Genomic DNA, 121,896 nt, shown 5'->3' with positions numbered 1-121,896 from the left:
TTCAGTGGGTTCCATGGGGTCCCAATAGCCCCGGGTGGGTTTTTGGGGGGGTCCCAGTGCTCCCAGGGTGAGTGTTGGGGGCTGTTTATGGGTTCCAGTGCCCTGGGGGGGTGGGTTGGGGATCCCCGGTGGGATTTTGGGTGTCCCAGAAAGGGTTTTGGGGGGTCCCGGGTGGGATTTTTGGGGGGTCCCGGGTGGGATTTTTGGGGGTCCCGGGAGGGATTTTTGGGGGGTCCCGGGTGGGATTTTTGGGGGTCCCGGTGCTGCACCGCGTAGTGGGCGTGGCCTGATGCGGCGGGGGCGTGGTCTGAGGCAGCGGCAGCCAATGGGAGCGCTCTCCGTGCCGGCGGCCGCGCATGCGCCCTGTGCGGCCCCGAGCGGCGGCGGCGGGAGCGGGAGCGGAGGTAGGACCGGGATGGACCGGGACGGGCCGGGACGGGCCGGGATAGGCACGGCAGCCCTGCCATGCCACAGGGAACGACTGCGGGGACGGGCCGCCGTGGGGAGGGAGGCAGCGGGCCGTGGGGAGCGGGCTGGGGCCGGCCCCGAGCCCCGGATGGGGATGGGGGATGCAGGGAGGGATGTAGGATGCAGGGAAGGATGCAGGGAGCGGCTGTTTAGGGTTTGGGACAGGTCCTAGGGCCTGGAGACAGCCACGGGGGCTCGTTTTGGGACAGCCCCTGGGGTCTGGGGCAGGTGAGGGTGCAGGTGAAGGTGTGTTCTGAGGTGTACGACACTGTTAAGGGGTGCAGGGCGCAGTTTTGGGATGCAGGGCCCAGTTATGGGGTCTGGTGCCACCAGTAGAAGCTGTGGGACCAGGCAGCAGCGGTGGGATGGGGCAGGGACTGGGGGACAGCAGCAGCTCCGGTGCAGGGGCCACTGGGCAGGACTGGGGGTCGGTGTGGGGTGGGATGCCCGGGGTGTCTCCACCTGCCCGCCCCGGGGCCTGCCATCACGGGAAAGGAAGGGACAGGACCCTGCCCGGAGGCTCCGGGGGCAGCCCAGGGTATCCGTGACCCAGGAACGTGTCCGCTGCCCGCCCCGGGACGAGCCGCAGGGAATGGAAAACCTCCCTCCTCCTCCTCCTTGCCGCAGGACACGTGGAGCGGCGTTTGCTCCGGAAGGAGCGGGATGGGTCCCGGGGGGGGGGGGGTGGTGGAATTTGGGGGCCCCCGCTGCCCCCCTCCCCTCCAGGTTTGCGCCAGCCAGCTGTCCCTGCGCGGGATTTCGGGAAGCGTCTGCCTGACGTCGCCGGGTCATGCTCGGCTGTGCCAGCGGTTCTTATTCCCTTCAGGAAGGCGTCACCTTCCCGGGAGCAGGGGGGGAGGGATGCATGTGGATTGCGGCCGGGATCGATGATCTCTGGGTAGTGAAGCCCAGGGAGATGGGAAGGGTTTGCCCGGCCTTGGGAGCTGCGTTGTGCTGTCGTGGCTGCCGGGCATCGCTCCCGGGCACATCCCTCCCGGGCAGCCGTCCCTTCCCGTGGCAGCGGTTTGTCCCCGTGCCCCATCCCGAGGAGCGATAAAGTAGGTCAGGCGCTGGCTCCAGGCTCCGGGAACGCATCCCGGTGGAAGGACGCCCTTGAAGGTAGCGGGCAGGAGGCCGGGGGGCTGCCGAGGGGTCGCGGCTGGCGGTGGGGATGGCGAGGGTCGCTGTTCTTTGGTGTTTGCCGCAGCGCGTTTGTCCCGGGAGGCCGGGCCGGGTGTGCTCGGCACCCTCCTGCCTTGCCCTGAGATTCCAGCAGATCGGAGCCCCCCGGGATGACCCTCTTTGGGCCCTTCTCTTCCGCAGGGGCGGCTCCTCCACCTCGTTTTGCCCTAAAACGGAGCGAGCCCGTGCAGCTCCGGCCTCTGCCCCGCTCTGCCCGCTCAGCGCTTCCTGCCTTGCCTTTGGCAGCTGAGGGAAAGTTGAGGTCCGGTTTTCCACCCTGGGTGTATCCGGCTCAGCCCGGCTTTAGGAGAAACCCCCGGGAGGGGTTTTGGCAGCGGGGAGAGCTGCGTGCCTTGGCACAGACCGGGACATCGGTGCGCAGGGAGCGGGACGGCTCCCGAAGGCACCGGGGACATGGGGAGCGCTCGGCTGGGAAGGGCAGCCAGCGGGGACGTGCGGCCAGCCGGGACAGACCTTTAGCACGGTGGGATGTTTGCCAGCACCTGTGGGAGTCACACATAGGTGACTGGATGCCCCACTTAGCCCAGGAGGAGCCACCTGGAAGGGTGGATTTGGGATAGGGAGGCAGAGGAAGGGTCTGGGCTCGCTGGGGGATGCTGAAGAGGCAGAGTGTCTCTCGGGGCTCCGAATTCAGCGGGGTGTTCCCAGCACCAGCACCGCTCTGGGTGGGCTCCCTCCCTCGTTTTGGGGAGAGAGGGGTTAAGTCAAAGCATCCGAGCTAAGCCCTGGCAGGAGGAGGCTAAAACCTCCCTGAGAACAAAGCTCACAAAGTGGTGGTAAGCTTAGCAAGGTAAAACCTGTGGGAATGTGGGAGCCTTCAGGAGGAGTGGGGTCCTGGATGGGGAGCAGGGTCCTGCGGTTCCCCGGCAGCCCCTCGGCGTGGAAATCCTGGCCCCAGGTTATTTTTGGAACAATTGCTTGGCCAAGCTTCAAAAATGTCCTGGTTTTTGGAAGAGACTGGAGCCTGTGAGCCGTCAGCACAGGCCAGGCACTGCGGGGTGTCCAGGGCTGGGTCAGGAGCACCAGGGAAGGGGAGCCAGGGGGATCAGGAGGTGTGCCTGGAGCCCACACTGGGATCAGGATGGCTGCTGCACTATTGGGAGGCAGCAGACTTTTATTTTCTCCTTGCGAATCCCAAATTTGCCATCTGCCTCTCAGGGAAGCTTTTCCAGGCAGGCAGCCTGAGCTCCAGGCTCTTGGGTGCCTCCCAAGGTGGACGTGCAGGTCGTGCCTGTCGTTGCCCTCCCCTCCCTGAGCCCCTTCCTTTGCACCCCGGGGCTGTGCCACCCCTCTTTTATCAATTCCCAGCACATATGAAAGAGGCACAGAGGGCAAGGATTGATTCTGGGCAAACACTATAAAGGCACCTGCAGTTAGAGCGGGGAAGCACTCGGTTCATGGTAATTATCCTGGTTAAATTATAACCTAATGAACAGGCCACCTCTGTCCCTGGGGCTCCCATGCTCCTCCGGGCGCTGGCATTGAGGTCCCAGAGACGTTTGTGTCCCAGCCCCGGTGACGCCGAGGGGACCCACGCGTGGCCAAGGGCTGGAGCGTGACTCCTCACCCCCCGGAGAGCTGCATTTGGGGCTGGCACAGCTGGATTTCTCACAGCCCTCCTTGCAGCCCTGCCTGCTTCCCGACCATCCTGCTCTTCCCAGGATCTCTGAGGTGCTGTGGAGCTGGAGAGCCCCCGGGAGCTGGGTCCTGGCAGCCCCCCATGGTGAGTGAGGGGCTTGGGGTGGCTCAGCATGGAGGAGGAGAGGGTGGTCTTGCATGGAAAAATTATGGAAAAATGCTCTGTCCTCATCAGGATCTGGGTGCTCCCAGTGCTGTTCTGTCTTTCCCTGAGGATAAATCCATCGGTGGGGTGGAGGAGCCGTGGTTGGAGCGCTGGGAATGCCAAAGCCAACAGCGGTGTGGTTTCTCTCCCAGCATCCCAGACACACCATGATCCCCAGCGTGGGGCCCCGGAGCTGCTGCCTGCTCCTGCTGCTCTGCCTCCTCCCCTGCCCGCAGGTCCGGGCGGGCAGGGACAGCACCGGAGTCTCCGCAGCCTCCTTCCTGCAGGATCTGCTCCAGCGCTACGGGGAGAGCCAGACTTTGAGCCTGAAGCAGCTCAAGGCCCTGCTGAACCGCCTGGATGTGGGAGTGGGACACGCCAATGTCTCCCAAACGCCTCAGCAGCGCCTGAACCTCTCCCGGGTAAGGAGGGGACCCCTAAATCCTCCCTGCAGACCCCCAAAACCTCCCTGCAGGCTCCTGGAATCTCTCTGTGGAGCTGTGGGAATCTCAAGGCACCTTCCTGTCCCTTCCCTCCCGCAGTGCTTCAGCTCCATGGAGCTTTTCGCCATCCACAACCTGAGCGAGGGCTCCCCTGTGGGGCACAGCAAGTTCAAGGAGTTCTGCCCCACCATCCTGCAGCAGCTGGAGTCAGGGGCGTGCGCCTCCGAAAACCTGGAAAATGAGGAGAACGAGCAGACAGAGGAGAGCAGGCCCAGCTCAGCTGAAGGTAATTGGGGTGCTGGGGGGACCATGGGCACTGCCTGGGCACATGAGGAGCAGCCACTTCCCACTCCTGGGAATTCCCTGCCTCCAGCAGCTGGGAATCCTGACCGAGTTTTCCTCGCTGTGGATCGTGCCGTGGTGTGGTTTTGCCGGGATAAACTCTGTGCCTCCGGGATAGCTGGATGAGGAGGGGACTCCGATAGCTGGATGAGGAGTTCCCGTGGGTGGGAGGGGGTGACCTGGCCCCTGGAGGGACCTGCTGGCCTCCAGCCACCGGCAGATGTTCAACCAGCTCCTGCCTATCCCGGTTCCAGCGATGCCCAAGGTCTTGGATCAGCTGCCCTGAGCACAGCTCGGCTTCTCCCACGCTGGGGCTTGGGAAAACCTTTTCCAAGGAACCCGGTGGCTTCATTCCCACCTTCCCTGCACCAAACACGACGGTTTTGTCGCAGCTGGAGCATCCGGAGCATGGGGAGCAGCCCTGGAGCCAGCCTTTCCCACCTGCCCGGGTCCGGGCTCTCCGAGAGCCTCGGTAATGTCTGGCCCTCATTTCTTCTCGTTCCGCAGTGTGGGGCTTTGGTTTTCTCAGTGTGTCCATGATTAACGTGGCCTCCCTGCTTGGAGTCCTCATCGTTCCGTGTTCCCAGAAGGCCTTTTTCAGCCGGGTGCTCCTGTTTTTCATCGCGCTCTCCATCGGCACGCTGCTTTCTAACGCGCTCTTCCAGCTCATCCCAGAGGTGCGGTAGAACGTCCCTGCCTCTCTCCCATCTCCAGGGGCAGCTCCCTGGGCGCCCTCTCTGCCTCCACCCCGCCGAATCGATCCGACCCCTCGTCACCCGAGGCTCAGGGCTTGGCTCAAGGGGCTCCGCAGGGCTTTTCTCATCCCTCTGAGCACCAGGAAACCCTCAGTGTCCTCCACCCCTGCCACGTCTGAGGAGTGGGAGTGTGCTGGGAGAAGCTGTTCGCTCCTGCTCTGTGTGTCCAGGAGTTTATCCCTTGGAGGGATGTGCTCAGCCACGCTTGTGGCAGCACTACTGGCATGAGCCAGAGGGAAAAAATCGTGAAATATCCATGAAAATATGGTTAAATATCCATATAAAAGCATGGAGAACAGCCTGGAGAAGCACCAGCTTCTTCTGGAATTAGCCAACTTCTACAAATCCTTTAAATGCCTTTTTTTCTTTTCCTCCTCTGCCTGATTTCCCAGGCTGATGTTCCCACAAGGGTTCTGTCTTCCATGAGGTTTCCCGGTGCTCTGATGGGACCAATGGAAATACCGCAAATTAATTGTGTTGTAATTGCGCAGTTCTGGAGCTGAATAAATCCACCTGGATTGGAAACCTTAGGAACGTGGTCCAGGATGAGCTGGATTTGGCACATCCAGCCTTAAAATTCCAGCGGGTTTTTCCCCCTGGTGTTGCCTGTTGTGCTGCCGGGCAGCGAACGCCTCATCCATGCTGGCAGTGGGATTTTTTTTCCAAGGTTCCTTTTCAGCTTCAGACCTGCAACTTTTATTTACTGCACATAGAAACCAAGCGCCTCTAATTCCTGATCTGCCGGGAATTGAAATGCTGGAGGTACGCTCCAGCCCTGCCGGCACCCAGAGCACCCCAGCAGGGACTGGCTGCAGGGCAGGGGTGGAGCGTACGAGGTGCTCGGGGGACCCGGGCGCTCTGTGGCTCGGGAATGGTCCGTGGAGCAGAGCTGGGGGCTGGCTGGGACACGGCCCAGCTGCCAAAACTCAGCTGAGATTCCCAAACTTTCCCAAAGCCGCTCAGCGCCGGGTTCGCCCTTTGGAGGTGGCGCCAGATGAACAACAATCACTAATGAATGTCCTCTTGTCTCCCCTCTCTCCCTCCCTCCTCTCTCTGTCCTATCGGTGTGGATTCCTTCCCTGCCCATCCCCACGTTGATCTCGTCCCTTCCCGTCTCCCGTCTCCCGGGGTGGGTTTGGCTCTGCCAGTCTGGGGTTACGGTTTCCTCTGCGTCTCCGTCATCTCCCTGTGCTCGCTGGTGGGAGCCAGCGTGGTGCCCTTCATGAAGAAGACCTTTTACAAGCGGCTGCTCCTCTACTTCATAGCTCTGGCGATTGGAACTCTCTACTCCAACGCCCTCTTCCAGCTCATTCCCGAGGTAGGGAGAGGACTGGTGGGTTTGTGCTTTTCTCTCTCTCTGGGGCTGTTTCTGGGCGCTCACTGGCTGGAGAAGGGGAAGGCGGCATTGGAGGGGAGCCCTGAGCGAGGTATGGAGGGCTGGAAGCCCCTTGGAGCTGGAGTTTGGAAGGAAGTTGCTCCAGGGAGATCCCCGGTCTGCTTCAAGCAGAGAATCTTGGTTTTATTGCCTTTTCTGGCTTTTTCTAGCCCTGGAGGCAGGTCCCCTGTGCAGAGCAGAGCCTGGTTTTGGCATCCCTGCCCCAGTGCAGGATCCAATGCCTTGGGGCACGGCCGGCTTGGATGAGGGAATGAGGGAGATTAAAGGTGCACAAAGGTGTTTTCTGAGCTTGTCCCCAAAGCAGCTGCTCCCCAGAGAGAGCTCAGAGCTGTGTCGCCCCTCCAGTGTCACCCCAGGGGCAAAGGCAGATGAAGGACACTGCCAGGGCCTGCTCCTCATCCTCTCCCATGTCCCCTCCTGCCTGCAGGCATTTGGATTCAACCCTCAGGAAGATTATTATGTTTCTAAATCCGCTGTGGTGTTCGGGGGCTTCTACCTCTTCTTCTTCACGGAGAAGATCCTGAAGATGCTCCTGAAGCAGAAGGACCAGGTGAGGTGGAGCAGGGCACGGTGGGGCAGGAAACGGCAGGAATTTCGGGTGGGGGATGGAAAACAGCAGGGATATCAAGATGGCTGTGTGGGAAACAGCAGGGATATTGGGTGGCAGGGTGGGAAAGAGCAGGAATATCAGGATAGCAGGGTGGGAAAGAGCAGGAATATCGGGATGACTGACAATCCTGGATCCCCTGATCCCACAGCACCACCATGGGCACAGCCACTATGGCCCTGAGGCTCTGCCCTCCAAGAAGGACCGGGAGGAGGGGGTCACGGAGAAGCTGCAGAACGGGGACCTGGACCACATGATCCCACACATCACCAGCGACCTGGAATGCAAGCCCCCCTCTGGGGATGAGAAGGCTGTGGTGGGCTCCCTCTCTGTCCAGGTGAGCGCCTCATCCCATGGCATTGTGACAAAACAGTTAAAACCAGTTTTTTCTGCGTGTGGTGGGAGCAAACAGCTCCGCTGTGTGGGTTTAATGAATGGGGGGGTGGATCAGTGACCCCATCTGGGTGCTGAGCCCTGTTTTGGGGTGCTGTGGCAGGACCTGCAGGCCTCCCAGAGCGCGTGCTACTGGCTGAAGGAGGTGAGGTACTCGGACATTGGGACGCTGGCCTGGATGATCACCCTCAGTGATGGCCTCCACAACTTCATCGACGGCCTGGCCATCGGCGCTTCCTTCACCGTGTCCGTCTTCCAAGGGATCAGCACCTCCGTGGCCATACTCTGCGAGGAGTTCCCACACGAGCTGGGTACGTGGCTCCTCAGATCTGCCCCTGGTCCAGCCTTTTTCCATCCAGAAAGGCAGATTTGGGGTGGAATAAACAGTGATGCTGCTGAGGGGAGGGGGAAAGGGAGGGCTGTAAACTGCTCTGAGTAATCGCCGCTCTAAAAATAACGAGGTAATATGATGTCTGAGATTTAAATTTAGATGGAGGCATCTGAAGACAAAAAAAAAAAAAAGCCCTCAACACTTTGTTGGTCTGGGAAGGGGGAGGCGGGTTTGGGTGGGAATGTCTGAATTTAGGGGCAGTAGAGTGGTCAGTGGGGGGGTGAATGTGTGGGTTTAGGGACAGTGCTGTGATCAGTGAGTGGGAGGCAAGTTTGGGTTTGAATGTCCAAATTTATGGGCAGCTGAGGAGGGAGGTGGGGTTTGGGTGTGAATGTCTGAATTTAGGAATAGTGGAATGGTCAGTGGAGGAGAGGCAGGTTTGGGTGTGAATGTCTGAATTTAGGAATAGTGGAATGGTCAGTGGAGGAGAGGCAGGTTTGGGTGTGAATGTCTGAATTTAGGCACAGTGTGATGGTCAGTGCCCAGTGCCAGCAGCCACAGGGGGCCCACACTTGAGTTGGCATGTGCTGTGATTTTTGGAGTGTCCTGTGCAGTCCAGGGGTTGGACTCTGGTCCTTGTGCGTCCCTTCCAACACGGGATATTCTGGCATTCTACGAGTTCAAGCCGGTGCTGTCCCGATGCTGCTGACAGCCCTTCCCTCCTCATCCTCCCATCCTCTTCTCCCACAGGGGACTTTGTGATCCTGCTGAATGCTGGGATGACCATTCGCCAGGCGCTCTTCTTCAACTTCATCTCTGCCTGCTGCTGCTACGTGGGCCTGGCCTTCGGCATCGTGGCCGGCAGCCACTTCTCTGCCAACTGGATCTTTGCTCTGGCTGGAGGGATGTTCCTGTACATAGCACTGGCTGACATGGTAAATCCTGAGCCCCAAATCCCAAACCCCAGAATTCTGAGCCCTGGGATTTCTTCCTAGGAAAAGCTCAGCTTGCCCTGCAGGCACGGTGGGGTTTGCTCAGATATCTCTGCTTTGCTTTGCCTGGCTGAAATCCCCGGGATGGGAGGGTGGTGGATGTTTGCTGAGGAAGGATGGAGCTGTCACTGAGCCCTGCCACCCCGATTTTTCCCCCTGCAGTTCCCTGAGATGAACGAGGTCAGCCGGGAGGACGAGCAGAACGGCAGCGCCCTGATCACCTTCGCCATCCAGAACGCAGGGCTGCTGACAGGCTTCACCATCATGGTGCTGCTCACCATGTACTCGGGGCAGATCCAGATAGGGTAGGACCAGTCTGAGCTGCAGCCCTGATCCAATTTTTCCATGTTTTTTTTTTCGGGGGGGAAAGGGTTTTTTCTTTCTTTTTTTATTTTCTTTCCTTTTCCTGCTGCAAACATACGACGGTACCGTGTGCGGGCACTGACGTCACACTACAGGAGAGACATTGCTTTGAAAGCTATTCCATGGATTTTTTTTTCTGGTTTAAGGCTGAGGGGAGTGGAATTCCCCTTCCCATAGGATTGACCTGACTTTTTCCAGTGTCATATCCCTTCTCTCCTCGCCTCTCCCAGGAAGGATGGAATGGGAAGACAGGAGCTGCTCCAGCCGTGCTGCTCCTCTCATTGTGCTTGGAGCGTTCCCATGGGACATGACGCTGTCCTGACCCCTCTGGGGGTGTGTGATGGGGACACACGGGGACAGACCCTTCTCAGAGCATTCCCCACCAGCCAGCCCTCAGAGCTGTGCTCTCCAAGGATGAGGAGGTTCACGATGTCACCATCATCCGACTGCTTTCGCTCTGTTTCTGCCCGGACACTGCCCTGCCACGAGTGGGGTGAAGAGGGCAGGGGTTTTAAAGCACATTTTGGAGTCAGTGCTCGGAGCAGAGGACACCAAACTGGGTTGGAGTGACACCTGGGCTGCTGGGAGATCCTGCCAGGATGCCCTGAGCCCAGTTCAGTCCATGCTGCTGGAATCAGGGGCAAATCCCAACTCCTCCTCCTGAGGGCTGGTGAGAAGGGGATGAGAGCAGAGCCAGGCTCCAGCCCAGGGATTTTTCCTCGGGCTGTGTCCAAGCTCATGGTGACACCCGGGAACAGCCAGCTGGTTTTTAAACAGTCCTGAGGTTTAGGGTGGGGTGGGGGGTGTTTTTAAAAGCAAAACTCAGACTGTGAACCTCTTTAGGCTGCGTGTTCCCAGCCTTAGGGAGTAGCCAGAGAAGGGTGTTCCAGGCACTTCCCAGCTCTGCCTCTGGGCTGGTGTTCCCCAGATTCACTAGGTGAATTTCTTATTATCATATTGATAAGGTTGCCCACCCCACCCGTGTTGCTTGAGGTTCCCTCACCCCTCTTTTGCCCCCAGACCCTTCATCCTGTACCTGGTGTGAGCTTGTGGCTGTGTGGATTCAGGGCAATCCCTCGTGGTTTGGCGCTGGATTGGGATGGAGGAGAGGTGCAGGTGCTTTGGAAGTGTTTGTGAAGTGTCTTCCTTCACTCCCCACCTGTGCAGGTGTGTGGGGTGGGACTGGGTGGTGGCCCATGGTGGCACTGTGCTGGAGCTGAGGCTCCCACACCTTCCCTTCCCGCCCTGAGGAAAGCAAACCTGAGGCTGTGCCAGGTATTTTTCCTGCTTGTTGCAGGACAGAGGGACTTCAGCCCCTGGCACAGGCTCAGCACCCCTGTCAGTGTTGTACCCTGGCTGGATCCCTGTAATCCCTGAATTCCTGTAGTTCCCAGCTGGGTGATGTTCTTCCTAAACTCCCAACAGCTGTCACCGAGCCCATGGCCTCTGGCACTGCCAGGATCCTCATGGATCATCACCTGCACTCTTGGTGGCTTTTCTAGTCTGGGCATTTGTCCCCACAGCACCCCCCGGCTCTTGGCTTTGTCCTGCACCCCAAAACCTAAATCTCAACTTTTGGAGGAGCAGGGAGCGTTTTTGGGATCACCCTTCACCCGAAGGTGTCCTTGGGTGATTTCCTCAAGGAGAGACAGGCTCCGCTTTGTCCCGTGTGGCATCTCTTGTGGATTGTCACCCTAAGTCACTTTTCTCTCTGGGACAGAGCAGTGTGGCCTGTGCTGGCTCGGGCAATCATTCAGCACCTCGCAGGCATTCCCTGTGCCGCTGATTCCAGGACAAAAGTGGCATTGGAAACACTTTTTCCTTGCTTGAGAGAGCAATGTGGAAAATCTGAGTCCTTTCACTGGCACAGGTGCCCTCTCCTCTCTCTCAAGGAAGCACTTGGGAAACACCAGGGCTGGCAGGGCACCGGAGCTGCATTCCCACTGGAAAAGCCTAAGGGGGGAAATGGGGGGGGTTGTCCCCTCTGGACTGTGCCTGAGAGGTCCCCAAGAGCTGGGAAGTGGCAGAGAGCAGGGCTTGGCTCCCTCAGAGCCGGCAGGATTCACTGTGGGAATCACGAGTCCGCCGTCTTCTTGTTTCCAGTTTATCCCTGTTCCCTGAGAAATCTGCAAGGCGGAGATTTGGGATGTGAGGGGGGTGAGAAACGAGGCTGCCCTGCCACCAAGGAGAGCTCCTGTTCCCGGCTGGGCAGGCTGGCACCTGCCGGTGGGACAGGGATGGGAACACACCCAAATCGAGCTCCTCGTGGATTTTCATCCGTGCCTCCCTACCCTCATCCGGTTGGAAGCTCAAGTTCCATCTCAGTATTTCAATTATAACTCAGGTGTTGTAGGAGAGAATGCGCCGAAACAAAGAGCGTTAACTTAAATGTCACGTGAATTGTACAGATATTTGTAAAATTCCATAAATAAAATATATTCTGTAATGACGGAGGGTCCCAGGCGTGCTCCGGCAGTGAAATCCTCCCTGCTGCTGGGGGATGGAGGGGTGGCAGCGCTGCTGGCTCAGGATTTTTCCAAGGGGAAGGCTTGGAGCCGGGCTGGGTGATGCAATCCAGGTTTTCCAGCTGGATTTCCGTGGCTGTGCAGTGCGGCGCGGCTGACGGGAGGTGGCACTGACAACCCCCAGCCTGCCCGCATGGCACGGCCTTTGCGGCTCCAAAAACCCTTAATTTTATATATATGTGTGTGTGTGTCTGTGTGTATATATATAATATTTTTTTTTTAATTTATCCAAAATTTATTTCCAATCCCTGGTTTGATGGGAGATTTGGGATGCTGGATTCCTCTCCTCACACGAGCCAGGCTCCTGTGTTTGTGTCCTTGTTTTCCTACCCTCCATTAGGGAAAAAAATAGCAAACTTTGCTTTTTTACTTCCCCATTTTTGCCTTTTGCTACACCATTCTCCCCCTATCTGCCAGCTCTGAGCAGCAAACATAATTTTAAGAAACCAAATCTTGACATTCTGAGATACTTTATAAAAAAATTAATGTTTTATTAAGCAAGGAAGGTCACAGTGAGCATTGCTCCTGCTCATCAGCACTTCCAGGGGGGCTTTGGGTGAGCTCTTTTCTACTGCAAAATCCTTGTGTTTTGCTGAACGCCTGAAACCTGAGTTACCTCAGCAGACGGTGCTGGATGGGGTCATGGAATTCCTGGAATTGTTTGGGTTGGTTAAAGCCCATCCACTACCATGGGCAGGGACACCTTCCACTGTCCCAGGTTGCTCCAACCTGGCCAGCCACAGTTTTTCTGGGAATTTCATCCCAGCCCCTCACCACCCTCACAGCGAGGAATTTCTTCCCAATATCCCATCTAAACCTGTCCCACTTCATCTTCAAGTGGTAGGAGCAAACCACTGTTTTTCCTTTCCCTCAAAAATTTTGTGTCTAAGGAATATCAGCTCTGGAGCCGGGCTGGGAGAGCTGGGAATGTTCCCCTGGAGAGGAGAAGGATCCAGGGAGAGCTCAGAGCCCCTGGCAGGGCCTGAAGGGGCTCCAGGAGAGCTGGAGAGGGACTGGGGACAAGGGATGGAGGGACAGGACACAGGGAATGGCTCCCACTGCCAGAGAGCAGGGCCAAATGGGATACTGGGAAGGAATTCCTGGCTGGGAGGGTGGGAAAGAGCTGGGATGGAATTCCCAGCGAAGCTGTGGCTACTCCTGGATCCCTGGAAGTGTCCAAGGCCCCGTTGGAGCACCCTGGGACAGTGGAAGGTGGCCCTGCCCACGGCAGGGGTGGCACTGGTTGATCCTTCCAGTCCCTCCCAAGGCAGTCCGGGGTCCCGCCACTCTCCTCCCTCACCAGCGAAGCTGTGCCCGAGGACTGCTCAAACACCGCCAGCGCCATCCCCACGCTCCCCCATCAGCGCCGCCGCCATGTTGCCCCCCCGTTGCTTAGCAACGCCCCCTTCCCCTCCAAGATGGCGGGCGGGGCGGGCGTGGCGCAGGCGCGGGCGGGGGGGGGCAGAGGGCGGAGGGCGGTGTGGCGGCGGCGGCGGCGGCGGGGGCGGGACGGGGGGAGAGCAGCGCCGCGGAGCCGCCGCCGGGGCAGCCCAGCGGGTCCGCCGGGAGCACCCGCGCGGCCCCCGCTCCGGGTGAGGGGAGCGGAGCGGGCCCCGGCGGGGAGAGGTCCCCCCGCCGCCCCCATGTCCGGGCGCGGCCACACCAAGCTGCCGACCACCGAGCGCATCGTCAAGGGTGAGGGGGCGGCGAGGGCGCCCCCTGCCTGCGCGGGGGGCGCGGGGGGGGGCTCGGCGGAGGGGGGCCACGAGAAATGGGGGGCGAGCGAGGTTTGGGTGGGGAGGGGTCCCCAAGCTGGGGGAGCCCCGAGAAAAGGGAGGGGAATATGCCTGGTTTGTGGGGGGGCACCTGGTTTGGGGGAGGCCGGAGGAGGCCGTGATTTTAAGGGGGGATCCCAGGCTGGGGGAGCCCAGAGAATGGAGGAGGGAACGTGGTTAATGGGGGGACGTCTCCAAACTGAGGGAGACGAAGAAAAGGGGGGAGGCTCGTTTGGGGGGGGGGTCCCCAGGTTGGAAGAGCCCGGAGAAAGGAGAGGGGGGGAGCGTGATATGGGAGGAGGGGGAGCCTGGTTTAGGGGGATATTCCCGAGAAATATGGGGTGTATGTCTGCTTTGGGGGGGTCCCCAGGATAGCGGAGCCCCCCCCCGCTCCCGGCTGGGGAAACCCAGAGAAAGGGAGGGGGATGCCTGGTTTGGGTGGGGGGAACTTGATTTGAGGGGGGGTCCTCAGGTTGGGGGAGCCCCGAGGAAGGGCGGGGGCAGTGTGATTTGGGGGGGGGGTGTTCTGGCGGGGCACCCCCGTTAAAGGAGGGCAGGGATGCCTGGAGTGGTGAGGAGGGGGTGTTCTGGTGGGTAACTCTCCCCTTTAAGGAGGACTCTGGTTCGGTGGGGGTCATCCCCTGAATTGGGGGAGATTGTGGGGGCACCCCCAGGATGGGGGGAGGCTGGAAAATCAGGGGGAGATCGTGGTTTGGGGGGGTCATGCCCAAGAGAGAGGGGAAGGAGAGGCCTGGAGCAGCCGGAGTGCGGGGTCCAGTGGGACACCCCCCCTTAAGGGAGAGCCCTGAGTGGGGGGGTCGGGCTGGGGGGACACCCCCTGTTCTATCAGAAACCTCTGCAGAGGAGCTGAGGGGCCTTTGGTTTGGGGGGCATCTCTGTTTGGTGGGGGGCACCTGCACTGAGGGGGGGGGCATTTTTAGCCCCCCTGGTCCAAGAGCATGCAGCCCCCTCCCTCCATTCTGTGGGGTGGGGGGCACAGCAGTGACAGGGAGGGGTGACAGCAGGGGACATCCCTGTTGGGTGTGGGGGGATTCCCCATCCTGGCATGGGCCTCATCACACCCCCAAGATCCTCACCCCCAAACTGGGGCACTGAGCCCCTGCTTTAGGTGGAACTGGGGTTCCCCTGAGGATTTGGAGGAAGGGGGGGGATGAGAGCCCTCACTGCCCTCATCCTGCCAGCCCCCCATGTCTTTCCTCCCCTAAATCCCTGCTCCGTGTCTGGAGCAGGGTGCCAGCTGGCCCCCTCTGCGGCCCCGTTATAGTAGGTACTATTTTGGAAAGAGCAGAAGACACCGAAGCAGTTAATGAGGAGAGAAATACGTTAGCGGAGAAACTCCTGGATCGGGAGGAGGAGGAGGAGGAGGCTGGGGGGATGCACATTTCGCTGCCCTAATTGATCCGGTGCCATCCTCGTCCCCACGCACTGGGAACATCCACTGGGTGCCTCAACTTTCGCCGGGAGGCTCCAAGTTACACAATCACCCCGTTATTAAACCTCCTCCCACCATGGCTTCCATCATTCCGGGCCGCTGGAAAGCAGCAATTTCCCAGGAATGGTTGTAATCCACGGACATGGAGGTGTACCCACCATGCTGCCATCTCTCCCTTCCCCTCTGGATGTGTCCAAGTGATTTTTATTTATCTTTATTTATTTTTTTTAATTTTTTTTTTTTTCCTTTTTAGCCTTTAGCTTGTCATGTGGCCGATCACATGTTTGATGTTAATAGCCTCAAACCCAGGGAAAGGGGATCCGGGTGGCAGCCGGAGCGTGGAGGCCCCTCGGGCTCGGGGAAGCTCCGCGCTTGCCCAGGGTGGGAGGGGATTTTTTTGATTATTTTTTTTTGTGGGAATAATCCCAGAGCACTCACGGATTTGGGGGGATCCGGGGTATTCCCAGGGCCGTGTGTGTGGCGTGGTGATTTGTAGGTCTCCAGGCAGCCGGAGCGGCCGGTGCTGTCCGTAAATCTCCTGCTAAATCCCAGGCAGCTGCCTGTGTTTAGGTTGGCCTTGTTCGGGAAAGGTAATGTCAATGCAGCCATTATGATTCAGCTGAGTCGGCCGGATCCAGGCGCTCTCCCTATTCCTGGGGCTTCCAGATCCTGGGAATCCCTGTCAGGGATCCTGCTGGTCCCTCTCAAGGGTTTGGCAACCCCCCAAAAATCCGTGTGGTCCCACTAATTGTGGTCGTGAGTCCCTGTCCAGGTGGGGTGAAGGCTCAGGGCCTGCTCACTCCAAAATCACCCCAAAATCCACGTGAACTTCCCAAAGATTGCTTTTTATTCCCCCAGGTGTGCTTGAGTGCCTGTGGAAATTTGGGGAGAAATATCTGCTTCTCAGGCCCGGGTTATTGTTTAAAGGTGGTGACATTGTTCATAGTTATTAATAATTAAAAGCTGAAGATAAAAGCTCATTTTGTTCCATGGAAAATGCCTGCAATTAAGTAGGATGTGGAATTTTAACTATGTTTAACCTATATATTTACATCTCCAGGGCCCTGTAGAAGGCCTTAACTGTAATTATGTTTAGTCAGAGGAAATACAGATTTGCGCTAAAACTTCTGGGGGAGCTTCATTATTAAAATCGCAAATTTGGGGATGTGTCAAGAACTGATTTTTATTAAAATCTTGAATTTTGAGGTAGGCCATGAATTGTTTCTTTTTTTTAAAATCTCTAATTTTTGGATGCTTCAAGAAATTATTTTTATTAAAATCTTGGCTTTTGGGGTAGGTCAGGAATTGCTTTTTTTAAAATCTCAGTTTGGGATTTGTCGGGAGTTCCTTTATATTAAAATCTCGAATTGTGGGGCAAGAATTGCTCTTTGTAGCCCAGTTTTAGCAGGAAAATGCTAAATGGTTGATGGTTATGGAGACCTTTAATGTCCAAATTTTGGTCTCCAAAGAGCACTTGGGAAGGTTCAGCTGGAAATCTGAGGGATTAGGGAGTCTGGGTGTCTGTATTAGCCCAAAATTAACCTTGAATTACCTGGTGGATCCATAGGATTTACTGATGGATCCACATCCTATGAAATCCACATTATTCAGGCAGGTGGGGATGATGCTTTGGGCTGCTGCAGTGGATCCTGGAGCTCAGGGTGTTTGTGCCCCTTTAAAACAAACCTACCGAGCTTTTTTGGTCAATTTTGGTTGAATTTTGTGGTCATTTTTTGATTGAATTTTGTGGTCATTTTTTGATTGAATTTTGTGGTCATTTTTTGGTTGAATTTTGTGCGCCTGCTCCATTCTTCCTGCTGGAAGGTGTAAAATCCTCTGGGAAGCAGAGCTGTGTCCAGTTGCATCCATGACAAATCCTTTAAAAACCTGGGATACTGGTATTTAGACACTAAAGCAAATAATCCACTAGAATTTTTCCCTATCCGTGTGTTATTATTTTGTGTATCATGGACAAAATGTTGGGAAGATGCTGAGCTGGAAGCAGCTGGGATCCAGTGCCTTCCTTTTGGCCACTGATGTTGAAAGTCAGAGACATCCCTAATTCCTACCCTGTTTCAGAGTTCCTGGCTATGATTCCTGAAGTTCCTGCTTTTCTGGGAAGGGGTGAATCCAGGAATTGTGGTGTAAAACTGAGGCTGGCACAGTAGCCAAAGGTGTTTTCTAAATCTGTGCTTTGCCGTCCTTTCTTAAGGACTTTGAGGCACCTTTCTCCATGTCCAATCTGTTTTTTTTCCCAAATGGAAGTTGTTTAAAGTGTGTGTGGGAATTCTAAAACCCCTGATGTGACACACTTAAAATTTCAGTGTCCACTTCGTGTGGGAACCTCCCAGATATGTTTCAGTAGGGAGAGGGACTTGGGACAAGGGACAGGACACAGGGAATGGCTTCCCACTGCCAGAGGGTAGGGAGATGTGGGATATTGGGAAGGAATTCCTGGCTGAGAGGGTGGAGAGGAGCTGAGATGGAATTCCCAGAGAAGCTGTGGTTGCCTCTTGATCCCTGGAAGTGTCCAGGGCCAGCTTGGAGCACGCTGAGACAACAGGAACTGTCCCTGCCATGTCAGGGGGTGGAACGAGGTGATTTCAAGGCCACTTATCCCCCATCCCATTCCATAATCCACGATTCCATGCTGTCACTGACCTGTTTCCCACCCAGCCAAGGTTTTTGGGAACATTGGGACTCCGGGAGCTCCCGTAGCCTCAGTGACACCTCCAGCACCTGCTCTCTCAGCCCGGGTGGAATCACATCTCTCCCTCCTCCCCGTGTGCCTCCAGAGCTGCTGGAGGCACGGAGAGCAATCCCACGGGATGGGATTTGTTCCACGAGGCTCCCGCAGCCTCTGGGGAGCCCAAACCCAGCCTCAGATCAATCGCTGCCTCCTCAGAGAGTTCAGAGGCTGTTCCAGTTCATCCCGCTGCCTGGAGATGCTTTTGGGGGATGAAAAATGTGCAGCTTTCTTCCCACCTTGTTTTTAATATCAGCTACAACTCTGGGAGCTCGAGTGTTGGATTTTCTCCAGGTTGGGAGGTGTTGGGAATTTTCGTCACAGAGCACGCGCCGATCCGAAAGTCCAGAGTAGCTTTTTAATTGAGGAAAATCTTAAATATAAAGGAGATTGTGGGGTTTAAAACTCACTGGTTGGTTTGGCTTGTTTAGTATTGACGTTTTGCAGGAATTAAGGAATACCTAGGGGGAAAAGGAGCTTTGAAAATGGCTAAAAATGGAGTTAAGGCCCAGGTCCATGTGCTCAGGCCTTGGGATGCCAAGGGAAAAGTGCAAATGCCACCGGGGTCAAGACGTGGAGGGAGATCCCTAAAAAGCAAGTTGTGTCATAATCCAGCAACTTGGCTGGACAGAGCTCAAGGAGGTGTGGGGTGAGGCAGTCCTTAAAGCAGGAACCCTGTGGGATCCCATGGAATTACTTGGGAATGTGGTATTTTGGGGGGATTTCCAAAAAAAACCCCAAAACTTGTCCAAGTAATTCCGATATTCTTATTATTGTTATATATAAACAGGAAAGATGCTTTGTTATCCATAAATGGGATGTGCTGGGAAAAGGGGCCGGTTTGTGGCTATGCCAGGCTGATTTTGCTGGATCTTGTGGCATTTCATCCCAAAAACGAATCCAAAGGCACAAGGAACAAGCTGTTCCTCTCCAGAGTGTTCCTGGGGTGCCCCAAACAGAGCCAGAGGTGCCTCATTTTGGGCTCAAACTGCCAGATCTCTGGATCCTGGGATGCCGGGATGCTCTGCTGGCTAATAAACGTGCTAACAAATGTGCTAATTAACAGAAATGTTGGTGACAGACCCCAAACCCAGCCTTGGGCACAAAACACCATTGGGGAACAGTGATAAAGCATCAGAACACATGGATTGGGCTGGGATTTATGCCTTCCCTCTGGGAGCTGCTTCAGGTGGGTGCTGGAGGTGGGCAGGGCAGGAGGGAAGGTCGTACTCCTCGGGATTTCACTGTTTAATGTTATTTTTCTGCCTATGAGGCTGGGAAAGGTTAATCCTGCTTTCCCTGCTCGAGGCTGTGAAGGGCCTTGTGGCAGTAAATGAGCCCGGATTAATTGGATACCGTGCCAAAAGGGTATTTTTTATTTAATGGAAGGTGTCAGAGTGGAGAGGGGAGTGGGTTTGGGGCTGCTCTGGCTGCACAGGCAGGAGGAGGGAAGGCTGTTCCTTAGGAAGTAGGGCAGGGTGCTGGCTTAAAATAGCTCCGAGCGCTGGGCTGTGCTGAAGGAGCTATTTAGGTAAATCCTGGGGTCTCAGTGGGGGCAGAGCCGCCTGCTAATCTAAAGATACTCCTTGGAGATCTATATTTGTCCGGGATCCTTCCCAGCTTGGCCGGTTTTCCAGGTATTCCCTGCCCGATCCCGCCGGGGCCAGCGTTGGGCCGGCGGGCGTGTTTATGGGACGGGGATGGCTCAGATCCTAATGGAATCAGACATCATTAAGCAGCAGGAGTGAGGGAACAGGCTACGTAAAGGCATCAGCGTTATCCCATAATGCAGGACTTGGCTCCCAGAGGCTCCCGCAGGCCGGGATCGCCGTGCCAAAGGGGCACGTTCCGGTGGCACCGGGGAGCCGCGTCAGGTGTGGAGTCCTGGAATGGTTTGGGTTGGAAAAGGAGCTTAAAGCTCAGCTCGTTCCACCTTCCACTATCCCAGGGTGCTGTAAGCCCCATCCAGCCTGGCCTTGGACACTTCCAGGGATGGGGAATCTGTAAATGTCCTGGGAAAAGCCCTCAGGACAGCAAGTGTGGGGCAGAGGGAGTGATGGGTTGGGGCAGAGGATGGACGGTGGTTGCTCCTGTGTCAGAGGGTGCTCTAAAGAAAAAGGAATCTCAGTGCAGATTCTGGGGATTTTCCTGGCAGGAGGAGGAATGTTGGGCTGTCCAGGCTGTTCTCCTGATTTTCCAGCCTCCAAAATAAAGCCTCACTGCTGCCTCTCACTGATGTGAGGGCATCAGGGCAGGGGTGGAACGAGGTGATCTTTAAGGTCCCTTCCAACCCAAACAATTTTGGGATTCTGTGCTCTCCCTGTTTCCACTGAGGAGCAGAGCTGGATGTGAGTGTGTGGAGCAGTGGGAGCTCCTCTGACTGGGAGCCTCCCTGAGGAGCTATGGGGGGGGGTTGTTTCTCCAAAATTTTCCACCAGTCTTCCATCTGGGGGTTCCTTTGGCCATGGTGGGCCTATAAAATAAGAGTTCAAAGCATTCTCCTTGCTCCAAGGTGGATCTGAGGGGAATTTCCCAGGATAAATTTCCCAAGTGGTTCAGCGTGAATTTCAGGAGAACAGGAAGAAGTGGTGTCAACCTAGATTGCTCCAGAAAATATTCATTTTTATCAGCAGCTGAGCATAGCAAGATGTGGTTAAATGGCTTCTCAAACTGAATATTATCCCAAAGGTGATGTCTTGGAAAAATACCACAAGGATTTCCTGGAGGAAGAGTGACTAGGGCACAGAGGCTGGAATTGCTGCTTCAGCAGTAGCTGGAGGCTCCTCTCGTCCTGCTCCATCCCTGACACGTGCAGGTCTGGGAAGCTGCTCTGAAGCAGCACTGGGACCGATTTATCCCAATTTTTGGGGGGGCTACTTTTTTTTTACAAGAGAATTGCTCTGGCCAATGTCCAGGGTGGCCACTGGGAAGATTTGAATTCCTTTGCGGTTCCCTGTGGACCATCAGCACCTCAGTGTGGTCTGAGGTGATGTGTGGGTATTGGGATATTCCCAAACCTGGGAATAGGCACCTCACAAGGAATGTTTTATCCAGGTCCAGTGAGGATCCCACTCAGGGTGAGGGTTTGAGGCCTGAGATGGGAAGAGAAGAAACCAAGGCCCTGATTGGGTGAAAATTCACCATTTTGTGCTCACATTCCCCATTTATCCATACTGTGACCACCTTTGGCTGCTCCAGTGGGAATATTTCTGGGGGTTGTTTTGTCCAGGATTCCCACGTGGATCAGCCCGTTCCCTGGAGCAAGATCTTGGAAGGACACAAGTTGTGTTTGCTTAGAGCAGGTTTGAAATGGGATCCAGAAGCCCTCGGGAGTTGGCGGCAGGGTCGGGTTCACATTCCCGGGATTTGCCTTTTCCAAAAAGCCCCGCTGTGTCTCCATTAATGATCTATTAGTGGCCGTGCTGGAACCTTGGGAAACAGGTGGTGAATTTCCCTGCCTGCTGACATCTAGGAATCCCCTCCTGGCTCCTTTGGGGAGCTCACTTTATTTTTTTAAGTAGCTGCAGCTGTTTGCTCTAAACTTCCTCCTTTTCCTCCCCCTTTTCCTCCCCCTTTTCCTCCCCCTTTTCCTCCCCCTTTTCCTCCCCCTTTTCCTCCCCCTTTTTCCCTCTTCCTTTTTCCCTCTTCCTTTTTCCCTCTTCCTTTTTCCCTCTTCCTTTTTCCCTCTTCCTTTTTCCCTCTTCCTTTTTCCCTCTTCCTTTTTCCCTCTTCCTTTTTCCCTCTTCCTTTTTCCCTCTTCCTTTTTCCCTCTTCCTTTTTCCCTCTTCCTTTTTCCCTCTTCCTTTTTCCCTCTTCCTTTTTCCCTCTTCCTTTTTCCCTCTTCCTTTTTCCCTCTTCCTTTTCCTCTCTTCCTTTTCCTCCTCCTTTTTCCCTCAGGCTTTGCAGCGACTCCCTGCAATCCCACCAGCAAGAAGAAGACACCAGGTTTGTTGAGTGATGATTTTTCTGGGAATACCTTGATTTTTAACCTCTGGAAAGTTTGTAGAGCTGGAGGGTTTCAGAGAGAGGTTTTCCAGGCTGGAGTTGCAGGTTTTTGGGCTCTCCTCAGTGAGCTGGCACTTGGTGATGTCCAGAGCCCACATCCCTGGCAGAGGACTGATTAGCTCAATGACAATCCCAGGAAAATCCTCATCAGTGCTGGTCATTAGGAGCCAAATCTGAGCTGGAAACTTGACGGACCTTGCAAGCAGATGTGGATTTTATCACTTCAGGGAGGCTGAGGACGCTCTGGTGCCCACTGAGAGCATTTCTGAGGTCTCTGATCCACAGGGAGCTTTGGCAGGAGCAGGAGCAACACCACAGATCTAGGTCTGGGTTCAGCTTCATTCCGGGATCAGGGCAGCATCTGGGGTGTGAGGAGCCCTGGCTGCCATGCCAGGAAGGCTTTGGGAGCAGCTCTGCTGGCTGGGAGCTGGCGCCTGCTGTGGCTTAAGTCGCCTCTGTTCTAATTAAATACTCCCGGGTTTTATCCTGCCCGGCTCCACTGGGAGCAGAGTTCCAGCTCCACCTCGTGGGACCGTCACCGCCGCCTCTGGAATTGGCAGCCGTGGCAAAACCTTGGCCCTCAGCTCTGCTGGGGAATCCTCCTCAGCAAAGGCACCTCGGTTTGTCCTGGCCTCACTGTTCACTGGCCAAAATCCCAGCAGAACCAGGACAGTCACCTGCTATCCCAAAGATTTTAGGGAGCCGTGAGCACAGTTCAGGGAGCCGTAAGGTTTCAGTGTGTATTTCTTCCCTGTGAGGGTGGTGAGGCACTGGAATGGTTTTCCCAGAAAATCTGTGCCTACCCCATCCCTGGAAGTGGTGAAGTCTGGGTTGGAACAACCTGGCCTAGTGGAACGTGTGGTGGAATCAGATCATCTTGATCATCACCTTCCCACCCAAACCATTCTGGAATTCTGTGATATTTCCTTGGAGATTCATGGCTGGGCTTGGGTTTGTGTGGTTTTTTAGCCTCTTGGCTCTACATCCCGTGTTTCTGTGGGAGCCGTGAGCGCGGCCGGGGCTGTGCTCTGTTTGTGTTTGCATTTCCATACACAGAGCTGTCACCTGCTTTTTTTAGCCTTAAATGCACCTGGCTCCTGCTCAGCCCCGGGGCCTGCCAGCTTCTCCCAACGTGGCCTCAGATTTTGGGTGTTACTCCTGGAATGACTGGGAGGGAGCTGATGAGGCAGGGACACATTTGCTGCTGGGAACGGCTCTGTTGGTTGATCCCAGCTCTGTTTTGGGCTGACTGTGACTGTCCCCTTCGAAGAAAATCATTCATTCAGCTCATACAATGCAGATATTTTTAGGATTATTGTGAGGAGATAATTCTGGTTGTCCTACACAAAGGAATCTGTGGCTTCAGGTGAGTATCAGAGCCAGCTTTCCAAACCGGTAGCATACTGGGAGGTCGGATTCAGCTCCGAGGAGTTCTGGATAAAACTGGGACGTTATAAACTCCATCCATTCAAAGGAGCTTTTATTCCAAAAGAATTCAGATAACCCCAAATCTCGTGGTCTTCCTGCAGAACTACCAGGGCTGAGAAGCAGAACTCTGGAATTTTTTATTTCTCCTCTATTTGTGAGTCTCCGGAGCCTCTGAAATCTGGAGGTTCCTTACTTGGAGCAAAAAATGGAAGATTGGAACATGCAAAAATTTGGGGGAAAACTGGTAATAATATATATTTTAATAAATGGCAATAATAATTTAATAATAATAATTCCTGGCTCTTGATGCTTTTATACAAGAAGGTGTTTATTTGGTGACTCTTCTTTGATATTAATGTTTATTTTCATAAAGTTTTTCAAAATTTCAAAATTTTCAATATTTTCTCAGGTGGGAGGTGATGGAAGCTCCACTTTATTTTTTTTCCCCAGAGTTTCTGCAGCTGGAACGAGCAGTTCTGTGCCATGGCAGGGTCAGGCTGCCCGTGCCAGCCCTGGAAAAGGACACAGATTATTTGTCAGGGCTTGATCCAAGGAAAAGTCAGGATATCAAACACACACACAAACACACACACCTGGTTTTGCATATCGGGGAGAAAAAACCTCCCAGAAACCTTTTAGGGTTTGGTTTTTTTAAAAAAAAAAAAAGCAAAAACATTTTGTGTTTAATGACCAGAAAGTCATGTGGATTAATCAGTTTTGGGAAGGATAAAGATTATTCCGTGGAAAATGGGGTGGTTGCTGATAAAGAGTGGTCACTGGGAGGTGGTGGGATTCCCATCCCTGGAGGTTTCTGAGGAATGCCTGGATGTGGCGCTCAGTGCTCTGAGCTGGGGACAAGGTGGAGATTGGGCACAGATTGGAATCTATGACCTTGGAGCATTCCAAGCTGGATAATTCCAGGATTCTGGGATTCCAATATCACCCAGCTGCTGAGATCCAGCCTGTCCTTGTGACAGTGACATCCATCCCCTGCCTCCAAGGGTTTGTTCTCCATTAATGACTCCGAAAGCTGAAAATCCGCCTTTTTCCCGGAAAAAAAAATGCCATTTCCATGGCCTTTCCATGCTGGATTTCTCCACATTATTCCCTCCGAGCCGGCTCCGTGTGAGCCCCGGACTCGGCTTTGAATAGATGAATGTAGGTTAGGTGTGAATGGGAATAAAATATTGGATAAAAATAACATTGGGCTGTTTGGAAATTGGGAAAGAGGGGAAAAAAAAAAAACCTTCTCCCCTTCACAGGGGTTCTGGATGGCTCCTGGTGGAGTTTTCCTGGGAATGTTTCTACCTGTGACAGCCCACCCAGCTTCCTCAGTGTCCAAATCCTTGGTTTGGCCCCAAAATGTGCTCTTTTTTTGCTCCGAAGTGCATCTCTCACCATCTGCTCCAAGATGAGGAGCAAGCAAAGCAGGGGCTTTGTTTGGATTCACTCCCAGATGTGCATCAGAAGCTCCAGGCAAACCTCTCTGGGGTTTGTTTTTGAGAATTTTGAATCCTATGGGGTTATTTTGGGGGGATTGAGGGGACACCTTTTCCCTGCAGACCCTGGGAGCAGCGTTTGGCCAGCGCTGCCGCTCCAGGCACGGAGCTCTTGCTCCTTTTTCAGTCATGAATCTGCCTCAGCTGCTCCGTCCAGCCATCCAAGGGACTCTGGGATATATAAACAATCATTTGTGGATCACTTTGTTTTCCGTGGCACTGGCTCTGTCTGGAGGTGGGGATGGGGCAGCCCTGATGAAGCTGAATTTTCAGTGCATTTTAGGGACAGAGGTAGGGAGGAATGGGATTTTTTTGTTCCGGATTTTCATCTGGCACTGAGGGATGTGCGATGCTTGTGGTGGAAAAGCAGCTTTTTCCCAAATTCTTCCATCCTCAGCTATCCATGTCCTCTCAGAGTGTTGCAAATACCCCCTTGCTCGTGGCCTGGCAAATAAAATCCGTGTTAATTTGGTGGGAAATGGAACCTTGCCCTGGAGTCCAGCAAAGAGATCCCTTTGACTTTCCTTTTAATTTCCTTTTCATTTTCCCTTGGGCACACCTGACCTTTTAATCCATTTCACACCTGGAACTTCACTTGCTTTTGTGTCCTTTTGTTTGTGGGTTGGCCCTCAGCACGTGTCCCGTTGGTGGAGCAGCAATTGCCTTTTCGTGGGAGCAGGTTTGGATGCCCTTGGTGGAATTATAAACCCCAGACCTGCAGATTTCACTGTTCAAACAGTGCAGCACTCGGGTTTGTGTGCGGAGGGAAGGTGGCACAGAGGTCACAGGGTTTAATTTTTGGAATGCTGTGAGTGTTTTATCCATCATTTTCACAAATTATTTGGGAGCTGGCTCTGAGGATGAGCTTAACCTGCTGTGTCTGTACTGCTTGGGCATTCCAGGACCAACTGTAGAATTGTGACAGGAGCAATGGGTTTGAGCTGAAAGAGGGGAAACTTAGGGTGGATATACAGAAGGAATTCTTCCCTGTGAGGCTGGGGAGGGGCTGGGATGGAATTCCTAGAGAAGCTGTGGCTGACCCTGGATCCCTGAAGTGTTGGCTGGAGCTTGGAGCAACCTGGGATAGGGGAAGGTCTTTCCATCCCAAGCCATTCCATGACTCTGAGGTTTTTTTTGTGAGATAAGGAATTGCCTCCTCATTTTTCAGATAGGAGCAGGAACTGGCTGAGTCTCTCCACCCTTCTCAATGCCCTGGAGGTACAAAATTCCAGGTCAGTTTGCTCTGAGGGCTGTTCCCACTGTAGGAGAGCCCAGCCTGGCTGCAGGAGCATCCTCTTCCTCCTGTCCAGGAGAATTGAGCATGGATAAGGATAAAATCGAGATCTTGAATTAAAGTGGCTGAATTAAGTGACTGAAGCCCTGGCAGAGCCGAGGAGGAGCCAGTTCCTGGTCGTGCCCAGCTCCTTGTGGGAGTGGAGCTGTGCAAAGCCAAGGAGGGAACTTACATAAAAGTTCTTGGCTGGAGCCTCAGATTTGATCTTGCATAACTTTGCTCGCTGAGGCTACCAGGAAAAGGCAAAGCCAGGAACTTCCCGTGGATCTCTGGATGGGCAGTGTTGTCCTGGGGTCACATCCCATCTTTGCTGAGCTCTGCAACCCCATTTCTGGGGCTTTTCACTTCCTTAGGGTGGCTCCAGAGGTGTTGGCCATGCTTGAGAGCCTGCAGTGATGGGGAATATGGAGATGAATGGTTTCTGTATCTCTGTTCTCTTTCCTGGAAATCATTTGCCCTCCAAGTGCTCCCTGGCTCCCTTTGGAGTCAGATGCCAGGACAACCACAGGGTTTGTAGTACTTAGAAATAATTTTCCAGCCTCTCAGTGTCCCAAAAAACCCCTCGTTCCAAGTCCTGGACCCGCATTTCCACCCAGCTCCTTTTGCCCTCCCTCATCCCAGCTGATTCTGTTGGTGTCAGCCCCAAATCTTCCCTCATTTCCTCCTGCAGCACTGCCAACCTTACAGTGACCCAGAGGGGAAAAATCTGCAAAATGCTTTTTTATCCATCTCCAGAGACTTTTTCTTTTTTTTTTTTTTCCTTTTGGAGCAGAGCTGAGCTGTGGATGCAGTAAAAGCTCTGCTCCAGCCCATGTTGGTTTAAGCAGGTCTGGTTTAACCCTCTTTAATTGGCAGCTTGGTGGGGAAGGCTCTGGAGCGTTCCAGGCACGTGGGACACCGGAGCACAACTTCCAAAGGGATCAGTGAAAGCGGGGCCACCTCGTTGCAGGCACCAGCTCCCCTTTCATTAGAGCCACTCCTGCAGTTCCTGTGATTTGAAAATTGATGTTCAGCTGTAAAGAATCTCTTGTGCCGCCTCTCTGCGTTTCCTCTTGGGGTTTTCAGGGTAAATTGCTGCTGGATTTGCATTTAAAAGGGAGCCGTGGCACTGCTGTTCTCATTGTGTTATTTGGCCAGCTCTATCTTGGAAAATTCAACATATTTTGGCATATCACAGGGTCCTTCAGGTTGGGAGAGAGCTCCAGGATCACCAAGTCCAAGCTGTTCCTGATCCCCACCTTGTCACCAGCCCAGAGTGCTGAGTGCCGTGCCCAGGTGTTCCTTGGACACCCCCAGGGATGGGATTCCAAACCTCCCTGGGCAATCCCTTCCTTTATTTAACAGCCCTTTCCATGAGGAAATTCCTGCTGCGGTCCACCCTGAGCCTCCCCTGGCCCAGCCTGAGGCCGTTCCCTCTCCTCCTGTCCCTGTTCCCTGGGATAAGATCCCAAATCCCCCCGGCTGTCCCCTCCTGTCAGGGAGTTGTGCAGAGCCAGAAATTCCCCCTGAGCCTCCTTTTCTCCAGGCTGAGCCCCTTTCCAGCTCCCTCAGCCTCTCCTGAGACTCCATTCCCTTCCCTGGATTCACTGCAGCCCCTCAGTGAGGCTCCCAGAGCTGGACACAGCCTTCAAGGTGTGGCCTCACCAGAGCAGGGTCTTTGCAGGGTGATGGATCAGGACAGGGATTTGATTTGATTTGATTTGATTTGATTTGATTTGCATCCCAGGTATTTTCCATCCCAGCTGGATTCCAGCTCAGTGTAAATCTGCCTTCCAGCACAACACGCTCCCAAGAGAAGTGGAATGATGGAAAGATGGTTCATTATCCAGTGGGTGGGCTCCTTGCTCTCAGAGGCTGTTGGATGTGCTTGCTCAGACACAGACTGATCATTAAAATCCCCATGAAAGGCCCAGTATATTCCAGATTTTGGGATATTTTGTGGGATGCCTGGCAAGGGTGAGATGGTGTTTCCAGCTGCCTGCATCCCTACGGACAGCAGAGCTTCCAGCACTTTTTGGGGGAGGTTTGTGTCTTATCCCTGAGGCTGGGAGGGTGCTGCCAGCTCCCTGTGGGATCTGCTCTGGGATGAGAGGCTTTTCTTGGAGCTCCGTGTGGAGCATCCCAAAACAAACCCCATCCCAGCATCTCCTCATCCCATCTTGGCTGGAATCGTTCTGGTCCTGCCATGGCCAGGGGATGCTGACCCCGGAGGGTGAGGAAATCCTGGTTCTGCTGAATTTGAGAGGAAATGGACTCGGAGGATCTGGGAGGATCCCTGGGATAACATTCCCATCACCCCATGGATTGCAGGAGCTGCTGGCAGCCAGGCCACGCACTTGGGGCTGTTGCACAGGATTTTATTCCCAGTTCTTCCCAAACACCCAGGCCTCCTTCCTGGAATTAATTTTAATTCAAGACATTATACAGCCTTTAAATATTACACCAGGGTCATGTGTGCTCCCATCTTTTTTAAATTAGGCAGGCCTGGGAGAGGGGAGATGAGGAATTCAGATTTTTACTGAAAACTCTGGTTTTTGTTCTGGTTTTTTTACTTAATTTCTGCTAAAGGTCACCTTCTCCCACACGGTTCTATTCCCTATCATGAAATAATGATGATGATGATAATAGTAACAGTAATAATAATAATAATAATAATAATAATAATAATAATAGTAGTAGTAGTAGCAGGTTTTGATGGGATATTTTTCTATCCAGAATTTAAAACTAAGGAACATGCTGCAAATAGCTGAGACTTTTAACTTGACCTTAAATACTGGATTCCATCTAGATTTGACAATTTCTAAGTTTGGGGTGAAGCTTTTTGAGGTATTGGGGCAGAGAAGGCCAAATTCATCTACTTGAGGTTAAAGCTTTTTGAGGTGTTGGGGTGAAGAGAAGCAAATTCTGCTTTTTGGGGGTTTGTGGTTTCCTGATAAGGAAAAATCTTACATGTTGGTCCTCCTACCTGGCTCGCTGGTTCCTGGTTTTCCTGGTTTTGCTGATATTTCCATGGAATCTGTTCTAGGTTCCAACACCGACCGTCCCCTTGGGATCGGGATTGGGATTGGGAGGCAGCTCTAGGATAGGTGCAGGAGGCATTTAGGCCGCACCAAGCAGGATTTTAACCAAGCTGAGTGGTGTATCCAGCAGCTCTGGCAGCTCAGCTCTTTGCTCAATATTTGAGAGCATCATTTCGGTGGAAATTCCATTTCTGGGTGTCAGCTCGAGGCTCGGAAGCAAAGCCTGTCATTCCCTCTCCCCGAAAAGTGCCGTGTTGCTGACTCCTTCCCTTGCCTTTCCAGCTGTCCCATTCCCTCCCACGCAGCGGCTCACTCTGAAGGAGGTGTTTGAGGATGGGAAGCCGAGGCTCGACGTCCTCAAGAGCCACTTGGTGAAGGAAGGGCGGCTGGAGGAGGACGCGGCGCTGAAAATCATCAACGACGGCGCCGCCATCCTGAGGCATGAGAAGACCATGATCGAGGTGGAGGCTCCAATCACAGGTCAGAGCTCAGGCCTGGAGTCCTGAATAACGACCAGGGTAACCCCAGCAGGTTTTCTTGCTGTGTTCCTTCCACCCACAAGGTTTTTTAACTCTCCTGAGCTCTCAGAAGAGAGGATTTTGCCGGCGCTCGCTCAGAGCGCGGCCACGCTCTGTTCCTTGCTGCTGTCGTGACCTTGCTTTTCTTAGCGTGGTAAATCTGTCCCTCTTTTGTGCTGTTCTCCCTCCCCCAGTGTGTGGTGACATCCACGGACAGTTCTTTGACCTGATGAAGCTGTTTGAAGTGGGAGGATCACCCAATAACACCCGCTACCTCTTCCTGGGGGACTACGTGGACAGAGGCTACTTCAGTATAGAGGTGACCAAGGGCGTGGAGCTTGGGGGTGCTGGGGCTAAAGGAACTCAAAGTGTTGAACCTCAGTTAAAATACAGCTCAGAATCAGTAAAATACAGCTCAGAATTGGTTCAAATTCAGCTCAGAATCAGTAAAATTCAACTAATGATCAGTTCAAATGCAGCTCAGTAAAATACATTTCAGAATCAAGTCAAATCCAGCTCAAAATCAATAAAATTCAGCTCAGAATCAATTAAGTGCAACTCAGAATCTGTTAAATAAAGCCCCAGATCAGTTTAATACCTCTCAGAATAATTAAAATGCAACTCAAAATCAATTAGATACAGTTCAGAATGAAATAAATACAGCTGATAATCAGTAAAATACAGCTCAAAATCAGTGAAATCCAGCTCATAATCAGTTCAAATGTAGCTCAATAAAATACAGGTCAGAATCAGGAAAATGCAGCTCAAAATCAGTTCAAATTCAGCCCAAAATCAGTAAAATAAAGCTCAGAATCAGTTCAAATGAAGCACAATAACATACAGCTCAGAACCAATTAAATCCAGCCCAAAAATCAGTAAAATACAGCTCAGAATGAGTTCAAATCCAGTTCAGAATCAGTCCAAACACCAAACCTCGTGCTGGATTTACCCTGCCATGGAGTTGTGCATGGAATGAAAGCAACGCTCGTAACTCACAGTGTGATTTTTGGGCAGGAAGGTGATGTCCCAATCTTTGGATCCTCAGGCAGTGACAGTGGAGCAGCAGTGATGGGGTTAATGCCTGACTGGAGTGGTTTTAATGTCACTTGGAGCTGTCACTCAGGGACACAAGAGGGACAGTTGATGGTGCCTTGCAGGCAACAGGATCCCACCAGGCAGTGGGAAGCAAATGTTGGAAAAGCTGCAGGATTCAGGATTGAACAGGAAGAGCAAGGGCCACGTGCCTGAGTCGCTGCTTCCCTCTGAAAACCCTGGAATGGGCTCAGGAGAAAGGAACAGAAGTCACCTGGGCTGTGACAGGGCTTTGCAACTCCCTGGGATTCCATGACCAAGAAGTGGGAGTTGTTTTCTGATTCAGTGGATCCCCATGGCTGCTGCTGGCTCAGTGGAGACCTGGGATGGGACAGGAAGGGACAGCTCTTAGCAAATGCCACAAATCCCAAGGGATTGCAGCCATCTGGATCCACAGAGGCAGGGCTGAGTGGAAGTGGAGTGCTTATCCCAGTTGGAAGCAGCGTAAGGAAGGGCTTTTGGAGGAGCAGGGGCCTGAAATGTGTCAGAAATCAGCTGGAATAACAGAGGGAGTGATTTCTCTTGGAAAAAAAGAGGCTGCAGGAACAGCTGAGCCTCTGGCTCTGCAGAGGAATCTTCCCCAGTGAAAATTTCTGGGGAGGAACTGTCAGGGATGATTGCAAGGGGTTCTTTGAAGGATTCTGCAGAGGATTTAGGGAGAGCAGGGCCGACAGCTTGAGCTCCAGCAGCCCCTGGCTCCCTTCCAGCCCCATGCTCCAGAATCCTGACAGGGAGCCAAGGTGTGACGAGGAGCAGCTTCCAGGGGAGCTGGGACGGATGCGGCAGAGGTGGGGCTGGGGCCGGTGGGATTTGGGGTGGTGCTGGCAGGAGGAGCCCCCCGGGGAGGAAGGGAAAGGACACATCCCACTGCTCCTCTGGTTTGCTCGGCTAGGTTTGCAGTGGGAATGTGTTCACCTGGAAAAGGGATTATATTCCAGAGCAGCAGCTCCTTCTGAGAGAAAAGGTGGATTTTTTTTGTGTTAACCCACAAACCTTCAAAAGAGAGGTGTTGGGCCCTGTGTCTGTGTATGGGTTGTGTAGATCCAGGGTGGAATAGTGCTGCTCCCACTCTCTGCTCTTAGCCCAGGATTGGTCTGACATGGAGATTTGACCCTCAGATCTCCATGCTGGGATCATCACAGAATCATGGAATGGTTTGGGTTGGAAAGGTTAAATGCCATCCTGTTCCACCTCCTGCCTTGGGCAGGACACCTTTCACTATCCCAGGGTGCTCCAATCCCCATTCACCCTGGCCTTAGACACTTCCAGGGATGAGGAAGTCTTTCCCAGCTTCTCTGGGCACCCTGTGCCAGGGCCACCCCACCCTCACAGGGAAGAAATTCTTCCCAATATCTCATCTAAATCCCCTTTTAGCTGAAATCCATTCCCCCTTGTCTTCTCTGCCTGTGATAATATGGAAGAATTCCAAGAGGATGTATGGCCTTAGTGGTGGGGCAAAAAAAATGTTTTATCTTTTGTTTCCTGCTGCTTTTTCCTTTCCTCCTTCCCTTCCCTTTCCCCCCATGTGGGAATGCCACGGATTCCTCCTGGAGAATCCCTGTAATCCCACAGCTCAGGGTGGGCTTTGATGAGCACAGGCAGGGGCTGCTCCAAACATCAGGGTAAGGCAGAATCCAGAAGTTTTCATTCCTATGTGCCTCTCCCTTCCACCAGCACTATGCTGGAAGAGATTCCCACCTGGATACACAAAATCTGCTTTCTGTAGTGAAACAACAGCAGGTTTAGAGTATCCCAGATGGAAAAATATCCAGTTTTTCCTCGTGATGTGACCGCTGGGAAGGTGGGGAGCAGCAGCAGCAGCCTCGTGGGACACCACACAATATTTGGCATACATGGGGAGGTGATCCAGTGCCTGCCCTGAGCAGCTGGGGGTGTTCTGAGCAGAGCCAGGCATTGGAATCCCTGTGGATTCCTTCCAGATCAGGATATTCCACAATTCCATAAGCATGACTTTTTAACAGAATAAAATAGGAGGGGATGGTTTAATTGCATCGGGCTGCAGGCAGGCAGGAAACGATGCCAGAGCAGGGGCCAAGGAGGTGGAAGGGCCAAATATCCCTTCCAGGTGTTCCCCATGGCTCCAGGTGTTTGGTTGTCCAGGTGAAAGGAGGAATTTGAATTTGTGGCTCAGACAAAACCTTTCAAACCCCCCCCACCGCCCCTCAAAGCCTCTCAGTTCATCAGCTCAGCTGGATGTTGGCAACAAATCATTCAACAAATTCTTGCTGGGACTCTGGCTTAGGGAAATTCTCATTTAAAAACATGAATTCCCAGTATAATGAGGCCACGGAGAGTGGATTGGTTGATGGTTTTGGTTTTTTTTAAAGAAAAGAATTGTGAGGGGAGAGGGGAGGGGAAGAAGCGTGTGAAAGCTGGAATGCTGCTGGAAGGGGACTCTGGGAAGGGTTTGCTGTCCCAAACCCGCTGTGACAGCGAGACTGGCTTGTCCCAGATCCCAGCTCCAGAGTGCAGGGCTGACAGGCAGCACAGAAATCGGGATGAACTCCTCCTTTGGGAGATGCTGATGAGGCAGGGCCCTGCTGAAGGATTCCCAGTGGGAAAAATGCTCCTTTCATTAAGCTTTTAGTCCCAAATCCCAGAATGGCACAAGAGGGGTCTGTGATCGTGATAGGGAAGGACCATCCCCAACCCATGAAGCTGGAATATGATGAATAGAATGATTTTGTTAAATTAGAAAGTAAAATAATTGTTATGACCAGGAACAGAATCCATGGAAAGAGGAAATTTATCAGGAAAAGTGGTGTGGTAATGGCATGCACCTTTCCCAGGCCAGTTCTTCCAATCCAATTATGATGGGACACATGATGGCTGTCTAATCATGGAATTATATGTTAATCTTGATTTAATTCACTTTTTATCCAGAATAATATTAAAGAGATCCAGAGTAATATTAAAGAGATCCAGTCAGCCCTGTCAAGTGGGAGTGAAGGTGGATTTGTGAGCTGGATTTGGGAGTTTAGCCTCTGTTCCCACTCTGGCTGGCTCCATGTGTAAAACTTCCCTACAAATGCCAGATTTTGGGAATGGTGAGAGAGGTCATGGTGGGGGCAGGTTTGGCACCAGCCCCTTTTGCATTTTTGGGGTTGCAAGTCCCAATTCCTCTTGAAATTCCCTCCCTGTGTCCTGCTAAGCTTTCCCTTTCCAAGTGGAGCAAACCCTTGTCTTTGTGCTTCACATCGAGAGGCAGAATAAGGAAAGAAGGAGATTATTTTAGATTATTTAAACCCAAAAAGCTGTGAATGCCTGGATTTGCACCTTGGCTATTGCAAACAGGCAGCAATCAATTCCTGGGCACAGTGCCGGGAAAGGCTGGGAAAAGGATCTGTGCAAAACACCAGGAAGCATCCAAGGCATGCGAGTGTAGAAACTCCCTCATTCCTCATTCCAGCCCCCCTGGAGCCCTCGAGGGCTCTTCAATGTCCTCTACTCCGTGTCCTCCTGGTACCTGGCAGTCCCCACATCCTTGGGAAGTGCCTCCAGCCACAGGGAATGGTCGCTCTCCATATCCCTGGCGTGTCCAGCTAGAATTGTGGTACCAAATTCAACCCCATGTCGCTTTAAACCCCTTCAAATGTGTTTTAAAATCTCTCTTCTGCAAGCTGCCAACCTTCCATACATCCCAAACCCTCCCCTATTGATGCTGTATCTCTGCCTTGCTTTGATGCCAGGGCTGGTTCTTCCTCCAAGTAATTTGTTTCATTTATAGCAACTTCCAAGTTCTCCTCCCAGCCCAGAAAAGTGACATTTCGCTTGCAAACACAGGGAGGTTAAAGCTTTAAACCCCAGAATAATTATAAATGGTTTTGTTGGGAACATTCCTCCTGGTAACAGATGCAATAAAACATGATTCTGCTACTGGCCTTGGCCCCGTTCTCTTTTGGAATTCCCAATTAATCAAGTTGTTAATGTGGGGTTGAATTCCAAGTGAGACACAGGCAGTGCTTTACAGCTCCTCAGGGTTTTTGGGATCAGTTGGGATGATTCATGCAGAGCTTACCTTGCAGGTTCAGTAAACACCACCAGATCTAAGCTGGCTGTGCTAGGAACCAACTGGGAACCAACTGGGAACTGCTTCATTTGGGTTCTGGAGGTTGTTTCCAGCTGGTTCACAGGGATCTGTGCCCCAGATCAGGAACATTGGAGGGTGTAAAACAGACTTGGTGGTGCTTCCTGTTCCCCAGGCGTGTTCTGCAGCCTGTCAGCCTCCAGGGTAAACTCCCATTAGAGACTTTAATCCAGAGCCTGGAGCTTGCTCTCGTTATGGATTGTCCTTCCAGCACTCCACAGCAAACGAGGGAAATGTGATAACATTTCCCCGTGCGAGATAACGGCTCTGCCACTGTCAGTGCCGAGCACACCAGGGTGACTGAGCCCTCCCAGCCCCTCCCTCGGCTTTTTTTGGGAATCCAGCATGAAATATTCCTGCTAAAAAGCCCTGTTTCAGCCTGACTTTGGTCTGTGCCTCATCAAAGGCGCCGGCTTTGCAGGTGTTGCTGCTCGCGGAGGGGATGTGGAAAGCCCTTTTCAAAGCCAGTGAGCTTTGCTAAGCTAAGCTTGTTTTTTGGGCTCAGCTTTTCCTGTTTTGAGCTTGAACTTCACATGACTGTAGCGTAAGCAGAAAAAACAGGGTAGGGGAAAATCAGTGGGGAAGGTGAAGTTGAATTTTCCATGTGTTTCGTGGACAAATGTCTGCCCGCTCCTTTCGCTGGTTTCCATCCCGGTGGAACATCTGGAGCAAACAGCTGGTTCTGCTTTGCTGCTCTGCAAAAGGGGTTTTTTCCTTTGGTTTGTGCTGGAAGCTAAGCTGCCCCCACCCAGCCCCGAGCTGCTTTCTGTTGGCTACAACCTCATTTGTCACTTCTCCAAGTCAGCCCTAATATAGAGAAATCCCAGTGGCTTTTCCCCACTTGGCCAGGAGAAGATCCACTGCCCATTATGGAGCTGGGTTCCACTTTGGGTGTCTTCCCAGAACCTCTTAGTGCAGTCTCAGGCTGATGAGTGTCCTGGGAAAGGATTTTATGACATCCCTGCTTGCCTCTCTTGCAGTGCGTGCTGTATTTATGGAGTTTAAAGATAAATCATCCCAAAACGTTGTTCCTCCTTCGAGGGAACCACGAGTGCAGGCACCTCACAGAATACTTCACCTTCAAGCAGGAATGTAAGTATCAGAAGTGGGAGAAGGATTTGAATCCATTTAAATAATACATTTTAAAATGTATTTTTTAAAAAAAGGTGTTGTGAGAAGGCGTGGGCTTCAATTTTTGTACCTCTGAGTGGCATCAGAGCTGTAAAAACCTGTTGTCTTGTTTTCCTGCTCTTCTGCTTCAGCCCCTGCTATAAAAAAATACCCCAAAACCCAAATCTTTAAGTTCTGCCAAGCGCCAAATGTGGCCTTTTGGTTTCAAAGACAGAGTGTGGATGAAAGAAATGGGAACACTTCTCCCCTGATGAGCCAGGCACACACATCCTCCCCTCCCTGACTTCCAGGCCCAGCAACATGTAATCAGTGCCAAAAGACTTCCAGCTCCAGATTGTGCAGCTGGGATCAGAGATTGCAGTTGGGAACGGGGGAAGGATTTGTTCCTCCCTGTTTGCACTGGGGAGGATCATTTACCTTTCAGATCGTTTTTGCAGTTAAAAGATGTGTTTGTGCACAGCATTTAAATATTTTTAAAGCAATGATGAGGAAAGGTCAGGGAGTGATGGATGAGTGTCATTCCAAGCAGTAAAAGAGGTGGAGAACTCAATGCAAAGCTCCTTTAGGGAATTCTTGCTCAAGGACCCGACCTCAAGAGATAATTCTGGGCAAGGCACGAATCCAGTCTTTATCCCATCAGCTCTGGGTGGTGTTGGATGGAGGAAGGCTCAGAGGGGGTGAGTCCCTGTTCTGTTTGCTCAAGGATGTGCTGGAAAACACCCCCCTGCTCTGTGCTGGATGCTGTGTCCATCACCTGGACACAGGTGAGCTCCTGGTGAGCTGGGCCCAGTCTGAACCAGGGGATAGGGTTGGGTTTTTCCCTTTGGAAAACAGGAGGTGCTGCTTTTCCCTGAGAACCCCTGTTAGTGTCTCTGAAAAAAGGATATTTCTGAGCATATTTGAGGCTTGGAGCAAGAGCAAACTGCTTTGGAAAGGCTGTGAGTAATGTATGGGAACATCCTCATCCCCTCTGCCCGGGTGAGGCATCCCTGGGATCGGCATCCCTGAAAGATCCAGTGGGAAGGAAGATCCATTTCTGTGGGCAAATCCTCTCTCCCAGGACCTGTGTCCAGCTGGAAAGGCAATTCCCAGCCTCCATGGCTGTGTGGTGCTGCTGTGCCAAGTTCAACACTCAAGATGAGTCCAGAGGTGCAGCAGGGCTGTGGGGAAGTGATGGGGTAGCTTCATCTGCATCCCAAATTTATTCCATGATCCCAGTTTTCATTATGTGGAAACACCTCATCTCTTTAGTGCTGATCTCAGTGCAGGTGTTTTAGAAAACAACTTGAAGGGACATGAATATTGTCCAATTCCAGATTAAAAAAAACTTTTCTTTTACACATCCAACGATTTTCCAAGTCAGTATTTTCAGTAATACACAGGTGCAGAGTTTGATTGTAAATCAGTATTTTCAGAAATGCACAGGTGCAAAGTTGGATTCTAAATATTTTCACTAATACACATGTGCAAAGTTTGATTCTAAATCAATATTTTCACAAATACACAGGTGCAGAATTTGATTCCAAATCGGTATTTTCACTAATACACATGTGCAAAGTTTGATTCCTAATGCACAGGCGTAAAGTTGGATTTTAAATCAGTATTTTCACTAATGCACAGGTGCAAAGTTTGATTCTAAATCACATTTTCATGAATACACAGGTGCAGAATTTGATTCCAAGTCAGTATTTTCAATAATGCACAGGTGCAAAGTTTGATTCTAAATCACATTTTCATGAATACACAGGTGCAGAATTTGATTCCAAGTCAGTATTTTCACTAATACACAGGTGCAGAGTTTGATTTGTGGGCCATTTCAATTTTGAGCTTGCCTATCTCCTTTAAGAACTGGGTTCCTAGAATTTATTGATCAGCACTTTAGCCGATCAGAGCTTGATTGAATTGCTCCCTCGCAGGTCGAATCAAGTACTCGGAGCGAGTGTACGACGCGTGCATGGATACCTTCGACTGTCTTCCTCTTGCTGCCCTCCTCAACCAGCAATTCCTGTGTGTCCACGGGGGCCTGTCTCCAGAAATCACATGTCTAGATGACATTAGGAAAGTAAGTCAGCTCCATCAGCTTCTCCCTTTGCTTCCAGTTCCCTGTGGGGTTGGCTCCTGTACGGATTTGGGGCTGGAAGGGTGGGAATCCTGCCACAGCTCCTCCTGATGTTGTGTCCCCTCTCCAGTTAGACAGGTTTAAGGAGCCTCCAGCCTTTGGTCCGATGTGTGACCTGCTGTGGTCGGATCCCTCGGAGGATTACGGCAACGAGAAAACCCTGGAGCATTTTGCCCACAACACTGTCCGAGGCTGCTCCTATTTCTACAGGTGAGGGATGTTTTAGGGGGCTTATCTCTCCCCTCACACTAAAATCACTGTTCAGGCCACTCTGTGGGGCTTTGTAATCTATGTGAAATTCTCCTCATTTGGCTCTAATGCACAAATTCTTGTTTCTTTTTTTTCTTCTGTAATATTGAGCTGTCCTTGGGTAAGTTGCTTTATAGAATTGGGGTCTCAAACAGCAGAGATGCTTCTTTGGGCTGGCTCTGTGAGTGTTTTTCAGCACCTGGATCTCCAGGAAATAACCTTTCCTTGGTAAAAAAGAGGGATTTGTGCTGACAGTCCACTTACAGGGAGGGTTTAATTTGCAGGTTTTAATTTTTGAATGATAAAACATATTTTGGAGTGCTGGACAGAAGCTGGATGTTTTCTCAGGTGGCTGCTCCCTGAAACCAAGACCACCAGAGAACTGTGCTCTCCTTCACTCCCTGCTGAGTTCTCCTCCCTTTTTGTTTTCCAGTTATCCTGCAGTGTGTGAATTTTTGCAGAACAATAGTTTGTTATCCGTAATCCGAGCTCACGAAGCCCAGGATGCTGGGTAAGTGCTGCAGCCCAGGGGCTGGGCAGGGTTTGGGCTGGGCCGGGCCAGGTTTAACTCGTGTCCTGTTTTGTAGGTACCGAATGTACAGGAAGAGCCAGACCACGGGCTTTCCCTCGTTAATCACAATCTTCTCTGCACCAAATTACTTAGATGTCTATAACAACAAGGGTAAGGCTGGGGCTCTGCTGCTCTTGGGGGGGGGTCAGGAAATCCCTCTCCCACTCTGCCCTCCCAAAATCACAGGATAATTTCAGCTGGAAAAGAGCTCCAAGGCCATTGAGTCCAACCTGTGCCTGATCCCCGCCTTGTCACTGAGTGTCACTTCCACAGGCTTTCCTTGGACACCTCCAGGGATGGGCACTCCAAACCTCCCTGGGCAATCCCTTCCTTTATTTAACAGCCCTTTCCATGGGGAAATTCCTGCTGCTGTCCACCCTGAGCCTCCCCTGGCCCAGCCTGAGGCCGTTCCCTCTCCTCCTGTCCCTGTTCCCTGCGATAAGATCCCAAATCCCCCCGGCTGTCCCCTCCTGTCAGGGACTTGTGCAGAGCCAGAAATTCCCCCTGAGCCTCCTTTTCTCCAGGCTGAGCCCCTTTCCAGCTCCCTCAGCCTCTCATGGGGCTCCAGCCTTTCCCTGGATTCACTCCAGCCCCTCCATGTCTCAGTGAGGGGACCCAAACTGGACACAGCCCTCAAAGTTCCTCCCCAGTGCCCAGCACAGAGGGACAGCCCCTGCCCTGCTCCAGCTGCCACCACACTGGTTTGATACAAAAAATACACTATTTTTGATACAAAACCCTCTCCTCCAGTCGCATTCTTGTGCCTGGAATGAAAGAGAGCTTTGTGTGCTGAGCTGAAGTGGTTGACTTAATGTGTTACTGTGGCAATTAACTGTGGAGTCATACAGCCTGGAATAAAGCTTTCATTCCCAGCCACGGGACAATGGAGCTCTTCTGATGGATGCTGCTATCCCACAGAAGCTGATAGTGTAGGAAAGCTTTCCACTTCCCTCTGCCCATAAACCATGGGGGGATCATGGTGGAATTTTCTCCAGCTGTGGGGTTTTTCACCCCTCACTTTGGATCTTGGCTCTTTGGGCTTCACTGTTCTAAGCTGAGGACCAACCTGAGTAAACAACAAAATTATGGCTTAAACCTTCTCATTTTGGAGAGTTGGTAGCTTGATTCTACACAACTGTAACCAGGTGTTGATAATGAAGGTTTTTTAACAATGGTGAAACTTCCAGAGGGAGCCAGGCTGGGAGAGCTGGGGGTGAAAGAGGAAAAGGCTCCAGGGAGACTTTTAGAGCCCCTGCCAGAGCCTAGAGGGGCTCCAGGAGAGCTGGAGAGGGACTTGGGACAAGGGAGGGAGGGACAGGACACAGGGAATGGCTCCCACTGCCAGAGGGCAGGGCTGGATGGGATATTGGGAAGGAATTCCTGGCTGGGAGGGTGGGGAAGGGCTGGGATGGAATTCCCAGAGAAGCTGTGGCTGCCCCTGGATCCCTGGAAGTGCCCAAGGCCAGGTTGGACAGGGCATGGAGCAACCTGGGATAGTGGGAGCTGTCCCTGCCCGTGGCAGGAGTGGTACTGGCTGATCCTTAAGATCCCTTCAAATCCAGCCCATTCCAGGATTCTCTAAGTGGAAAGTGCCTATGGACATTTATTCTCTTTCCCTTTTCTCCCCCAGCTGCTGTACTGAAATACGAAAACAACGTCATGAACATCAGGCAGTTCAACTGTTCCCCTCACCCCTACTGGCTTCCAAACTTCATGGATGTCTTCACATGGTCTTTGCCTTTCGTAGGGGAAAAGGGTAAGAGAGATTTGGGTTTCTGTTCCAAATTCCCAGTGACTGCTCCTCATATCCTGAGTGTCACAAACCTGTCCCACAGTGCTGGGAGAGTGTTGCAGCTGCAGGTAGCACAGGAGAGCAGCTCAGGCTCAAGGAGATATGCATTACTGGGTTCAATTCTTGCATAAACAGCTGTTGATACCTGTTTGAAGAAGCTTTTGCCAATAAAACCCTCCTTTCTGTCTCTTTCTGCATTGCTGGTGGAGCTGGTCTTGGGTGCTGTAGCCCCACCTCAGAATTTGGAGATGTTTCTCTTGGTTTGCAGCAGAGGAATTTTAAATTCCTGTTGGCTCCTGGCCCACCGAAAAGGAAGCATTCACTTCAATCCAAGGCTTATTTCGTTCTGAAGAAGGCGAGGCAGCTTAAAATATGACCAAGACTTTGCCTCAGCTTTCACCAAAAGGATTTTTATCACTCCTGATGAGTTTAAATTCCACCCCAGTCTCATATATTCGGAGTGTGGCTTCACCCTCACGACTTGCAAAGGGTTTTTCTGACTTTGAGGAGCCAAAGGTCGAATCCCCCCTCCCCAAATTTGGCCCTTCTGGGAGCCAGGTGGCTGTGACGTGGGTGGGGATGGGGAGGGGGAACCTTGAGGGAGCTGAGGCTGTTCTGCAGGAATGTTGGCACCTCCTTCCCCACGTCTGGTTCCTCTGGGATGTGCTTGGCCTGCATCCACCTCCTTGGCAGAAGATGCAACGTGTGTCGTCTGCTCCGGCGCCGCTGCGGGTACCAGCAGGCTGTGCCTAAAAGTGTCTTTAGGCTCCCACTTGCAGGGGACAGACGACCTTGAAATCCTCCCCTCGTCCTCCAAACCCCCTCTGCGTGCCCCAGGCCCCTCTGACCTCGCTGTCTGTGCCTCTTGCAGTCACCGAGATGCTCGTGAACATCCTCAACATCTGCTCTGACGACGAGCTGATTTCGGATGGCGACGAGACGTTGGAAGGTAAAATATCCCTGCTGGCACCTGAGAACAGCGGGGGGAAAGGCTGGGGAAGGTCCTTGATGCCTGAGCAGCACTTGATTTATAGCTGGATGCCCAGTCAGGATCTCCAGTTCCTTTTTGCCCAACCTTTGCAGTTTTGGGTAGAGAATGTTGATTTTTGGTTTTTTTTCTCTTTTGCTGTTCAGTCACAGAGAAATTAAATGACATTCACTGTGACAGACACTTCTTGCCAGCTACTCTGGGAATGGTTTCCTGCTCCTTACACAGGCTGCTGGTTATTTTTTCCCCCAATTCAAGATTTTCTGCACCAAAATATCCACCCAATCTTCTCATCTGTTGCAGTGAACTCCTCTGTAAAGTGGCTTCTCATGTCACACCCCCTCCCCAAAAACGCTGTTTCTGACCCTGGTTTTAAGCCATGCATGAAGGGGACAAATTAGTGGCTGAGCTGATGAGCAGTTTGGATTTTGGGGGGACTCAGGAGCGAGGTGGTGACTTGAGGAACCTGAGGGGGGCAGCGAGAAGTGGGGCCTGAGCTGCTTCGGCCCCAGGTGGAGACTCTAACCCGCTTCTCCCATTGCATTTCCGTTTCGTTTTTTGGTTTTTTTGTTTTTTTCTTTCCTCCCTCCCATGAAAATTAAATTTGTTTCTTCTATCTCTGTCTTCATCTACTTGTTTCTTGGTGTCTCCTCTCCCTGAAGATCACTACATTTCAAGCTATCCGAAAGGTACCCAGCTAGAATTTGCTACGAGCTTAATTATCACTGCCTGTGCCACCAGATCCTTGAAGTGGATTTCCAGAGCTGACTAGTGGGGCAGTCTCTTCATCCCCTTTCAGTTTTAACATAAGCTCCATGTGTTTTTTAACCCTTCTGCGTTCCTCCAGGAACTTTGAGAAACGGGGGTCACGTTTCTACCTGATTCTGAATGCAGCCACGTAGTGCATGGCTGAGCCATGGTGCATGTTAGCCCTGGGTTTGGCTTCCCTGTCCTGATGTGTACTGGGCCATGTGAGGAATCTCAGCTGAGAGGAGATGGATTTGTTCCCTCTTTTGACCTGAATTTTCCGTTTGGTTTCAGCTCCCTCCGTGCTTTTTTTTTGTTTGTTTCTGTCTCCCGTTGGGTCCGTAGAGCGGAAGGGGAGTTCCCCCTGTCCCGTTGTGTCCGTGTGGGGTCAGAGCAGAGCTGCCAGGCTCGGGCCAGCCCTTCCCTGTACTCCTTGGATGCCAAAGCTGATGCTTGCGTGCCACTGTGGGCGAGCACAGCGGTGCCCATCAGCCGTCAGATCCCTCCGTGCTCTGCCTTGCAAACCGTGTCCTCATGGCTGAGTCATTTGTGTCACATCCTGTGTAGTGTGAGCCCAGCTGGCGAGCTGCCAGCGAGACCTCCCCAAATCCGTGTCCTGTGGTGGTTCTACTCTCTTTAGCCCTCTCGAGTTCCGTGTGCCATCTCGTTGGTGTTGCCCTCCTCACCGCCATCCTGATGCCATCCTGATGCCATCCTGATGCCATCCTTCCAGCACCGTTCTCTCTTCGGTGTAGCTGTGAATCTGTAAAAAACCATGATTTCTTTTCCTGGAGTCAGGCAGGTGCTTCATCCTGACATTCCCTGGAGAGCAGGAAACCTCCAACGTGCTGCTGTTTGCTCTTTTCTCTCCCTAAGGTGGGACAACGGTGCGTAAGGAGATCATCAGGAATAAGATCAGAGCCATTGGGAAGATGGCACGGGTCTTCTCGGTTCTTCGGTGAGGATGGGCTGGGGACTGGGCTTGATTCGGGGACTGGGCTTAATTTGGGAACTGGATTTAATTTAGGGACTGGATTTAATTTGGGGACTGGGCTTAAATTCTGGACTGAGGTTAATTTGGGGGCTGGGCAATGGGGGAACACTGTTTAGGAAACAGGAAAAGAAGGGGAAAACTTCATAAGACAGGTGGTTTTTCCTGACTCTTTCAGGACACATTTGCCTGAAAGAAAGTTGTTGCCAGGTAGGGGTTGGTCTTTTTTCCCAAATAAAAAGTGACAGATGGGAGGAAACAGCCTCAAGCTGTACTGGGGGTGGTTCAGGTTGGATATTTGAGAAAATTTCTGCATGGAAGGGGCTGCAAAATACTGGAATGGGCTGTCCAGGGCTGTGGTGGAGTCCCCATCCCTGAGGGGTTTAACAGATGTGTGAATGTGGCACTTGGGGACGTGGGTAGTGGTGAACAGGGTGGTGGTGCTGGGTTGATGGTTGGGCTTGGTGACCTTAGAAGTCTTTTCCAGCCTTAATGATCCCATGATCCATGATTCCCACAATCCATGACTCCCACAACACCCACCAGCCTTGCCTGGAGCAGTACAACCACTGCTCAGTGTGTAACTGGTGCTGCTGTTCCCTGCAGGGAGGAGAGCGAGAGCGTGCTGACCCTCAAAGGCCTGACCCCCACAGGTACCCTGCCCCTGGGAGTGCTCTCGGGGGGGAGGCAGACCCTGCAGACCGGTGAGTATCCCTGACCCCCTGCACTCCCCGTGCCCCAAACCCCCCAGAGCAGCTCCCACAGGCAGCCTGGAGGGTGCCAGGGGACCCCAGCCAGGGTTCAGGCCTGTGGGGAGGAAAGATTCCCAAGAAGGAGGAAGCAGAGGTGTAGGTGGGGATGTGGAGAGATGCCAGGATGTCCCCATGTACCCTCGAGGAAGAAAACCCACAGCACCCTGCTTAAAGCATGTTTAGTGCTTAATTGTTTGTTTCTGCAACGAGTTTTTATCCTTTATTTCCCTTCTAACGCTGCATGGTGCACATCCTCTGCCTCACCTCGCTGTGCTGCTGCTGTGTGACAGCCTCTGTGTGAATGTGACAGTGACACAGCTGCTTGTTTGTTCTTCGTTCAACCAAACCCCTCCCAATCTGCCCCTGCCAAGTCAAGAATCCCAAACAAGAGGAAGGTTTGGCCAAAGGAACGAGGTTCCTCCAGGGCTGGATGGTTCAGAAAAGTCTCCTCTCAGGTTTGAGGTAGTTCTGGAGGTTTCTTCCCAAATTTGCTGCCTCCCTCAGCAGCTCTGGGAGCAGGACGGAGCGAAGGATCCGATCCTTCCCACTCACAGGGCAGGGAGCTTGGCTGGTGCTCAAGGAATGAGCTATCCCAGAGGGAATCCTGTAATCCAGTGTTTTAATCCTTCCCTGCCATTGGCCTTTGAAGCCTGGCACCTCCCCACCTTCCCCCTTCCCATGGGCACCGGGGGTTTCCTGCAGCTCTCCCCGGGCTGGGGCTGGGGTTTGCCTGGATTAAACAGTTCACGAGTCAGAAACATGGAAATACCACTGCCTGCTCCTGGGGAGGATGCAGCGTCACTCCCAAGCTCATGGATTTCTCTGCCCACAGAGGAGGATAGATATTTTTTCCCTTTTTATAGAAACCATCACAGCCCCATCACCCCAGTTCTGGGAACAGAGCCTGAGTGGGAAGGTGGCTGTTGCAGCAGCTCTGTCCCTGTGTCCTGACAGCACAGGGTCATGCTGTGACGTTCTCCAGCACCTTCCCCTCTCAGGGGATTCTCTGAGGGGTACCAGGGATCTCCCCTCCCCCAAAATCAGCCTCTCCCCAGGACAGAACAAACAAGCTGGGCCTTTGCTGCTGCCTTACCCGCCCCACCCGCCGCCTGCAGGCTCCCCCTGCTCCCCTCGGCACCTCCCGGCTTCTCCCGCCCTCCTCATCCCCCTTCCCCTGTCCTTCCCCCTTCTCCCACCCTCCTTTCCCTATCCTGACCCCTTCTCCCACCCCCCTTTTCCCTGTCCTGACCCCTTCTCCCTCCCCCTCTTCCCCATCCTCCCACCCCTTCCCGTTTCGCACATTCCTTCACACTCCCGGTGAATTTATGGGATCCCCGTCTGCTGGGTGAGGAGGAGAGATGGCTGCCCCCCTTTTGGGGTGCCTGTGCACCCCAAAAAAGGGAAACAGGGCTGCAGTGGGGGGCCCTGCCCTCCTGAGCCTCTCCCTAGCCTTTCACAGCAGGGCTTGGCAAAATCAACTGAATAAAGTCACGGAATCTGGGGCAGAGCTGTGCAGCCACAGCTCCATCCTTCCTCCGTGGCCTCCCGAGGACCATATGGCCTCTGTATTGTGTCCAAAGCAAAAAAGCTGCTGTTTTGAGGCTAAAATCCAGGGAATCTGCTCAAGGGAAGGGCCTCCTCCCAGATGCTGAGGCAGGGCCTAGCAAACCTTGGACGTTGCTGCAGCAGATTTAGGAAGGGGGACATTGCTCAGCTCTGTGGTGCCTTGTTGCTTGGTAACACTTTCAGAAGGTGGAGCTGAAGCCAAGCTGGATTTGGAGCCTGATTTTCTGTTACAGCTCAAGGCACCAGGAGCAGAGCAGCCCAGTACCTGCTGCTTGTTCTTCCCTGGACAACAGGCTGCCCCTCACCTTCCCACTGCTCCAAAACATCCCCTGGGATCCCTTCCCTCACGCAGCTGTGCTGGTGGAGGGTGTATTCCACATAATTGATCATGTGAAGGTGGCCTGGAGCCACCCAGCTGGGAGCAGAGCCGCAGCTTAGTCCGAGGTTGTCCCTGTGCAGTGCACGCAGCAGGGAGCCCTCGCTCTCTGCTCCTCTGTTCTTCCATCAGATCAATCCAGAGGAAAGGAGACTCCCCCTGAGCCCTCGGGAGTCCCTTTCCCCCCTTCCTCTCCACCTCCTGTCACCTCTTTCTCCCCTCTCGCCACTCGTTTGGCACCACCGGGGCTGGGGGGCCGTGGGCTCTGCGTCGCAGCCATGATGTCGGATCACTCACTGTCACTCTGTTTTTGTTTTTCTTTTTTTTTTCTGTTTTTTTGTTTTGTTTTGGTTTGGTTTTTTTTTCCCTGTCTTCATTTTTGCATGCCACTGTTCTTCTGTATTGCAGCCACAGTAGAAGCGGTAGAGGCACGGGAAGGTATGGCTAGAACCCGGCGAGAGACTCAAATCATCTCCGTGTGTGCGTGCGCTCATTTTAAAGAGCTTTACCAGCCCTTAACGGAAGCTTTTTACTCTTGCATCACCAGAAGTGGGGGAGGACGAGGCCCTGCTGGGAAGGAAAAAATATACCCAGGGGTTTGGTTCAAGGCTGTTTCAGCTTGAACAGTTTATTCCTTAGTGGAACCACCTTTATTTGGAGTTGCCGGAGCGGTTCCTGCTCTGGCAGCTCAAGACCTTGGGGTTGAGGTCCTGCCATCTGCCAGCACCATCAAAACTCTTAGAAAACAGGATTTTGTGGTGCTGGTGTAATCCCTGCCCTCCCCACAGGTAGGCCAAGGTGGAGAGGCAATTCTCTGCCTGTGGAGTGTAGGAATGACAGATCCGTGAGGATTTTTCCTCGATACCGAGCGGGGCCACACAGCTCTACAGAGGCTTTGCTTACCAAGGGAAGTTGTTTGTAAGCCAGCCAAGTCCTTGTAAAAGATTTGGCACAGCCTCCTCTTCCTTAAATTCTCCGTAGCACAAAGGAGTTTGACATTTGGTCCGTGTCATCAGGGCGAGGGTGACGTGCTCGTCCCTGCAGTGATGGAACAGGGACACGAAATTCCTCAGTGGGATTCATCCCTCCCAAATCTGCCTGTGTGTCTCCTGGTCATGCAAGAATTTTGCCTTTGTGATCCAAGGACTAGCTGTTCCCTCTCCTGGTGTTGCAGTGTGTGGTTTGTGTCGGAGTTTAGAGCCTTGTGGTGGTGTCTTTGTTCTGTCGTTCTGGGTTTTGCTTTTTTTTTTTAATTTTTATTTTCTTCTTAATTGTTATTTTTTAGTGTTGTGTTTTTCAGCTTTGAAATTATCCTGAAATTTCACTCTCTGGGGACAGCAAGCACTTGTCTGGTTTATCAGGTTCCTTCTGTTCTGTTAAAGAAGGGAAGGTTTGGGATATTGGGAGGAAATTATTCCTTGTGAGAGTGGTGGGATGGAATTCCCAGAAAAGCCGATCCCTGGAAGTGTCTGAGTTTGGGGGTTTGTACCTGGGATAGTGAAACCCTGCCCATGGCAGGGGGTGGAACTGGATGATTTTAATCTCCCAACCCAAACCATTCCATGGTTCCATGAAAAGCTCTTAGGGAGCAGAGCAAATCCTAAACCTCTCTTAAAAAAATCCAAACCTCCTAATCCTCCTCTCAGGGAGCAGAGCAAATCCTAAACCTCTCTTAAAAAAATCCAAACCTCCTAATCCTCCTCTCAGGGAGCAGAGCAAACCCTAAACCTCTCTTAAAAAAATCCAAACCTCCTAATCCTCCTCTCAGGGAGCAGAGCAAACCCTAAACTTCGCTGCCAGCTGCTCCCAAACCCAGACTTTGGCAAGAATTCCCCAAATCCAGACAGGTGCTTTCCGTCCCCTCCACTTGTCCCCGTTGGTGTCTGGCGTGTGCTGGAGGGCTCCTCCGGGGGAAATCCACGGCTCCTCCTGACAATTCCTCCCGCTGTTCCCTTCCCTCCGCAGCCATCCGTGGGTTCTCCCCGCAGCACAAGATCCGCAGCTTCGAGGAGGCGCGGGGGCTGGACCGCATCAACGAGCGGATGCCCCCGCGCAAGGATTCGCTGCACTCGGACGGCCCCGTGAACTTGGTAACCTCGAACTCTGCGGACAAGAACGGCACGGGGAAGAAATCCCAGTAACGCTCCGAGCGCCCAAACCTGCACCGCCAGAGGATCCAAAACTTAATGAATTTTATTTATTTATTATCGGGGTGGGGTGGGGGCAGGGGGAGAAACCAACTTCACCTGGAGGCACGTCCATAAATCCAGTCTGCATCCGTTCTGTAAGAAAGCGACCATTTTGTATTTTTTTTTTATTTATGTTCGATATATATAAAAATGTCCTTTTTTTTTTTTTTTTTTTTAATTTTATTTTATTTAGAAACCAATCCAACGGCTAATACATCCCGGGAATGTTGTGCTGTCCAGTTGCCCTCCCCGAGAGGCTAAACCTCTGCCAGGGGAGGGTTTGATTAAAAAAACAAAAATCAGTCAAACCAGGCAACTTGGGTCGTTGGCTGTGGCACAATTTGGAATTAGCCTGAGCTTTCCAAAGCAGGTCCTTCCCTTCAGGATACGGTTGGGTTGGTTTTCCTTTTCACACCTGTTTTCTTCCCACGTTTTTCCTGTTGTTTTCTTCCACCTCTTGCCTACCTGCAGCTGCTGCTTTAGCAACCAATTCCCTGGAAGGCAGATTGCTGGGATCCATCCCTCTTTTCCAAGGTGACAGCCAGGGGTAGCTCCAAAGGACTCCGAGGCTTGTTGTTAATCCCAATCATGGCACCTTTTCCTTCAGGAATTCAGCTTTATCCCGGGGGAATCCCAAAGGAAAGCAGGCATAAGGTGGGGGAAGTGTTGCCCCTTGTTGTGGCTCTTCCTCTTGGAGCAGCCAGTTTGTGCAGCGGAATTCCCTTGGGAATCCCTCTGATTCAGAGCAGAGGAATTATCTCTGTTGTCTGATGATCCTTGGGAAAGCTGCAACGCCTGAATTTTAAAGGAAAAGGGGGTGATTTCTACCCTGGAGCCTGCAGCTCCCCCATTACCCCACCACCACAGCACATTCCCTGTTCCCAGCTCTGGAATCAGCCCTTGCTGAGCAGTTTGGGGTGTGGGGGACAGGGTGGTCCCCTCAGTGTCACCTCCCTGTCCCCCAGCGGGGTGTGACTTGGGGCATCACCCACCCTTGGCTATTCCAGAGGAGCCATGGGCAGCTCAGCCTTGCCCGGCAGCTGGAGCAGGGGATTGCTAAGGGATAAAGTTTGGGATGAGCTGGGTGGGGCACTGCTGGTTTTTGGGAGATGTGGCTCGGTGCTGGTGACAGCACAGCCCCCCCGGATTGGGAGGCAGGGAGAGGTTGGAAGGCAGAACCAAGTGGATCTGGCAGGAATTTTGGCAGGGTGATCTGGACAGGGATCCTGGGGGTTCCCAGGGGACACCCCCTGGGTGTTATCAGGGATTTTGGAGTGGGAGCTGAGTGTTCTGTCACTCGCAGCATTCTTTCACTTAAACTGGGAGTGTTGGGGAAGGGTTTGGTGAGATTCCCGTGTGAGCCATGTCCTGGAGGCAGCAGCTCCTGCAGCCCCCCTCCAGCTTTCCCTTTCCCCCCTTTTCCCGTGCTCTCCGCCGGCAGGGCTGAGCCTCTCCCAGGGGATCTTTGCCAAGGCTTTCCCTGGATCTTGCCGTCTTCCCTGGCAATTCCAGCACCAGAGGGAAACAACAACTTCCCAGGAAGCTTTCAAATTGTCTTGGGATCACACGTCACCTAATCCCCCGGGGCTGTTTAGGATTCTGTGAGCAGACCGCTGGGTTTCCACACTTTTCAGTCACATGCCTCCACTTTCCCCTCTTTATTCTTTTTTTTTCTTTTTTTGGTGTTTTTTCTTCCCTTTGATCCCGTTTTTTTACACGCCCACCGCTTTGCGAAAAGTGCGAGATGTTTGGAGCGAGCTTCTCTCCCCCCAGTCCGAGGAGTGGGGCCAAATTGCCTTTTGTCTGTGAGTATTTCTTTGTCCTTTCAGGGCCTCCTGTGAGCGCGGTGAGCCCGTGTGTGTGGTACTCGGGCGCACAGACCGTGCCCGGGGCTGCCCGTGCATGTTCGGGCGTGTTGTGCTGACCCAGGCTGGGATCTCACCCAAGCAGCCAGGTTTTAGTCGGGATATTTGGGATGGGAATCGCGGGACCCCAAGCCTGGCACCCCCTGGTCCCAGCGTGGGGGGGTCAGCAGGGCCCAGCCCATCGCAGAGGGGGATTTGCTTCGCTGGCAGTTTGTCCCCCCACCCTCTTCTCCTGCTCTGACATCACCAATTCCCCCTCCCTGAAATCCTTTTGGGCCTTGTGCTTCGTGGTTTGGGGGCTCAGATCCAACCCCCTGATCCTTGGGGCTGGTGGAACTGCAGCTTCCCAGCCCCTGGAAAAGGGCTGGATGTTGTTTGCCCCTGCCCTAGAGAAGGTGACCAAGGGTGGGAATTTTATCCTCCCTTGTCCCTGGGGCTGGTGGAGCTGAACCATCCCAGCGTCCCAGACCTGGAGAAGGTGGCCAAAGGCTGGAATTTGGTTGTCCCAGCCCCAGAGATGGTGGCCAAGGGCTGGAGGTTGCCCCCATGTCCCTGTGGCACCAGCATGTGTGGATGTCAGGTCCCCTCTTCCCTTTAAAGCAGTTCCCGAGGGGGTGAGGAGCAGCGATGGGGCTCTGGGTGCTAATTACCCCCTCAATTAACGCCCCCTCTCCATGCTGGGCTTCCCCTGCCACAGCCCCGACCCGAGGTCCTCGCTCCCCTCTTTTGGGGACAACCTCGGAGCAGAATTCCCTGCCCCGATCCCCACCATGGTAAACCAAAAAACCAATCCAGAAATGCCCCCAAATTCCCCCTTTTCCTCCTTTTCCCCCCCAAATCCAGCGCCTCGGAGCTGGGCTTGTCTCTGACCCCTCATCTCCGAGCTCCCGCCCGTCCCTTCCCCTCCCCGGCTGCCACCTGGAGCTTGGACAACCGGGATTGTGGGGAGCCCACGGGCCCCGGGGGAGCCCCCCCGGCCCGAGGGAGCCCCCAAATCCAGGGAAAGCCCCCACCTCCCCGCAGCCTGGGTTTTTTTGCATGTTCTAGCAAGGTGCATGTCCAAGGAGGGGAGTCGGCAATGGGGCGGGTGGTGGGTTGAGTTCAAGCTTAATTTTCTCTTTGGGATTGAGAGAACCCCTCTGGCTGCCTCTGGCACAGATCCCACCTGGCCAGGGGAGCTGGCAGGGATGCAGATCCCACCAAACCTCGGCCAGGGAGGACCTGAAGCCCTCCAGGGGTGCAGTGATGGTGATTTTAGGGTTCTCGAGGCTGAAGGATCATACGCCCGTTGCCTGGAGACTGCCTCCTTTTTAATTTTTATTTTTATTTCTTGCTTCTTCTTCTTTTTTTTCTTTTTTTTTTTTTTTAGTTCTGTTGAAAGGAGAAAAAAAATGGTGAAAATGTTATTTATTGGCAGAAATTATTTAATATAATTTCTTTTTTTTTTTGTGAAACAAGGAATGAATTTGTTAGAACTGTCTCGATGTAAATCGGAGTCATCTTTAAGGAGGAAAAAAAAAGAAAAAAAAAAGTTAAAAATTGACAGTCACTGGGCTCAGCTGTGGTTTTTTGAGGGGGGGTGAGGGAGGTTCCTGTGCTGACAGAAGGGAGGATTTGGGGGGTTTAGAGCCTCTCCAGGGCTGGGGCAGCACCCAGATGGCGTCTCCCAACCCCCGGCACGTCGGCACACGCAGAGTGGCGGCTCCGGGCTGGGTTTGGAGGGCCCTCAGCTCCTGCTCCTTGTCCTTCCCTGGGTAAATAACGCGGTGCCAGCAGGGAGAGCACGGGATGTGCCAGCTCTTGTTCCACCCCGGCTCCTTCCTTGTCGCTTTTGGGGTTGTTCCCTCCACAGAGAGAATTCAGGGAGCAGCTCTGGGGTCGGGATCCATCCGGATGGATCCAAACGGTCCCGGCTCCAGCACTGGGCTGGACCCTGCCCAGGTATCCCCCTCCTGCATCACCAGCTCCCTCCACTCCCGGGAAGCAGCTGTGGCTTCCACCCCTGGCTCCCATCCCCTTTTCCCAGGTAACAGCCCAATATTCCGGATGAGCTCTGAATGACTCCAGGGCTTTATCCCAATCGCAGCAGCTTTTCCTTTGGGAATTCAGCATCCCGCCTCGAGCTCGGCTCGCCACGTGCTCCCCGTTTCCCACCTGCTCCTCCCGACAGCATTCCCACTCCCAGCCGAGCCTCCGGATGCATCCAGGGCGCGCCCGGGCCAGGACGCTCCGGCTCTCCCACCCTTTTCCTGGGTGTTCCCATCAAAACTGAGGAGCCCCCAGCCCCCAGCACCGCTCCCGGACTCCGCGCTCGGCACCGGGGGGCTCCCGGAGCATCCCTGCCCATGGGAGCATCCCCGGGAGCATCCCCGGGGCCGGCCGCACGTTCCCGGCTGGCATCGCCGCGCTGAGCAAACAGGAAACACTCGCCCTTTGTTAATCCCGGCCCGGGCTGCGCGTTAAATATTTATCTGTGAGCGGAGGCTGGTGCTGGGAGCCGCGGGGAGGGAGGGACCGAGGCAGGGCCGGCGCTGGAGGCTCCTGGCCGGGCACGGGGACAGTGCGTGGGGACCAGGAGGTGAGCGGGGGTTTGGGCAGGGGGTGTTGGCACCCCGAGGGGGGCTGTGAGGAAGGGGGCTGCTCCTCGCATCGCCAGCGGGTGCTGCGACCGCGCGAGGTGTCGCTTGGTGGGCTGGAGGGGACCTGGAGGGGACCTGGAGGGGGATGGTCACCCCTTGGCAGCAGGGATGGGATCGGGGGTTCCCTCGCTGGGTTTAACCCTCCCCGGCCCTGCTGTCATCCCTGACATTGTCACCGGGATTTCCCAGCAGGATCAGTCTCTGTCCCCAGCCTGTGTCCTCGCCACGGTGTCCCCAGCTGGCACCAAGGAGCTGCCTCATCCCCACGGCATTGGGGAATGGGGAATCGCGTCCCCCAGGGCGGTGGCAGGGGAGGACACCCGAGCCTGTCCCTTGTGTCCCCGGTGTCCCCCGGGTGCAGCATCGCAGCCAGACTGGGCTCTTGTCACCGTCCCCCCGGTCGCCAGCAGCAGCAGGGGGCGGTGGCTTGGTGGGGACCGAGGGGTGGCAGCGAAGCCACCCCATCCTCCCGAGGCTCACGTGGGAGCTCACGGGATGAGGAAGGGCTGGAGCAGCCCCGTTTTGGGGGTGTCAGCAGTTTAGGGGAGCAGGAAGTGGCCGGCGGGTGAGTGGTGGGTGCGGGCGCTGCCCGAGGGGGCGAGGGGGGACACGGGGCACCCCCAGAGCAGAGTGTTCCATGCCCGGATTCCCTAGGGATGGGCGGATGAAGGGGATGGAGCGCTGCAGTGGGGTGGGGGCTCTGCTCTGCCCCACACCAGGGCTTGGATGGGCACAGGAGCACAGACCCCATTCCCCGGCTTTGGTCCTCACCTCTCAGCGTTTCCCTCCTCATCCTCTTCCAAAAATCCCCCTTAAATCCCTTTCTCCGTCGGACGGGGAACCGGTGACGCTGGAGGGGGCGAGGTGGGACACAGACAGGGCTCGCGGATCCCATTGGGGTCCCCGGTGCCCATATCCCCGGAGGATGGAGAGGTTGAAGGGATGGAGGGGATGGGGGAACGCAGGGCATGGAGGAAATGGAGGCAATGGAGCGGCACCCTTGGCAAGGCGGGGGCAGTGGGGACGGGGGCTCTGCTCTCACTGTGCCCCCATCCCGGCGCTAGGAAGTCCACAGTAGCACAGACCCCACTCCCCGCCTCAGTCCCGACCACCACCCACCACTTCCCTCTCCATCCTTTCCCGAAAATCCCCCCCGAGTTCCCGTCTCCATCGCGCCGAGGGGCCGGCGGCGCGGGGCTCGCCCCGTTTCGTAAGCGGGGGCCGGGTGCTCGGGAACGCGTGCGCGGGGCGTGGGATGAGTTCAGCCTCTTGGCTCCATTCCCTGGATCCCATCCCTGGAAATGTCACTGGAAACTCTGAATGGGCCGGCCCCGCTCCAGAGCGGGGAGCGCTGGGGGGGCAGCGCACCCCGGGGGGGGCCGGGGCACACGGGGACCCAGCTCCGGGGAGGACGGTGGCTCCCGACTCTCCCGGGGGATGCTCTTGGGGGGCTCTCCCCGCCAGCCCCCCACGATGCTCTGAGGCCCTTCCCGCTCCTCCTGCCGGCAAAGTTCGTGCCGTGGAACTCTCTTCCCTGCCGCTCGCGGCGCCGTCCCGCTCGCCCCGGGGCTCCCCAAAACCCCGCTGCTCCCCGGGCGTCCCCGTCGGCACCGCCCAGGAGGTAAGAGCTGGCTGGGGGGGTCGGCGAGGAGAGGGTGCCCCCAGCAGACCCCCGGGGACAGCTTTGGGGGGACACTCCAAATTAGAAGGATGGGGCCGAGCCCCGTGTGGGCGCTGCGCTGGGAACGGCGTGGAGGTTTTTGGGGTGCTCTGGGGGAATGGGAGCCTGCACCCCACTTTCTGTGCCCCGCGGCACATTCTTCCCTGGTCCTCCGCTTCCCCACGGGGGTGATTAACATTAATTACAGCCTTGGGGCTGCGGAGCCTCCAGCGGTGTGGGGAACAGAGAGCCGAGGGGTCGCCAGCCCAGTTTTGGGGTCCCCCCCACACAGCGGGCACCGTGTCGGGCTGGCACCCCCCGGCAACCCCTCAGGATGCCCCGATTGAGGCGGGGTCTGGCCCTGGCGGGCACCTGAGAGCGCCGGTGGGGACGGAGACGTGAGGGACGAGCCAGGGCACAGGTGTCCCCCAAAGGCCCCGGTGCTGCTCTCGCCTCCGGAGTTATCCCGGTGTCGGGAACGGCTCCGGGGGTCCCGTCCCCCCCAGCTGCCCCCCGGCCGGTCCGCAGTGAGCCACAGCATCGCCGTCCCGGCGGGCGGTGCCGGGCTCGGCCTCCCGGCTCCCCGTCCCTCCGTCCCCCCGTCCCCTCTCCCTCCCTGTTTGCGCTGCAGGGCGGGGAAATATTTCTGCCCTGTCGTGTTCCCGGCACTGGCAGCGCTCCCGGGCGGGCGACGCTGCTGCCGCCACGTGCCCGGGCCGGAGGGCACCGCGCCGGGATGCCGGGCCCTTGGGAACGCGGCGCAGCCATCGCCCCGACCCGCTCCGGGCGTGTTCTTCCCGCAGAGGCCGGCCGGACCCATCCGTGCAGAGCCAGGGCTGGGCGAGGGGAGGGCTGTCTGGATCCGCATGGAGAAGGCGGTGGGGACCCGTGCCGGGGCTGGTTCTGAGCTGGAACAGCCGCTTCCCCTGGCACGGCGAGGCTCCCTGAGCTGGGGGCGCTGCCACCGTGGTCGCCACCCCGCCGTGATCGTTGTCATCCCACACACGGTGTCCCCTGAGTTTCCGAATAACGGGATGCTCCCAGCGGTGGGGCTGGGGGTCCTCCGAGCCCCCATCTCTGGCAAAGCCCGGGAATGCCCAGAAAACAGGGATACGGCCCCGCGAGCACAGCTGCTCTTCCCACAGGGCAGCCCCGGGGGTCCCCCCCACCCCCCGGCCATGGCGGGCCGGCTGCTGCCCCCTGACACCAGCCCGGCTCTGGGTGCGGAGGACGTTCCCCGGCTCCAGGCACCTCTGCAGGTGTCCCCGCAGCCCACAGTGACGCGGGTGAGTGGGGCTGGGGGCTGGCACATGCTGGGGCAGTCGGGGGGATCTGCACCCCTCCAATCCTTTGCCCCCCAAGCTGCGCTGCCCCCGTGCCAGCCCCTCCCCGTGCCACAGGTGCCCGTCATCCGCCACCGCGGCTCCAACACCCTCAACTTCCACTTCCGCGAGCCGGAGAGCCGCGGTACAGCCGAGAACAGCCAGGGAGCTCCCAAGAGCCCAGGTAGGGCCCTGAGCACCCTGGGGACACCTCTGGGGGTTCCCCCGAGCGACGCTCACCTGAGCGATGCTCACCTTGACTCCAGTGAATGAGTGGTACCAGACCTGGCCGGCCAAGGAGGCAAAAGCCCCCAGCACCCCGGTGCCCGCCCACCCCACACCCAGTCCCCGGGCCGCCCCCACCTGCCCACGGCCACCAGGCTGGTCGGCAACCTGGACCAAGGACAGCAAGCGGCGGGAGAGGCGCTGGGTGAAGTATGATGGCATCGGGCCCGTGGACGAGACAGGGATGCCCCTCGCCTCGCGCTCGGTGAGTGGGGGCGCAGGGCAGGGGTGTCACCCCTCTGTCACCCCCTCACCACCCCAATGTGTCCCCCCAGAGTGTCGATAGCCCCCGGGACTGGTACCGCAGCATGTTCCGGCAGATCCACCGCAAGCTGCCAGGTGAGCCCCGGTGTGCGGCTGCAGCACAGAGCGGGCACAGCTCAGCACCCGCTCACCTCCTCCATCCTCAGAGACCGACTGGGACACCCATTCCTGCCCCACCACGGCGCCTCCATCGCCCCCCAAGCCGCGGAGGAGGGGGTCGGCCCCAGCTGAGCCCCCTGGAATGCCCAACGGGATGGATTGGTGAGCTTGGCACAGGGACCTGGGTGCCCGCATAGTGGGGGCTGTGGGGGCTGAACCCCTCCCGCCCTCCACAGGACCCGCTGGGGTGCCACCGGCGCCACCGCCGAGCCCGGCAGCATTTTTGACTATGAACCAGGGAAGTTCTCTCGGCGGGAGCAGGTAGGCAGGTCCTGGCACACGGGGAGAGCGGTGGGCACTGCGGTGAGCACACCCCTGAGCAGCCCCCTGCCCTTTGCAGAGCCCGGCAGCAGCGCGGCCGAAGCGGGCTCAGTCCATTGAGGTGAGGGGCTGGTGGTGAGCGGGGGGCAGGGAGTGGCAGCGGGGTCCCGGTGCCCGTGGGCAGTGCCAGCCTGGCCGGCCACAGGCCCGTCCTGCCCGTGCAGGTGCTGCTGGAGCAGGAGCTGGAGCAGCTCAGGGAGGAGCTGGACAAGGACATGAGGGACATGGAGACGCGCCGGACTCCCCGCCAGGTACCCCGGGCACCTCCTGCTGCCCCCTCGGTCCCTGCAGAGCATCCAGCTGTGGGCACATCCAGCTGTGGGCACATCCAGCTGTGGGCACAGCCTTTGTGCAGGGCTTGGACATGCACATGGTGGCATGCACAGCTGGATGCATGTGTGGTCGGATGAGTGCACATCTGGATAAATGGTTGGATGGGTGCATGCAGGGCTGGATGTGTGCACAGCTGGATGTGTGCACAACAACTGGATGTGTGCATGGCTGGATGTGTGCGTGGCAGGATCCCTGCACATCTGGATGCCTGCACAGCTGGGCGAATGCACAGCTAGCTGCGTGCACATCTGGATACGTGCACAACGCTGTGCCTTCCTGTCTGGGTCCACGCACATCTGGACCCACGCACTGCTGCTCAGCGGCCTGGAGCCGCAGCTGTGGGGCTCTAGGACCCAGCCCGTCCATCCGTCCGTCCGTCCGGCGGTTTATTGGCGCAGCCGAGCTGGACTCCTTCGCTTCCCGCCGAGACTCGGCCTCCTGGATGATTAATTTTTCTCTCCCACCCCCTCCCGCTCCTCCCGGCAGAGCCCGGCGGCTGCTCCCACCGCTCGCTCCCCTGCTCCGGCCTCCCCGGCTGCTCGGTGAGTTCGGCGGCTGCTCCCACCCCCCGCACCCCCAAATCCCCCTGCCCAGAGCCCACTCGAGGCGAGGAACCCGCTCTGGGGGTGGCGGGTGGGTTGTCCCTGCAGCGTCCGGCGGGGTGGGAGTCCCCAGGCATCCCCCGGGGGATCCCCACGGACCCGCAGCGGTGCCCCCTGGTCCCCCCACACCCCGGCACGGGCGGGACCCGGCGCCGGGCCGGCTGCCCGCTGGGTGGGACGGGGCCGCAGCGGGACTGACCCTTTCCCCCGTCCCTGGAGCAGGGACGCCGTGTCCCGGGCTTTGGCTCCGTCCCAGGGGAGGTGACTGCGTTTGGATTCCCACCGCTGTGTCCCCATGTCCCCACGGGCGCGGGGAGGGGACAGCTGTGCCGGCGGCTGCCGGAGCACCCCCGGGATGGGGTGGGCACCCTAAAATGGGGTGGACACCCCGGGGTGACCCTGCAGACCCCTCTGCGCCCCGGCAGCGGGAGGAAAACAAACAAACAAGCGCCGCTTCTTGGAGGACCCACAGTAACCCTCAGGGGCGCAGAGGGGGGGTGGCTCCCCCCATCCCCAACCCTTCCTCCCGCTTGGGGGGCCCATTTGGGCTCTTTAAGTGCCCCCCGGAGCGGGGTTATTTATTATCCAGCCCGCCCTCCCCAGGGCTTGCCTGCTCCGTGCTTCCTGCTCGGCGGCAGCGGGGCCGTACTGCCGGCGCTGCCGGAAAACTTTGGACCTGCCCCGCTTGGCTGCCTCTGGGATGAGACCCTGGGTGGGTGAAGAGAACGGACCCGAGGGTCCTGGTTCTGGGGGACCCCAATATCCTGGTTCGTGGAATCCAGGGATCCTGGTCCTGGAGGACCCCGAATTCCTGTGGAACAAAAGGGTCCGGGGGTCTTGGTCCATGGGGTACAGGAGTCCTGGGGGTCCCTGATGAGACCCAGGGGTTCTGGTCCACGAAATTCAAAGGATCCCGAACTCCTGGGTCCTGCCCCCCCTCAGCAGGGTCAGAGCAGGGAGGGTTCACGGCAGCAGGGCTGGACATGAGGCTCAGCCCTGCTCTGAGCCACTGTCACCCCACAGGAGCCCCCTGTCACCCCACCGGCTGTGGAGCCCCCCTGCCACCCCCAGCATGGAGCGGGGTGGGCTGGGGCTGGCCAGCGACCGAAGCCTTGCAGCCCCCGGCAGAGGTGAGCCCCCCCTTAACCCCCCTGAGCCCCCCAATTCCTGCCATGGGGGACCCCAAGTGCCCCGGCTGGTGACACCCCGCTCTTTACAGACACCCTCAGGCCAGGGACCCTCCCCAGCTTGTCGGACCTGGGGGACCCCGTGGAGGCCGTCAAGAGGGAGGAGAAGAAGGTGAGGCTGGCATCCCAAGTGGGATTTGGGATGGCTGGGATGGGGAGATGTCTCCCTGTAACCTCTCTTTCCCTCCCCAGATGAAAGCTGCTCGCCTCAAGTTCAGCTTCCAAGCTGAGTCTCCCAAGTGAGCACCGGGGTCACTCCTGGGGTCCCACCGTGCCCCTCGGGCGAGGGATGGGGGCTGGGGGAGCCCCTGCACGTGGGCTGGGGACGGCTCTGTGGCCCCAGGCAGCTGTGACGGTGTCCCTTGCAGGGAGCTGACGCTGCAGAAGGGGGACATCGTCTACATCCATAAGGAGGTGGACAGGAACTGGCTGGAGGGGGAGCACCACGGCCGCGTGGGCATCTTCCCCTCCAACTACGTGGAGGTGAGCCCGGGGCGTGAGGGGACAGCGGGCCCGGGGTTCCTGGCGCTGCCCCTCACCAGCGTGTCCCACCCAGATCCTGCCCCCTACGGAGGTGCCCAAGCCCATCAAGGCTCCCACGCTCCAGGTTCTGGAATACGGGGAGGCGCTGGCGCTCTACAACTTCCGAGGGGATCTGCACGTGGAGCTCTCCTTTCGCAAGGTACCGCAGCTCTGTGCTGTGCCATTCCGGGCCATTCCGTGCTGTTCCGGGTCATTCCGGGCCGTTCGGTGCTGACCCGCCCTCTACTCCCGCGGCAGGGCGAGCGCATCTGCCTGGTGCGGCGGGTGAACGAGAACTGGTACGAAGGGAGAATTTCGGGCACCAGCCGCCAGGGCATCTTCCCCGCCACCTACGTGCAGGTGCTGAAGGAGCCGCGGGTCAAAGCCTCCGCCGAGGACATCCCCTCCTCTCCCGCCCCCGCCAGCCCCCGGCCAGCGGCCGGATCCCCGTCCTTGCAGCGCTCGCCCGGTGCCCGGATCCCCCAGGCTCCCCCCGGCTCCCCCCGGGAAGCGAAGCGGGGTCCCGGGGTGACGGGAGGGCGCCCGTCCTCTCCTCACCACCTCGGCGCCGCCTTCCCCCCCTCCCCAAAGCTGCCCCACGCTGGCACCCCCAGCCCCTTGGTGGCCTCTGCCAGCCCCCCACATCCCTTAGCCGCCCACCCCCAGGAGCTCCGGCGTTCCGCCTGGACCCCAGAGCAGGTGAGTGCCCCCCGCCCTGGCAGCGTGTCCCGGCAGCGCTGGGGCTGTGGGCGCTGCCCTGAACCCACCCTGTCCCCCCACAGCGCGAGACCCCTGGGGCACAAACCAGCGCCCACCCCGAGCCCGCCCCGTCCTACAACGGCTCCGAAATCCGGTGGACTCCGTAAGCAGGGCCGGGGGTGTCCCCAGGGCGCGGTGACCCCACGAGGGGCACGGCGGGGGTTGGGCTCTGCCCACGCTTTGTCTCGCAGGTACAGGGCGCTCTACCAGTACCGGCCCCAAAACGCCGACGAGCTGGAGCTGCTGGAAGGGGACCGGGTGGATGTCATGCAGCAGTGCGACGACGGCTGGTTCGTGGGTGCGTGGCCAGCGGCTTGGGGACAGGGATGAGGACAAGGTGCCACCCTCACCCTTCACCGCGCCTTTATCCCCACAGGAGTGTCCAGGAGGACGCAGAAATTCGGCACTTTCCCCGGGAATTACGTGGCGCCGGTGTGACCCGCGGCGATGGGGACCCCCGGGGGGAGGAGTGGGGATGGGGGCTCCCCCTTGTCCCACCTCGGCCACCCGGTGTCCCCGCCATGTTCCCCCACGGGGATGAAGTGCCTCCAGCTCCCTCCCGCCCCTATGGGGCTTCCTCTAACAGGGACAAACCCCCCCGGCTCGGGGTGTCTCCCCCTCCCCAGTGCCTTAACCCGCCCCCTCCTCACCGCTGCCCTGTGCCACCGCCCCGGGGGTCGTCCCGAGGGTCTGGCCGGTGCCGGGCCTGACCATGACGGCCGTGACCCGGGCTATGGGTCCGTGTCCGGGAGTCGCCTTCGCTTCTTTTCCATCATTAAAGCTCAGCTCAGCCCGACTCTGAGAGCGCCGGGATTGGGGAGGAGCCGGTGCTGGGACACGTCCCACCGGGAGCCGTGGGGCGGGGAGCGGGGGGAGGAAGCTGCGTGGGGCCGCGGGGATCCCCCCACGCCCACGGGCGGTCCCGCTCGGTGCCGGGGCGGGCCCAGCCACCGCCGAGCGCCCCGTCGGGGGGGGGGGGGGGGGGGGCCGTGCCCGCAGCCCGGCCCGGCCCGGCTCCTCCCGAGGAGGCGGTGCCGTCCCGGGGCCGCGCTCGGCTCCGCAGCCCCGCGGGGCCGCCCGGCTCGGCCGCCCCGGTGAGTGCGCGGGGGTGCGGGGGGCTGCGGCTGTGGGGGGTGTCCGTCCGTCGGGGGTCCCGCTGTCCGGGGTGGGAGAGAGGGATGTGCGGGCAGGTCCCCAAGTCCCCGCGAGTGCCAAGTGCCCGTGTCCCCGTGTCCCCGCGCCTCCTGGCATCGCCCGTCCCCGCCGCTCGCCCCGCGGGTGCCAGGCGGCAGCGCCAGTCCCCGCGGGCACAAAGACATCGCTGTGCGGCCGGGACAGAGCCGGGGGGAGCGGGCACACAGGTGGGGTGTGGGGGGCCGGGGATGGAGAAGGGGAACACGGACAGAGCTGGGGACAGAGATGGAGAAGGGTGCGGGACACCAAGGGGAGGTGCAGGGATTTGAAGAAGGAGTGCAGGGATGGAGGAGGGGTGCAGGAGATGGAGAAGGGAGAGGTCGGGTGCAGTGTCTGAAGAAGGGGTGCAGGATCCGGAGAAGAGGTGCAGGGCTCTCGGGGGGTCTGGGGTCGGCGCCCAGCTGGGTGTGGGGGTCCCCGGGCTGGCAAACCTCGCTGCCCAGGGATGCTGAGCGGGGCTGGGCATGGGGAGGGGGTTTGGGGTTTCCTCCCGGCTCTGGAAGCCCAGCCCAGGAAATTCTTCCGGGCAGCCTCTCAAGCCCCTCTTTGTGCTCTTGGGATTTTTAACATTCCCGGCGGCTGCGGATGGGGTGCCCGGTGCCGGACGGGTGCCCGGTTCCAGATGGGCTGCCCAGCTCTCCCAGGCTGTGCCGGGATGGATGGGATGGGATCTGGTGTGGATTTAGGGGATGCGGCTGCCCATTCCTACTCATCCCATCGGAGCCAAGCGCTCCGCCGCTCACCGGCGTGCCACGGGGACCCTGTGCCACCCCCGGGGGATCCTCAGCGTCCTTTACCGGCGTGGATTTGCCGTGGGATGAAGGGCTGGCGCTGCTGGTCCCTGCTGGGTGTCGGAGCCTGCTGTGGTGAGCAGCAGGACCCGTCCCGCGCTGCCACATCCTCCCCTCCAAACCCCACTGGCTCTGCCAGGCCACAGCGCTGGCCTTGCTGCCAAGGCGTCACAGATTTCCTGCCTTGCTCCAGCTCCTGGGAACGACCTTGGCTGTTTCAGCTGCACCGCCGGGTGCCTGGGACCCCCTGTCCCCGGGGGAGGAACCCGCCAGCCTTGGGGGACAAGAGGAAGCGGCGGTGGCTGCTGACACCCTGCGAGGACCTGGGTCCCCTCCCCGGAAGGAAAGCGCTGCCGCCGCTGGGGACCCTCAGGGTGCAGCGGGGACAGGGAGGCCCTCCTTGGGTGGTCTGTGGGTCCCCTCTGCCCCGACCCCTCGGCGCCCGGGATCGCTGACACCTCACTCCTGCCCTCCAGAGCCGCCGCTGCCATGCCGGTGACTGTGACACTGCCCGGCCCGGCCCCGTGGGGCTTCCGCATCTCCGGGGGAAGAGATTTCGGGAAGCCCATCACCGTCTCCAAGGTAGGAGCCCCCCACGTGTCCCCCGGCCGGGCAGGCTGGGCTGCTCCGGGGAGCGGATCCTGTTTGCTGTCCTTGAGGGATCCTGCTCCGTGGGAACGGCCCACGGCGGGCGACAGCGACGTGGGGGGGGGCTGCTGTGGCCCCCGGGCTGGGCTGGGCTGTGCCAAATTTCCGGGTGTTGTTTCCAAGGCCGTGGTCCTCTCCTGGCAGAGGGTCTGGTACTGTTCTGTCAGAACCCTGGAGATCCCAGGGGGTGGGAGCACCCCAGCAGGGCGGGGTTCGGGGGGGTGCTGCACTGCACGGGGGGGTCACCGGTCCCATGTCCCCTTCTCCTGGAGGTGACAGAGCACGGGAAGGCGGCCATGGGGGACCTCCGGCCTGGGGATGTCATTGTCACCATCAATGGGGAGAGCACGGCCGAGATGCTCAACGTGGAGGCACAGAACAAGATCAAGCGGAGCCCCGGGCAGCTCCGGCTGGAGGTGGAGAGGTGCGTGCTGGGGGCAGCCCAAACACCCGGCCCTGGGTGCCAGCGGTGCTGGGGTCCCCAGCAACGTGTGAGTCACTTGTTCCCCCTCAGCGGCCCTTGGGGCGATGCCATCCCCGCTGGAGCCCGTCACGGCTCTCTAATTAAGAGCCGGGTCTAATGAGGCCGGGCAGTGCTGGCTGCCGTTACCTGGCCGACAGGTCCCGGTTGGGGACCCAGCTGCTGCCTCCCCGCCGGGGAGGGTCACACGGTGCCGTGCACAGGGTTTTTGTGCTCCTGGGGCTGATCCCAAACCCTGCTGCTCTCCCTTGGCCCCCAGGTCCCCGGTGCCATCTTCCAGCCACACCAACGGGGACACCTCCCCTGAGAGGTTGGCCACACGCTTCCAGGTGAGCCCTCGGCAGCCCCCGCGCACCCCGGCCCCCCACCCAGGGCTGGTGGCAGCTGCTGGTGTCACCCTCCGCTCCCCAGGACATGCTGCGGATGCAGAGTGAGAGCCAAGGTACCCTGAGAACCCTCGACTCCAGCCTGGCATCCCTCGCCCACCCACCGGGCAGTGCCAGGTAAGGCTGCACCGGGCTGTGTGTGGGGCTGGGGGGTGGGAAGGGGTCTGGGGAGGGCCAGGGACCCCCCTGAACCTCTGTTCTCTCCCCCAGCTCACAACGCTTGGAGCAGGAGTTCACCTGTCCCAGCCTCCGCCAGGTGAGCAGGGAGCTGGGGGGCTGCAGGAGGCCAGGCAGAGATGCTGGGGGAACATCAGTGCACCAAAACCTTTTGAACCCACAAACCATCCCTGTTTTAAGCCCCAAACCACCCCACTTTGAAATGCTAAACCTTCCCCCTTTGAGCCCCCAAACCACCTCATTTTAAATCCCCAAACCACCCTCCTCTGAGCCCCAAAACTACCGCACTTTGAGTCCCCAGACCACTCCCTCTGCACCCCCACGGCAGCGTCACCGCCCAGCCCTGCTGTCCCTCAGGGTCCCCCGTCTGCGGTGGGTGCCGCGGGTGTCCCCTCCCCGCCGCGCTGGCAGCACCCCCGGCCCCACGGGCACCGCCGCACCTGCCCAGGGATGTTTTGCTCCTCTTGGCAGCGGCGCCAGCCTGGGGAGGCCAAACCAGTTTGGGGAGGCCCAGCCCCGCTCCCGCCAGCCCGGGGCACTGGGGTGTTGGCAGGGCACTGCCGCGGTGGGATACTCCGGGAGTGGGATCGGGATGAGCCGTGAGTGGGATCGAGATGCCCGGGGGCTGGATGCTTCCTCCACCCCCGAGCTCAGTCCCAGGATGCCCGCGGCCACCCCATCCCTTCCTGCGGGCAGCCGCTGGCTCCGGGCTTGGCGTCTCCCTCCTTTCCTCCCTCCCTGCTTTCTCTTTTTCTTGTTTTTCAAGCCCAAATTGGGAAGCGCCGCGGCCCCGAGCTCGGCCCTTCCCAGCTGCCTTTGGCCGCAGCCCCGGCCGCCCCTTGGCCGCCCGCTCCCTCCTGCCTCCCCAGCTCCTTCTTTGCTTTGGTGCCGGCTCCCAAGGGTCCCTCCCAGTCCAGGAGGGTCCATCCCTGCCCCGGAGAGTCCTTCCCAGCTCGGACACCCCCGGCACAGGGTTGGGGACGTGAGGATGCCGTGCCCGAAGCCCCCCACCCAAGCCCCTGTGCTCAAGGGGGTGGTGAGGGGATGGCTGCCCTTGGATCCATCCCACTCTTCCTCACATCCCAGGGCGGGCTGGCGCTGGATGCCGGCAGGGATGAGGCCAAGGCCCGGCTCCTCCCGTGCCTAATTTTAGCTCATCCCTCGTGACCCCACAGAGCCTCAGCGCTGCCCCTCTCCCTCTCCGTGGCGGGGGGTCCCTGTGTCCAACCCGGGGTCCCACTGGGATTCATTCCCATCTGCGTGGCAGCTGCTCCCGGGAACATCGGCTTCCACTTATCCAGGGTTCCGCTTCCCGGCCTCACCGGGGCCGCTAAGCAGGAGCAGATGGAGGGGAGGGGATGGGCGCAGGAGCTGGGTTATGGGGTGGGGGTGCTGCCTTGGCCCCTCTGGGGGGTCCCACTGACCCCAGCCTGGGTGAGAAGGAGAAGCGACTGCCCCACGGAGCGTCCCTGCATCCCTCTGGAGACCTGGGCTAGGGGAAAGCCCCTGGGGCTGCTCTGGGCGTCCTTGGGGTGCCTGAGGGGAGAGGAAGGCTCTGTGGGGGGCTGCTGCAGCGTCCCAGCCCGTCCCGGCGCCCCAAGGACATCCAACACTTCTCCCCCTGCCAGGAGCGAGGACGCCTGACCCGCCAGAACAGCTCCCAGGGACCCGTCTTGCCTCCACCCCCCTGCCCACCCTCAGTGGAGCTCGGAGCCCCCCAAAACCCCTGGGAAAGCCTGAGGGAGAGGTGTCTCTCCTCACCCTCTCCCAACACCTGCCACAGGTTTGGAGCGGCCTGGGGGCTGTTGGGGGGGGGCACCGTGGCAGGGGAGCCCCCAGCCCCACGTCCCCACCCCTGTTTGTCACCCGTGGGTGCTGAGGGAGCCCATGGAAAGGGTTAACTCACCTGTAGGCAGGTGGGGCCGTGGGAGGGCCGGGCAGGCTGGGGCAGCTCCCGGGGTGGAGGAAGCAGGTGACGGACGGGTAGTGGGGTGCAGCCGGGTGGATCCTGGAATCCGGGTGCTGGGAACCCCCCCCAAATCTCCCCTCGGGCTGCGCCCCACAGCCAGGGCTCGGAGCCGGCCATGAGGCGCTTGGAGGAGGACTCGGAGGTCTACAAGATGCTGCAGGAGAACCGGGAGCTGCGGGCAGCCCCGCGGCAATCCAGCACCTTCCGCCTGCTCCAGGAGGCTCTGGAGGACGAGGAAGGAGGTGAGGGGGGCACGGAGGGAGGTTTGGCACGGGGGTGGCAGGACCCTGATGACCTCGTGTCCCCACAGGAGGTCCCGCGGCCCCCTTCCCCAGCCGGCTCTCGGCCGCTGCCCGCAAACCCGTGGCTGGGGTGCAGAAGCTGCACATCTGTGAGAAATGCGGGAGCAGCATCGCGTGAGTGGGGCTGGGGGCCTGGCCGGGTCCCGGGGCTGGCTCCGTCCCTCCTGGCAAAGCCAAAAAGGGGCTGCTCCCAGGGGTGGGGGCGTCCCGGGGCAGGATCGGTCCCTGACATCCCTCCCGGCAGGGATAAAAACGCGGCTGATCCTGGCTGTGGGTGGGGCAGGCCCCGGGGCAGGATCGATCCCTGATGTCACTCCCGGCGGAGTTAAAATGGGGCTGAGTGTGGGGTGGGGATGGGGCTCGGGGGTCCCAGGGCAGGATCCATCCTTGCCATTGATCCCTCAGCGCGAAAATGGGGGCGGTCCTGGGGTGAGAGTGGGACCAGGGTGGTCCCGGGGCAGGATCCATCCCTGCCATCGCTCCAGCGCCAAGATGGGGCTGGCCCTGGGTGGGAGGGGACCCTGGGGACACGCGGAGTGTCTCGGCTGACCCCCTGTCCCCACACCTCCAGGACACAGGCGGTGAGGATCCAGGACGGCCGCTACCGGCACCCGTCCTGCTACACCTGCGCCGACTGCGGCCTCAGCCTGAAGATGCGAGGCCACTTCTGGGTGGGGGACGAGCTGTTCTGCGAGAAACACGCCCGCTTGCGCTACCAGGGACCCCCGGGGGGACCCGTCCCCCGCCCGGTGTCCCCCCGCTCCTGAGCCCCGGCGCCGTGTGACGGGGTCACCGCCAGCATCCCCCGGGGCTGTCCCACCCCACTGCGGTAGGGCTGGGCAGGGGGGCTGAGTGTACTCCCAGCTGGGGATGGATGGGATTCGGGGGGAAGATGCGATGCAGCCGCCCATCTTCACCCCTTTGTGGGTGTGTGTGGTGAGCTGGGGGGGTTCTCAGCCCGGGGGACACTGGGGGGGACACTGGGGGGAGGGGGGTGGGGGTCGCTTGAGCACTTGGGTACTGGAGGGGGGGCTGGCACCGCTTGTGCACTGACTGCAAAGGGCTTCTCCGAGGAATTAAACCAGATTCTCTATAAATATAATATATATTTGCTCCACTGCCGTGTCTGCTCTCTGCAGGGACCCCAGGGCAGGGGGAAAGGGGAGGTTTTACCCCAAACCCAGGGTGCAGACCGGGAACCCCCCAGACCCCTCAGCCCTCCTGCCTGCACCCGGGGTGGGGTTCCGGTGCTCCCGGGAAGGTCAGGGCTGCCCGCAGGACCTGGATGGCCCCTCCCAGAGTCCCTGGGAGGTGTCCGGGTTTATTGGGGGCTGTTGGCCGAGGCCTTTGTCCTGCTCCAGGTGCTCTTATCACCTCTCCCCGCCCTCCGTGCCCGCCTGCACGGAGATGGCTGCTCTCTTATCTGGGATTTACTGTTATCAGCGGCCTGCCCCTTCCCCTGTCCCTCCGCAACACGGACAGCCAAGATCCCTCGCTCCCCTCCTGCCTGGGGTCTCACTGGGGTCTGTTTGGGGTGTCCCGGGCTCGGCCATGGAGCTCTCACCATCGAATTCCCGATTAATCATCCCAGAGCTGGGGCTGCCCCTGGATCCCCGGAAGCGTCCAAGGCCAGGTTGGACGGAGCTGGGAGCGATGTGGGACAGGGAGGGTGTCCCTGAGGGTGGCACTGGATGGGATTTAAAGTTTCTTCCCACCCAAACCATTCCATGGCTCTATGACGCCCAGTGAGGGAGGATGATGATGGTCCGGCCCTCTCCGGGAAAAAGAGAAATAAACGCTTTGAGCGCTCATGGGACGACACAGCTGGGGCTGGGGGCAAATGGGCGGCCACCTCACCCCCGCCCCGCCCCGGAGCCGTGCCGCCCCCCGGCCCTGCCCCATAAAGCACCGGAGGAGCAGCCCCTGAGCTCCCAACCCGGCTCCCAGTGTTCCCTGCCTGGTTCTCGGTACATCTCGAGGATGCTGCGCCGCCGCGGAGCCTTCACGGTGCGGCCGCTTCGTGGTGACCTCGGTGAGTCGGTGGCCCCTGGGGCTGTGGGGGATCCCTCGGGGGTCTCCAACCTGCGAGGATCGTGCTGGAGGGGATCCTCGGGGATCTCTGTTTTGAGGTGTCTGTGCTGGTGAGGGAACCTGGGGTCCTTGGAACCCCAATTTGCGTTGTTTGTGCTTGAGAAGGAATCTGGGGGCTCTCTGGAACCCCCAATTTGAGCTAAAGAGGGTCCCTGGACTCCTGGTTTTCCTCCCACTCCCTGCAGGAAGGGGCCCAGGCTGCCCTGGGAATTCAGGTTTGCCCTTGCGACGCTTGGGTTGATGGGCCCCAAATACAGCGTGGGGGTCCCCAAAACCTAGGGCCCATCTCCACGTGTGCCGCAGCTCCGGCTGTGCCGGGACCCCCTCCAGCAGCATCTGGGAGGTACCGGGGGCTGAGCTGGAGCTGCCAGGGCGGGGGGGACCCCGAGAAGGGGCTGATGGGGACCCCCCACGCCCCTTCTCGCCTTGCCCGTGGCCCCCGCGCCGGTGGAGCTCCGGTAACACCCCCGTGGTGCCGGGAGAAGCAGCCCCTTGGCACGAGGAGTCCTGGAGTCTGTGGAATTGCGGCGTGTGGGAACCGGGATCCTGGCAGCGGCCACGGAGCTGCGGTGGAGGGGCTGCCCCCCGGAATTCCTGGGATTCAATCCTGCCGGGGCGGAGGGGCTGCTCCCCAGCATTGCTGGGATTCAATCCCACTGAACGGCCGGATTGTCCCTGGGTTGGCCGCGACTTCCCGGCTCTCCAGCCCCCGAGGGATGCGCGGTGAGTGCTGTAGCTGCAGGAGGGGCAGGAATTTGGGAGCGCTGGGACCCCCGACCGGTGAATTCAGCCCACGCTGGAGTCCGGAGTGAATTTTCTGGAATTCGGTGGGATGCAGCCGGCACCCAAACAACCCTCTCGCCTTCCCAGCTGGGGTGGGAAGGGAGTCCTTAACCACTGGCCCAGCCAGTACCGCCGATCCCAAAGCCTGCGAGGAACCAGTTGGGAACCGGTCCTGTAATGAGGTGCCTGTGGATACAGGGCCCGTCGCTGGCTGCGCTGGATATAAAAGGGAGCTCCGGGACGCGCACCCGGCACTCGGCTCTGGCTCTCGGCGATGTGGGGTGGCTCCCGCGCCGTCTGGAAGAGGAGGTTCAGCTGCTGTGAGTGCGTTTGAGGGGGGGTGTCAGCCCCCGGGCGAAGCTTTCGGGGGGTGGGTAGCCCGCAGGAGGTGGCAAAGCTCCGCTCCCATCTCCCCGAGCCCTTCGCCGCGGCCTGGCTGGGAAGGGAGCGAGTGTTGGGCAAGGAGCGCCGAGACCTTCCCATGGATGCGCCGCAATCCCACCTGGAGCTGCGGGGTGGTGGGGCGCACATCCCAGCTGGCGATGCCCCCCCATCCTGTGGGGACAAGTGCGAGGAGCTGGTGGTTCCTGGAGCCATCCAGGATCCCACGGCCGTGCTGTGTCCTGGGCTGCCGGCACCGAGCTGGAGAGGCTCAAAATCCCTGCCCAGGTCAGGGTGGGGGCCATGCCCCCCTCAGCAGCGCGGTTTCGGATGAGGATGGGGAAGGCCGGGACCTTGTTTCTGGGGAGCAGCGACAACACGCCGGGGTTGTAGGAGCGCATTCCCAGCTGCAGGGACCCGCAGGAGTGGGGTCACTGCGCAGAGGAGAGAGCGGCCTTGGGCACGGCTGGAGCTGCTGTAGGGGGTTCGGGGGGCTCGGAGAGGTGCTGAGCACCAAATTTTCTGCTCAGGGACCCCCCAGCTGAGCCCACCCGCCCTCCATCCCCCCGCAGATGGTCCCTGGGAGTCGGCCGAGAGCTGCATCGTGCGCACCTCCGCCAGCGTCTACCGCCGGCTGCAGGAGAGCCCGCGGCAGCCCCCGCGGGGCATGAGCACCCGGGGACCCCCCCCGCCGCCACCGCAGCCCCCCAGCAGCCCCTCGGCCGGCAGGAGGTTCCTCAAGTTTGAGTCCGAGGATTCCGGGGTGGAGATGGCCAGCAACGAGCACTCGCCCTCCACCCCGCTGGGCTCCGAGAGCAGCTTCTCCCTGGACGGTTTTCCGGCGGAGAAGCCCCCCGGAGAAGAGCCCCCCCGGAGCCGCTCGGCCAGCAGGAGGCTGCTGCAGGCAGCGCAGAGGAGCAGGAGGCAGCGCTGCCCTCGACAGCTCAGCAGGCGCAGCGCCAGCATTGCCGACCTGGCAGAGCCACCGCGGGACCCCGGGGAGCCCCAAGGGGCGGCAGGGGGGGCTCGGCAGTCCGGCAGCCCTCGGGACCCCCGGGCCCAGCCCGGGGCCGCGGTGTCGGGGCAGGGGCTGCGCTACCTGGAGCACGTGTGCCAGATGCTGGAGCGCCTGGCGAGGCTGCAGCAGGACAACCACGCCCTCCGGCAGCAGGCGGCCGGAGCCCGGAGTGCCCGCCCGGCCACCCTGGTGAGAGCCAGGAGGAGGGGGATGCGCGGGGAGGGGGCGTGGGGGGGCCCCAGCTCACACCCGGCCTGTGCTCTCCTCACCCGCAGCCCACCCGGCAGTCTCCGAGGCAGGATTTGGGCACGTGGAGGGGTGAGGAGTTCCGGCCGCGCTCCTGCTCGGACAGCCAGGCACCAGGTGAGCGCGGCGAGGCTCAGCAATGAGGGCACCTGGGCGCAGGTGAGCACTGGGGGGTGTGGGAATGGCAGGACCGACCGTTGCTAGGTGAATGGAGGTGAGGGGCAGGGTGTGGGATGGCAGGATGATGCCCCCCAGGACTCCCAGCTTGACCAGGTTTGTTGTCCCGTTCAGCAGCCGAGCCCGGGCCGTGCCGGAGGATGTGGGGACACTCGCTCAGCTCCCCCAGCCTGCTGGACCCCTCCGAGGGCGGGGCGCGAGTCCCGGCACCGGACAAGGTACGGCCGGGGGGTGTCGGGGTGTGACGGGGGGAGGGTCCCGCGGGTCCCCCCCCACTGACCCCGCCTCTCCCGGCAGGACGGGCGCTCGCACTGGGGCCGGGTGAAGGTGCTGCTCACCCGCCTGACCCGCCGCTCCCTGCGGGGCGGCCGCTGCAGGTAGGATGGGAGGGTCCCGCTCCCACCGCCACACCTGGATGGAGGAAGTGCATCACACCTCACCCTGCGGCGTCCCGCCCGCCCGGGGCCGGTCCCCGGCCCGGCGCACCCCCTTCACCTTCACCCTTTCCCCCAATAAAGGCTTTTCACCGATAAAGAGGCGGCTCTTAGCGCGGTGCTTGTTGTCGCGACGTGACGTCACACCCCTAAAGTTGGCGTGACGTCACGCGAAGGTGCGTCACTGCCGCATCACTTCCCACGGCTTTTCCGCGTCACTTCCCAAGGCTTTTCCGCTCCTTTTGTCCGGCCGGGCCCGCTCCCACGGGCGGCTCCAGCGGCTGCTGCCCCTCCCCAGGCTCTCCCCCGAGCCCCCTCCCCACTCAGCCCCGGGCAGGCTCCGCAGGGGTCCCGCTGCCTCGGAGTGAGGGTAAAGCCTGTCCTCCCCCCAGAGCCCCCCACACTGCCCCGCGGGTGGGTTGGTGGGGAGGGGGCGCCGGGAGGTCCCCGCCGGGGCGGGGATGATGCTCAGGGGAGCATCGCGGCTTTCTCCAGGGGGGCTCCCCAGTTTGGGGGATAGAGGAGGGGTGGATGCCATTTTGGTGCTGCTGGAGCTCTGCGCGGGACGGGCCGGTGCCGCAGGTGAGGAAGGTGCTGTCCCATCAGGTATCCCGTTATCCCTCCCTTTCCCCCCTTCCCTGTGGATTTCCTACCGTCACTTGGGATTTTTTTTCCTTCCCAGCGGTGAATCCCGCAGCGCCTCCCGAGCCCTCCCGGCACCGCTCCCAGCCCGACGCCCCGGAGGCATCCTCGGAGCTGCAGCATCCTGCATCCCACCGCTCCTTCCCGGGAAACGTGAGTGCATCCTCACGGCAGGGGCTGGCTCTGGTGCTGGGGGTCCCTGGCAGAGTCCCCCGGCTGGGTCACAGCCTCATCAGGGGGTGCTGAAGGGTTTTTGGAGCACACCTGGGTGGGTGTGTGTGTGTGTGTGTGTGTGTGTTCTATCCTTGTCCCCTCCCCTTTCCAGCATCCAACCCCTTCCCATCGCCCCCCTCTGCTCTCCTGAGCCCCCCCCGGGGTGAGGAGCCACGGGCAGAGATTGGGGAGGTGGGGAAAAGACACGGCTGGGTGCTCCCAGAGCGGGGTGGGAGTCTGGGCACCCCCTCCCTGCTGCCCCTCTGCCACCTCCATCCTCCCCTCACCTGGGAGACAGGGCTGATCCCCAGGGGCTGATCCCAGGGAAGGTGCTGAGGCTGGCCATGGGGATGCCGATTCTCCTTTCAGGCCCCAGGTGAGGAAGAGGAGGGAGGTCTGAGCCTCTCTTTCCTATCCCAGCATTCCTGGATCACCTGGAGCAAGGGGAAGCTCCGGAGCATCTGAGAAGGAAAATCAAGGTGTGGATCCAGGTGCTGGTGTTGGCAGGCCTGGACAGAGTTAATTCATCCAATTAATGAGGAAAATCCTTGGGATTGGTGCTGCTGGATTAGTGATGGGCTGGCATCTCCTAAACCCATCCTGAGGGGGTCGGGAGGACAGTCAGGACTGCTCCAACACCACCGGGCTAACCCAGAATTCCTGATGGGGAGGAAAAAACAGGATTTGCTCACCAGCAGGGAATGCTCCCCACATCCTGGGATGGCCTCACTGCCACTCACGTGGATCCTCTTGGAGAGTTGCTTCCCTTCCCTCTGCTCCTGGAGGTCTGAGAGCTGATGAACCTCCTCATCCAGGGGTGCCTCAGACACCGAAGCTGAGCGCATTCCACGTTGTAGAGTTAATTTTCCCTTCCTGCCAGCTCTCCCTATTAACGCTGGGATCTTGTGGGTGGTGCAAAACCCGGTAATTACCCACTTTTATAGTAAAAGGATGGAATTCTCCCCAAGCACTGCGGAGAGTACGCAGAGTGAATCCCTGGGAACGCCTGGGTTAAGTTTCCATGGGTGAAATGCCTCTCCTGAGTGCTGGGAGGGCAGGAGGAGCTGATGGCACAGACCAGGAGCTGGGATTTGTGGATACTCTGAGCACGGGAGAGGTGGGCTGCTGGGGGTGAGCTCTGGCTGTGCCACACAGGGTGACAGTGACACAGACAAAGCCACCAGGAGGGCTCAGGTGAGCCCAGGTGGGGTTGAATCCAGGGAGGAATCAACACCTCAAAGCCACAAAGGGGCTGCCATGGACCTTTACCCACTTGTGAGCCACCCTGAGGCCTGCAGGGCTCAGATCCCGTGGGGGAGCGTGTCCCTTGCTCGGGCTCACGGGCTCTGTGCGTGGCAGTTAAGAATATATAAAAATATCTATATTCTGTATATTTAGCATCCCTGCTCTGGGTAACCGTGGCAACTGGGTTTATTTTGCTTAAACCTGGCCTGGCATGTGATGTGGTTGGCAAGGAACAGCTGAGGGGAAACAGAGGGATGAAGTTCTCTGTGCTGGGAGCTGGGGCGGAGCCTTGGCACGGGATTGTTCTTGGGGTAACCTTGCTGTGTCCCTACACCGGGGACAGCCACCAGCATTCCCACGGCTCTGCCCCATCCCTTTTGCTCCAGCTGCAAAGGGAAGGTTTTGTTTTAGGGGTTCCATCCCCATTTTCTGCAGGGCCTCCCAGGACACCCCTGACCACTGCTCCTTGGCCCGTGCAGATTTGCCAAATCCAGGTCCTAGCAGGAAGAGGTGGTGACGGCTTACCTGATGTCTGGAGCTGCGTGCCCTCACCTGGAGCAGCAGGAGCCTCATGCCACCTTAAGGCAAAGGAGGCACCTTCATCAGCTCCACCAGAGCCCCACCAGGGTGGGCTTCCAACCCCTTATCCCACCCAGCATCTGCAGACCCTAGGACACAGCAGACAGCCTCTCCTTATCCTCAAAGCTGCCAGCTCAGGCTTAAATTTCCTGTATTTTACTAGAAAACTCGATTCCTCGTGCTCTGACGCCGTTTCCTTCCCGCGCCTCCACGGTGGGGGGCGGGGAATGTTCGATCCCAGTTTTTCCCTTCCAGGTGACACCCAAGACCCTCCGCGTCGCCCCTGCAGTGGCGGCCGGGCGGCGGCAGAGGGCGACAGCGGCCCGGCGGTGACAGCGGCACCGGCACGGCCCCGGCGGTGACAGGGACACCGGCACGGCCCCGGCGGTGACAGCGACACCGGCACCGGCACGGGCCCGGCGGTGACAGGGACACCGGCACGGCCCCGGCGGTGACAGGGACACCGGCACCGGCACGGCCCCGGCAGTGACAGGGACACCGGCACGGGCCCGGCGGTGACAGGGACACCGGCACCGGCACGGCCCCGGCGGTGACAGGGACACCGGCACCAACACGGCCCCGGCCTCACTGCGCTGCCAAAAACTTTATTTGGGGACAAGCCAAGGAGTCCCTGTGGCCCTTCCCCGAACAGCAAGGAGGGGCTGCATCTCCCCAGTTTTTCATAGGTTTGCTCCTGGCTGGATTGTCTCCCTTAGGAGTGTCCCCACCTGTCCCTGTGGTCTGAGGTCCCCTGTTCCCCCACCCTGGGCACCCCCAGGCTCTGGGGCACAGGCTCTTTGTACCGTTCTTGGGAAAAGAGGGATGGATGCTCGCCACGGAAAGCATCACCCTTGTCCCTGTGCATCAAAAAATGGGATTTGAGTGATTTTACCCTCCCCTGAGGGGGCCTCTGGGCTCCTAAGGCACAAAATGAGGGGGAGGAGTGGGGGGTCCTTACCCTCTGAGCTCTGGGGGTGCCAAGGGAGGTGGGAACCTGGGAAAATCCAGCACACCACATCCCACTCCCCATCTTCATCCGAGCAGGATCGCTCCCTTTCCTGCTCCTCCACACCCCAAAATTTAAGGCAAAACTCATTCATAGAGCGACAAAGACGATCCAGACCCTGGCAGGAGCAGCCTCCTCCCCCCCATCTGGGCAGGAGTGCAGAGCCGTGGGGTGATGGGAACAGCTCCAGCCCCACAAATCCATCCCTGGGATGGGAGCTGGGGTGAAGGGGGGGATCCCCTCCCCATCCCCGCCTCAGTCGTCAGCCACGATGGAGAGCGCCCGGAGCTCGCTGAGCTTGGCGTCGTTCTCCCTCTCCCGCTGCTCATCACTCAGCCCGGGCCGGTCGATCTGTGCCGTCAGGTCCCCAAAAATCTTGTGCATCTCCGTGTAGTAGACAACCTGTTGGATAAAGGGGGATGGGGGGAGGGAGGGGAATGGGGGTCTCCTCCCCAGCCGACCCCCCTGCGGGTGCCCTCAGCCCCTCGCCGCAGCGTTGATGTCTAAAATAGCTCTCTCCCACGTGGCAATGCCACCCCCTCGGATTATTACAACTCAACACATTTTAATAACACGCTGCCCTTCTCCGCTCGCTTCCCATCTGGGAGCCGCTCGTGCGGGGCTGCCACCGGCACCCGCCACCCTCCCGCAGCCGCCTTGTCCCCTCGTTTGTCACCGGTGTCACCGGCACGGGCCGCGCCGCTCGGGGCTCGGTGGGCTCGGTGAGGGGGCACGCCCAGCAGCGCCGTGCCCCGTGCGAAGGACGGCGAGGAGGGGGAGGAGGAGGGGTGTGTTAATAACGTGCTAATTAGCACCGCCAATTATCTCCGGCAGCGAGCAGCGCTTGCCGGCGCGGGAGCCCGTGGGTCAGCGCAGGCAGATGGCAGCGGCGTGGCTGCTCGGGCTCCAGCGGGGAGAGGGGGGCTCCCAGCCCTGCCGGGGAGACCCCCCGGGGCTGAGGGACCCTCTCCCCACCCCCCGGTGTGGCGGGACCCCCGGTGCTGCCTTTGGGACCCCCGGGTACCGCAGGACTTTCAGCCCTGCCTGCCAAACCCCGGTGCTGCCTGTGGGACCCCTGGGACCCCCAGCCCTGCCTGGGGCGCTCCTGGTGCTGCGAGACCCCCGGTGCTGCCTGGGAGACCCCCGAAACTGCAGAACCTCCGGGTACCTCACAACCCCTTGTACTGTAGGACCCCCCGGTGCTAACAGGACCCCCACAGCTGCCTGCGGGACCCCTGGCACTGCAGGACCCCTGGTGCTGTGCCAGGTGTGGGATCCTGTCCTGGACATCCCCCCGTGTCCATCAGGGCGGGATTGGGGAGCGGTGCCCCCCGGGGTGGGCAATGCCAGCGTTGTCCCCATTTCCCAGAGGGGCCCCAGCGTCTCCAGCAGCGCCGGTGCAGACACACACGGTCTCCATGGAGACCAGCTCCCCTAATCCTGCTCAAAACGATGCCGATTTTGGGCAGGCCCGAGGGGGCATCGCGGGGCTCCACATTCCAGCACCGGCTGCCTGAACCCCCCTTTCCCAGGCCTGTCCATCCCGGAGCTCCGGGGGCTGCTCCGCGGCCAGGGCTCCCCACGCAGCGGTGCTGGCTGAGTCACAGCAATGCTCATTTACACAGTGACTAATGAACCCCACACGGGGCTGAGCTGGCAGGGGCTCCCCAAAATCCCTGCACGGCCCCCAAACCACAGCTGGGCCACCCCAAACATCCTCTGAAACCCCCTGCAAGCAAGAGATGACAAAAGCACCCCAAATCCCTCGGCAGGGCTGTGGGTGAGCAGGGATCCAGGGGGCAGGGATGCCAAGTGGGGTGCCAGAGCCCTGGAGCAGCCCCCTGTGTCCCTTGTCCCCAAATTGGAGTCAGCTGGGCTCTCCTCAGTCACATATGGCCAAGTGGCACTGCCAATTCCAGCACGGAAAAATCGCTGGTGCCTTGAAATGAATCCCATTGGGGTGGCAGATGCTGCCCCCAGGATTGTCCCCCAAGATTTGGGGACATTTGTCCCTTCAGGATTGGTCTCAGGTTTGTCCCCCAGGATTTGGGGACAACTGCTCCCCTGGATCGACTCCAGAACTGCCCCCCACCAGGGTCCAGAAATCCCTGAGGATTCCTCCATGACAAAGATTGCATCCTAGGATTGTCCCCAGGGATTGTCCCCTGGGATTGTCCCCCAGCATCCACACAGGATTGAATGGGCAGAGCAAGTGAACTCCTTGGTGCTGCTCCCCCTCTGCCCACATCCCGCAGCCACCGGTCCCTTCCCGAGGGACATGCGGTGTCCCCAGGGTCTGGTGGGTGTCCCCAGGGTCTGCTGGGTGTCCCCAGGGCTGATGGGTGTCCCTGGGGATGCTCCTCTCTCCCACAGGCCCCAGGCAGAACCAGTTGGCACCATCCGGGTGCTGCTGCACCTTGCCAGCCCAGCCTCTGGTGCTTCATCCAAAAAAATCCCACTGGCATCAATTCCCCCATAATTTCTCCTGCTGAACCAGAAGTGAAAACCCTGCCAGGGAGGGGATGCACCCCAACCTGGTGACAGTGACAGCAGGGGACCCCTGGCTCCACAGTCAGCTCGCCCTGCCCTACCTGTTCCTGACAGCCCAGTACTTTTCCAGCTATGGATACCATATGCTCCGTCCCCATCCCATCAAATCCCAGCTCCAGCTCGCCTTTGAGCCTGAGCCAATGGCCCCAAGTCCACCTGTCTTGAACTAATTCTGTTTGGGGACGCCGTGTTCCGTGGATTTTCTATAGATCCCAGCCACAATGCCCAGCTGGGCAGCGGCCACTTGTTTGGGGCAGCCCTACCCAAAACAAACCCAGGGGCACTGCCAGGGCTGGGCTCCCCCAGCCCACAGCACCATCCCTGCCTGCCTTTCCCCCCATTCCATTACAATCCAAAGGAATCTTGTGTTTTCTAGCTGGAAAATAAAGCACAGAGCGGGAAGGAAGTGCTGTTCACGCCTCACACCAGCGACAGCTCCAAAATCTCCCCCTTTCATCTCCATGTGGCCACTTCAAAGCCCCCAGCCAGGGAAACATTTGCCTCCCTTGGCTTGGCCCAGGCCCGTGGGTGGAGAGAAGAATTTGGTGTTGAATGTTACAGCCCTGTGAGCTTGGGACATGTCCCGGCATCAGGAGACACCCGGCCCCGGGAGCACAGCCAGGCTGTGCCATGGGAACTCGCCCGCCCGGGGAGGAGGCTTGGGAGGGTCTCCTTGGGTCAAAGCCACGGAGGTGCTGGGGAGCAGGGTCCTTCCCCTTCCCCGAGAGGCAGCTGGTCCCTTCCCAGCTCGCTGTGGCACTGGATGGTGTCACTGTCACACAATTTGTCTTGCTGGCTTCCTCCAGGGACAAAAACATAAGGAAAATGACATGGTTTTGTCTTTGGATGGTGAGTTTGACCCAGGGAGAAACAACCCCAAAGTCACAGCACCCTGCACGATCCCAGTCCCACCCCATCCAGCCCTTTCCTTGTGGGATGCACCTCCAGCCTCATCCCACTCCTGAAGAGGAACCCGCAGAAAAGGCTGAAAATAGCAATTTCATCGAGGAACATGACCCCCCTCGGCTGCTCCATCAGCTCAGGGAGGCACAGAGGGATGGAAAGCTGGGCATTATTCCCATGCCAGCTCTCACCTGGGATTTTTCCCTGGGATGGGGATGCTCCCGGCTGCCCTTCCGAGCCAGGTGCCTGTAGGTGAGCAGCTGCTGAGCTGACTCAGGGCTCGGGCTGCTATTCCTGGCTCACCACTGACTCATCACCTTGGGCAAATCGCATCCCTTTTCCATTTTATTTCAGCCACTTCAGTGGGAAAAGAGCTCCCGAGCCAGGGGGGCACACGCAGCCCTAGCCCAGCCTCAGCACAAACATTCCAAGCTCTCCTCCCAGCATCCCTCCCGGGGGTGGAAGGATGCAGCCAGTGCTGGGAAAGAAGAGGATGCAGCTCCCATGGAGGCTGGCAGGGAGGGAGGGATGTGAGGAGCTGCATCCATCTGGGACCAGCTTTAGTCCAGCCTACGGGAGATGCATCAGCTTTGTTATGACGCTGCCTTTTTGGGTGTTAAAAACGGGATTTCACTCGGTTTTCCAAACAAATTCCTCACCTGAAGAGAGACAGGGCAGATAGACGGGAAAGAAAGCAGAGGATTCCCAAGGAAGAAGACGATGTGGATGGAGAGTGTCACAAACAGCCCCAGAAGTGACACCCTGCTGCTCCCCACTTGCATCTCCGGGCGCTCCGAGCACACCTATCCCAACGTCCTCCTCGCCCCAAATTCCATGGGAATCGGGACACAAATGGAGTGAGGAGAAGCCAGAGAGGCAAAGCTGCTCTCTGAGGAAACTCCTGGATCAAAAACCCCACAGAGGGCAGAGAACATTCAGGTTTCAAGCTCTCACCCACGGAGGGAGTCTGCAGGGGGAAAGGGCCAGCGAGACTCTGCGGTGGCTCCGGGAATTCTGGTTATTCCGGGCTGGAACAGGGAGCCCCACGCCCGATCGCTAAGGGAACAGCAGGAACAGCATCCCCAGCACCCACCCTGCGGCGCAGGGAGCATCGGCACCATCTGGTAGGTGAATCAGCCTGCAGACAACTCGCTGGCAGCTCCGCAGAGAGGCCCCCCCAAGTCGGAGGTGAGATGGAACACATGCTCCCGGCACCTCCCGGCAGCCCCCCCACAGCGCACCTGGGGGCCCTGCGGCGCCTCCCGGCCCCAAAACGCCACAGGAAAACGTCCACGGCGTGGGAAGTGCCCGGATCTGCCCTCCTGCCCGTGCTGGACCGCCCCGGGAGCCGCGGCATGGGGTGCCAGAGGTTCTCAAAGCTTGGGGAGATCCCAACCCTGCCCCTCTGCAGCCTAAGGGAAAGGGCAAAGGGAGAAGCGAGGAGGAGGAGGAGGAGCGGCAGCACGTTCCTGAAGGAAGCTAGAGGATGGAAGTGAAAGCTGTTGGTGATTCAGGGCACCTCTTCCTGCAAATCTTTGGTGTGGAGATGTCCCAGGAGCCACCTTCAGATGAGCCCAAACTCCTCAAACCCAATCAAGCCCCGAGCTCAGGACTCCAAATCAAGATGGCATTCCCAGGTGGATAACACCACAGAATTCCAGTGGATAAAGCACATGGAACTGCAGGACAAGACACGACACCGGTACCAGGAAGGGACAATGTCTCACCTGTGCCCGGACCAGTGACTCAAAGCTGGGTTTGAAGTAATCAGTGCGGCTGCTGTAGAATTTGGGCATCTCCTCCAGGAGCTGCTTGTTCTTGGCTTCAAAGTCCTCCTTCACTGGGCGCAGCTCCTCACGGGCCTGCGGAGGGACACGGGCTGGGGGTCACACTCCTGTGACAAGGATCCTCCTGGCATGGAGGCCACCCCAGGACAATGGGGATCTTTGCTTGATTGTGAGGACAAGAATTGACCATGGCTGGACACCTGGGATCACCCAATGGAATCTGGTGGGATCCAAGTGACCATTCACTGGATCCTGGTGGGATCTACGTGACCATGCATTGGAACCTGGTGGGATCTAAGTGACCATCCAATGGAACCTGGTGGGACTCAAGTGACCATCCAATGGAACCTGGTGGGATCTAAGTGACCATCCAGCAGATCCTGGTAGGATCCAAGTGACTATCCAATGGGACCTGGTGGGATCTAAGTGACCATCCAATGGGACCTGGTGGGACTCAAGTGACCATCCAACAGATCCAGGTGGAGCCCAAGTGACCAGTTAATGGATCCTGATGGGACTAGCCAGCGGATCCTGGTAGGAATCATGCTCCGACCCTGGAAAGCCACAGGACACCCAGAGAAGTTGTGTCCTCTCTCCTTCAGAAAATCACTTCAGAAAAACCCAGTCCCAGAGCTCGGTCAGGCTGGAAAACATCCCTGGCCACATCCATGTCCCCTCACCCTGCAATTCCCAGGAGTGTCGCTCCAGGGCCTTGCCCCCACCATCAACGTGACCTTCAGCTCAGTGCATCCAACCGGCTCCTTTAAACAGAGCGTGGGGAGAACGGGAAATGTCTCCGGGATGGTGTGGAAAAGGGCAGGAGGGGGTGGGCTGTGAAATATTAGACCGGTTCAAGTCTGCCACTTAATCCTGGTGCCATTCTGACGGGAGGGGGGTGCGGGAGAGCCCGGCCCGGCCGCGGCGCCGGCCCTGGGGACAGGGACAGCGTGCCAGGGGGATGGCATGGAAAAGCCTGGAGTCATCCCAGCAAAGGAGCAAATCCATCATTTGCCATGAAATCGGGAGCACTGAAACTCCCAGGATGGAGTTCATGGCGGGGAGGAATGCCAGGATGGAGTTCACAGGGAAAAATCCCAGGATGGAGTCCATGGGGAAGCTCCCAGGATGGAGTTCACAGGGAAAACTCCTGAGATGGAGCTCATGGGGAAAACTCCTGGGATGAACTTCACAGGGGGCAGAAGAGCAGAAAACCTGGAGCAAACAACGGATGTAAATTTGCAGCTCAAGAATTAAAAATACCTGGAAGAGATAAGGCCTTTTCCCATCAAATCCAGATGCTCTGGATACCCCAAGTTCAGGATTGTTCAAGGCTCCCTCCCACAGGTGTTTAAACTCAGTGTTTGGTTAAGAGGGTTTTTTTTTGGGGTGGGGAGAATTAGATCAAAAGTTCATTAAGGGGAAAAAATAAATGAAATAACTAAACCCTGCTTAATCACCAGGACAAAAGAATTCCCATTTTTCCAGCCCCAGCTTTAGTTGCTGAGGCTGAGCAAAATAAGCTGCTTACAGTTAAACCAGAGGTGTCTTTTGTTCAGGCTGTTCTTTAACATAAAACTTCATTTTTTGGGGTGGAAATTCATCAGAAAAACACATTTTCTTTGATTCTGAGAATCAATTGTTCCTGGGAGGATCAAGCCACGTGCTGCCGGAGCGACAGATTTTGGGGGAAAAATGCTGGGGAAGATTTGATTAAAAAAAAAAAAAAAAGCAAAAAACAAAACCAACAAACTCATCACGATTTCGCTAAAATTCGGGAGAGAGCAAAAAGAATCTGGCAAAACTTCCTGTTAACCAATTACTGCAATTTTCCAAGACGAATTTTTTTGGGAACAGGTGGCAAACATAAAGCTGGGAAATGCTCTGATCTGTTCCCTTCCCCATCCAGCTGCTCGCTCAGACGCGGAGGTCGGGGGGAACCCCCCTGTGCCTCGACCTCAGCGCTGGCTCCGAGCTCCCCCAGAGCTCCCAGGGCTCTGATTCCATTTTCTCTTGGAAAACATTCCATTTTCTCTTGGAAAAGCGGCCCCTTCCCTTCACCGAGCACTCCAAACCAGCGCTGTGCTGTCAAAAATGTGATTTTTACACGGATAAAAGACATCCTCCCAAAATGTTCTAGTCATGGCACGGATGCCAGATAGGAGGGAAAAGCTTTTCCCAAGTTTTTCCCAGGAATGCTGCCGGGATTGTGGCTCTGGGAACATCTCAATACCTGGTGCAGCTTGGCCAGGACGGGGCCGGTTCTCTCCTTCTCCTCGTATTTTTCCACCTTGGATTGCAGGCGTTTGTAGTCCTGGAGCGTCTGCTCCCGGCGCTTCACAGCCATGTTCAGGCTCGGGAAGACACTGCTGAACCTGGAAAAAAGATGGGAAAGGCTTGGGATGGGATATTTTAGGTGGATGAAGCATCCAAAGCAATTGTGAAGCACCCTGCTCCAGCAGAAAGTTCCCTGCTGTGACACCGGGTGAGATTTTTTCCAAGCCAAACCATCCCAGAATTCTGAATATTCTTAATTAATGTGTCGTTTCCCTAATTCCTGGTTGAAAAAGGAAAGAAGAGGTAGAGAAGTTGAAATAAAAGTCTAGGAAAAATAAATAATGAGTGTAAAAAAAAAAAAAAAAAATTGTGGCATAATTTTTTTTTTCCATCTTTTTTTTCCCTTTTTGGATATTATTTTTTGCTTTTTTTTGTTAGTATTTGCTTTTTTTTCGTTAAGTTTTGGCTCTTTTTGGTTAGTTTTTTCGCTTTTTTTTTTTGTTAACTTTTGGCCTTTTATTGGTTAATTTTTGGCTCTTTTTTCGGTTGATTTTTTTGCTTTTTCTCCTTATTTTTTTGTCTTTTTTTGACAAATTTTTGCTCTTTTTGAGTCGCAAACCCAGCTGAAGAGAAGCCCTGAGCCCTCCCCAGAAGGATTCACAGCATCTAACAATTTATCCAGGCGATGGGAAAGATTCCTATTATTAAAATGTGTTACAAATTGAGGAAACATGAACATCTGATGGAGAATATTTTTGAATGTGACAGAAAAGGGAAAAGCAGGAACTGGAACATTGCTCCTGTCTCTTAATTCCAGGAAATCAAATTATCCCAGAGGATACCAGAGCTGTGGGTTGGGATCAAATAGGTGATGCTCCCTCTGGAGATAATAATTTAATATTCATAAATTCCAGGGTGATTTTAGGGGACTGAAGCCAGGGATTGGGTGGTAAAAAATTTGTCTGAGCAGCCTGGCAATGGATTTTACTTCCACGAGGGAACAAACAGCTTTCCCACCTCTTAAAATGGAAAAAAATATAAATATAAATCAAACGGGGGGGCCATTAGCAAAAAGAAAAGACACAAATGTCACTTGACGAGTGTCATTTGCTTCGGATGTGACCTAAATCCACGGTTCAAGCGGAACCACGGGTGTTCCCAGCCACTCCAGCCCTATTAAAATCCCATTTTCCGCTCACTCTGGAGGGTGCTGATGGGCTGGACGGGTGGGTGCTGAGGAAAACTTTCATCCCTGAGCCTCAGTTTGCAAAGAGAAAAGTGGGAATATTTGTATCCAAGCATTTGTGTGGAGCATCCCTGGGCGAGAGGCTGATCTGGGGATGTGATCCTTCAATCCTGCCCGGTCCTACACATCCCCCGAGGCTGGCACAGAACAAATCCATATAAATATAAATATAAATATATATCCCATGATATTCTCTCTCTATTGCAACAGATTGGGGATGAGGAACAACCTGGGAAAGTCATCAGGGAGCTGCTCCAGCTGCCCAGAGAGGATCAGATGCTCTGCCCTGACATTGCTTTTTATGGACACCGTCCCACACGATCCCATTATATTTAAATGGGAGCCAGGTCCTGGATGCAGCAGGCTCACCAGCTCCTGGGCTGCTAAAATCTCTCCTGCCTCTTCGTAAAGTCCAAAAATCCGCCGGGAGAAGGAGTTAGGGAAACAGGGATGGAAGGAAGGGGTGGGAAGGGATGGCCAGGCTGAGAGGGTTAATGGGATAATGGTTTGGGTTCATGGAATCAGGAAATGATTTGGGTTGGAAAGGACCTTCAGGACATCTCCTACCGGCCCAGGAGGCTCCAAGCCCATTCCAGCCTGGTCTGCAGCACTTCCAGGGATGTTTTTATGCCAGGTTTCCTCACTATGAGATGCCCATTCCCATTTTCCATTTCCATTCCCATTTTCCATTGTGGGCACACACACAATGCCAGCAGCTCGAGGTCGCAGCTCCTGCAGGAATTTCTCCCAATTATTAACAATGGGAAGGAGGATCCCATCAGTCCAGAAACTTTCCTGGTTTATTTTACGTTCTGTCCCTGTTGGGGGAGGTTTGGGAAGGACACAAAACCTCACACCTAAAACAGGGAATAAAGACCATGGGGATGAGCTGAGCTGCTCCTCCACGGTGTGAATCCAGGCATGGGAATGTCAGAAGAGATTCCAGGCTGAAGGCTGGGAAATCCTCCCTTCCCTGCTGTGCACCAAGCCCTGAGCATGGCCACCACATCCAGCAAATCTTGGAAAACCCTTCCTGAGATGCCCTCAAACCACTGAGCCTCGTGCTGGCACCCAAACCCAGCTGTTAGTGGTGTTTTCCTGGCCTTTCCCTGACACTTCCCGGTGCTCCTGCCTGAACAGAGCCATAAGACTCCAGCGAAGTCACACACAGCCACTCCCACCCCCAATCCCGCTCCACAGGGAAGAGCCAACCCTTTCCCTCGGAAAAAGCACTGAGGGAGGGCACACAAGACGATCAGCGATGCAGTTTCCATTTACTTTGAAGTTAAATCTGAGCTTTAAAAAGGGAAAAAAGGAAAAAAAAAAGTCTCTATTTTGATTTTTTCCCCCCCTTTTTTTATTCCCGGTATCGACTCGCTGCAATTTCGCAGCCCGTAATGGAAGGACACTGTGCTCTGGCAGAGCTTTAAAAAATATCTACAGGGCTGGATCTGAAGAGGCTGGAACTGTGTAGGCACAGCAGCTCCTGTCTCACAAGGACTTTTAATGCATAGATTATACGCTGCATTTCCCAGAGCAGGGGGGGCCCAGCTCCCCTAGCCGCAGCCGCGCCTGGCTCGGAGTGTCCCGAGTTCCAGCCTGGGCGCTGGGAATCATGGAATCCCACACTGGCCTGGGTGGGAAGGGACCTTAAATCACCCTGTTCCACCCCATGCCATGGGCAGGACACCTTCCACTGTCCCAGGGTGCTCCAAGCCCCATCCAAGTTGGCCTTGGGCATTCCAGGGATGAGGAAGTGTTTCCCAGCTTCTGTGGGCAACCTGCACTACCCCCATCCTCACAGGGAAGAATTGTTTCCCAACATCTTGTTTAAATCTCCCCTTTATTAGTTCAAAACCAACCCTATCACTATTCAAGCTTCCCTCAGTGTGGTTGTCCTCCACCAGTGAAGGGCTGGGTCACTTTTGGCTTCTCTGGACACCACCAATGCCCCAAGGAGCTCTCCCTGTGCCAGCTGAGCTCTCCCTGTGCTCACCAAGTTCTCCCTGTGCTCACCAAGCTCTCCTTGGGTCAGCCAAGCTCTTCCTGTGCCCACCAAGTTCTCCTTGTGCCCAACAAGCTCTCCTTGGGCCAGCTGAGCTCTCCCTGTACCCACTGAACTCTCCCTGTACCCACTGAGCTCTCCCTGTCCCCACCGAGCTCTCCCTGTCCCCACTGAGCTCTCCCTGTGCCCACTGAGCTCTCCGTGTCCCCACTGAGCTCTCCCTGTGCCCACTGAGCTCTCCCTGTCCCCACTGAGCTCTCCCTGTCCCCACTGAGCTCTCCCTGTCCCCACCGAGCTCTCCCTGTCCCCACTGAGCTCTCCCTGTGCCCACTGAGCTCTCCCTGTGCCCACTGAGCTCTCCCTGTCCCCACTGACCTCTCCCTGTGCCCACTGAACTCTTCCCACACCAGCCACACTCTCCCTGGTTTAATTTCCATGCAGGATCAGCTCAGCTCAAGCAGGGAAGGACCTTCCTTGGACTGCTCTGGATTGAGGCAAAGCTGCCTCTGGCTCCTGAAGGAATCAAGGAATCCTGAATTCCCCTGGGAGAAGGGATTTCAAGTCCTGCCCAGGTTTTTGTCCCTGTGTGGACAGAAACACGACCCCAAGGCGAGTGCAAGGGGTGCCAAACACCCGTGCAGGGGGAGAGGGAGAGCCAGGCTCCTGCTGGTGCCAAGTTATTCCGAGGAATTCCTGCCTCCACACGTGGCCCCAGTGTCTCCACAATCATCTCATGCACGTTATTGACAAAAGCTCCTGGTGCAGAGCCTGGCACAAAGGCTCTGCAGAGCCTCTGCCAGGCACAGACACAGCCAAGCCCTCCAAGAACACCCCTGCAGGGATCAGAAGAGTTTTCCAAAGCCTTTGGCAAAGCACCACCAGCCCCTCCTGGCAGCGAAGGGACTGGGATCAACTGGGAGGGGAGCAGCAGCCAAACAGCCCTTTGGAAATGGAAATTCCACATGGAATTTCGAAGAATCAGGGACATGGGGAAAGAGCAGGGAAGCCTCACTAGCAAATCTGGGATGGTTCACTCATCCATTCCATGCACCTACAGCAAGGGAATGATTCCTGTCCCTGTGAGATGCACAACCTTGGAGCAGATGTGGGTGTTTGGAACAAATCATGGAATCAGCAAGGTTGGAAAAGAGCCCTAACACCGAATCCAAGCACCAACCCAGCACCACTAAGCCACAAAACACCACATCCACACATTTGTTGAGCTCTTCCAGGGATGGTGACTCCTGGGCAGACTGTGCCAGGGTTTCACAACTCGTACCATGACAAAAATACTCCTAATATCCGATATTATCAATAATCCAAACCATCCTCCTCCCCATGCTCCTCCACAGGGAATGAGGGGGACTGACAGCCAAAACCACTCCCAAATCCCCCTCCCCACCCTCTTTAACCCGAGACTTCCTTTTTATAATGCAAACCCAAGAAAATCAAAGCCGACTCGAAAGAAAATTTGGGAATGGTGGCAAAGTGAAGGTAAAACAGCACACGGGGTATTAGAGCCCCTGCCATGAAAACAGCTTGAGGAATAAGCTGCTGTTGTTCCCTGTCACTTTTTAGGGAAGGCTGCTGAGAGGGGATTACAGCCCAGGCAGCTTAAGAGGAGCAGGTGAGGGGAGATACGCAGGGATAACGAAGAGAAAATACAAATGACAAATGTGGCTGTGGGGGCAGAGGGGGAGCCTGCCGGTGAACTCCTCACAGGATGACAGGTTATCCTTGGAAAAACATCTAAATCACCCCGTTCCCTGCATTCCAAATTGTGTTCCCACCTCATCCGCATGCCAGCCTCCCTTCAGCTCCCTGTAATTAAAGGATGGAGTTGGAGAGATGCTGCCACAGGAGATAAAAGTGACCCAGGATTCCCGGTGCTGCCGGATCCGTCTGTTACTCGGCCCAGCTGACAAATTGGAAATTCCTTCACATCTCTCTGCTGGGAAGCCCTAGGGATGGTGAGGTTGCTCAAGGAGTGGGAACATTCTGCCACCTCTCTGCTTTCTCACCCTCTCCATCCCAAATCCTCGTCCCACTGCTTCCTCCAGCCCCCATTTTTAGTGGGAAAGGGAAAAATAATGGTAAAACCTTTAATCCTCCTTGTTTTCAAGCATCTTGAACACCCTCATTGGCAGCCTGTGAGCGGGACCTGGCTGGCACAGATGTGGCTCTTCCCTAGGGCTTATTTTTGGGCTGATATCTTGGGTAAGAAGCCAAAGGGAAGTGGACAAGATCTACAGCTGGTGATGGACAGGTAAATAAAAGGAATGACAGAGCTGGGAAGCATCAGATGCCAAAGAAAGCGATGGTGAGGGGAGGCTTGGAGAGGCACCAGCATGGCTCAGGAGAGGCTGGAGCATGGAGAAGGATTCCTGCCATTCCTCAGCTCGTGCCCACACATCCGTGGGGGCCCATCCACCCACCAGGAAGGGGGAAATTAAACCCAGCCCTTCCTCCTGGAGGGAAAAGGCGCAGGAATGGAGAGGCCGGGACAAGGAAGTGGCGCGTGGGGGATTAGGCAGCCATGTGGCTGCTCCAAATCCTCATTAGGGGCTCATTAAGGACATGAAAGCTGCTTTTCCTTCTTCCGGTCCAGCACCTCTGGAGCTGCTCCTGGCCAGCTCTGGCTGCCTTTTCCTGCAGCTTGAGGGACCATGGGAATGGTGGGGTGGTGGGAGGGAGGTGGAGTGAGGCATCCCCCTCCCGGCTGTGCTGCCAGCAGCTCTGGACATTCTGGAAATTCTGATGGAATTTATCCCTCAGTACCCTGAGCAGCTCCTGGACTGCACCTCTGGGATGTCCCACAGGCCTGACACCCAGCCCTGTGTGGTGGCACCTCGGTGGCAGCACCCTCTGTGTCACCCGTGCCAAAGCCAGGGTGACCAGGACATCCCCGTGGACAGTTTTCCAATTCTGGGAGCAGGACAATGCCGCAAATCAAAGGGATTGTACCATGCCAGGGTGACCAGGACATTCCCATGGCCAAAACCTCTCCAGTTCTGGGAGAAGGACAATGCTGCAGGGGGGTGATCCTGTGCCAGGGTGACCAGGACATTCCTATGGCAAAACCTCTCCAATTTTGGGAACAGGACCATGCTCCAAGGGAATGGCACCAATTCAAGGTGACCAGGCCACCCCCCTGCTCCAAGAGGGTCAGACAGAGTCAGTTAAACTGAGACCTGTGGCCCTGGAAATCGGCTCCCAACGTGAAAGGCTGTAAATCCCGTGGATTTCCAAACCACCTGGCTCCTTTAAGCCGCTTCCTTCCTTAAATATGGACACACAATATGGAACACTAAGACTCCATCCCCAATCCCTGACCCTGCCTTGACTGGGAAGAACTGGGAGAGCAAAGTCCAAAGCAGCTGCTTTTGTCCCCTTTTGCCCCAAAGCCGCTGCTCTGGTGTGAGATTCCACAGGCAGCTCCCGAAGAGCCCATCCCTCCTGCCCAGCTCCTCGCCCAACCCATCCCCTGAAAAATGCACTATTCTCACTGGAGCTTTGCTCTTTCCCTGAAAAGAAATGAGTCATTCCCAGCCAAAGGGTTCTTGGGGCTCAAAAAGCCAAATTGTGAATAACCCTATGAGCCCAGAAGCAGAAGGATTGAAACAATACAAGCCTCCACACCCCCAGCACTAAATCTACTACTGCTTTTTTTCAACATGGTTTAACAAATTCCCCAATATTTGCCTGGAAACTCCAATCCCTGGACAACTGAATGGAGATTTTATTGCCCATGTGCCTCTGATTACAATATATTACCACTAATGATAATTGTCTGGATTATACTTATCTGTTTCTTTGGCTAATAAACTATAAAAGACCACCAGTGAAGATGTAATAAAGTGCAGCTGTTGGAGAAAAAAAAAAAAAAAGAAATTTAAAAGCCTTTTTTTTTTCTAGGTCAGAGCAAAGTTGGGAGAGGCTCGGGAGAGGAAGGAAAACCTAACTGGAAATAAGAAGGGCTCCTCAAGGCAGCTTTCATTAATCTGGAACTTTTCTGCCAGAACCAGCACTGGGGTTTATCTGCCAGCAGGACAAAGGGGAGGGAGGTGCAAGCTCTGCATTTCTCTCCTGCATCTCATTAGCCTCAAAATGGACCCTTGGGCTCCTCAGAAATGTTCCTGGCCAGGGATGCACCTACAAAGGGAAGAAGGAGGGAAGGGAAGGAGCGTTTTTGTTCTCGGAGTGGGGATGAAGCTTCCCCGGCATGGAACATAAGCTGGTTAAAGGCACACAGGGTGAAGCTTTGCAGGTGCCAAAGGGCAGGAAAAGGGAAAAAAAAAACCTCTCATCTTCTAGGCCAATGGAAATTCAGGAAGCTGGAGAGAATTGCTGAGGCTGGAAAGCAGCCAGGAGGTCGGAGTAAACACGCTGGTGTTGAACTGAGGATTGGGCAGATAACGGAGTGTCCTGAGTCAGGGAAACATGGAATGGGTTGCGTCGGAAGGGATCTGAAGGATCATCCAGATCCACCCCTTTTCACACCTTCCTCTGTCCCAGTTTGCTCCAAACTTGCCTTGGACACTTCCAGAAATGGGGCATCCTCAGGGAAATCCATCCCAGCCCCTCCCAACCCTCCCAGCCAGGAATTCCTTCCCAATATCCCATCCAGCCCTGCCCTGTGGCAGTGGAAGCCATTCCCTGTGTCCTGTCCCTCCAGCCCTTGTCCCAGGTCCCTCTCCAGCCCTCCTGGAGCGCCTCTAGAGCTCTGAGTTCTCCCTGGAGCCTTTTCCTCTCTCACTCCCCACTCTCCCAAATTTGGAGAGGTTTGGCCATGGGAATGTCCTGGCCTGGCCTGGTACCATCGCTTTGGCTTGGAGCAGGTTCCTGTTCCCAAAACTGGAGAGGTTTTGGCCACAGCTCCAGCCCTTGGGGCATCTCCCATGGGCACATGGAAATGGTTTTATTGTCCTGAATTCCCCAGCCCAGGATTTCAAACCCAAGGCAGGTTTGCAGGGAAAGGGACTGTCTTTCATTTCACCAACTAACACAAGCTGAAGGGGAAAAAAAAAACAAAACCAAAAAAACCAACCCAGAATATCTCAGAAACACAAGTTCTTCCAATTTTAACAGAATGCTGGAAGAAAAAGTTAATGTATCTTTCATGAGGACAATCTAGATAATAAGCAACACAATTCCACTGCAAAAGGCTGGGATTTTTTTCCCTTTTTTCTTTCTTTCTTTCTTTCTTTCATTTTTTTTTTCCCTTAAATAAGCAGGAATTTCTGGTCGTGGATAGAGGACCAAGGTAAAACTTGAGTCACCAAACATCCCCCAGACAGGAACATGCTGTAACCTCAGGTGTTAAGTGATCCATGAGATTTTACTTTCAGATTTGGGCAGAAACAACAACTTCAGGGGAAAAAACCCGAAAAAACCAAAACAACCTAAACCACGACAACCCCTCTGTGTGTCAAACCTTAACTGAAATTGTTATTCAGCAATTTGCAACACTTACTGTCATATTAAAGTGATTTCATTTTATTTTTGCTCGCTGGCTCTGTTCCTGTAACAAAACAGCAAATCTCTGGATTTAAGGGGATATTTGGGAGAGAACTGGAATTATCCTGAAAGGTTTGGGGGTACAGCCTGTGACCCTGGAAAAAGTGGAAATTTTGCAGGCCAGATGTGACAAAACTGTGAGATTTGTGTGTTTTCCCCCCATTTCCGACTTCTCCGTCTACGAAGGCTCTGCAACCTGTACTCCTCCTTTGCATGGGAATATTATTTATAAACATGCAGGAACTTTCGCTTTCTCCCTTTTTATTTTGGAAAATTTCCAAATGAAAGAAACCTTTGCTCAACCAGCCAATTTCTGACCCCCTTGGATGATCTTCAGGTGGTTTTCTTCCTTTGCTGGAGCGAAGAGTTGGTAAAAACCAACACACAAACAGAGAGAAAGTTGAATTATTCATCCTTTGGGGTCACTTCCAGCCCAGGATGCTCCATGATTTTATATCTCAGGAGTTCTTTAAGCTACAGGTGAAGGCAGTAGCGGATCCAAGCGGCCAAAAAGGTTGAAATTATTATTAATTAAGGTACCAAAACCAAGGTGGCCAGCAGGACCAGTGCAGGATTGTCCCTCTGTGGAACGGCTGATTTCCAGCCTCTCTCCAGGATCCACTAAAACTCAGGAGGAGAACAAACCCCAGGAGATGATGGTTGGTACTCACTTTTTCAAAGGCTCTATGACTGTCTTTTGGATCTGATTCACCTGTAGAAAGCAAAACAGGGAGGATTACATGTCAGGATTGTTGGAAAATCCCATTTGCACAAGGATGGGTTTGTACGGAGCCCACCACGGCATGGGGAGGGATTCTGAGCACAACCACAATGTCCTTTAACCAAACGAGAGGGAATTTCTCCCATGGGAGCTGAAATCCCAGCCAGAAGACTGAGATAAGGGAAACTCGTGTGGGAAAAGTCTTGGAGATGATGACGATAAAAAGGAAAAGAGGTGAGACACAAGGATTCTGGACAAGGCAGGGAGTGACAGGACATAGGGAATGGCTTCCCACTGCCAGAGTGCAGGGATAGATGGGATTTTGGGAAGAAATCCTTCCCTGTGAGGGTTGTGAGGGGCTAGGATGGAATTCCCAGAGAAGCTGTGGCTGCTCCATCCCTGGACATGTCCAAGGCCCAGCTGGAGCACCCTGGGACAGTGGGAGGTGCCCCTGCCCACGGCAGGGGATAGAATCCCTCCCAACCCCAACCATTCCATGACTCCATGATCCTCCCAGCATTTTCCATCCAAACCCAATCCACCTTCTCCTGGTTGAAGGAGTCCATCCTCTTCATGGCCGTGTCGAAGGCCGTGACCATCTCGAGGAACGAGGGCTCCTGCTCACACAGGGGGTTGGACAGCAGGTCCGAGGAGATCTTCACAGCAGACTTGGACATGGCTGATGGGAAAGAAACCAGAGAGGGTCACATTTCCCACCACCAGGCACCTCCACAGGGGAAAAATCAGGGAGCTGAACCAGCCAGGAGGGGGGTTCAGCACAAACTTCCAGGGAGATACTCACTGGTGGCTGAGAGAAAAGCAAGGAAAACGCACCAATTCATTCATGTAAACATCCAGAGAAGTGTTTTTATGTAAGTTAATCTGAACCACTCCAATGTGAGGCTTGTGATGCTGCCAGAAATAATCCCAGACTAACAAAAGCACTGTTCTCTTAAAAAAACCCCAGAGATGAGGGTTTTTATACAACTTCTCTCGACAGACTATTAAGTGTCACTCCCAGCCTCACTACAGCTCTTCCACGACAAGAAAAATCACAGTCCATTAAGTCTTTCAAATGGCTTTACAAAAAAAAAACATGTATTTGAAGTGGATTTAGTGGGAAAGGACCAGGCTAACAGGGCTGGGAGATGAGGTTTCTCTTTCCCTCCCCAAACACAAAGAGCAGGGACACAAGTTAAGCATTTTCCCCTCAATAAGCCTAAATTTGTGCCTGTGGACAAAGAGCTGGGGGGACACTACAGTCCCTACAGGCCCTGGGAGTGCCACCAAGAAATCCAGAAGCTCCAGGTCATGCTCTGACTGAGCATTGCGCTTGTTTTCCATCACATCCCTCTTTACCCAAACACTTGGTCTGCAAAGGGAAAATTCAATGACAGAACCACTACACAAATGAGCAAGAAATTAGGGAAGGTACAGAATGGAAAAAAAGACTAATAAAAAGCAAAGCATAAATATAAACAGGGATAAAATAGATTAAAAAAAAAGCAGGGGTACTAAAAAAAAAAATGTTCTTTTTCCTCAGTGCTGGAAGTTATTCCAGTTGGAGATCACAAAGCCAGATGCTTGAGCCGTGCTATGGAGGAGCTTTGGGAAGACTCTCTCAGATATTAAAAGTTAAAATCATCTGAATAATGGGGCTTAAGATCATAAATCAAGGGGTTAAACATTCTGATTTAAAGGTTACACACAATTATAACGGCGAGAGCTCAGAAGCTGCAGAGCCGGGGAGCTCAATGCAGAATGAGCCTCTCACTCCGGAATAACAAAGCTACCGTATCCATCTATTATCCAAACATTAAGGCTTTAGGCATTTAAACCTTTAAACAGATGGGATATAATCCGTATGTGTGACCACATCTGAGGAGGGATTTGTGCCAGAACAGGACGGAGTTAAGAATGGCAGAACTCTTTCAGCTGGAAAAGAAATGAAGTCTTCCTTCACAGGAAAGGATTGGAAGGGAACTGGAGGGAGGGAGTGGCAGGGTCACGCTGGGAGGTTGGGAATTGGGGAGGGGGGTTTGGGCATGTCCAGGGGAAATCTGGGTCAGGAATTTCCTCTGCATCACTGACATCACCTGCAGAGAGCTGAAAAAAGTGGAGTCTGAGAGTTCCAGGGCAGGGAGGAGAAGGAGAAGGAGAAGGAGAAGGAGAAGGAGAAGGAGAAGGAGAAGGAGAAGGAGAAGGAGAAGGAGAAGGAGAAGGAGAAGGAGAAGGAGAAGGAGAAGGAGAAGGAGAAGGAGAAGGAGAAGGAGAAGGAGAAGGAGAAGGAGAAGGAGAAGGAGAAGGAGAAGGAGAAGGAGAAGGAGAAGGAGAAGGAGAAGGAGAAGAAGGAGGAGAAGGAGAAGAAGGAGGAGGAGGAGGAGGAGGAGGAGGAGGAGGAGGAGGAGGAGGAGGAGGAGGAGGAGGAGAAGAGATTGCCTGTCCCTTAGGGTGGCCTTCAGGAGGGTCTGCACTGCTCCAGTTAAAGAACATCCTCCTGCTCCTTTATCTCCTATTCTGTTTGGAAAGAGGGTGGGGAAGGGGGTGAGTGATCTCCAGCCACGGGACAGGGAGTGCTGCTAACACCCCATTCCCTGTTTGCTGGCAGGGCACTGGAAGAGCCTTGCTGGGATATTTCTGTGCACAGGAATCACTCTCGTTCTGAGCTGAGCTCTTTGGGAAGAAGGTGGAGACTCAAGCCACCAGTCCCACTTTGCCAGGGAGCGTTTGCAGGCAGTGAAGAACCAACCCCCTGAGCCTGGAGGAATGAGACAGGAGGAAAATCCTCATCGGATTTGGGGTCTGGATGTTGGGGATGGGCACTGCCAGGTGAGAAGACCCATCCTCAGGGACTGATCTGATCCACCTCCTTTTCCTTCAGCCCTCCCTCAGCAGTACCTCTCCCTCCACTCATCATTTCAAGCCTTTAAATGAGAAATCAGATCTTCCTGGCTCTGGCCAAGGCTCATTTGTGACTCTGCCATGTAACAGAACGGAAAAAGAAAGTCCTCCCACAGCTCCTCTGGGACTTGAAATGCTCCATATAAACAACACCCACTGCAAGGGAGGGGAGGGGAATCCTTAACAAGGAAAAACTTACCAAGGATCCCTGACAATGACCAGAGTCCTCAGAAAGGGCAGTTTTCACCCTGGAAGAGTCCTGGGTGTCTGATGCTTTTCCCTCTCCTCTCCTTGTGCTGGGAAGGATGGGAGATCACAGCAAGAGCCCGGATCTGTGTTTGTGTCAGGCAATATCCACACACACACACAGGTGAGAGAGCCTGGATGGTGGAAAGCCCTGAATTTGCTTCCTTCCCACCGCCCTGCCCTGCTGTGACCCCGATCCCACGGGATGAGTGCTGGCCCAGTGCAGCCCACACCTGTTTGTGCTGGTGCCTCTGCCTTGGCTCTGGAGCTGTGGGGGCCAAGCAGGGACTGCTCCAAACCCACACGCTGGGAAAAACCATCTGGGTTTGGAACAGCTCTTTGCTGTGGGTTCCTGCCCTGCTCAGTAACCAGGATCCAACAAATCCAGCTCCCAGTTCCCCTGTGCTGGATCCCTCTCTGGGCACAGCAGATTTCGAGCAGAGGGATGTGAAGGGAGCTGGGACAAGGGACAGGACATCTGCAAGGGCAGATGTCACCCCAAACATGCAGGCAGAGCTGTTTATTGTTTCCTCCATCGCCCACTGCCACGAGGGGAAGCTAAAACAAGCAGCCACCGAGGGAATAAGCCAGGATATTCCCAAAAGAGAGCTGCCAGGTCAGCATTTCCCACGGGAAACACGGACAGCCATATCCAGCTGTGCCCTGCAGACCCCCCAGACCCATCCCACCTCCCTGGGGCTCCAGAGAGGGAGGTGAAGGACGTGAAAGGAGGACTGCAGGAGGTGAAAAAGCACAATAGGCTCAGCTGGAGCTGCTCCTGCTGGATAATCTGAGACCTGGGATAACGACTCCTGGTTGTTTTTTTTCAGTGGCAGAAACTGAGGCAAAGAAAAGAAAGGGACATGTCCAAGGCCATAGAGCTCAGGAGATGGGCTGAGCCTGCAGCACTCTCTGTGTTCCCTGGGCTGAGCTGCTGCTCGCAGCCCTCTCGCAGATGGCCTTGTAACTAAGCAAACTGAGTGGGACTGAGCTCTGGATTTGTTTTCCAGACTTGTCACACATTACTCATGTGATCTCGAGAAAAGTCACTTCATCTCTCTGTGGCCAAGTTCACAGTCTATGTATCCTCCAGTCACTTACCCAAATCTGCATCTGTGCTTTTCTTCATATCCTTCTGAAGTTTTTTGGTCTGATCTTCCAATCTGAAAGATGGGAGAAAGAAGGCAAAGTCGGAATCTTGGAAAGAAAGAAACCCGAGTGTATCATACGTGCAACAAATCATTTACGGGCTGAATATGCTGGCTTCTGGTGGGAGTTAAAAATATCCAGGCAAGGCTTGATGAAGTTCAGTGCAGCTCAACCCTTTCGGGTTGTTTTCAGATGGTTTTTAACCTTCTCAAGTTGGTGATCTCTTATTCATAGTTCGCATATTTCCTGAAAGTTCTCACACTTAGCACAAATGGTAAAGCCAAATGCTTCCAGATGATCCGTGTCAGCTCCTGTGACACAGGCAGGATGGCAAAGCCTCTCCTGGTCCTCTGAGGTGCTGGGCTCTTTGAGGACCTGTTTTCTGGCAATTTTACACTTCCTTTTTAAAGCTGCCAGAAGCTGCAACGCCACTGCAAATACTTCTGAGGACACCTTTGAACACTCAGAGAAACCCTGAAGAATTGGAAACTACAGGGCAGCGAGGGATTTGCTCACTGGGAAGAGCATCCCTGGCTAAAATCCCCTGGGAAGATGCAATGAGAGGAGGGAAGCACGCGGCCAGTCCTGTCTGACCGGTGTGGTTGATACTCACTGCTGCAGCTTCCCATATTCCCTTTCAAAGTCTCTCTCCACCTGTGGAAAGAAGAGATGGAAATCAGCTCCAAGGGACTGCAGGGCAGCCTGGAGTGTGCAGCGAAAGCTGTCCCTGGGAAACACCGAGCTGAGCCCAGCACAAGCTGCAGCTCTCATGGGAGTTTATGCCTCAGAAGTAAAGGAAATCTTGGGGGTTTGGAGCTCCAGAGTCTCTTGGAGCCAGCACCAAACATGTCAGCTCGAGCCAAGGACGTGCTCCAGCACATGGACTGGGAGCTGATGGGATAAATGGGAATGCTGTAAAAGCAGGGAGGTCGCAGCCTGACATGGCTCAGTGCTGGGGGATGAGCCCGTGTTCTCTCCCAAAAACTGAGGGGAGCTGCTTCTCCTCCAGCCCCGTCAAGGACCCTGAGGTGGGTTTGGCTGTTTCCTCCTTCTTCATCCTCAACAGGACGGTGAAATTCCCCCCTAACTACCAGTGAACCCTCCCATCTCTGCATTATTCTCCCCTCCATACACTCCTAACCCCTACAGCAGCTCCCTCCCATGAAACTCTTGGGCTGGAGCACAATCCCAGTGGACTGTGACACCTCCAAAAGGGAGGGGAAGCCTGTGCTCTGAGCTCAGAGCTCCAGCCCAGCCTTCTCCCGACGCTACCTCAGTGCCTGCTCCCTCCTACTTGCTAGCTGGCAGCAAACCTCCAGTGATAGGAGATATTTTAAGGAACTTTCTTTCCATGCTGACTGTTTTAACACACTTAAAACATTCATTCCACACCTCGTCAACCAGAGAAGCAAATGGATTTCAATTGACCAGCCAAGAGTAAATCCGTGCGCGTTTGTTGTCATGGGATCAGCGCTGGGTTCAGTTGTGTTGTCAAGCTCCCGTGCTATTAAGGAAATGCGGAGTGCTGGGAGCAGCCAGGACTAGAAGGATCCAAAGGTTTGTTCCAATTCTTCCTGCTGGCCCCGGGATTTCAGTCCCGGCCTTGATGTGGCACCACGACGTTTAATGGGGACATTCGCTTTTCAAGCAGAATTGCTGTTAAAAGCTTGGGGGTTAAAGATGGAGCTCGGTTTTCTTAAAATCTCCTTTTTTAAACATCTTTTTGGGCTGCACTTGAACTCCACCAGCCTGATCCGAGGGCAGGCAGTGACCAGCCACATTCCAGCCCCATCCCAGCGCCCAGCTGTCCGCACCATCCGCTCCCACCATCCGGGGGATGCGAGCTGGGCTCTCTTTCCCCCACCCCTCTGCTCCAAAAAACCCTCCCCGGAGCTCCAGCTCCCTTTTCGTGCGGCTAAAATTGGGTGCTGGAGAGAACAGACACGGAGCAGTGTGGGGGCAGCTCACACGACTTGTGCCTGGCGTTCGGGGAGCCGCAGAAATCCGCGGCAGCTGGCGCCCTGCAGGTCAGGTAACCGGCACATAGTAAAACTCACCCTCCATCCCCGTGCCTGTTCCGGCTGCTAAAATATCCAGGGAGAGTATTGCACTCTATTTATAGGCCTTAGGTGTGAATTGTTTTGGTTGCAAACCACACAGGGTCGGGCACGACTCAAAAATATGCCCCCCTTTAAAGGCTGGGGGTGTCATTCCCATGTCGTTCCCTCTCCGTGTTTAGGAGGATCTGCTCAGCAACCGATTCCTCCAAAAGCTGGAGGGTTTGGCTGTGGAATACCTGCAAATATTCAGGGTTTCTGTCCCTTTTTTGCTGTCAGATTTGCCTGTTTCTGTGCAATAAGCAAAAGGCATCGTTGCTTAATGGATACGGAGCAGCTTCAAGGGCCTGAAGGGGCTCCAGGAGAGCTGGAGAGGGATTTGGACAAAGGATGGAAGGACAGGACACAGGGAATGGCTTCCCACTGCCAGAGGGCAGGGATGGATGGGATATTGGGAAGAAATTCCTGGCTGGAATTCCCAGAGGAGCCCCTGGATCCCTGGCAGTGCCCAAGGCCAGGCTGGAGAACCCTGGGACAGTGGGGGCTGTCCCTGCACATGGCAGGGGGTGGAACAAGAAGAGTTTAAAGCTCCTTTCCCACCCAAACCATTCTGAGATTTTAGAATTCATTCCACAAAGGCAAAACCTCCCTACCCTGTGACCCTCTGGGTGCTGTGAACCCCCCAAACCTCCCGGGATCCCCCAAAAGCCCCATCCCAGTGCCAGAGCAGGATCCACACGGGATCAAGGTGACTCCACACAGAGACACTTCAGCTGCCCAGCCTGACTCACATCCCCAGCCCCATCTCAGAGACAGCTGCCCAAGGATTGCTCTTATTTTTCACGCCCACAGAAAGCAACTGGCTCCCAGTCCCCACAGTCTGCGAGCTCACGGAGCCTCCCAGCCATGGCTGGAGTCCGGATATCCCACAGAAACAGCTCTGAGGAGCTCTGGAGAGGGAAAAGCTGCTCTCACGTGCTCCCACCCGGCAGAGTCACAGGCAAAGCCCTGCAAGGAGGACAAGATGAGAACATTTTGCAAAGCACACAGTAATTCCCACTCCCAGTAGCTATCCATGGTCACATGCAGCCGACAGAGGCTGTGGAGAGGATTATCACGTTAAGAGTAACAAGAACAAGAAGTACAGGCAAGAAAATTACAATATCCTGAAGGGAAGTTTCCATATTATTAAAATAATCCCACTGCTCCACAGTCTCTTTCTGAAAACTCCAAATCAAATCGTGCTTTCTGCATTGAACCTTTTTTTTTTTTCTTCCAGGCACAGGGGCTGGGTAATGCAAAAATCGCTCGTCTCGGGGTTTTTATTTAAATCTACATCAAGAGCGACGAGCTCTCGAAAGCTTTGAAATAAAACCGCGTTCTCTCTTTCACCCAGTTCTTTTTTTGTTGTTTGCAAACACTGGGCCTCCCACCTGTGATCAGATCCCTCCTGCTTGAAGGGCACCACCGTGGTTATGAGGCAATGGAGCAAGACTGGAGCCAACACTACAAAGAGATGGAAATAAGGGACTGTGAGGAACCTTCCTATCCCCCTGGGGTTCATGTTTTTTCCTGGAGGAGGAAGATGAGCCGATTTCTGCATCTTCCACTGGTCTCAGCCTCTAAGTAGATCTTGGGAAGAAGAGGGAAGTGTGTGCTTCCTTCTCCCTCTTCTCCAAAAAAAAAAAGAAACCCATAGAATTAGGCCATGAATTCTGTTCTAAGATGGAATTTCTGCTGAGCTTTTGCCATCCCATCAAGAATCTCAAGGTAAGTCCCATGGGTGAATATTCTGAGCCAGAGCTGCAGCGTGCAGGTGGATCTGGGATGTCACAGGCCCCACCCAGCAAGACCTCCACATCCCCATCCTGCAAGAAAGCTTCTCAAAAAAGTGGCTAAGGGGAAAAGGAGGCACCTCCCAACTGCAGAGACCAGTTTGGCCAGAAAAGATTGAAAGAAGAGAGTGAAAACAAGCAAAATTATTTAACTGGCATCACTTGAATTCACGCCACCATTCCCGTGACATTTACTCCATTTTTTTGGGATTTCCAGTTGGCTGGGGCAGCCCAATGGAAAGGTGCTGACGGCCACAGCTGCAGTGGAATCCTGCTGCTCACGGAGCTCCTCCGTCCGACATCCCTGGGGAAGGCAGAGCTGCTGGGATGAGTCAAGGAAGGGAGGTTTGGCAGCTCAGGTCTCCACTCCCTGCCAAGCTGACTCAGGCCAGCGAGGAGGAGGAGGAGGGTGAGTGGTCTGAGTCAGCCCAGGCCAGAGCAGGGCTGAGAGAAGCAAGGAGGGAGACGGGATAAAACCTCGCTCACCCCATCCCGAGCGCCCCGCGGGGATGCAGGGCCGGCTCTGCTCCCTGGCTCCCTGCCTGCTCGGATCATCCCAATCCCGGTGAAGGGCAGGGAACAACCTCGGGGGGACACAGGTGAACTTCAGCTGGAGCTGCAGGAGAGCAGGGGAGACGAGACAGCTCCGATGGCAGCGCCAGCCTCTGCTGGGAGCGGAGCTGTCCCGAGGGAGGGAAGAACATCTCTGCCATAAGAGGCTTCATGGCTGAGCAATAACCATGGAGAGATATAATTCTAACAGGTTTAACTCCTATCACTGGGCATTAGTTTAATTGGGCTGTGGGCCCGTGGCCCTGCTGACAGCAGGTCCTCTCCAAGCATTAGATCCTCCCACCCGGCTCCCAGAGCCCGGTGACAGCTGCTCTTTTCAGGGAAGAGGAGGGGAGAGATTATGCTGTCTGGAATTGGATTTGCCCAGGTTAAGGTGGAAACAAAGCACAGCCATGTCTGGGGAGGGGGAGATCACCTCAGTTCACCAGCTGATATTTTCTACTAGGGTTTCCTTCTCCCTCAAGAGCTAAACTGTGGCTGACACCGTGCCCTTCTCCAAAGGATCACAAGCGAGTGGGCACAAGGAGTCATGACTAATTCCTCGGCAGCCCAGGCAAATTGCTTTTCAGGACTACTCCCGGCCTAGATCTGACACCAGCCCCAGCATTGAGACAACAAAAAAGCCTCTCTGCTTGCTGAGCCTCTCAGCAAAGCCACCCCCCTCTCCTGACTCCAGTCCCAGGCCTCATGGAGAGCCAAAGAAGTTACATCCTAAAAAATGCTGTTTTTTCTTTTTTTTTTAATCCTTCCCCCTCACCATCCTCTTTTGTGGTCTGGTCTCTGTGAGTGGGAGATCCTCTACCACAACCACTTCCCTTCCGATGGGCTTGGGATGCAGCCCTGGAGATGCCACACCTTCCCACTTCCTGCAGTGGGCTCCAGAGCCCAACATCTGGAATATCCCGGCCCTTGGCTGCTGCTGCTGATCCCCAACGCCTGCACAGATGGAGCATCTCAGCCTGCAACTGGGAGGTAAATCTGGGGGCCTGCAGCTCAAAGCAGCCTCATCCCTTCCACACCACGGCATGGAATGCCTGATCCCGGGGGATATCCGTGGTTTCCTGCTGTTTGTTCTGCTTTGAAGAGCTGCACTCTACACTTGGTGCAAAGTTCCAAGGTTTTGGGGCTTCCTGTTTTCTGCTTTCCCTCTATCTGGTGCCTGGAGAGCAACACCACCACCATCATCATCATCATCACCATCACCATCATTATCATCATCCCAGGGCAAGTGGAAGCCTCTTAGAAATCAGTTTCCAACTTCGTTGACACAAAATCTTGTTCCTGGGGAGCTGAGGAAGGAAGGAAGGAAAAGGCCTGGAAAGGCTCTGGGTGCTGAATGAACCTCTGCCTGATGGATATTCTGAGCTGTTCTATTTAATACACACACATGTATATATAAGCAAAGGCTGCCAACTGCTTCAGAACAGCACATTCCAGCAGCTCCGGGGAAGGGAAGATCTCAAAGGTGCCACCGCTCATCTGCAGGGAGCCTGAGCTCAGGGATGGCTGATTTTAGGGAAGAAAAACCTCTCCAACAGCAGACGCGGCAGGAGGGGAGGGAAACGGCAGGGAAATCTAATATATTCAACTGGGATGTGAGAGTGGGTGGGGTGGAGATGCCCAGCAGAGCTGGCCAAGACACCCAGAGCTGCAGAGCAGTTCTTTCTTGCCCCAGCCTGGAAGGACATCAGTGTTGGGAACACTGGGAAAGGCAAAATGTTGTGGAGCAAGGAATGTGAGGGCTCCTGACATGAGCTGGGAGAGGTGTGAAGAGCTGAGGCTGGGCTGCCTCACCTGAGGGATCACAGGCAGAAGCTCCTTCCTGGTGGATCGCCAGCCCCTGGAAAAGGGCAGCTGAAAACACGGAGAAACCACAGAGGAATTTTACCAGTCCTCGTCTTCATCGCTTGCCTGCCTGAAATTCTGTACTGACAGTTTGGAGCTGTTACAGAAAATTGCTGCTCCACGGCAGCAGACAACCACCAAATCCTTTAAAATAAAACATGACAATCAAGCCTTGAAAGGAGTGGTGGGATTAGCCCTTTGCCTCCAGGGAAAATGTCATGTCCCAAGGAGAAACTGCCCCACAAACGCGGGTGCCCACGCATCCTGCGGAATTAGCTGAGTGTCCCGGAGAGGAAGGATCAGGGATGTCAGTCTGTGCAGGGGATTAGGTCACCAACACCGTTAGAGGGACCAGCTCTGCCCCACGCTGCCTCTCAGGGCACCCTTTTTAGAGCAGGTGTCCAGGTGAGTTTTCAGGGCCAGCTCCTGGGAGGTTCCACAGCTTTTTTTTGGGTTTTTTTGGCATGGGACAAATGCAAAGCCAAGCTGCTTAAGAAGGGAAAATACCACAGCCAGCTGCAAGCAGCAGCACTTGGGGTAGGAGCCTCAAATCCACGGGAATACAAAATGCTTTTTTAATTTGCTTTTAAAGCAAATGCTGTGCAGCACAAATTAATTCACGCCCGAGCACTAAGCATCTCAGCTTATAAGCCTTTCTTTGGAAACAGTTATATTCAGCGATCTGAACCACTCCTCCTCCTCCATCTGCTCCGAAAGGATGAACAAACAAGCCATTGCTGAAAGAAGGAAGGAAGGAAGGAAGGAAGCAAACCCGTTCAGCCATCTCCGAGGAAAACTGTGCCAGACCAAGAGAGCTCTTTTCCCCCACCCCACACACACACACACACACACCCCTCCCAAAAAAAAAATAAAAAATTAAAATTTTTGATTTCAACAGATCCCAAACCAAAATATTCTCCCTGGATGGGGCTCCCCCTCGCTCCTCGCATGAGGAGCCGAGTGCTGGTCACACGCGGCAACAGGTTCTGCTGCTCCAGCTCCCTCCCACACGCTGCAAAATGGGACGAGTCAAAGTGCCGGCTTGACTCATCAGCCACATGATCCAAGGCTGGAGCTAAAAAGGGGGAACTGGTTTACTCACTGTCTTGGGTACAATCTGTTTCTTGGGCTGCCCGATCTTGAACGGGATCCTGGAAGAGAGAGGAGAAGGGAATGTGTGAGTGGTGACAATGCTGGGCCTGGTGCTGCGGGTGGGTTTGGGGGCAGCAGGGGTTGTCCCAGGGTGGCAGCCCCTCATTCCAGGCACTGTGCACCTCCCGGAGAGCGAGAGGGTGGGAGAGATTGTGGGGAGGCTTCTCAGCATTCCACAACTTCCTCCTGAGGGGCAGCTCCGATCTCTGCTCTGTGACAGTGACAGGACCCAGGGACCGGCCAGAGCAAGCACTGGGACAGCTCCCCAGGGAATGGGCACGGCCAGAGGCTGCCAGAGTTCCAGGAGCCTGTGGACAACACTCCCAGGGATTTTGGGGTGCCTGTGCAGGGCCTGGAGCTGGACTGGATGGTCCTTGTGGGTCCCTTTGATTCTCCAAAGTGCCACCCCTGAGGTCAGCCCCACACATCCTCTCTCCACCCCAAATCAACACAAGGATGCTCCACGAGCAGCTGAAGAACCCACTCTGTTTAAAACCAAACCTGCTGGGGAGGATAAAATAATAAAAAAAAAACAACACCAAACAAGGCCTGTAAATATTTGGAAAGAGGATATTAAAAAAAGTAACAACCCGGTGTCTGGAGCTGTGAGCTGCTTCAAAGGATTCCTCTGCTGCAACAGCTGGAGGAGCAGCTCACCTGCCAGCACAGCCTTCATTCTTAAAATCCCTAATTCCCAGGAAAATCTGGGTTACCTGAATGTGAAGAGTACTCTAAATAAATTACACAACATATGTAAGGGTGGCTGGGTCAGCTGAGAGCAGCCACACAGGCAGCCTGAAAATAATTGGATTTCTTTCACCTATCGTATAATGAAAATCCAGGAATTCCACTGCTGTTGTCAATGGATTTAATTAAGTTAAAGAGGTGCTGCTTGGTTAAAGCATCTCAGCTAAAATGTCCCAATGTTTTCTGGGTTGTGATGCTTTAAATAAATGGAAAAAATTGAGGTCATAATGACATTAAAGTGGTTTTTGCCAGAGATGTTTCACCTACAGCTCAGCTTCATCCCATTCCATCCCATCCCAAATCTGCACCAGGAGCTTCTGGGAAAGCATCTGAGTCCCCTTCTGAGAATTTGGACTGGACCAGCTCAAATTCTCCTGCTGCTACATGAAACTTGAGATAAAAACATGGATTTTGGGACTGCTGCCTCCCAGTCTGGCTTTTCCCACTGCTGGTTTTCCATTTGCTTCCCACCAGCTCCAATTCCAAGTCCCCAGCACTGCTGGACCCCAGGAAATATTTATATCCCTGTAACCTGCTGTAGAATCCAACTGTGTGCAACAGGAGAAAGAGTTTGCAATGGAACAACAGGCAGGATGAAGCAAAAAACCCGGATTATCCAAACTCCAAACCTTGCTCTTCCCACTTTTCCCGCTGTTTTCAAACCAACACTGTAATTACCCACTGGGAATAATCCAGGGCTGTACCCCCTGTGACCCTCCCTGAACAGCTCTGGAGCCAACCTGAGTCACCAGGTTTAAATTTAAATTTTTTTTTTAAGGAGAACTTCCTGTTTATGGTTCTCCACCGGGACCAGTGTAATTTTGGGTTTAACCCTTTCCAGCTCCTGTGGCAGTGTGAATCACCCTTCTTTTATAAACAAACACCACTCTGCTGTATAATTTCCCTGTCAATAACTGGGGGTGTGGTGCCTTACAGGAAGAAAACAAAAATATATGGATTTTTTTTTTTCCCTTTGTGTTTTCCTCCATGGGTCAAATATAAACCAAAAATGAGGCACCTCCCGCCTACCATCTGCAGCCAGGTGCTGTCACTTGATGTTTTTGGAAGTGATGGCATCAGCTTGGTGGTGAAAGGATAAAAAAAAGTGAGGATTCTACTCAGGGGAGTGTTATCCCAGTTAAAACCAGTTTGCCACTCTCTGGCAGGGTGGGAACAAGCAGGGAGCTGGAGCCAGGCTGGTTACTAGTGGGAAAGGATAATTAAAAAGGTGATTAAAGCATTACCTGCGCACAACCTGCCCCCCTGGGGAGGTACAGAGAGCATCCCAAAGTGACGCTGTCCACAGGAAAAATGGTTAAATCCAGGGAGTTCTGGCAACAAGAGGGAGGTGGGGTAGGAAAAGCCATTAAAAGCTTTGGTTTGGCATCAGAACTGGGAAGGGAAGGCAGAGGGAGCACAGGGGGGTCCTGTCCCATCCCATTCCCCTTCCTCACCCCACAAGGGTTGCAAGGAACCCCAAAAATCCTTTTTTTTTTTCCCAGAAACAAAGGGATGTCAGTGGAGCGCTGCAAATCCCCTGTGAAGCAGTAAATATCTCTATCAGCATCGTGATGCCACTTGGTAATTATGTCTGTCTCAGTAAAACCTCTAAAAAATAACCCTGTGCAAGTCAGGTCTGTTCCTCAATAATTGGGTTTTTTTTTGTTCTATTTTACAATTTTACATAATTTTCCTGGTTTCTAAATCACTGCCTTTTAATATGATTCTCTGGGAGGGTGGGGGGGGGGAAGAAGATGGATGAGCAGGAAAGAAAGAAGGAAGAAAAAAAAAAAAAGATGAAAGGTATGGATTTTATTGGAGCTTTTAAACCAAATGGATTCACCCCACGCCTCAAAACTGCTGCTGGCACCAAATTTTCGTCCCTTTGGGAGTTGTGCCCCTGCCTGCAAAATTGGGGGGGAAAAAGTGCAGCTGCCACAGCAACATCACAACCATTTGCTTCAAAATTAAGAGTTTTTTGGTTTTTTTCTGGTTATAAAATGATGGGGATAACAGAAATAAACTGGGGGGGGGAGGTGGATCCGTATCCATCACTGCCATGAATTCCCAGCGTGGCACAGGTATCACTGGTACCTTCAAAACTGAGCCAAATAAACACCAAAGAAAAACCAGAATCGGTGCTTTTTCTTTTTTTTTTTTCCTTTTTCTGATGTCTCGTTTCTGCTGAGCGAGAGAAAGCTGGGGTTGTGTTTGGGGTGTGAAATCCCTTGAAATCCCGTTCCTGAAGAGCCGAGTGCGCTGAGTCACAGCCGGAGCCGTTCCCACCCCGCGGGACTGGGGGAGCATCCCGGCCCCTCGGAGCCCCCTCCCCGCGAGGGCACCTGGAGTTTGGGAAAGCAGCAGGGTTCAGTGGGGAGAGAGGAGGGTGAAGCACTGCAGGGAGAGGGTGGGAAGAGCTTAAAGTAAGGAAAAAAGTGTGGGTGGAGAGAATCCTGCGAGCTCTACTCGGGGATGCTCAGGAACCCCAGGGAGGGGAAGGTGGGAGAAGCTGTGGCTGATTTTCTCTGAAGTTTCCCCAGCAATCTCATCTATTTACTTGGCTTTTCCATGTGCAAACGCAGGGCCACACATCACCAAAGCAGTTAATTCTCCTCTGGATGCACAGGAGAGTTGGAAACAAACCTCCCAGGCAGGGGGGGATACAGCTCGATGAGGTCTGCAGGGAGCTGCTGCTTAAAACATGGAGCTCCCCCTCCCACTCCCCGCCAGTCCCCTGGAACGGAGGCATGCGGGAATTGCCAGCAGGAATCACTCAATCCTTGCTAAATTAGGGAAGAAATGTCCTTTCCTAGGGTGGACATCAAACCTTAGCATCACCCCTGGCTGTGGGGAGCTGGGATGGAGTTCAGAGCACACCCAGAGGATAAATTCCCTGTGGGATGAGATCCTTTTTCCCAGCTCATTCCAGCTGAACACGGCTTTGCCGCCCCTAATCAGGCCCCAGAAGACCCTTGGCAGAGAAACAAGGAATAAACACCAAATATTTTCACCCACAGCTGGTAAAATGCTGCCCCTGGGGATGCTGAGCTGCCAGGCAGGGATCGGGAAGGAAGGGAAGAAGGATGGACAGACAGATGGACAAGCAGGGACAGGGACAGCAGAGGCCGGGGCAGTCTGGATGTTAATTAATTTGGGAAAAGTCACACTGAACCTCTGAATTCAATATTCCTGCTCCAGGTGGGCACAAGTGGCACTCGCAGGGGACCCGCAGGTCCCACTTTGGTATGAACTGGTGGCCAAAACTGGTTTTTACTGGTACTACTGCCAGACCACTGACTAAAGCCATGTTTTGTGGGAAGTGCCCGCTTCCCGTGGAAAGTTTCAGGGATTTTTTTTTTTCCTTTCTCTCTCTCTCTCATTGAAACCCCAAGCGCCAGCATAGCCTGGATCCCCGCCAGAGCTTCTCACTCTTTGAATTTCCACCAAAAATCTCAATTCCTTCACCGGAAAGAAACCTCTCTGTGCCTGCAGGCAGGAGGATGACACCCAGCCTCCCGCGCTGCCAGGCTGACCCCGACCCTCTGAGCCTGGTTTTCCCAAGGATTTTGGCATGTGGGATGATGAGGGATTCTACAAACCCACCCCTTTACATCTGATCCTCTGTGCAGGCAAAAATTGGCCTAAAGCTACCACAGAAATTGGGTCCCTCCCTGAGCCTTTCCCTTTGGAAGCTCCTGGGTTGGGAATGGATTCAGCTCAAGGTGTAGCTGCATCCAGAAAAGCTGCCTGGTGGTGGGATCAGCTGCTATTCCAGAGGGATCAAAGCGTTCCTGCAAACCCCAACAGGAAGGTCGGGAGCACTCAAGGAAGGATGTGAACTTTCACTTTCCCACTCTGCTACAGAGTGAACTCAGTTGAGCTTCTCCTCCCTCTCTGCTTGGGTAAAGCTTCCCTGAGGGATGGAGGTGTCAGGGAAGGACTTTTCCATGACAGGGGAAAGCCAGGAAGTTCAAAGGAAGCTGAGAGGCCTTTGCTGCGCAGCATTTCCGAGCCTCATCCCAGCCTGCACAAGGAGAGGGAATACTGCACACCAAAATCTTGGAAACCTGGGCATCCCTTGGGCTCCCTAAAAACACCCAAAGGTGCAAAATCCCCGGCCAGGAGAGGATCCCAGGTGAGCCAGGCAGGAGGGCAGGCTCAGGTTAGGCACGAATCTCGCGGATGCCTCCTCGCTGTGCTCCCGGCGTGTCCATGGAAACCGCAGGCACCGTCCCACCCCACTCCCCCCCTCCCAGGAACTCATGGCAACCGCTCCAAACACAGCGCAGAGGCAAAAAAAAAGGAAAAAAATAAGGAAAAAAAAAAAAAAAAAGAAAAAAAATGTATTCCAACGGATCACAAACAGCTTCTGTCGAGGGAGACTCTGCGCCAAATCCCCGTTTGGGTGCTCTCCTCGTGGAGATGAGAGAGGAGGTCACGGGGTGAGGATGGGAGGGATGTGGGGATGGGATCCCTCGGGAATGAACACACCCATCCCGCAGCTGAGCGCTCCCACCTGGATTTCAACCCCATCCCTGGAAATTTGGAGGCTTTAAGCCACGTAGGAATGTCAGGGTGAGTCGCTGCAGCGGGGGAGAAGGGAAAGAGAGGTGTAAAAAGAGGAAAAAAAAGAGGTGTAAACATCGATTTTCTGGATTTTAGGTCAGGCCAGGGAAAACAAGGCACCTTCCTGAAGTTTGGCAGCGAAGGGATGAGCTCCTGGGAGCGGGGCCCTCTGCATCCTGCACGGAGCCAGGCGCGGTGTCAGTGCTAAGCAAATCAAAAATAATGTCAGAATCCTCTCTCCCACCCATTCCAAGAGGAGCATGAAAAAAATAATGATATTTTACTCACCCATCAAAAGAAAATTACTCACGCCAGGCGCGTGGGCGAGCAGAATTTTGCAGGGCTGTTTTAGGCCCTGACTATGCTACAAAAATATCCATTTTAAGCACGGTTGTGAAACACGGTTGTGGCTCAACCAGAGCACTGGGTTGGAGCTACCTGGACAAAACAGGTGGAAAAATGAACAATTATGGAATAACCACTCGGAGGCCTGTGATGGTGACAGGGGAGGTGCTGCTCCACCCTGGGAGATGCTCAGCTGGCGCTCCAGTTTCACCACGATAAAAACTTTGGGATGTGCAAAGCAGCTGGCGCAGGAGCTCCAGGTGACAGGGAGGTGTTTGGGAGCCTCGCTCACTGCTCTGGTATCCACTTGCTTCATCCCAGTTAATTTTATCCTGTGCTCATCTCCCGATCCCAGTATCACTGAAACCTGCACAGATGAGGGAGCATTGCCATTGGCCATGTTGGGCTCCAAAAAACATCAATATTGATTCAGAGGGGAGAAAACAGTGCCTGGGGCTGGGTTTGCAGCCACCTGCCCAGCCCAGCCACGGCTCCACACCATGGAAAATACCGGGAATAAACAACACCGGGAATAACCAAAACACCGGGGATAACCAACAACCTGTGCAAATCCATAACGGGGAAAACACTGGGAATAACCAACAATCTGTGCAAATCCATAACATGGAAAACACTGGGAATAACCAACAATCTGTGCAAATCCATAACGGGGAAAACACTGGGAATAACCAACAACCTGTGCAAATCCATAACGGGGAAAACACTGGGAATAACCAACACCAGGAATAACCCACACTAGGAATAACCAACAACCTGTGCTAATCCATAACATGGAAAACACTGGGAATAACCAACCCCACTCTGAGGCTGTGCAAACCCACCCAGCCTTCAATCCGCTGGGAGAGGTGGCTCCTCCTCACCTCCATCCTCAAATATTCCAGAAGTCACTCTCAGCCACTCTGATGGAGTCGAACATTGTACAACCACCCGTTCCCACTCTGCCTTCCCATGGATGCCAGAGTCCACTCGGAGAGCTCCGTGCCACAAGGCAATATGGTCCCCCAGCCCTGCCCTGAGCACCACGAGCTTCGCATTCCCCGTAAACATTTGCTTCCCTTATTTTCTCCTCCCAGTAAATACCAGCTGTTGCAGCGGTGCTGGGAGGCAGCGCTCCGAGATGGAGCTAGCACGCTGCTGAAAATCCCCTTTTCCCTGTGGGAATTCTTCTGGTGGGGGGGGGTGTGGGAAACTGGAGCAGGGGATTTTTGGGAATCTGGTTATGAGGTTTGGTTTGATGCGGTTTCAAGAACTTTAAAAAAACACGTTATAAAGTCAAAAATTAGGCACTTGGGGCACTAAGGGGATGACACAGTGAAATCCAGCACTCCACTCCCTTTATTTTTAGAAGAAATTATGGTCAAGGGAATCACTGGATTGCACATGAGGAAGAGGAGGATGAGGATGCTCCAAGAGATCCCAATCCAAAGCCTAAAGGAAGCCAGGGAGCTTGGCTGAGATTCTGAAAACATCCCAGCTGTCCATGCAAGGCTGCGTCCCAAAATGAGCCTATTCCTGCTTCAAATAAAGCTCAGCCTAGAAAGGCAGAGCTGCCTCAGTGCCTGGCTGTGGGAATTGGGAATTTGGGGATTTAATCCAGGCTCTGTCACCAGCAGGAGCCCACTGGAACAGTTTTCCTGTGTCTGTACAAGGGTCATCATTGTGTTCCTGGGAGTGATCCCTGTGTCCCTGGGAGCATTCCCAGACCTCATGCAGCACAAAGAGCTCACAAGGAGCGAGGGATGGCCCAGGATTAACCCCGCACAACTCAACAAATCATCAACCTGCCAACTTAAATCTCTGGGGATTTCCCTTAGAAAAAAAATTAAGGATGCGAGTGCCCAGGAGCCCAAATGGTGGCAATTTGTGCCACTTTCCAGCTCTGCAAGACAAAGCTGAGGACAAAGCTCCATCCTCTTCCTCAGCCAAGCGCTGGAAAAAGAAGGAACAATCCAGGACTAGCAGTGCCCAATGCCAGAGAGACGCACATGGAAGCTGAGAGAAATCCCTGCTTCCTGTTATAAATACATATCATATTATTAGCTTTTTGTAATTATTATATTATAATGAATGTTATATGTATAAGGTTAGAAAATTTTGTTGTATTAATATAGTTTTCTTTATTTCTGTTATTGATGAAACTTAGAAATAGTGGTATAATACATATATATGTTAGGCTATAACATTATATTAAAGTATAAACTACTTTTTGTTTATATAACCCAGAGACTAAAAAAGATAGTCGGAGACCCCCCTGCATCCTAAGATTATCTTGTTCAGATGAAGACAAGCAGTCCTCCAAGCCCTCCAAAGGAAAAATTTATGGCACCCGTTATAGAAAGACATAAAACTAGCGGCGCTAAGAAGACTGATTTATTGGGAAGGGGGCAAGGAAAAACTAAACAGAGGAACATCAAAAATCCTAAGAAGAATGTCTGAATATGTATGAGAATTTATGGATATGTAATAGGGTTCTGTTTTTAAGGGACAATCCTTTGTTAGTAAGGTGTGCTCTCTTGGTTGAATGCAGAGACACCCGGTTGTGTCTGTATACTTTATTTTTATCTCCTAATTGTCTATTAAACTTTTAAATTCTATAAAAAATACGTGAACCTCATTTTTCACACTTCCCAAAGCAGCCAGGACTGGAACAAATCTCTGCTGCTCTGGAGCGATGGCAGAGCAGCAGCAGCGGGGCCGGACGTGCCTCACCGTGACATTTCAGCAGTGGGGCACGACCCCGACGTGTGTCAGCGCCACTGTGGACGTCACACCGGGCCCTGACCCCCCGCCCCTGTGAATGGCCCAATTCATCCCAGGAGGGCAGCTCCGGGAAGGACTGGCCGGGAGGGTGCACGGTCCAGAGCCGGACTGAGGGCGATTGTGCGGCTGCCACGGCGCTGGAACCCCGCGAGCTCCGAGCCCCTCGTGCGTCAGCGCGGCCGCCGCGCCCCAGAGGATGACGCGGCCAGAGAAGAAAGAGGAGACTCAGAATTCCCTGGAGTCCCCAGTTCCCCCCGCTCGCCAGGCAAAGACCTCAGATTCCTCCCCAGAAAGAGGTGAAAACACCCGATCTCCCAGAGAAAGGTCTCCCAGAAAAAGTCACGTGTATTGTGGTGACAAGTGACAGTCTCCGAGCCTGGATGGACACTGAGAAGTGCAAGTGGATGTGTGGATACCCTGCACCCAAATTATTCTTCATCAAACACATGAAGAGATTATTTATTCTTTACATTTTGAGTCTGAAACTCTTCCTGGACCAGAGAGTCCCTTCCCTCAGATTCCCTGGGAAAAAAGGGGCTCCAAGTCCTCCAAGTTAGCCCGTACTGTCCATAACTGTTGCTTTTCTGAGATGAGCAAAGCAAAACCAAAGTGATTCCAGTGGACAAATGTGTATTTTTAGCCCAAATTCCCAATTTTAATCAGTACCTGTGTGTGCCTGATTACGTTCTTGCAGTACATTTCCAAACCATAACTTCCACAGCTCTCAACCCAAAAAATTTTCCATTGTCACTATGGAACTCAACCTTCCAGGCAAGGAAAAGCCTTTTTATGTCTTGATCCATCCCATCCTTTGCCTCTCACAACAGCACTGGATCTTCAGGTCTACCCAGGATGAGAAATCACACACGGCAATGCAGATTAATTTCTAATATTATTAATTTCTAACACAATTCAATTAAATAAGCACCAAAGGAACCAGTGTGTCCAAACTGAGCCCTCATCAGTTTGTTTCAAACACATGGGAATTCTTTCCTCTTTTTGAAATGAAAAAGCTTTACTTTTATGGAGTTGAAGGTGGTTTTACAGCATTTCAGAGCCAATGGGGACTCTCCATGTACCTGCAGCAGCACCTGGGCAGGGGGCAGAGAGGAGGGGGAGGGTGGGAAGGGGTCAGGGGGTGCTGTGAGGGGCACAGGTGAGGAGTGTGAGGGGTGCACACCTGTGTGGGTGACTACAGAGACAGCAGGGACAAACCCAGCCAGGATTGGGACAAACCCGGCCAGGACTGGGACAAACCCGGCCAGGACTGGGACAAACCCGGCCAGGACTAGGACAGCACTGGGGACCCCACCAGGACCAGTCCCAGGGTCTCCACCAGGACAAGCCATGCCAGCACCAGGGTCCTCTCCAGGCCAGTACCAGACCCAGCACTGAGACCACCCCTGGCCAGCACTGGGGACCCTACCGGGGACAGCACCGGGACAAACCTGGCCAGCCCTGGCTCCACTCCAGGGCCAGCACCGGGACCCACTCGGGGCCAGCACCGGGACAAACCAGGCCAGCACTGCGAACCCCAGCGGGGCCGCACCCAGGGCCAGCACCGGGACAAGCCCCGGCAGCACCGGCTCCGCTCCAGAGCCTTCCACCGGGGCTCCCACCGGGCCAAGGCCGCCCAGCACCGGGGCCCGCTCCGGGCCCATCCCCGGCGCCTCCTCAACCGCAGTGTCCAAGCTGAGGAGCCGGGACCGGCCGGGCCGGTGCCAGCGGCTCTGGTTCCCCAACCTCCCTCCGCTCCCAGTGCCGGTTCCTCCACCCTGTCCCGGTGCTCCCGGCGCCCCGGGGGTCCCCCCGCACTCACCAGCTCATGTTCCCCCTCCGCCCCGCGCCGCTCCCGGAAGTGCCGCCGCTTCTGGCCCCGCCCCTTCCGGGAGCGCTCACACCCCCCTGGGCCCGCGCGCAGTAGTGACGCCACGCGGGGGGCGTGACGTCACATGGCGGGAGGAGCGTGACGTCACGGGCAAGGCGCGCGGGGAAAAGAGCCTGAAATTCGTCCGATTTCCGTGAAAATCTGGAAATGGGGAGGGAGGGAGTGGAGTTAAACTGCTGGGAGCTGTGGAGAGTCCCCGGGGTGGGCAAGGAGAAGGAATTGCCTGGATCACCCCTGGAATGGGCAAGGAGAAGGAATTGCCTGGATCACCCCTGGGATGGGCAAGGAGAAGGAATTGCCTGGATCACCCCTGGAATGGGCAAGGAGAAGGAATTGCGTGGATCACCCCTGGAATGGGCAAGGAGAAGGAATTGCCTGGATCACCCCTGGGATGGGCAAGGAGAAGGAATTGCCTGGATCACCCCTGGAATGGGCAAGGAGAAGGAATTGCCTGGATCACCCCTGGGATGGGCAAGGAGAAGGAATTGCCTGGGTCATCCGTGGCGTGGGTGAGGGCACGGGGAGGGAATGCCCAGGAACATCCCAAAAGTGGGTGAGGGCAGGAGCATGGAGTGCCCAGGAGCACCCTGGAGCGGGTGGCACAGGGAGGGGATGCTCAGGAGCATCCCTGGGGTGGGCAAGGGGAAGGAATTGCCTGGGAGCATCCTGAGCTGGATGAGGGCATGGAGAGGGGATGCCCAGCGTTAGTCCCTGGGGTGGGTGAGGGCACAAGGAAGGGATTCCCAGGAGCATCCTAGGATGGCCGTGGGCAGGGGTTCCCCAGGGACACTCTGGAGTGGGCCAGAGCAGTGGGAGCAGCAGGACTGCCCCAGTCAGGGAAATCCAAGGCATATGCGTCACCTTTGGAAGAGCAGGAACATGCAATTTTGGGGAGAAATCCCCCAAATCCACCTTGAGGAGGCTGGACGGGGGCGAGAGGGACAGCAAAGTCATTTTGGTGACCAAAACCCCACCTTGTCCTCAGCACTGACCTATCAGCCACCACCATCTGTGACCCTGGGATGCAGCAGAGCCCCCCCAAGATTTGGGTGCCCTTGGAGCCCCTGTTATCAGCCCAGGGTGACATCCTGGGGGTGGGAACAGGCTTGGTGCCACCGGGCTGGTGCCACCAGCCACATGCCAGCGCACGGGGCGGAGGCTCGGGCCGAGCGTCAGGGGTGGCTTTATCAATTAGCAGGTGGAGGTAAACAGCGTGGTAATTACAGCCAGGGAGGATGATGCTAAACTGGGAAGGTGTTACCGACACCGCTGAGGACAGGGATTAGCCCAAAAGGAGCAGGGGGGGCAGATCCGAGGCGAGGGACACCAGTGGGGAGGATGGCAACCCCCACCAGTTGTCCCATTTTGTGCTGGGATGGGTGGAAAGGGGAGGTTGCAAGGTGGCCTGAGGGAAAGGGATCGATTTTGGGGTGCTGGGGGGTGTCAGAGCAAACTCCAAGGGGAGGCAGCCAGGAGGGTCCCTCGCATCCCCATCCAGGTACAGGCAGGGTGAGGAGAAAGAGGAAGGCTGGGACCAGGAAGGTTTTGCCGGCTGCTGCTGCTGCTCCTGGCCCTGGCCCCACTGTGATGCCCCTCACTGTCACCTTGGGGTGCAGCAGGTGGGACAAGACAGAGCTGGGATGAGCCTGGATCTGCCATCCTGACGGCCACAGGACTCAGGGAGCATCTTCCTTGGAGACTCTGCTGTTTGTCCCCCTGTCCTGGGCACGTGCCAGGAGGATGAGTCCAGCCCCTTCCTCCAGAACGCTCATCCAGGGGTGGGGATGGATCCACACAGTCCCACGGGGTGGGAGATGAGGGTCAGGCCATCCAGAACCATCCAGGCCTTCTGTGGATGATGTCTCCTGCCAGGCAGTGCCAGAAGCTGAGCCAGAGGCGAGAAGATCAGGGAGGGATCCCATCAACATCTGTACTCCAGCTGCAAACCAGGAGCTTCTGGCTGTGGATCCTCATCGCTCCCGAGCCTAGGCACGGGGTCTCAGCTCTTGGTGCTCCTCCTGAGCAGCAAATCCCATCCCGTGGAGAGCTCTTGGATCCAACCACATCCTGCAAAACCCTGAAGACCCTCAGCAGGGAGGAGCGAGGTGTTGGTGGCCTCCTCAGGACCCCGGTGCTCCCGTTGAGGAGGGAAAAGCTGCAAGTTCTGTGGAGCTGGTACGTGACTGGAAGCCCTTCCCTCCTCCCCAGAACACAGATAGCCCAGAACGGGCATGGAAAGTGCCGTGTTTCCGTAGCAACCAACATTTTTCGTGCAAGGTGCTGCACGCACTCCCCGCGCTTTGCCACCCAAGGGTGCTCCTCACCTTCCTGCTCCGCACCAGGGAGGTCCTGCCCAGCACGGTGCCCGGGCCCGGCTGGCAGAGCAGGTCCCCAGGGCTTGGTGGGATCCTTCCCTCCTCCTCCTCCTCGCCCGTAGAAGGAGCCCAAAGCTTTGGTGCAACCTTGGGTGGCTCCTCACTGGGGGAGCTCCTCTGCTGTGCAATTCCCAGGATCTCCAGCGTTTTCCAGCACAAGCCACCAGTTGAAATGGGCACCTCCAGCACCTCCAGCACCACCACAGCACCCTCAGGTGATGTTGGGGGCCACGGTGGCTCTCCCTGTGGGTGGTGGCTCCGGTCCCTGCCCACCTGAGCCACACACGGGGTCACTGTGGGGGCTCCCAAACCACTCTGCAGCCCCTCATGGCTGCAGGACCTCTGAAGCAGAGGGAAGGACAATCCCGGCTCATCCCAATCCAGCCTCGCATGGCCACCAAGCACTCAACCACCGGGAATCCACGCAGAGACACCGGGGCCCGGCCAGCGCCGCACCCATGGGCTCCAAAGCCAAGTCCTCAATAGCACGAGATGCCATCCCTGGCTGAGCCAGCTGTGCTCTGAGTCACCGTCAGCCCCTGGATTTTCCCCAAACTAAAGCCTTCCCAACAAACTGGAATGGGCAGAGCTGCCCTGGAATGGCCGGAGCAGCTTCTCCAGGCCCAGCTGCAGATCCAAATCAAAAATCAGGAAATCTGACAACATTGCCAAGGCTTTCACAGCCCGGGAACACCAGGAAAGACCACGGTGCCAATGGCAGCCACCGGCAGTGCCAGCAAGGCCTCAGGAAAGAGGACTTTTGTGGGATACTCAACCGGTCACGCTCCACCCCAGCAGAGCTGGACCCGCGCGGACCGAGGGACCCCCAGAGCCCTGCTCTGGGATCTTCCAGCACAATCCCAGCTCCGGGAGCCTCAGTCCTCCATCCCCATCCCTGGAGAAGGATCCAACCACCACACGCCACCGCTCCAAACATCCAAGCGCCTCCAAAACTTCTCCCACTCATTCCTCGTGCCCGTGTGAGCGCCAGTGCAGAAACCCAGCAGGTTATTTTTATCCTGAGTGATCCAGGCTGGGAAAAAAAAAATCCCCCGTGGGCACCGCCCCGAGACGATTTGGCGGGCGAAGGGCGCAGGGGCATTACCGGCTGAAGCGGCGTGATCCTCTTTGGTGGCCCAAAGTTATCCTGGCAGCCGTGGAAGCCGCCGGCAAAATGGTGACGGGGTCAAGGCGGCGGCGGCACGAGCAGGGAAAAACGGGATGGGAGGTCAAGGGCAAAGCGAGGAGGTGGCAGATTTTTGGGGAGAGGGTGGGTGCCCTACCCCCCATCCCTGTTGGGTGCCCCCCATCCCGGTTGGGTTCTCCCTATCCCAGGAAACGGGGGACGCGAGGACGGAGCCGGTCGCCTTCGGGGTCACCCAGCTGGGTCTTGCTGTGCTGTCCTGTGGATAGAACTGAAGGAGAGGGAGGGGGGACTGAGAAAAAAAATTGGGTTATTTTTTTTTAAAAAAATCTTATAAAAATAATATTTAAGGAAATACAGCACTAGGAAAAAAAAAAAAAAATTCTGTACAGACAGGTTTCAAAGTCGCCCATAAAGAGACACAGCACCCACTTCCCTGCACATTTCAACCCTTTTTACACTCCCCTTACACATTAAAACCATTTTTTCTTTTACTTTCCAAACCAATATAGATAATTTTTAAGCAAATAAAGATATTTACTACAGATTTTGATTGTCAGCAAACACAATATATTTACTGCATTAGCATTTGCTCACAGTGCAAATGGTACAACAATACATCAGTTCAATATTTCTGATTTTTTCCCTTAAAAATGCTGTATGCATTAACTATCATATTTGCATTACAACATGACAAATGAGCAAATGAAATGTGTGTGAAAATTATCACCTTTTCACAATATCAAGCATAATTTTTTTTTTTTAACCTTAGTATAAGGTACTATAAATCCAAGAAATAAAAACATCCACAAAATATATTACATCTGGTATGATTTTTTTTTTCTCTAAGTACTCAACTTTATACAAAAGTCTTTCAAAAAATATCATTCCCTTAGGTTTGTGTGGTTAAACCTGATTGTGGTTTGGTTTTTTTTTTGTTTTTTTTTTGTTCCTTTCAGTTCACATAAATTAGACTGCATTCTTCCTCTTCTCTTTATTTTTGTACGTTTTTAATGTGTTTTTTTTGTGTTTTTTTTTTTCACATGCAGACATCAAACCTGGATAGCACGACCTTTTGGCAACAAAGATTTTTTTTTTTTTTAAGTCATTATTATTTTTGCTTAGTTTAGCTTAAATGTCTGAGCACAGTTTTATTAAAACAAAAGAAGAAAAAAATCAGAGCAGTCATGCAATGACATGCACATACCAGAAGGAGAAAGAAAAAAAAAAAATAATAAAATAGAGGACTAATTGATTTTTCTCCTCCATAGTTGGGTGGTTGTTTTAAAGTGACCAAATAAAATAAAATAAAAATATCTCACATTATAAAAAGTATTCAGCAAAATACTGGGGTGCTTTTTTTTTTCCTGTATTTCTGTAAAGAATTTCTCTTCTGCTGAAAACAAACAAACAAAAAATAATAAAAAGGAAAAGAAAACAAAAATAAGAAAACAAACCCAAAAGCTGCTGCCGGGACATCGCTCCCCGCCGCCCCCGGAGTTGGGGGGACCCGCAGAGCCGCCCCCCACCCCACCAGCCCGGCTTGGGGGGCTGAGCCCTCTTACCTCCAACACGGGGAGCCGGTGCTTGGGGACACAGGGGGGAAACGGGGCCGGGGGGGACAACGGGGGCTCCAGGCCTGGCGAGGAGAGGAGCCAGATCAGCTCCATCCATCCATCCATCCATCCATCCATCCATCCATCCATCCACCCATCCATCATCCATCCATCCATCCATCCATCCATCCATCCATCCATCCATCCATCCATCCATCCATCCCTCACGGATCCTGGAGAGCCCAGCCCCAGAGGAGCCGGGCAGGACGGGACTGGAGTGGGTGTGTGGGGGGCCCGATCCTGGAGCACCCAGCCCCGGCAGGGCGGGCGGGCCGGACCGAGCCCTGGGATCCAGGTCAGCCGGGATTATTCCCGGGATCCGCCGCCCAGGCAGCACGGAGCCAGGCTGGGCGGGTGCGGGCGGGATGGACCCGGGAGGTGCCGTATGAGGGCCGTGGGGTGCGGGAGAGTCGGAGCCGGGATGGGGCAATCCAGCCGGGATCCGGGAGGTGCTAGTAATCCAGGTGCGGGAGCAGGGATCCGGGAACAGGGTGCGGACAGCAGGGGATCCGGGAGAACCGGGCAAGGAGGGTGCGGGCAGCCCGGCCCCGGGCGCTGCGGTTGTGGGCAGCCGGGTTCCGGGAGTTGCAGGAGCAGGCAGCCGGGATCCAGGCAGTGCAGGCGGCCCGGCCCCGGGCAGTGCAGGTGGAAGCAGCCGGGATGTGGAAGGTGCGGGAGCAGGCAGCCGGGATCCAGGTGGTGAGGGCAATCCCAGCGCGGGTAGCGCCAGTCCGGGCAATCCGGGTGCGGGCAGCGCGGGTCCCGTCGATCCAAGTGCAGGCAGGATCCAGGTGCGGGCAGCCTGGACCCGGTCAATCCGAGTGCGGGCAGAGCAAACCCGTCGCAGCACAACCCCGGTATCCTGAACACCGTGGGGTTCCCCCCGGAGCGGTGCCGAGAGCAAGGGGAGGAGAAGGGGTGCCACCGCGCCGCCCCCCACAGTCCCTCAAGCGCACGTGGTGACGGCGGGGGCGAGGGCGACGGGGGGCGAGGTGGTGGCGGCGGCGGCGGGGGGCGCGGCGGGGGGCTGCCCACCAGAGCCCTTCTCGGCCTTCTTCTCCTTCTGCTTGAGGTGGATCTTGGCGTGCCGCTTGCGCTCGTCGGAGCGGGCGAACTTGCGGCCGCAGAACTCGCAGGCGAAGGGCTTCTCGCCGGTGTGGGTGCGGATGTGGGTGGTGAGGTGGTCGCTGCGGCTGAAGCTCCGCATGCAGATGCGGCACTGGAAGGGCTTGTGGCCCGTGTGGATGCGGAGGTGGCGGGTGAGCTCGTCGGAGCGGGAGAAGCGGCGGTCGCAACCCTCGGCCGGGCAGGCGTGGGGCCGCTCGTGGAGCGGCGTCTTGCTGGGCCGGTTGGGATACTTGCGGGGTCGGATGGGCTTGAGGGTGAGGGGTGGCTGCGGCAGCCCCCCGAAACCCGGGTGGATCTGCTTGTCCTTGAAGGCCTTGATGGTCTCCAGCGGGGTGATGGGGGGCGGGTTGACGCGGATGGGGTCCAAGCTCTGGAAGGGTTTGTGCTCCGTGATGGTGCCCATGTCGTTGGGGTGGTGGTAGAGGTTATAGTCTGGGATCATGGGGAAGAGGTTGCTGTCCAAGGCGGGCTTGGCCGCCTGGTAATCCTGGGGGGAATAGGTGAGACCAGGGTTGCTCTGGGGGTCGTGGAAGGAGACGGGCTCTGGGTAGAGGTCACTGCAGGAGGAGTAGGGCGGCAGCGCGGGGTACATCTGGTCCACCTCGCCCTGCGGCGGCCCCATGCTGCCCGCCGAGCTCTGCGTGCTGGTGAGCGCGCCCGAGGACGGCGGCACCCCCAGGATGCCGGCGCTCATCAGGCTGATGATGTTGTCCTGGCACCAGTTGGAGGGCGAGTCGAAAGCGAATTTCCCCAGGTAGGTGACAGTCTTGTTGCCCGGGGCGGGTTGAAAAGTGCCCGAGTAGGAGGACAATTCCTGACCGGCCTTTTCGTTCGCTAAGCCAATGTCCATAACATTATCTGCAAAGTGTGAGAGAAGCGGGGCAGGGTGAGCCGGGAGGGAGCACCGGGGGATGCTCCGGGGAGCGGAGATGCACCGGTTCCCCCTCGGCCCGCTCGCGCCCTTCCCCTCGCTGCTTCCACCCCGCATATGCGGCGCTGCCTGCCGGGGGTCCCGACGATGCGGGGCCGCCCGCGCCGCCCCCGCGAGGAGCTGCCTGGGGTGGGTGGGGGGGACACCCCACCGCCGCGCCGCCGGAGGAAGGAGGTACCTGCGGCTACAGGTAGGCTTCCTCCCCGTCCAGCCCCGGCAGCGATGGGCACTCCGCGGAGCCGGGGCTGCGGCCGCCGACGCCGTTACCAACTCGCCGCCTTCCCTGCGCCGAGCCCCGGCGAGGAGAAACACGGGGATGGGAGAGGGGGGGGGGCGGGGAGTTTAGCCTGGCGGGGTTCCGAGCGGGAGCGGGGACACGCGGGGAGCACCCGCCCCCGCCGCCCCGGGCCCCCACCTGTCCCCCCCAGCTCCCCCCCCCCTCCTGCCCCCCCCCCGTTTCCCCCAACCCCGCGCCCCGGGAAAGTCGGCGCCGCGTCCCGGGGAGCCCACGCTGCCGCCGCCGCCGCTGCGGGGTGTGGGGGGGCGGCTGCCACGGCCACGCGCGTCTGCGGCGCCTCCGCGCCCGCCCGGATCCCCGCGCGGGCGGGCGGCCCCTGCGCGGCACGGGGGTGCCCGGCCTTCCCCTCGTCGCTTCGGCCTCTCCGGCTTTTCCCCCCGGGTCCTCCTCCCCACGGAGCCCGGCCGCCGTCCCCGTACCTGCGGCGGCGGCTCGGCGGGGGCAGCGCTCGGCGGAGCCCTGCAGCGATCGCGCGGAGACACGGCGAGGAAAGGGGTGGGTGGGTGCGGGGGGGGGGAAGCTCCCCAGCCCCAGCTCTTCCCTTCCCTCCGAGGCTCCATGACACCCTACCCACAGCATCCTCCTCGCCCCACCGGCTCCCCCCCCGCTCCTGCCTTTTCCCCAT

The 121,896-nt window shown here is 55.9% G+C and overlaps 7 protein-coding genes and 2 long non-coding RNA genes across 28 annotated transcripts in view; 6 read left to right on the top strand and 3 right to left on the bottom strand.

Moving 5' to 3' along the window:
- The first annotated feature begins 371 nt into the window (after positions 1-371).
- Positions 372-11,525, top strand: SLC39A14 (solute carrier family 39 member 14). Of its 7 annotated transcripts, none has more exons than XM_088068405.1 (10): positions 372-404; positions 3,333-3,394; positions 3,607-3,876; positions 3,997-4,183; positions 6,143-6,312; positions 6,818-6,940; positions 7,149-7,334; positions 7,494-7,701; positions 8,472-8,656; positions 8,876-11,525. In XM_088068405.1, exons 2-10 carry the CDS (start codon positions 3,392-3,394, stop codon positions 9,020-9,022), a joined length of 1,479 nt encoding a protein of 492 aa, XP_087924531.1. In that variant the 5' UTR covers positions 372-404; positions 3,333-3,391; the 3' UTR covers positions 9,023-11,525. The 7 variants fall into 7 exon arrangements, with proteins under 7 accessions (XP_087924531.1, XP_087924529.1, XP_014115082.1 ...); XM_088068403.1 differs by lacking the exon at positions 372-404 and adding an exon at positions 1,184-1,587 and having other exon boundaries at positions 3,485-3,876; XM_014259607.2 differs by lacking the exon at positions 372-404 and adding an exon at positions 1,185-1,587.
- A 1,657-nt stretch (positions 11,526-13,182) lies between these two features.
- PPP3CC (protein phosphatase 3 catalytic subunit gamma) lies at positions 13,183-51,413 on the top strand. 6 transcript variants are annotated; one of them, XM_014259595.2, is made up of 15 exons: positions 13,183-13,296; positions 29,104-29,301; positions 29,534-29,658; positions 35,520-35,631; positions 37,587-37,732; positions 37,860-37,999; positions 38,472-38,549; positions 38,626-38,720; positions 40,240-40,365; positions 41,273-41,350; positions 42,052-42,078; positions 43,013-43,094; positions 43,734-43,831; positions 46,230-46,301; positions 47,787-51,413. In XM_014259595.2, exons 1-15 carry the CDS (start codon positions 13,245-13,247, stop codon positions 47,960-47,962), a joined length of 1,605 nt encoding a protein of 534 aa, XP_014115070.2. In that variant the 5' UTR covers positions 13,183-13,244; the 3' UTR covers positions 47,963-51,413. The 6 variants fall into 6 exon arrangements, with proteins under 6 accessions (XP_014115070.2, XP_005530923.2, XP_014115071.2 ...); XM_005530866.3 differs by having other exon boundaries at positions 46,230-46,259; positions 47,787-51,412; XM_014259596.2 differs by lacking the exon at positions 42,052-42,078 and having other exon boundaries at positions 47,787-51,412.
- Positions 23,316-29,077, bottom strand: LOC148182418 (uncharacterized). The gene is made up of 2 exons (XR_015774704.1): positions 28,767-29,077; positions 23,316-23,520 (listed from the first exon to the last, which is right to left on the bottom strand). It is a non-coding gene; the product is annotated as an uncharacterized LOC148182418 (long non-coding RNA).
- A 1,699-nt stretch (positions 51,414-53,112) lies between the features above and the next one.
- SORBS3 (sorbin and SH3 domain containing 3) lies at positions 53,113-60,724 on the top strand. The gene is given in 20 exon segments (XM_088068447.1): positions 53,113-54,135; positions 55,320-55,460; positions 55,575-55,683; positions 55,686-55,747; positions 55,750-55,986; positions 56,057-56,120; positions 56,192-56,306; positions 56,381-56,465; positions 56,545-56,586; positions 56,690-56,776; positions 57,345-57,400; positions 58,484-58,590; positions 58,680-58,759; positions 58,840-58,886; positions 59,016-59,130; positions 59,204-59,329; positions 59,428-59,868; positions 59,952-60,031; positions 60,120-60,226; positions 60,305-60,724. Coding segments are annotated over 20 exon segments (2,529 nt in total). The 5' UTR covers positions 53,113-53,769; the 3' UTR covers positions 60,367-60,724.
- A 249-nt stretch (positions 60,725-60,973) lies between these two features.
- PDLIM2 (PDZ and LIM domain 2) lies at positions 60,974-66,774 on the top strand. 4 transcript variants are annotated; one of them, XM_014259549.2, is made up of 10 exons: positions 60,974-61,022; positions 62,390-62,495; positions 62,834-62,985; positions 63,302-63,371; positions 63,454-63,545; positions 63,639-63,684; positions 65,234-65,388; positions 65,671-65,816; positions 65,885-65,990; positions 66,448-66,774. In XM_014259549.2, the coding sequence occupies exons 2-10, from the start codon at positions 62,403-62,405 to the stop codon at positions 66,641-66,643; spliced, it is 1,056 nt and encodes a 351-aa protein (XP_014115024.1). In that variant the 5' UTR covers positions 60,974-61,022; positions 62,390-62,402; the 3' UTR covers positions 66,644-66,774. The 4 variants fall into 4 exon arrangements, with proteins under 4 accessions (XP_014115024.1, XP_087924513.1, XP_014115025.1 ...); XM_088068387.1 differs by having other exon boundaries at positions 60,986-61,022; positions 61,809-62,495; XM_014259550.2 differs by lacking the exon at positions 60,974-61,022 and adding an exon at positions 61,463-61,988.
- A 282-nt stretch (positions 66,775-67,056) lies between these two features.
- On the top strand, positions 67,057-71,106 carry C30H8orf58 (chromosome 30 C8orf58 homolog). 2 transcript variants are annotated; one of them, XM_088068259.1, is made up of 5 exons: positions 67,057-67,908; positions 69,704-70,338; positions 70,425-70,512; positions 70,690-70,790; positions 70,870-71,106. In XM_088068259.1, the coding sequence occupies exons 1-5, from the start codon at positions 67,632-67,634 to the stop codon at positions 70,951-70,953; spliced, it is 1,185 nt and encodes a 394-aa protein (XP_087924385.1). In that variant the 5' UTR covers positions 67,057-67,631; the 3' UTR covers positions 70,954-71,106. The 2 variants fall into 2 exon arrangements, with proteins under 2 accessions (XP_087924385.1, XP_087924384.1); XM_088068258.1 differs by having other exon boundaries at positions 67,058-67,908; positions 70,687-70,790.
- A 260-nt stretch (positions 71,107-71,366) lies between these two features.
- LOC148182417 (uncharacterized) lies at positions 71,367-74,149 on the top strand. The gene is made up of 3 exons (XR_015774707.1): positions 71,367-71,588; positions 71,689-71,801; positions 73,941-74,149. It is a non-coding gene; the product is annotated as an uncharacterized LOC148182417 (long non-coding RNA).
- A 125-nt stretch (positions 74,150-74,274) lies between these two features.
- Positions 74,275-113,774, bottom strand: BIN3 (bridging integrator 3). 5 transcript variants are annotated; one of them, XM_088068260.1, is made up of 10 exons: positions 113,711-113,750; positions 105,444-105,530; positions 103,403-103,451; positions 96,604-96,644; positions 95,943-96,004; positions 92,237-92,373; positions 91,645-91,685; positions 82,162-82,303; positions 79,872-80,006; positions 74,275-75,093 (listed from the first exon to the last, which is right to left on the bottom strand). In XM_088068260.1, the coding sequence occupies exons 5-10, from the start codon at positions 95,968-95,970 to the stop codon at positions 74,947-74,949; spliced, it is 630 nt and encodes a 209-aa protein (XP_087924386.1). In that variant the 5' UTR covers positions 95,971-96,004; positions 96,604-96,644; positions 103,403-103,451; positions 105,444-105,530; positions 113,711-113,750; the 3' UTR covers positions 74,275-74,946. The 5 variants fall into 5 exon arrangements, with proteins under 5 accessions (XP_087924386.1, XP_087924387.1, XP_014115084.2 ...); XM_088068261.1 differs by lacking the exon at positions 113,711-113,750 and adding an exon at positions 108,886-108,905; XM_014259609.2 differs by lacking the exon at positions 105,444-105,530 and having other exon boundaries at positions 113,711-113,774.
- A 3,957-nt stretch (positions 113,775-117,731) lies between these two features.
- The window catches only part of EGR3 (early growth response 3), a 4,458-nt gene continuing 293 nt past the window's right edge, over positions 117,732-121,896 (bottom strand). Inside the window, exon 2 of the mRNA XM_005530828.3 lies at positions 117,732-120,900. Within this exon, the coding sequence (XP_005530885.1) occupies positions 119,861-120,900 (1,040 nt within the window). The 3' untranslated portion in view covers positions 117,732-119,860. The remainder of the gene's footprint in view (positions 120,901-121,896) is intronic.

The sequence above is a fragment of the Pseudopodoces humilis genome, chromosome 30 (assembly GCF_049639895.1).
Source record: "Pseudopodoces humilis isolate 2021_Gansu_Grassland_sample_001 chromosome 30, ASM4963989v1, whole genome shotgun sequence".
Lineage (NCBI taxonomy): Eukaryota > Metazoa > Chordata > Aves > Passeriformes > Paridae > Pseudopodoces > Pseudopodoces humilis.
Note: the sequence above shows the minus strand (reverse complement) of the source record. Positions and strands in the feature narration are given on the sequence as shown.

Bases quoted from the DNA above. Each gene is read 5' to 3' on its own strand.
- SLC39A14 (XM_088068403.1), top strand. From the start codon at position 3,571: ATGCCAAAGCCAACAGCGGTGTGGTTTCTCTCCCAGCATCCCAGACAC. The intron at 6,941-7,148 runs GTGAGGTGGAGC...CTGATCCCACAG, and splicing joins TCCTGAAGCAGAAGGACCAG to CACCACCATGGGCACAGCCA. The intron at 8,657-8,875 runs GTAAATCCTGAG...TTCCCCCTGCAG, and splicing joins ACATAGCACTGGCTGACATG to TTCCCTGAGATGAACGAGGT.
- PPP3CC (XM_014259595.2), top strand. From the start codon at position 13,245: ATGTCCGGGCGCGGCCACACCAAGCTGCCGACCACCGAGCGCATCGTC. The intron at 38,550-38,625 runs GTAAGTGCTGCA...CCTGTTTTGTAG, and splicing joins CACGAAGCCCAGGATGCTGG to GTACCGAATGTACAGGAAGA. The intron at 43,832-46,229 runs GTGAGTATCCCT...TCTGTATTGCAG, and splicing joins GAGGCAGACCCTGCAGACCG to CCACAGTAGAAGCGGTAGAG.
- PDLIM2 (XM_014259549.2), top strand. From the start codon at position 62,403: ATGCCGGTGACTGTGACACTGCCCGGCCCGGCCCCGTGGGGCTTCCGC. The intron at 65,817-65,884 runs GTGAGGGGGGCA...GTGTCCCCACAG, and splicing joins TCTGGAGGACGAGGAAGGAG to GAGGTCCCGCGGCCCCCTTC. The intron at 65,991-66,447 runs GTGAGTGGGGCT...CCACACCTCCAG, and splicing joins AAATGCGGGAGCAGCATCGC to GACACAGGCGGTGAGGATCC.
- C30H8orf58 (XM_088068258.1), top strand. From the start codon at position 67,632: ATGATGATGGTCCGGCCCTCTCCGGGAAAAAGAGAAATAAACGCTTTG. The intron at 67,909-69,703 runs GTGAGTCGGTGG...ATCCCCCCGCAG, and splicing joins GCCGCTTCGTGGTGACCTCG to ATGGTCCCTGGGAGTCGGCC. The intron at 70,513-70,686 runs GTGAGCGCGGCG...TGTCCCGTTCAG, and splicing joins CTCGGACAGCCAGGCACCAG to CAGCCGAGCCCGGGCCGTGC.
- BIN3 (XM_014259609.2), bottom strand. The intron at 92,374-95,942 runs GTAAGTGACTGG...CTTTCCCATCAG, and splicing joins AAGCACAGATGCAGATTTGG to CCATGTCCAAGTCTGCTGTG. The intron at 82,304-91,644 runs GTGAGTACCAAC...TCTTTTTTCCAG, and splicing joins GTCATAGAGCCTTTGAAAAA to GTTCAGCAGTGTCTTCCCGA.